Source organism: Mobula hypostoma, chromosome 2 (assembly GCF_963921235.1).
Source record: "Mobula hypostoma chromosome 2, sMobHyp1.1, whole genome shotgun sequence".
NCBI classification, from domain to species: Eukaryota; Metazoa; Chordata; class Chondrichthyes; order Myliobatiformes; family Myliobatidae; genus Mobula; species Mobula hypostoma.
In genome coordinates, this window is record NC_086098.1 from 177,496,549 (window position 1) to 177,640,727 (window position 144,179).

Sequence of the window (144,179 nt, forward strand, 5' to 3'; positions counted from 1 at the left end):
TAAAGTTGACTTTGAACCACATTAAACACCTCATTCAATGTATCGCTAACAGAGCTATATCAGTTTAGGAAAATAAAGGTTAATCTTTAAGTCATCAGGAGCCAGTATTGGCAACAACTGCAAAATTGTAACACTGATCAGACCGATCCATGCATTCAATCGACTTTTTGAAACAGTGAACTTTGAGACTTGGAAATCACACTGGAATTAAGCAAGTGCTCATCAGTTCTTTAGGTTAAGAGGACCGTATCAGAGATATCATGCTAATGAGTTCCATTTCTCAACACTAAGTAGCACACACAAAATGTTGCTGCAACTCAGCAGGTCAGGCAGCATCTATGGAGGGAATAAACAGTTGACATTTTCAGCTGAAACCCCTTCATTAAGGACCCCCATCATCCAGGACATGTCCCCTTCTCATTGCTATCATCAGGATGGAGGTACAGGAGCCTGAAGGCACACACTCAACAATTCAGGAACAACTTCTTCCTCTCTGCTCTCTGATATCGGAATGGTCATTGAACCATGAACACTACCTCACTTCTTTTTTCCACTGCTTATTTAAATTAAAAAAATATTATGTATTTACTGTAATTGAGGTTTTTCCTATTATGTTTTGCGATGTACTGCTGCCACAAAAACAACAAATTTCAAAACATATGCAGGTGATATTAAACCTGATTCATCGGGACTGGAAAGGAAGGGGGAAGAAGACAGTGAGAAGGTGGGGGTGGAAAAGGTGTAGAAACTAGCAGGTGATAGGTGGAATCAGATGAGAGGGGATAACGTGAGAGGTGAGGTGATAGGTGGAAAAAATAAAGAAGGGCTGAAGATGGAATAGGAGAGGACAGTGGACCAAGGAATAATGTGAATGATGTGTCGAACTAGGAGCTGGCGATGGTCAGGTCATGAGGGTGGGGAGAAAAGGATAGAGGGATAGATTGGGGAATAGATTGTTGTTGCGTGAATGAAATCATCGGAGGGAGTTACTGGTAGATGCAAAGCAGCTTCTTTATTCGACAAAACAAGGTATAGCGGGCATCATACCAAGACACTTTTGGTGGAAAGGTCTGCTGGCCCAATGTGGGGCTCGATATTTATTTGGTAAACACAAAGGACAATCCATATTTACAAGGTATAGACAATGCTTTCTTTTGAAGCTACATACAAACTTCACACCTTCTATTTTGCATCCATCCCACAGACGCCAGCAGGTCTGTGGACCGGGATTCACAGCTTCTAGGAATGCATTGTTCCAAGTTAAATCCACAATACATTTTCAAGGAACAGAGGACTGGTAACCCAAAGCCATTTGCTAAATGTAAATGACCTAAACCTAAAAATCACTCTAACATGGGTAAACAGAACATGGGGGTGGGGGGGGGGGGGAATGGAAAACAAAGTGACTACTGGAAGTTCAAATTGAAGAGGAATCGAAGTTCATGCAATTGGGTTAGTGCCCTGCTCCCCCCTCCCCTCAGAGAAAATAGGTAATGGATGTTAACCCAGATGAAAGCCAGGGAAGAACTCTCTCAGTGGCCTCATTGGCAATAACATTCTTGGGCTTCATCACTAACTACACAGCCACTCAACCCTGCTTCACTAGTCAAGTTCAAGTTTATTGGCATCAGACTATATATACATACACACAAACAATCAAATCAACATTCCTCCAGACCATGTTGTAGCTACAAAATATATATCACACAAAGCAAATAAAACAAATAACCAGCCAGTGGTGTAGTGGCATCTGCACCGGACTTTGAGGCAAGTGATCCTGGTTTCAAATGGGGCCGGCTCCTTGCACGCTTTCCATCTGTGCTGTGTAGAGTGTTGAGCTAGTGACTTGGTCTACAAAATGCTAACAAAACAGCAAAGTTGATGCCCTATGCACCACAAGGTGCGGAGAGAAAGAACAGCATCATAAAACAAATTTTACAAGTAAGTTAATAAAATATAATTCATATTATTCAAATGCATGTGAAGTGCACAGCACAGGTAAACAGTACAGAAAATAGGTTGCTGTGCTAGTGATGAGACCTTGTTAGTGGCAGGGTATTTATTAGTCTCATGAGCTGCAGGAAGAAGCTGGTAGTCCCTAGTCCTGATGCTCCTGTACCTCCTTCCTGATGGCAGTGAGTCAGAGATTATGGGATGGATGGTAGGATTCCTCAACAATGGTTCGGGCCTCAACAGCATCAAGGTTGAACATTGACCTCAACTCTAATTTCTCAACCAATCCCATAAATCCTCAGCATCTAGAAATCTCGACCTTGAATATGCATCACGACTCAGTCACAGATGAAGAAACTGGGTTGATCAGAGCACTGTGGAAAGGTGAAATGACTCAAAGATCATGTGATTGTGAATTCATCAATATTTATGAAGTGCGACATCATTTCACGTGAATTGATGTGAATTGCCAGCATCGCTATACGTGGCACGAACTAGCACAGCACTTTATAGTACAGGCAACCCAGGTACAATTCCTGCCACAGCTTGTAAGAAGCTTCTCCCCATGACTGTGGGGGTTTCCTCCAACAGTCCAAAGACTAGCTGTGAGGTAATGCTACAGCTATATAAGACCTTAGTTAGACCCCATTTGGAGTACTGCGTTCAGTTCTGGTCACCTCACTACAGAAAGGATGTGGATACTATAGAGTGCGGAGATTTACAAGGATGTTGCCTGGATTGGAGAGCATGCCTTATGAGAATAGGTTGAGTGAACTTGGCCTCTTTTCCTTGGAGTGACGTATGATGAGAAGCATTGATTGTGTGGATAGTCAGAGACTTTTTCCCAGGGCTGAATGGCTAACACGAAGGGCATAGTTTTAAAGTGCTTGGAAGTAGGTACAAGGGGTATGTCAGAGGTAAGTTTTTCAGGGATATTGGTGGGTGCACTGCCAACAACGGTGGTACAGGCGGATACAATAGACTCTTTTAAGAGACTCTTAGCTAGGTACATGGAGCTTAGAAAAATAGAGGGCTATGTGGTGGGGGAATTCTAGGCAACTTATAGAGTAGGTTACATGATTGGCACAACATTGTTGGCCAAAGGACCTGTAATGTGCTGTAGATTTCTATGCTCTATGTTAATGTGTTGTATCTGAAAAGGACAAAGATCCATTTCATTAATTTGAACTGGGGCAGGACAGATTGCATGTTTTTAATGCTGGCATCATCTTCTCAAAACTCTACTTAACATTTTTATACAGGTAACATGCTGCTGAGATTTATAAACCTAATGGTAATCAGACTTTCATAGAAAAAGCTTCAAAAGGAGTAGGCTATTGGTGACCGAAGAGATTTCTTCTCTAACACGACATTAAATCTTCAGAAATCTCTATGCAAGAGGGCTGTGGGGAAGCAGTTGTTGAGTATATTCTAGACAGATGCTATGGGAATCAATGGACAGGGGGTTAATGCAGGAGGGTGGTGCTGATGTGAATGACTAGCCATGATTTTATTGAATGGAAGAGAAGATGGCGAGGCTCTTCTCCAACTTTGAAACCAGTTAACCCCAAAGCAAGGTTTAAAATGCAAGAGCATTAAACAAGTTCCAAAGCTTTGTCTTGCAAATTTTAATGTTTTACATATTAACCAGTAAGAGTCAATTGACTCAGGAAATCTTAGAAGGAACTATAGATTACTAAATATAAAATACTCTTTTGCTGCTCATTTTATCCTTTGATTGAGAGGCTGTTAACCTAATTCAGTCTATGGTCATATACCATGCTGTTACACAGAGATGCTGTGGTTCAGTGAGTAATCTGAAGAGGTTGTGCTGGATTGTGAAGATCAAATGCAATATGATGTCTCTGACCCCCAGCACAACTGTGGGCAAATGTCTTGAGCTAATTTATTTAAAGGTGAGGGGCCCCACATCTGATAAAATGAATTCTGACCCATTCAGCCGAAATAGGTTCCCCCCTCCCCTTTCTTTCTCCCTAGGCCTCCCATCCCATGATCCTCTCCCTTCTCCAGCCTCATATCCCTTTTGCCAGTTAACTTTCCAGCTCTTAGCTCCATCCCTCCCCCTCCTGTCTTCTCCTATCGTTTCGGATCTCCCCCTCCCACTTTCAAATCTCTTCTTTTAGTTAGTCCTGACGAAGGGTCTTGGCCCAAAACATCGACCGTACCTCTTCCTAAAGATGCTGCCTGGCCTGCTGCGTTCACCAGCATTTTTTGTGTGTTGTTAATTACATGTTAGATTTGTGATCAAAACATAGAACATAGAATAGTATAGCACAGTACAGGCCCTTCGGCCCACAATGTTGTGCCAACCCTCAAACCCTGCCTCCCATATAAGACCCCACCTTAAATTCCTCCGTCTAGTAGTCTCTTAAACTTCACTAGTGTATCTGCCTCCACCCCTGACTCAGGCAGTGCATTCCACGCACCAACCACTCTCTGGGTAAAAAACCTTCCTCTAATATCGCCCTTGAACTTCCCACCCCTTACCTTTAAAGCCATGTCCTCTTGTATTGAGCAGTGGTGCCCTGGGGAAGAGGCACTGGCTATCCACTCTATTTATTCCTCTTATTATCTTGTACACCTCTATCATGTCTCCTCTCATCCTCCTTCTCTCCAAAGAGTAAAGCCCTAGCTCCCTTAATCTCTGATCATAATGCGTACTTTCTAAACCAGGCAGCATCCTGGTAAATCTCCTCTGTACCCTTTCCAATGCTTCCACATCCTTCCTACAGTGAGGTGACCAGAACTGGACACAGTACTCCAAGTGTGGCCTAACCAGAGTTTTATAGAGCTGTATCATTACATCGCAACTCTTAAACTCTATCCCTCGACTTATGAAAGCTAACACCCCATACTACCCTATCCACCTGTGAGGCAACTTTCAGGGATCTGTGGACATGTACCCTGAGATCCCTCTTCTCCTCCACACTACCAAGTATCCTGCCATTTACTTTGTACTCTGCCTTGGAGTTTGTCCTTCCAAAGTGTACCACCTCACACTTCTCCGGGTTGAACTCCATCTGCCACTTCTCAGCCCACTTCTGCATCCTATGTCTCTCTGCAATCTTTGACAATCCTCTACACTATCTACACCACCACCAACCTTTGTGTCGTCTGCAAACTTGCCAACCCACCCTTCTACCCCCACATCCAGGTCGTTAATAAAAATCACGAAAAGTAGAGGTCCCAGAACAGATCCTTGTGGGACACCACTAGTCACAATCCTCCAATCTGAATGTACTCCCTCCACCACCACCCTCTGCCTTCTGCAGGCAAGCCAATTCTGAATCCACCTGGCCAAACTTCCCTGGATCCCATGCCTGCTAACTTTCTGAATAAGCCTACCGTGTGGAACCTTGTCAAATGCCTTACTAAAATCCATGTAGATCACATCCACTGCACTATCCCCATCTATTTGCCTGGTCACCTCCTCAAAGAACTCTATCAGGCTTGTTAGACACAATCTGCCCTTCACAAAGCCATGCTGTCCCTGATCAGACCATGATTCTCTAAATGCCTATAGATCCTACCTCTAAGAATCTTTTCCAACAGCTTTCCCACCACAGACGTAAGGCTCACTGGTCGATAATTACCCGGACTATCCCTACTACCTTTTTTGAACAAGGGGACAACATTCGCCTCCCTCCAATCCTCCGGTACCACTCCCGTGGACAACGAGGACATAAAGATCCTAGCCAGAGGCTCAGCAATCTCTTCTCTCACCTCGTGGAGCAGCCTAGGGAATATTCCATCAGGCCCCGGGGACTTATCTGTTCTAATGTATTGTAACAACTCCAACACCTCCTCTCCCTTAATATCAACATGCTCCAGAACATCAACCTCACTCATATTGACGCCACCATCAAGTTCCCTCTCATTGGTGAATACCAAAGAGAAGTATTCATTGAGGACCTCGCTCACTTCCACAGCCTCCAGGCACATCTTCCCACCTTTATCTCTAATCGGTCCTACCTTCACTCCTGTCATCCCTTTTTTCTTCACATAATTGAATGCCTTAGGGTTTTCCTTTACCCTACTTGCCAAGGCCTTCTCATGCCCCCTTCTTGCTCTTCTCAGCCCCTTAAGCTCCTTTCTTGCTTCCCTATATTCCTCAATAGACCCATCTGATCCTTGCTTCCTAAACCTCATGTATGCTGCCTTCTTCCACCTGACTAGATTTTCCACCTCACTTGTCACCCATGGTTCCTTCACCCTACCATTCTTTATCTTCCTCACCAGGACAAATTTATCCCTAACATCCTGCAAGAGATCTCTAAACATCGACCACATATCCATAGTACATTTCCCTGCAAAAACATCATCCCAATTCACTCCCGCAAGTTCTAGCCTTATAGCCTCATAACTTGCCCTTCCCCAATTAAAACTTTTCCTGTCCTCTCTGATTCTATCCTTTTCCATGATAATGCTGAAGGCCAGGGAGCGGTGGTCATTGTCCCCCAGATGCTCACCCACTGAGAGATCTGTGACCTGACCCGGTTCATTACCTAGTACAAGATCTAGTATGACATTCCCCCTGGTTGGCTTGTCCACATACTGTGACAGGAATCCATCCTGGACACACTTAACAAACTCTGCCCCATCTAAACCCTTGGAACTAATCAGGTGCCAATCAATATTAGGGAAGTTAAAGTCACCCATGATAACAACCCTGTTATTTTTGCACCTTTCCAAAATCTGCCTCCCAATCTGCTCCTCTGTATCTCTGCTGCTACCAGAGGGCCTATAAAATACCCCCAGTAGAGTAACTGCTCCCTTCCTGTTCCTGACTTCCACCCATATTGACTCAAAAGAGGATCCTGCTACATTACCCACCCTTTCTGAAGCTGTAATAGTATCCCTGACCAGTAATGCCACCCCTCCTCCCCTTTTACTGCCTTCTCTATCCCTTTTAAAGCACTGAAATCCAGGAATATTGAGAATCCATTCCTGCCCTGGTGCCAGCCAAATCTCTGTAATGGCCACTAGATCATAATTCCATGTGTGTATCCAAGCTCTCAGTTCATCACCTTTGTTCCTGATGCTTCTTGCATTGAGGTACACACATTTCAGCCCTTCTACCTTACTGTCTTCACACCATTTATTCTGCTTTTCTTTCCTCAAAGCCTCTATGTTAGATCTGGCTTTACTCCATGCACTTCTTTCACTGCTCTATCGCTCTGGGTCCCATCCCCCTCGCAAATTAGTTTAAACCCTCCCGAACCATGCTAGCAAACCTACCTGCAAGGATATTGCTCCCCCTCGAGTTCAGGTGCAACCCATCCAATCTGTATAGGTCCCACCTTCCCCAGGAGAGATCCCAAAGATCTAAAAATCTAAAACCCTGCTCCCTGCACCAACTCGTCAGCCACGCATTCAACTGTCATCTCCTCCAATTCTTACCATCACTGTCACGTAGCACTGGCAGCAATCCTGAGAACGCCACCCTTGAGGTCCTGTTCTTCAGCCTTCTGCCTAGTTCCCGAAACTCACACTCCAGGACCTCATCCCTCTTCCTGCCTATGTCGTTGGTCCCAACATGTATCACGGCTTCTGGTTGCTTTCCCTCTTGTACTAGGATGTCATGCACCCGGTCAGAGACATCTCGGACCCTGGCACCCGGGAGGCAACAAACCATGCGGGTGTCCTCACATCCACAAAATCTCCTGTCTGCTCCCCTGACTATAGAGTCTCCAATGACGACAGCTCTCCTCTTCTCCGTCCCACCCTTCTGCACCACAGGGTCAGACTCAGTGCCAGAGGCCCTGCCACCGTGGCTCACACCTGGTCGGTCTTCTTGTACTCCGTTGTTCTGCCTAGCTTTTCTGGATATGTTATGCTGGTGCCAGAACATCTGGTAACATTTATGGGCTACCCCCAGCACACCCTAGAGTGTGTTGGTTGTTAACACAAATTACGTATTTCAATCTGTTTCATTGTATGTATAGCAAAGTTGAAATTTGGAAAGAGCACTAAACATACTTAGCTTTTATGCTGTTTCTCAATGGTTTAAGTGAATGAAGGAAAAAAGATACTCTGATTCATCTTCACTCAGTTTAGATAAATTTCTTGAGGACATACTCATTTTCGGCATTTCAATACTTTTATCTTTTAGAATAAAAACATCCCACCTGCCTCAGTCAATACTTGACAAAACCCACATCATATACAGTGCCTATAAAAAGTATTCACCCTCCCTCAGAAGTTTTCATGTTTTATTGTTTAACAACATTGAATCCCAGTGGACTTAATTTGGTAAAATCAGATCTCTACAAAGTCATATGAATTAATTACAAATATAAAACACAAAATAATTGTAAGTACATCCAACCCCCCGATATGACACATCAAATCATTATGTAAGCCAATTGATTTCAGAAGGCACATACTTAAGATCGTAAGACACAGGAGGAGGAGTAGGCCATTTGGCCCATCGAGTCTGCTCCACCAATCATAGGCTGATCCAATTCTGCCAGTCATCCTCACTCCCCTCCCTTCTCCCCATTTGTTTTGATGCCCTGTCTCTGCCTTAAATAATGATTTGGCCTCCATGGCTACTCGTGGCAACAAATTCCACAGATTTATCACCCTCTAATTTCTACGCATCTCTGTTCTAAATGGACGTCCTTCAATCCGGAAGTCGTGCCCTCTTGTTCTAGACTCCCCTACCATGAGAAATAACTTTGCAATATCTAACCTGTTCAGGCCTTTCAACATTCGGAATGTTTCTATGAGATCCCCCCTCATTCTCCTGTGCTCCAGGGAATACAGCCCGAGCTGCCAGGCGTTCCTCATATGGTAATCCTTTTGTTCCTGGAATCATTCACATGAATCCTCTCCAATGTCAGTATATCCTTTCTGAAATAAGGAGCCCAAAACTGCATGCAATACTCGAAGTGTGGTCTCTCGAGTGCCTTATAGAGCCTCAACATCACATCCCTGCTCTTATATTCTATACCTCTAGAAATGAATGCCAACATTGCATTTGCCTTTGTCACCGACTCACCCTGGAAGTTAACCTTTAGGGCATCCTGCACAAGGACTCCAAAGAATTCTCTCCCCATCTAAATAATAGTCCGCCCGTTTATTTCTTCTACCAAAGTGCATGACCATGCACTTTCCAGCATTGTATTTCATTTGCCACTTCATTGCCCATTCCCCTAATGGAGATGTTTTTGGAGACCTGTCTGCAGTCAAGGTGTTTCAACTGATTATAGTAAAAATACACCTGTATCTGGAAGGTCCAACTGCTGTTGAGTCAGCATCCTGGCAAAACTACATCATGAGGACAAAGAACACTCCAAGCAACTCTGCACAAAGGTGATTGAAAAGCACAAATCAGAAAATGGATACAAAAACATTTCCAAGTCACTGAATATCCTTTGGAGTACAGTTAAGTCAATCATCAATAAATGATAAGAATATGGCAAAGCTGTAAAACTGCCTAGAGCAGGCCGTCCTCAAAAGCCCAGTGCCCATGCAAGAAGGGGAATAGTGAGGGAGGGCACCAAGAGACCTATGACAACTTTGGAGGAGTTACAAGCTCCAGTGACTGAGATGAGAGAAACTGCACATAGAACTGTTGCGTAGATCTTCACCAGTTTCAGCTTTATGGGAGAGTGGCAGAGAAAGCCACTGTTGAAAAAGAACTCACATGAAATCTCAGCTAGAGTTTGGCAGAAGGCAATGTGGAGTCAGCTAGGTTCTGTCGCAGATGAAACCAAAATTGAGCTTTTGGCCATCAAACACTAGACATCATCAAAAGCACAACATCCCTACGGCGAAGCATGGTGGGGCTGCTTCACTGCAGCAAGCCTTGGAAGCCACGTAAAGACAGAAGGTACAACGAATGCAGCAAAATACAGGGAAATCCTGGAGGAAAACCTGATGCAGTCTGCAAGAGAACTGCAACTTGCGAGATTTGTTTTCCAGCATGACAATTTCCAGACTTCAAGCAGGGCTGTTCACTCACAATCCCCATGCAATCTGACAGAGCTTGAGCAGTTTTGTAAAGAAGAATGGGGTCAAATTGCGGTGTCCAGATGTGCAAAGTTGATTGAGACCTATCCACACAGACTCAAGGCTGTAATTGCTGCCAAAGGTGCATCTACTAAATACCGACTTGAAAGGGGTGAATACTTACATGTGTTTTATATTTATAATTTAGATCACTTTGCAGAGACCTGTTTTCACTTTGACATGAAAGTCTTTTTCTGTTGATTAGTGTCAAAAAAAAGTCTCATTTAATTAAATCCACTGATTCAACGTTGTAAAACAATAAAACAGGAAAACTTCACGGGGTGGGGTGGGGGGTTTGCTGGTGATGAATACTTTTAGTCAGCACTGTAAGCAATCTGCTATCTTAAAACTAATGCAGCTTCTTCACACAAACATCAAGGGTGCAGAACTGGTCATGCATTTGAAGCATATAGAACATTCAAACATTTCATTCAAAAAATCATTAATACACCCTTGAATACTGCATTCATAATGTACAATGTGTTTATTTAAAAATACAAATGAGCACAGTTCATCGCAGTATGTTAAATTTACAGAAATAATCTGTAAAAAAAACCTGGTACACATCAGTCTGTGTATGCTAGCTCATCAGTTAAAGCACATACTAAAGAGAATTTTAGGCAAGAGGAACAAAGAAAAATGTAGAATTTTCCCCATTACAATTCAGACTGAATAAGCATCTTTTAATATATATTTATATATACGTTGGCCAGTTTCACAAGTACATGATAAATGTGCTACAACGTTTCAACAATGATTCATAGACAGGGAACAGGATTACCTAACTGGATAGCTGAAGCACAGGAACATGCTAAAACTGGTGCCCAAACACATCACCAACGCAGCGGCATGCTATGTAAATAATGAAAGAAATCCAGTTTAAATTAACTTTTTTTAAAAAGCCTGCATTTTAAAACTAAGCAGCTCAGTTCATATATGGCTCAACACCCTTTCAGGTAAGATCTAAATGGCAACTCATCTCCCACCCACCCTCCCAACATTAAATGCAAAAATATTTCATCTCTTATAATGAGTGCATTTTATAACAAGCTTTTTCCCTACTTAATAAGAAATTTTGAGGGTTGGGTGAAGGGATAGCGAAATAATGTTTACATGGAAAATGTTCAAGAGTTTAAAACGGAAGTGGAGAAGGTCACAGCATGACAGGTTAATGGAGAGAGTTCCAGATCTTCATCCAGGACAGCAGGGAAGGAGTCTTAGAGGTTGGTGAGATGATGACAGCACCTGCCCAATGTGGATTCATTTGTTTGTAAACAGAGTTTGGCCTGATAGTTATAGATAGCTATCAACAGCTCTAAAGGTTCAGCCAGTTGTTGATGTTAGACATCAGATTCCATTCCCTATCCAACAGTGAGGTGACAACAGGCAAGAAAACAGTTTGTCAAACATTGCAGATCACCCAGATTTAAATATTGGGGCTGCTTATGATACCATCTGGAGTCCCAATAGCATTGTAATAGCAAGAGTTCAGTGCAGATATTGTATTAATTTTCCACCCTCAGTCAATGACACACCAAACAGTCATATGCACAGCAGAAAGGTATGCAAGAACTGCAAGGTCCAAGGTTTGTTAAGTATGAAGAGTGGATACATAGGGACAAGTTGGGAGAAAAGAAGATTTAGATCCTTAACACCCCTCCCACACAATACGCAATTTCAGTATCTAGATTTTAACAAACTCTAGTAGGTTACAGGAGGATAACCAAACAGTTGGCTTTAAATCAGAATAAGCAATATTGCTGTGTATTAGCAAGCACACTCAGTTTCCACCTTTTGAGAAGATTCCTTACTGTATGTTTAGTCAGTCCTGGCCCTGAGTGATTAACACTTTCTCCTATAGTGTCAGCTTCAAGTATTGTCATTTACATTAGCACAAGCTAAGATGCAAACTAAAGATTTTCCTGCAATACTCTTAATAAAAATGCATAGCTTTAACCCAAACCCAATAAATAAACCCCACTTCCTAGTCATTCCCCTTTCATATGCCACCTCCTGGCCTGTGAGGCAGCCTACCTGTCAGTGTTGGATTATGTATTTGGTACCCGTGGATGAATACTGACTGAGGAGCCATTGCAGTCTGCCTGCCTCCCTACCCCCAAAGTTACTTTACAAGTTACCTTTAATCATTGGTAATCCAGGACCCCCAAAGTTACTTTACAAGTTACCTTTAATCATTGGTAATCCAGGACAGATTTGAACTGGGTCCAAACAGGGAAAGCATCCAACCCTCTATGGCTACTCTGTGCCCATTCCTTAGCTTCCCAAAATTTATGGAAATGGTACCTATATCAAATCAATTCCACTTATAATCCTCTTCTAGAATTCTGGATAGATAATGCAATGGTGGGGTATGGTGAAACCACCCTGTGCTTTCATCTAATTCTGTGACATTTTGTTCTGCACACTATCCTCTTGAAATGTCAATTTTAAACGGTACTATTCTTCTCCAAACTCTTCAACATCTAAAACAGGAATTCCCAACCTTTCTTATGCCATGGACCTCTACCGTTGACCGAGAGGTCTGTGAACCCCAAGTTGGGAAGTCCAATCTAAAACGAAGCACAATTACCAAACAAGCTGTGAGAAAGTATTCTTAGCAATGGACACATCAAAATTTGGATCTGAAATCTGTCAAAATTCAATATTATTTACTCAGGGTATGGGTAATGTAGTCCATACCATGGATGTCAAGAAGGAACTGACAGCACCAGATGGGGCGGACTCTTGCCAAAGATGACAGCATCAAGTCAGTTGGGTGGCCAAACGGACATTGAGTGTTTGGTTTAGGGGAAAGTTGTGTGTGTACATTGGTTGGTTGGAGGGGGAGAAAAAAAGTGGAAACCAGGAGAAAAGTTTGTTCCGCCTGTTGATGTCTAAACTGAGCAAGCACCACCATATACAAACCCCTCCCAATTACAGCAAGCGGCACAGCATCTAAAATTGAGACAGAATTAGAATAATAAATAATGATGACACTCCTGATTCAGGTTTCCGGGTCAGCTGTCCAGTTAGGCAAAAATGGTGCAGAGTTTTTAAATGGAAAAGTAGAAAAAAAATCACAAATACTGGAATTGTAGGCAAGTTTCATTCTGGTACCCTTTCTCACTCGCTCGCGCACTCTCTAACCTGAGTTGAAGCATTAAAAAGTTGCATGTCTCATAAAAACAAAAGGAAAACCATTCACAGTTAAAAAAAAGAAAAAATATCAACTTAAACCAGTGGACACATTTAAATCAAGTCCCCTTTCTCTTTGGTGACAGGGTCTCTGAACGAGTTAACTTGTCTACTTCTGTTTTCCCCAAGTCAAGCTGAAATGCTTTTTTTAAACTTTATAAATACAACAAAATACATATTCACAGCAATAAAGGCCTCTTAAGATGTCCTTTTCATAAAATGGTTCAAAGTATCTGGAAATAATTATTCAGACAACCCAAATAATTACTCGATGGAGTGCAAGGAGCCTTTAAAATGCACGAGGAAGAAAGTACTAATTAACAGCACACCTTTAAAATTAATTACAATCGTAGTAAATTAAACCTCGAGCTGCAGGTACTTCCCCATTGACAAAAGTCCAAAAAACTAAACATACAACTTACAGCTCTGCAAGCCTCAACTGGCTTGAAGCTGCTGTTGGGTGTTAATCACTATCGAATGTCTCTGTCTAAAAAGGATTTAATCTCAGTCACATATAAGGAAACCTTTTTTTTAAAAAAAGGGTTAAGAAACACAAGCACACACCAGATCTAAAAAGGTCACTGTTTACCAAATGCTCCCCCACATTACAGTTTGCTTAGACTGTTAGCATGGGAAATGCAACGGCACACTTACCACATTATTATTAATTTCACAGTTTTTAAATGTTGCTCTGGGGTTTGTTTTTCATTTCTTTTTATCCCCCCCCAAACCCAATATTTCTTGATGGTCCATTTACCTACTACAATATTTAAGATAGTACCAATATTTCACTGCTTCTTTTGACCTATTAAATCCTCAAAAGCCTTTTTATTTCTCCCCATTTGCCCCCAGAAGAAACAGTATTCAAAATTTCCCAGAGCAACAATCAGAGACTGAAAGACCATGGCTGTTCAAACACATGGCTCACACGGCATGGTCACTGAGTGTGAACTACACAGATGATGTGACCCCATAAACTCTTCAAGTATTATGTTTTTTTTGTTCTAGTGGGCTTCTTGCAACACAGGTGAAGAAGTTTCAAATCCTCTTCGGATTGAATTCAACTCAGTTCACCTGCAAATAGGCAACTTTCCCCAAACGATTAATAAAAAAGGATTTTGTTTTAAAAGCATTACATTGTAGATATTGAAACAGCCTGCAATACATCCATTAAAAATTTATTTGACCAATTTATGGGAGGAGAAGGCAATACACAATTTCAGTGGCGGAGCAGGGTAGTGGAGAGGTTGTTCAAAACACCCGGGGGTGGAGCTAGTTTTGACAATGAATTGACTGTTCCCCGCATTGTCTTTTGACAGGCCAAGCTTAGGGCTCCAACTGAGCATCTTGCTCACAGAGCTACCCTTTCTTTGCCTCCAGTAGTGGCACAAGATGTATCATACCAGCGAAAGGAGGAAGGGTAGGGTTGCCTCTGCTCAAAGGACAATTCCTATAGATGACAGGCTCACCCACCACGCCAAAAGCTCCAGGCTCCGCCACTGTGTCATTCCTAAAAACATATTGACATAAAATCATCCTTCTGGTAAAAATCTAAAATCATTGGTGTTAATACAATAGATTTTGCAGTTTACCACATCTAATGAATGCCAGGGTTTGTGTTCTAGTTAGCCATTGAGGGCGTGGGTCAGGACAATTGTTTTAAGAAATAAAGAAAAAAAATACAGGGTAATATGCATTCAGTCTCTAGTTCAGGCTGAACAGTCACAATTCCTTCCCAGAGCTTAACAGTGACCAGTTCTAAAGCAGGTGCACTTTTGATATATATATATTTTTTTTAAAACAGGACCGTAGTTCTCAATTTAAAAAAAAGTTATTGCAAGGTTCTAACAGTATAAATGCACCAATCTAATCAGTGCGAATATATATATATATATATATATATTTTTGATTTGCTTTTCTTCCTCTTAAAACAGTAGCTACAGAACCACAGAGTTCTCCTCTTATCTGGTTACATAAAAATGCATCTCCTCCAGCAGGGAGGTGGCTTAGGCTGCGTTTCACCCAGCTTCAGCCACTTCAATGGTTAAAATTCGAAGTCTTCATCAGCCATATCAATTGCCCAAGCAAACTTCTCTCGCTGGGTTTTGTTGTAGATCTTCTCCACTGGGATGCCCCACTTTTTACACCTAAGCCATGAGTGGAAGGAAGAAGGGAAAAGGGACAGGTAGAAAGTAGTCAGCACTGAATAGTCCACTGCAAAAACTACATCCATTTCTGATATGTCACACTTTTCTGCTTCAATCGATTTCCCAAGTTTTAATAATTCTGATACAGAAGGCTGCCCCACAACCACCCACTCATCTTGACGTTCCTGCTCAGTAAATATGGTGAACTGACACTTTTTATTTAATTTTTACGAGGAAGAGATTCAGGCAAAAGTAGAACATCACTCACACTGAAAATATTAGCTTTATTTGTCACATATCTGTTGTTTGCATCAAATCACAAAGTTTGTGCTGAACAGCCCACAAGCATTGCTACACTTCTGGCACCAACATAGCATTCTCTTAACTCATTAATCTTACGCCTTGGGAAGGTGGGAGGAAACCCAAGTGGTCGTGGGGAGAGTGTACAAACTCCTTACAGACAGCAGTGGAAATTGAACTCTGATCCTACAGGTACAGTGTTATGCTAACCACTATGTTACCGTGCCGCTCACAGCTTTATTCCACAGCTACACGTAATAGTTTGGGAGGTTTGGAGGGAAGCACAAGAGCACGGCAAAAGTACTTGTGCAAGCAACATTAAGCACACCCTACTTTCCTGTGCAAACAAAAGTCAATCATTCCCCACACCCTTTGTTGTCAAATGTAAACGACCTTCTCTTGTAGATTGGACTTAGTTGAGAGTTGCAGTTAAATATACTGACATTTAAATCAAATTTCTTCTTTTAAGATATTCTTAGCACTGGTGGTGTGATCTGAAATAGCACTCACAAAATGAAATGGAGGAAGACTGGGTTTGGGATTCTGATGAATACACTCTGTGGCCACTTTATTAGGTACCTAATAAAGTGACCTCTGAGTGTATGTTCATGATCTTCTGCTGTGAAGTCCAACCACTTCAAGGTTCAATGCATGGTGGGTTCAGGAATGCTTTTCTGCACACCACTGTTGTAATGCATGGCTGTTTTGAGTTACTGTGGCCTTCCTGTCAGCTTGACCCAGCCTGGCCATTCTCCTCTGACCTTCTCAGTACTTAGTGTTCTTTTGTTTTTCACACCATTCTCTGTAAAGTCTTAAGACTTTTGTGTGTGAAAACCCCACAAGACCAGTAGTTTCTGAGATACTTAAACCACTCCACCTGGCACTAACCATCACTCCACAGTCAAAGTCACTTCGATCACATTTCTTCCCCATTCTGATGTTTGGTCTGAACAACAACTGAACATCTCGACCATGTCTGAATGCTTTTATGCATCAAGTTGCTGTCACATGATTGACTGGTTAGATATATGAACAATCTCTGGAGTTTACAGGGTGAAAATGCCGTGTTAAAGAGAGGTCAGAGGAGAATGGCAGAACTAGTTCAAGCTGACAGGATGGCAACTGGTGTGTAGAAGAACATCTCTGAAGTGGATAGGATATAGCAGCAGTGACCACAAACATGCACTCAGTGGCCACTTTATCAGGTACAGGATGTGGTTACATAAAATCCTTCTTTTTCTTCCACTCAAATATCTCACTCAACTCAAGCCTATATCTGCTCAATAACCTCCGCTTCAGTTCAGTTCTTCAGAGCCCAGATTTTCTGCATTCTCATACTGGCAGCCACATCGGCCCTAAGTTGAGGAGCTCCTTCCCAAAACTTCTACCTCCATCTTACCTCTTAAAAACTTATTTCAAAATCTGTCACCCCCTTTGTGATATCATGGAGGCACTTTGTGGCAAGTTTTATTTAACAAGGATCCTATGAACTAGCACGAGATGTTATTTTTATTACGTGCAAGACAAATGCCCATGCAGGAACACCAGGATGGATTTTTGTAGTGGTTTCCTCAACTATCTTTTTGTGCAGAATCTTACAAAGTCCGCATAAATAAAAACACAAAAAAAAGCCAAGGTTAGATTTTTCAGGTGGCAGATTGTGTGAATCAGGAACAACTTTTTCCAATGGCTGAGAAATCCACCCCCCACCCCCCCCCCAAAAAAGGTAAACCTAAACACAAGGCCGTTTCCAGATACTGGAAATCCAGAGTAACACACAGAACATGGTGGAGTAACTCAGCAGGTCAGGCAGCATAAATGGAGAGAAATACACTGTCAACATTTTGAACCTAGACCCTTCAAGCTAAATCTATCTTTTAAGTAAATTAGATCAAGTCTGGAAATTTTACTTTGAATGTTCTAGTTACTCTGTAGCTACTTTATCCTTTTATTTGGAAGTTTAAAAATGGGGGTGTTTAATAGCACCATCAGTAGGATTAAGTTACCAGAGAGGGGGAGAACTCCTCAACAGGAGGTGGTTGACTGAATTACATCCTCAAAGTGAGGCCTTTTTATGCACTTACCAAGCAATGCTGATTCTAGGATCAAGATAGTTGAGCTTGGAAGTCCCAAGAGCTATCTGCTTATTCTCTTCTCGGTCAGTAGCTTGAACTTCCAATTTCATCAACTGATCTTCAAGTCTCTGGAGGGCTTTCTTTTTGCTTTCCACAGATCTATGCAGAAAAATACAAAATACCTCTCAACCATTAGTTCACCAGTAACAGCTGTTCTTTCTGCACAAAGGAATAACAAATCATTCCTCAAGCCAAAGTGTAAAAGAGATAGAGAGAGACAGAGAGAGAGAGAGGGTGTGCGTGTGTGTGTTTGTCTTCTTTTGTATATAGAGGAGAGGAGGAGGGTGGTAAACAAAGAAAGGCACAGGAAAATTTAAACAGAGCACTAATGTTGGCAAGCAAATATTCAAGTAGTCAGTTGTGCAAGTCCCAGAGTCAGAAGGAACTCACAAAAATGAACATTAATTTTCTAGATATCTTAGCCCACCTGACTGAAAAGTTGAAGATTACATCAAATTCAAGTTGCTCTGTTACTGTTAGTTAAAAAAGAGACTTTAAATCAAATTTTATTGCACAAAATAAGCTATTAAATATCAGTAATGATGATGATATACAAATACAAGCTAGATTTTCTTGCAAGGCCTGAGGGCACCATGATTTATTACTTTCTGATCAATAGGCCAGAAAGTGGGATAATCTGAAGGGCATTTGTAAATTGAATCCTAAAATACTCATTGTAATAATAGACCAGTGGAAGGGAGATAGTGAAAACCCAGATAATTTACACTGCACTGATGTCTTTTACAGGTTCTAACTTAGCCTTTTGCTCCAAGTTTGTGTCACTAATCTACAGACAGCAAATTAATGCTGTAAATAGAAATGAAGTAGGAATTAGTGAAAAAAAACTTACTTTCTACACTTTTCATCTTTTTTGACTTTATAGTCAGCTTTAGCACTCTTCAGTTCTCTTCTGGCTAGGCCAATTTGATCTTTCTTTGCATCAATCTAAAGAACAATGAGGGAAAAGAAGTGAAGTTGCTTAAAACAGAGAGAATATAAAAAATAGATTCTACTCAGAGGTATGGGTGGGATGCCTCAGCGTTGTGTTGGAAAGGGGTGATCAACAAGCCCATTCATTATACTATTCTCTGGCTCAGTGAAACCAAACCATCACATTTGCCTACTGTTAACACCACATCAAAAAGAGGCTCCCTTTTAATTTGTTCTAAGGTTGTGAGATTGTGGCAAAACTAGGTTCTAGTGTCCTTGAAGTGGTAGCGATCAGCCTTGAATTTCTGCAATGCTTGTTATTCACCCAGTGCTTCTGGACAGTTTCAGGATTTTAATTCAAGAACAGACTGAGACAGCAAAACACTCAAAATGCTGGAGGAACTCAGCAGGTCAGGTAGCAACAGCCCCAATGAAAGGACTGACCCTGAAATGCTGACTGATTATTAATTACCATAGATGCTGCCTGGCCTGCTGAGTTCCTCAAACATTATGCATGTTGCACTCTGGATTTCCAGCATTTGCAGAATCTTGCAGAAAGAGCAAAAATAGATTCTGTGTCTTTATTTCAGGATAATAGTATATACTGGCAATAACTTCCTGTAGATGTTTTAAATAATCAGGCATTAGCGTAACTCTGTAGTAACAGTGCAGCAAATAAAGGGTACTGGTCACATATGCATCCTTACTACATAAGAGAAAGCCATTTCTGCCCAAGTCCATACCCATTCACAGAGCAATCTCCCCATCAATTGTCCCCAGATTCTACCATTCATCTATATAGCAGGGATAATTTATAATGGCTTGTAGTGGGACTAGAGGACACAGCCTCAGGATACTAAGATGCCCTTTTAGAACAGACATGAGGAATTTCTTGGCGAGAGGGTGGTGAATCTGTGGAATTTAATGCCAGAGACAGTTGCAGAGACCAGGTCATTGGGTATATTTAAAGCAGAGGTTGATAGATTCATGATTTTAGTAAAGATGTCTAAGGTTATGGGAGAAGCAGGAGAATGGGGTTGAGGGGGACAATAGATCTGCCATGATGGAATGATGAAGCAGACTCAATAGATTGAATGGTTTACTTCTGCTCCTATGTCTTATCACCAATGTAGTTGTGGGTGGAAAGTGGAACACTGTGGAATCCCACACAACGACAAGCAGAACAGCATCGAAGGATGGAATTGAAACTTGGTTGCAGAAGCCATGAACTACAGAATTCATTCCTTTCATTAAGCCAGCTGAAGGCATTTCACCATGTGGCTAATGGAACAAGTGCAAAGACAGTACAAGCTCCATGATGCTTACATGTAACATTTTAAATCAGCACCAGCTCCTGTCACAAACAGCAACAAGCCTTGCTCCAACTGCTACCTTCCATCAATACAGCTGAAATTCAAATCCAACTTTGCAATGAATCTTAGACACAGAACTATCTCTTCGCATACTGCTAAACTGTGTGCAATTTTGATTACAGTAGTGCACCAATAGAATGCAACTTTAATGAAACTCTGCAGAAACATTAAGTTCAAAGCAAATTTATTGTCAATTACATATACATCACCATATTTGACCCTGAGATTCACTTTCTTATGGGCATTCACAGAGTATCAATGAATCAATAAAAAAAAACTATACACAAATACTGATAAACAACCAATGTGCAAAAAATATCATGCAAATACAAAAAAGGTAAGTAAGTAAAGAATAGCGAGAACATGAATTGCAGTGTTCTTGGAAGTGACTACACAAGTTGTGGTGAGTGAAATTATCCATGCCGGTTCAGGAGCCTGACGATTGAAGGGTAATAACAGTTCCCGGTAGTGTGGGATCTAAGACTCAGGTACCTCCTTCCCAGTGGCAGCAGCAAGGAGAGAACACGGCCTGGATGGTGGGGGTCATTGATGATGAATGCTGATCTCTTGTGGCAGCACCTCTTTTAGATGTGCTCAATGGTGGGGAGGGCTTCTCTGTGATGGACTGGGATTGTATTATTACTAAGCCATGAGGAGGCACTATGAAATGGGTCGAACAGTTTAGTCAAAGCAGATAGCTTTTAAAACAAGATCTTTGAAAAGAAAGTGTGGCAGCAAAATTCAACAGCCCATGATGTGGTGGTTCTAAGAATAATGGTGTGGCAATGAAAACTTAAGAATACACAAGTGATCAGAACTGGAGATACATAACGATCTCAGAGGGTTACACATCTAAGGGATTTTACAGAGGTGTTGGGCTTATCAACATGAGTGAGTTCAAACCAGTGACAATTTTAAAAGTGGGGTCGTATAGTCTCGAAGTGAGGATTGGTCAGCAAGCTCAGGTATGAGATACGGTGAGAGTCAGGGTCAGATGTCTGTATGACCTGTTGTAACAAAGGTTGTGTAATACTGCAAACACTGATTTCTGAATTTGAAGCTTGCATGTCTTTTTTTGAAAATGTCCCTTATTTAGCTTCCTGTGCAGTGTAGTTGGTGGACTTAAGTCTTACCAGAAGCCGAGCTTCCCAGAAGGGGAGGGGACACGGTAGCATAGAAGTTATTGTGACACTATCACAGATCGGGGCATCGGACTTCGGAGTTCAATTCCAATGCTGTCTGTAAGAAGTTTGTCTGTCCTTCCTGTGAACAGGTGGATTTTCCCCAGGTCCCCAGTTTCCTCCCACATTCCAAAGGCGCACTATTCAACAGGTCAATTGGTCATTGTGAATTGTCCTGTGATTAGGCTAGGGTTATCTAAGTGGGTTGCTGGGCAGTGAAGTTCATTGGGCTTACCTCAATTTTATTGAGGATGCCAAGTGAAGACCAGGTTGGATACCCAGGCAATAGTCATGCTCAGTGGTATGAGGCCAATAACATTACACATTCAATCATGACTACACTTTCTTTGTAGGTCATCTTGCCTCTCGAGCTTTCAGGCTGCTTAAGGACTGTATGGGAAATCAGTAATTACAGACAGGATGATCAACCAGTATATTAGAAGTGATGAAATCCACCACACATATCAGCCTACATTTCTACATACTTGGTAGTAGAAATGTGGGCTGATATATCCTCTTCCTGGCATATTAGGAGGTGCCTGTGTACCACATAACTCAGCCACAGAATGCAATTCAAACCAGCAATATGTGGCTCCCGGTGGAAATTACAGCGTCCTTAACAAACAATTTCTTTGTACAGGGATTAGTAGGTGGTCAGGAAAAACTCCTACTCACTTTGGTCTGTAGGTTTTGCATCGACTTCTCAAACGTTTTTGGGGGTGCTCTCTGATGGTTACAAAGGATAGCAACTGCTCTGTTGGCACGATTGTAAGAGAGTATTTTTGCTGCAACGTTTTCATCCGCTATAAACACATAAGACAGATTATTAGGAGCTACGCAATCATGTTAATAAGTTAAAATATAGGAGGTATTGACACAGTAAATAGTTAAAATAGAAGAGATATTGCCACAGTGCAGTGCAGAACACATCAGCTGTTACAGCAGTTCAACACCATATTGAATGATGATGACATCGACTCAGACCTGAGGAGCCAGCGTCGGGCATTTTCATGCCTTACAAGGCGCAATTTGAAAGGCTGTGTGGGGTGCCACTCCTCGCATAGACATTTCTCAGTATTATTTTACGAGGCCGAGTTGTGAGCTCAACATCAACCGGGCGCGGATGGACAGCGCGCACGGGGGTGGTCTGTCACTGGATCGAACTCGGGAACCTCCGTTCTTCAGCCCGGCGCTGATCTCACTGCGCCACCAGCCCACCTAAGGCTTATTGTAATTTAGTATTTATGGCAACAAAATGTCATGGTATTAACTCTAAGACTCTAAATCCTTGAGGTCTATCTCCACTCAAGTCTGGTTCATTTGAACATGAGCAGTATTCCTCATGTAACTTTGGCCATCAAAGTCTCTATGGTCTGGCTTCATTAGATTAAGTCTCATCAGCTGCATGAAATTCTGGACTCAAGAAATAAAAAACTGGTCCCTTAACTGAAGCATTAAAAATTCTCCTCCGGAAGATGATTCAAATACATTTAAACCAGGGGTTCCCAAACTGTTTTATGCTATGGACCAATACCATTAAGTAAGGGGTCCATGGACCCCAGATTGGGAACCCCGATCTAAACAACTGAGACAAGCTCAAAGAATTAAACCTATACTCAAAGGGTTTCCATTCCCCACTTCAATAGTAGCATTAATAAACTGCAACTAAGGGAAGAAGGTAGCCATAGCATCCAGCATGGTGCCAGGTCACAAAGTAACAGTGCAACTAGCACTTACGGTTGGTCAGTTCCTTCAGCTGCTGCTGCAGGGTGATAGAAGCATTGTAGGTACGGAATACTTTAGCGGTAAGTCCGTCCATTAGCTCCTGTAGATGCTTGTTGAGGATTGAAGTCTATATAAAAAAAAATTCAAAAGCATCAGGACACGTAACTTGAACCTGCACGATGAAAATTAAATACTTAAATCATGACTTGTACAAAATGGCTCAATTGGCATCACAGGTTATGTATCAAAATCCTACAACAGGGACTCAATCTAGGCTGACACTCACAGAAAGGGAGTAGTGCCCTTTTACAGGTACACTAACCCGTAGCAATAAATATATGTACTGGCAATTGATGACACTATCTCAAATAATCTTTAAAAGGAACAGTCAATGGCTCCCAGATCATGGCACGGGTACTTACATTGAGTCGGTCAAAAAGATCGTCTTCAGGTTGCTTGTTCTCCATAAATAATTGAAGATTCTTGAATACCTGAGGTAAGAATAATACCATGAAAAGCAGCAACCTCATTTACCAGAAGGTATTCATTTCATCAACAGAAGACACCCCCCCCCATGTTATCCTGGGTCCCATCACCTCTTAATTTGTTGGCACTTTCTCATCTTCATCCTTTTATTACTGAGGTAGTCTTGAACAGGATTGCAGCTGAATTAGTGAGTTGTTTTATCAACTTTATCATAGACTGAATGGCTTATTTTTTATACTGCAAATTCTATTTTAACTTAAAAGTATTCTGTAATACATTTGGAATTTTTAGTTGTGGATGTTTTAGAGGGCTGCAGAGATTATGAAGTACGAGGGGGCATAATTTTAAGGTGACTGGAGGAAAGTATGGGGAGGGGGGGATTTCAGAGTAGGAGAATGTGCTGCCAGGGGTGGTGGGAGAAGCAGATACATTAGGACATTCAGAAAACTCTTAGGCACATGAATGAAAGAAAAATGAGGGGCTATGTAGAGTGAGAACTTCACTATGGACAGTCCTAAGCCTGGCTGTGAGAGGAAGGTTGGGCATGGGGCTAGCAACCCCATTCTGTAAAAATCCACAGCAACAGAAATACCCACAGAAGCTCCAAAGACCTCACTCCTGGGAGAGGAAGGATCTTCGCTGGGAAGTTGTATGGTGAAAGCAGAAGCCACAGGGCTGATCAACCTTCTATTGGCCTCAGGACAGAGAAATCTGGCAAGCTTCTGTTGGCCCCAGTAGGGTGTGATAGGCTTAAGAAGATGTGGGAGGGATGAGTAAGATTGATTTTAGATTGTCAAGTCAGTATAATGTGGTCCAAAGAGCCTGTACCATTCTATGTAATACCTAATTGAACTGGAGTTTCCTTCATTTTAATAATATTGCATACCAATATACAGACAACCATAAAGTGATAAACCTACACACAGTAGCATTTCTCATATGGGGCTAGTATTTTATTTCCAGTTACAAAAGTAACATGGAAACTTTTTTTGCATGTTATGCAACAAACTAAATGCTGTGGTAGGAGTATAGATTGCATTGTGCAGTACATACTAAGAGTACAGTTGGGGTTGGTAAACTGATTGAAAGCCAAGTCTTCAGAGAGAAATGTTAACTACAGATCAACGATACTGAAAAGGACATGCCAGTACCATTTTCAATGGCAAGACTTCAAATCTCCACAATATTTGGAATAGGCAAGACAGCATATGTTATCCATTAAGCAGATAAAAGCCACATATTCATGGTACTGTGGACTATAATATGATTGCTTCTACAGACCCAAATGGTAGAAGGGATATTTCAGCCTTGGTGTGATGTCCAGTAAATGATAGTCAATGCCAGTACAAAAAGTACAAAACTCCAACTATCATTAGCCAAGGGATAAATAGCTAGAAAACATCTTGACATTGACAATGGCCTGGCAAAGCATTCTTAAAAAATTCAGTCTGTTTTGAGCCTCACTGAGAAGCAGGATGTGCTTAACTGATCTGCAGAAAGTCTTAATATCTTGCATACCACGCAGGTGTCTGCAATGGACAGAGCACCATTGGCAAACCTATCATTATGCAAAACCTTATCACTGAATTACAATTATCCAAGCCAGGGATCTGACAGATTCTAACTGAGTTCAGATGGAAAACAAATTATATTCAGGGGCTATAGACATAGTATAGATCTTTAAGTTAAACAATTATTAGAAAGCTTAAAAAAAGACAGCAATTGATGGAAATATCACAAAGAAGGGGGCATCTATAGAAAGGAAAACTAGGTTAATCCTTCATCAGTTTAAATGGTTCAGCATAGACTAGATGGGCCAAAGGGCCTGTTTCTGCGCTGTACTTCTCTATGGATAAGGCAGGCAAGAAAAATTAGTTTTCTACAGACAACCCAACTTGCAGAAATTTTCAATTTAAAAAACGTTTCAGGCCTCTGGCATCAGAATTTATATTGTAACAATTAAGAGAACAGTTCTAACTGCACTCAACTACTTTGCCGTTAAACAATTTCTAGTGTGGTAAAAATAAATATTATTCTCAATTTCTTTACCTTCCCCTCTAGATTCTGCACCTCTAGTAAGGCAAACGAGGTATTATCACTGAACTATTCAGTTGCAAAGCCTCACTGTGGAGACTCATTTAAATTCTCAAACCTTTTCAGAAGTAAAAATTGAAGCTGGTTAATTAGAAATGTTATTTTTTTCTTGTATTTTTATTCTAATTTTACTTTCCTATGCTTGCTTATTGTTTTTATATAATTACAAATGTACATTCAGTAGCCAACTTGATGAGGTACACCAAAGAACCCAGTGTGGCTTTCTGCTGCTGTAGCCCAACCACTTCAAGGTTCCATGTGTTACGTGATCAAAGATGCTCCTCTGTACACCACTGTTGTAACATATGGTTATTTGAGTTACTGTCGCCTTCCTGTCAGCTTGAACCAGTTCCGCTATTCTCCTCTGACCTCCCTCATTAACAAGGCGTTTTCTTCCCCCACAGAACTGCCGCTCACTGGATGCTTTTTGTTTTTCTACACAATTCTCTGTAAACTCTGCAGTCGGTTGTGCGTGAAAACCCCAGAAGATCGGCAGTTTTTGAGACTCTCAAACCACCCTGTCTGAGACCAACAATCATTCCAGTCAAAAATCACTTAGATCACATTTCCTCTCATTCTAATGTTTGTTCTGAATATCAGCTGAATTTCTTGACCACGCCTGCATGCTTTTATGCATTGAGCTGCGGCCACGATTGGTTGTTCAGGTATTTGCACGAACAAGGTGTACAGGTGTAAGTTTTAGTGAATTTTCACTAAATTCAGTAAATTTTAAGTAATTGTAACACAGCTGATTCTGTATTTTCTAGAATCTTCTTAAGTTTTTCTGCAACAGGTATCATGCCACTTGAAATTAGCCATTTCACGATCACACCTTACCAATGGAATAGGTTTCATCTCTAATCTGAGTATGAGACAACCACTACTACTTCTTTTTGTCTCCTTTCTAAGTTTGTTCTTTTACTTGCTAAGTTTTATGCCCCATTCTTGACTTCTGAAGAACCTCTGGAACAATATTACCAGACCCTGCAAATCTTAGTCCTGGGCACCCAGTTTAGGAACAATCTTAGGTGAAAGGTCAAGGTATATAAAAACAATGAAAAGATCCTTCCTAGACTGTGGTGATGACATGCTTATTGTTATAACTGCAGCGTTAGGCTACAAAGAATGAAACAAACAGTAGTCTTGCCAGACCTTACCCTTTTTTCCACTGGCACTTTGTTGTAATACCGAATGGAGTCTTTACCCAAGAAATCAAATTCAACCACGTATTCCTGACCATCAACCTCAGCGTGCAGGTTTATATGTTCCACTCGCAGAGAGCAACAACCTACTGTGTCTGCAGTCTCTCCTTCTTCCTTCTCATTACCAGCTCTCAAAGCTAGCTGCAATCAAAGAGGGGTGAAAATACAAACAGGAGATAATTAACTGAAAAGGACTAATGTTAAAGATGCCCCCTCCCCAAAACAGTGAAATGCCCGAAGAATAGTTCAGTGAAAACATCCATTTAAAAAGAAAGTAAGAAATCATCTAGCACAGGGGTTCCCAACCTTTTTTATGCTATGAACCAATACCAATTAAGTAAGGGGGCCATGGATCCTCTACTCTAGGTAAAGGCACAGCGAATTAAACTTTATTTCATATTGGTTACTCTGTACAGGGCTACAGTGTTATTTACTGGATCAAAACTAAAATTCTGAATTTCCCAACAGTTGGGAACCCCTGATTTAGGTAGGACATGCCCTCTTCACATTACTACCATCAGGAGGGTATGCAGGAGCCTAATGACACACATTCAATGTTCTGCCCCTTTGGCATCAAATTTCTGATTGGTCCATGAACTCATGAACACTACCTCACTTTTAGCTCTTTTGCACATTTAAAAAAATATTTCTTACTGTAATTTGTAACTTTTAAAAGTGTATTACACTATACTTCTGCTACAAACAAATTTCAAGACATCTGTATGTTAATGATAATAAATCTGATTCTGAGATTATACGAGCAATAGAAAAATACAAGGATGGGTCCAAAAGTGGAGGAAGTCAGTCAAGTCTTCCTCCTGTCCTCCATCTCTGCCATCCAAATCCATCTCCAACAGGGCCCACAGCACAGACAATATGGCTCTCACTCACCTTGTCAATAAAGTAAAGTGCAACAGCACGCTGTCGGACTTTCATTTCCTTTGACTTCCAGTCTTCCCTGTACTGTGCACGTATCTTGTCAACGTGTTTCTTCAACGTTCGCGCAGTCTCGTATTTCTGCCAATCCTTTTCACCCTATTCAAGTAGAAACAGTATGAGTTTCCCCCCTCCAATGACTGAGATTTGGGATTATTGATCACAGGAAGTTCCTAAGTGAGGATCGTGGCATCAACAGAAATCATGGGGATAAACTAACCAAACTCTGACAAAGGGATTCAGCAGATCAAAAGATGAAAACTAATGGGGCTTACTGAAAGGACTGCATAATTGCATTAGAAGAATGGATAAAGCAGAAAGTTGAATCAATATCTCTGCTTTAAATCAGACACACAATTGGTTAAGTTCAATATTGTTACCAATTCTCATCTAGTGATGCAACTGTAATAGTGTGATACAGTGATGTCAGGACGAAGGGTCTCGGCCCGAAACGTCGACTGTATTTCTTCCTAGAGATGCTGCCTGGCCTGCTGCATTCACCAGCAACTTTGATGTGTGTTGCTTGAATTTCCAGCATCTGCAGATTTCCTCGTGTTTGCATAATTATATCACATTTGTTTTCTCATTGCTGCTACCTCCCTCTAGTTCTCACAGCTGGATAATATTCACCCGGACGACTTTCAACAATCCAGTCACATGTAAAAAAAATAATTTCTATAGAATGTTGATCAGCATTAATATGGACATCGATACAGCAGATTAGCTACAGGTCACTGTCCACCAGCTCTCTCAGCCTCAAAAAAAAATCTCATTATACCTTAATTCTGGAGCTAGGGTTCAGCATGATATATTTGATAGAACCCTGGATGTTCTCTGTCCACGAGACCAGCCATGTCACTTTGTTGTCGTGGCGGACCTCTTTCCATTTTTGGCCTGGAGGTGGTTGTGGAATTTTTGAATCTCTGGAGACAACAGGGAAACGAGTCAGGAACATATTGCCAAAATTGTTCATCAGTCTCATTGTATGGTTAAAACGAAAAAAAAAAACCCACAAATAATTTACTAAACTCTAGTCTTCAAGGGGTTCAATGGAAGATTATTGCATATGGTTATAATAGGCCAATAAATGTAGTAGCAGTTTAGTTTGTTCTGTCACTTCCAAGTTTTTAAAAAAAATATTTAATAGTAAAAGCAGATATCACCATTCACGTCAAGCAAATTTGTCTGACATTGCATTGTTTATGACTCTAATTTTCCATTGACCCATCATCTCAAACATGCTCTCACCAAGGCTTTGGGATGGTGTCAAAGTCATCAGTTTTGGTTCATGAAGCAACATGCTTTTGCCACCACTAGAGGGAGCACCCTCCAAGATCCAGCAATGCAATATCTGGGGGTTTGCTCATACATAAGAGCATCAGCTGGCCAAAACACCTGCTTCCCGACCGGCAGCCGAATTAAATTGAAAGCCACTCACTCAGTATCCTATAAATTTTCTAATCTTGTGAGGTTTCAGAATCTGGTGCTGCTGGCATGGCAGCATTTTTGGCAATCCCTTAACACCATAATGGCTTTTGGTGAAGGAACACCCAAGTACCACTAGACAGAGAGTTCCAAGAACTAGACCAAGTATTACAAAGTAAAACACTCACAGCCTTTGACAGCAACATGGAAACTCAATACTATTCTTATTAAATCTGTTAAATAATACATTCCCAAGTCAAAGTGGAAGGGCCAAGAAAGATAAAACAGTCACTTATTTCTGATATCATTACAGTCAGTGCGGAAGCATACATTCGGTAGCCACTTTAAGTGGTCTTCTGCTGCTTAACCCATTCAGTTTAAGGTTTGACATGTTGTGCGTTCATAGATGCTCTTCTGCACATCACTGTTGTAACGTCATTCCCATTAGCTTGAACCAGTCTGGTCATTCTCCTCTGATCTCCCCCATTAACAATGTGTTTTCGCCCATGGAACTACCATTCACTGAATGTTTTTTTGTGAAAATCTAGTGACTGTTGTTTGTATAAAAAAAAATCACATATCAGCAGTTTAGAGATACTCAAACCACCCTGTCTGGCACCAACAACCATTCCACAGTCAAAGACACTTTGATCACATTTCTTCCCCATTCTGCTATTTGCTTTAACAACTGAAGCTCTTAACTATACATATTTTTATGCATTGAGTTGCGTTGCTGCCAAAGGATTGGTTGATTAGATATTTGCATTAACAACCTGGTGTAGGTGTACGAGTATATCTAATAAAGTGGCCAATGAGTGTTGACTAAAGTATCCTTTAATTTGGGGAAATGATAATCTCTCCTGCAACTTTCCACAATCTAGGCCTCCTTTATGTACAAGGTACAAAGGTATCAATTCCATAAAATTCCAAGAATGTCCTAAGCCAATCTTCATAAAATGCAAGCAGTAGGAACCAAGTAAAAATTAACAGTAAGAACCCTTAGTAAATCCACACCTCCACTGAGCTACTCTAGATCTAGAGCTAACAAACAACTAAATACAGGCAGAGTGTTGCTCAAGATAAAAGAAGATTGCTCGGCACAACAAATTAAAACTGTAATTCCTTATTAGTTTGCTCTGTGCAGGGCTATAGTATCATTTACTGGATCAATAGTGAAATTCTGAATTTCCAAGTTTGCTTGTTAATGATGCAGTGGCAAAACCCCGGGCTTCTTTGCAGATACTCACTTGCTACAGTTGATGATGATGTCCTGAGGCCTGATCCTTCTCTTCAGCATGCCCATCTTTGGATGGTTCCCTCGGCCACGGAAGAGCCCTGGTGGCTCAATTCTGAAGTTTGCAATCCGCTCTTTATGGTTGTCCATTATACAATATCCATATTCCTGTACAAGCTTCTCATTTTCTTCTTTTAATTTCTGGGATAGGTGGGGCAGTGAAGGAAAACTTAAATAAATCACAAAAACGCAACTCCTTCCAGTTTTTTCTCCCCACAATTCTAGCATCATACTTAAAATAGCAAAGCCTCAGAAATTACTGGCCACACAGTCCTAAGTTTCAGAAGTTCACCCTTGGCACAATAGCACAACAGTTAGAATGAAGCTGTTATAGTGCCAACAGCCTGGATTCAATTCTGTTGCCCAAAAGGAGCTTCTATGTTCTCCCTATACCTGTGAGAGTTACTGCCTGGTGTTTCAGTTTGCTCCCATATGTCAAGGATGTACAAGTTAATAGGTCACATGGAGGTAATTGGGCAGTGCAGGCTTTTGACCTATTACCGTGCAGTATCTCTGAATCTTTGTCTCCAAGTTCTCTTTCAGTGACTCCCAGGGATCACCGCTTTATCTCTTTATAGCTTCTAGCAAAAAGCCCTTCAAATAAAATAAATACTACTAATTCATTTTTTTTTTGTTTTTCCTGCTGCCAAGTTGCAGTTTCATTTTAAAGTTAATCCCACATTTAGGGGAAAATCTCAGAGAGGGGGTTCATTATTTGTATATGCCATTTGACTGTGATTCCCAAGCATGTGTTTGATTTTCTGGGGGTGGTGAAGGAAGAATGAATGCGTGGGGGTAAATTAGTATGTGAGTGATTCAGAAGCATTAACTGGCAATCCAGGGACACGAGTTAAAATGCATTTAATTAAATAATGTACTATAATGTTCATAAAACTCTGGGATTTCCTTTGAGCTGAGGGTAGAAAGAGAATGGAAGAATGCAATCTGGTTGTATTACATTTGCTGTGTTAAGACAGAATAACAAAGATTTACACTCTACAGTATAGGCGACCCAGGTTCAATTCCCACAGCTGCCTGTAAGGAGTTTGTATGTTCTCCCTATGATTGCACCTGTTTCCTCCAGGTGCTGGTCATTGTAAATCGACCCATGATTAGGCTAGGTTTAAACTGGGGGATTGCTGGCGGTGTGGCTCGAAGGGCGTATTCCGCATTGTACGTCAATTTAAAAAACTATTAAGATCAACAATTAGCCTTATTTGTCTCATATACAGTATACTGAAATATAAAGTGAAATGCACTGTGTGTGTTAAATCAAATCAGTGAGGATTGGGCTGGACAGCCTGCAGGTGTTGCCATGCGTCTGGCGTCAATGTAGCTTGCCCACAAATCACTAACCCCATCCATACATCTTTGGAATGTGGGGGGAAACCCAGTGGTCATGGGGACAACGTAGAAACTCCTTATAGACAGTGGTGGGAACCGAACCTCAAACTTCTAGCTGGTGCACTACTGCTACTGCACCACCTACTTGATTCAGGGACATAAAACCAGATGAACCATCTGTCACTGATTTTGAAAATGAATTTCAATAAAGCAGAACTGCTCCTTATCACCATTACAGAGTAGTACAAAGACAAAATCAGCAAGCCACTAACTGCAGTTACCCTCTTACGCTATGCCTTTAACATCACTAGGCCCTCAGCATGGAACTTTCAAACATCATATGAATATCTGCATCACAATGACAATGACTTAAGGAGAGGTCTTGTGAAGGCATTTTGGGAGAGCACTGAAAGTTGACCATGCCAACAATGGACAAGATGCAGAATGAAGAACAATACCTTGGATGCACATACACTATCTTTTCAGTAGATTTATGTTGAAACACCGTACGTATTAGAGCGTAGAGCTTAGGAGAATCAATGGCGTCTTGCATCTACGGAACAGCTCTATTTCCATCTTTGATAACTCTACTTTTCCCTTTCAAGGTTCTTTTGAAGATCCTGACCTGGAGTTACACACTGACTATGTTTCTTTGTGGGAATGGGACCCACCGTCGGGGTTTCACGAATGGCTGTTATTTGCTTGCCTTCGGAGGACCGAGATTTCGTGCCACAGAGACGAGGGGGGAATCGGAGGTCAATGTCCGGGCAGGAGATCGGTATGTCATGGGAGAGGGAAGATCTAAGGGCTGTGTACCCAGAGACCTGAGATCTTTGGGCACAGAGCTCAGAAAAAGTGACGCAATGGACTTTTAACATCATAAACCAGCAAGTTGCTTGTTATGTCTCCCCTCTCGCTGTGAAATGGAGACATCTCTTCCTCCCTTATTGGGGGGGGGAGAGGGGAGGGACACACACACACACACGGTGGTATGTCGAATACTGGGTGAAACACAAAGTCTGCGGTAACTGCAAATCTGTGTTTTTGCTGTTGCTTTGCTCACGCTTGAGTGCTCGATGGTGGGTGTCGATGCTTACTGCTGCTAACACGCAGGATGGAGGAAAGCTCGAGGGGGGTGGGGGGGGGACTTTGGGGTCCTAACATTTAACTGTCATTCATTCTTTGGGGGCATTCCTCTGTTTTTTGTGGATGGTTGCAAAGAAAAAGCATTTCAGGATGTATATTGTATATATTTCACTGACATTAAATGTACCTTGAAACAGTGTAGATTATTGTCACAGTTTCTGTAACCAGAAAACAAGAGGGTAAGCATGGAAATGTGCCACATGGGACATTCACCAGAGTAAAATCACTGGTGAACCCCTCTCCCAGTACAAACCTGTTTCTCCTCTTTGGACATCTGCTTTCGAGCCTCTGACTGCGCCTTGAAATATTGGCTCATTTCTTCAAAGTTGCATTTGTTGAGATCCGTTATTGTCGCCTTCTCTTCTGGTTTCATTTCCTACAATGGAGTAAGACCTTAATTACTCAATCTGTAGCAGAGCCAAGGATGCAAGAAACTTTGGATCACACTGCAAACATCCTAATATAGGAATAAGTAGTTACTGGGTGTCTTTTTTATCAAATAGCATTCAACCACGGACGGAACCAACAAAGATGTTAGAAGAAGTTCAAAGAGCAATATATTGACAATAACAAGCAAACTGCAGTGTTTTATGAAGATACTTTAGTCCTGAACTGAACAATCAGAAGGAATGAAAAGAAAATAAATCCTACAACTTTGCCAAATGCAAACTTCCGCAGTTTCAAGATGCTCAAGCAGCTTTGGAAGAGTTGTCATAAATCGAGCACACTCTTTAAAATAACCGTTTCTTCCACGTCTCGTCTCAATTAGAAACACCCATTCCTTCCCCTCTTCAACCGTAACCCTCGAATCTTCTTACCCAATCCTCTAAAAACTCATAATTGGCATAGCTTTTATCATTTCTATAGCTTTATCTAAATCTGCCCATTGTTTTCAGAAGATGGGACGGCATGGTTACATAATGGTTAGCACAATGCTTTACTATGCAGGCGACCTGGGTTCAATTCCCACTGCTGTAAGGAATCTGTATGTCCTCCCCGCGACCGTGGGGGTTTCTTCCGGGTGCTCCGGTTTCCTCCCACAGTCCAAAGACGTACCGTTTGGTAGGTTAACTGGTCCTGTGATTCGGCCAGGGTTAAACTGGGGACTGGGTGGGCAGCGTGCCTGGAAGGACCTATTCCACGCTGTATCTCAATAAATAAGATGGGAAGAACAACAAATGGCATATAATTATCTATGAAGAACAAAAAATATTTCAACTATGAAGTGGTCAGTTCTCAGCAGTACAGTATCTTGAACTAACAGGATTAAGCACCAATCCAGGCTTCCAGATATGCTGCAAGGTCACCTTCCTATCTATTTAATTTTATTTTAGCCTCTACTCTAGCAGCAAAAGTTCCATGTGTTCCCTTTACCAAAAAAAAAAAGCACACTGGCCCTTGATGAATGCTCGCTAAGTTGCTAGGTTAGGTGACAGAATGGCTCAGTTAGTAATGGCCTGAATTTAGTAGGCTACGAGTTTGAAGCCATTCTCAATATCCAGGCTGACAAACCAGTACAGTCCTGGGAAATTTGTGCATTGCTGTTGACATTATTCTGTTTGAGAGAAAAAGAAACAAGCCCCTGGAAATAATAACATGGAGCAGTAGATATGGTTTCACAATTAATTCACAATCTAAAAGTAGACTATAAAACATACGAGATTCTGTAGGTGCTGGAAACGCAGAGTAACACATGCAAAATACTGGGGGATCTCAGCAGGCAAAGCAGCATCTATAGAAAGGAAAAAGAGTTGACGTTTTGGACTGGAAAGGAGGGTGGGGAAAGCCAGAATCAGGTGGTGGTGGTGGTGGGAAGGGAGTACAAGCTGGAAGGTGTTAAGTGAAGTCAGAGCAGTAGAGGAAGCAGTGAGAGAGGGTCTCAGTGAGGTCCTGTCAAAGAGCAGACTGCTCTAGTCAACAAACTTACCTTTCTCCAGTCCTTGAAAAAATTCTTCCTAAAGATATCTTTCGTAGTGTACTCATGATCAAGCATTTTAGCGAAGAATGTTGCAACCTCTTCACTCTGAGGGCTCAACTTCATGGGCTTCCCTAAACATTAAAAGATTGGAATTAGACACCACAAAAGCTAAGGTCAGCTGAGTACAAAGTTAATCGACAACCTCATCGACCTGTTCAATTACAGCTTAATTTATTGTCTTAAAGATACTATGAGCAAACTAATACTGGATTACAAGACCATAAGATATATGAACAGTATTAGGCTGTTTGGCCCATTGAGTCAGCAACCTTGGGATTGCTGCCTGTGCCACTCGTCAGTGAGGATAGGAATAGAATGAGGTGGCAGATAAATGTGTGGCTGAAGAATTGGAGCAGGGGGCAGGGATTCAGATATCTGGAAAATTGGGACCTCTTCTGGGACAGGTGTGACCTGTTCAAAAGGGATTGGTCTGCACTTGATTCCAAGGGGGACCAATATTCTTGTTGGCAGGTTTACTAGAGCAGTTGGGAATGGTTTAACCTAATATAGCAGGGGGATAGGAAACAGTATGATAGAGCTGAGGATGAGCCTGCAGGTTTACAAGTAGATGGCGGATGTAAGAGGAATGTAAGGAAGGACAAGCCAATGATTGGGTACAAATGCAGGCAGAGCAGAGAATTAAATTGTACCACACAGGTGAAGAATACAGGACTGAAGGTGTTGCACTTAAATGCACGTAGCATTTGGAATAAGATGGATGAACTTGTGGTACAATTAGAGACTGGTCATATGACGTTGTGGGCATCACTGAATTATGGCTGAAAGGCGGCCATAGTTGGGAATTTAACGACAAAGGATATACTTTGTATTGAAAGGACAGGCAGGAAGGTGTGGCTCTGTTGGTAAGAGATGGAATTACAACTTTAGAAAAAGGTGACATATGGTCAGAGAATACTGAATTTTTGTGGGTGGAGCAAGGCACAGGATAGCTATGTCCCACAGAAGAAGCAGTTCTCAAATGGCAAGGGTAGGCAAACGTGGCTGACAAGGGAAGTTAAGGACTGCGTAAAAGCCAGGAAAGGGCATATAAGGTAGCAAAAGTGCGTGGGAAGTTGGATGATTGGGAAACTTTTAAAATCCAAAAGGCACCTAAAAAGCTGTAAGAAGGGAGAAGATGAAATATGGTCATGAATGTCAGGGAGCAGGAGTGAGTACCATTGCTGTTACAAAGGCAAAAGTGCGAGGCAAACTGAAAGGTCTTAAGGTGGTTAAGTCACCTGGACCAGATGGAATACATCCCAGAGACCTGAGAGGCTGCCGGAGAGATAACGGATGCATTGCTCATGATCTTTCAAGAGACACGATTCTGGCATGGTTCCAGAGGAATGGAAGATTGCAAATGTCACTCCACTTTTTAAGGCAAAAGAAAGGAAATTAATAGGCCACTAACCTCAGTGGTTGGGAAAGAAATCTTGCCTGACAAATCTGTTAAGAGTTCTTTGAGGATATAACAAAGAGAGTGGACAAAGAAGAGGTAGTGGATGCCATTTACTTGGATTTTCAGAAGGCATTTGATAAAGTGCCACACATGAGACTGCTTAACAAGGGAAAATCCTATAGTCTTCCAGGCAAGATTCTGGCATAGATAGAGGAATAGCTGATAGGTAGGAAGCAGTGAGTGGGAATAAAGGGGACCTTTTCTGGTTGACTGCTAGTGACTCGTGGCGTTCCTTAGGGGTCAGTATTGGGACCGCTACTTTTCACATTGTTTGCCAGTGATTTGGATAATGGAATTGATGGTGTTGTGACAAAGTTTGTGGATGATACGAAGATAGGTGAAGGGAAAGTAATGAGATTGCAACAGAACTTAGACAAAGTGGAAGAATGGCAACAAAGTGGCAGATGGAGTACAGTATTGGGAAATGTATGATAATGCATTTTGGTAAAAGGAACTATAGTGCAGACTATTATCTAAATGGGGAGAAGGTTCAAATATCAGACGTGCAGGGGGACGTGGGAGTCCTCATGCAAGACTCCCAGAAAGTTAATTTACAGGTTGAGTCTGTGGTAAAGGCAGCGAATGCAATGCTGGCAGTTATTTCAATTGCAATAGAATATAAAAGCAAGGAGATAATGCTGAGGTTTTATGAGACACTGGTCAGGCGTATTGGAGTACAGTCAACAGTTTTGGGCCCCACATCTCTGAAAGGATGTGCTGTCATTGGAGAAAGTCCAGTGGAGGTTCATGAGGATGATTCTGTGAATGAAGGGGTTAACATATGAGGAGCATTTGGCAGCTCTGGGCCTGTACTCACTGGAATTTAGAAAAAATAGGATTTTTGTTTTAGCCAGACAGTGGTGAATCTGTGGAATGCTCTGCCACAGACTGGGGTGGAGGCCAAGCCTGTGTGTATATTTAAGACTGAAGTTGATAAGTTCCTTGATTGGTCAGGGCATCAAAGTATATGGTGAGAATGCAGGTGTATGGGGTTGTATGGAATCTGGGATCATCCATGATGAAATGGCAGAGCAGACTTGGGCTGAATGGCCTATTTCTGCTCTCATGTCTTTTGGTCTTATAGAGACTACTCCACCATTTCATCATGGCTGATCCATTTCCCTCTCAGCATCAATCTCCTGTCTTCTCCCCATAATCCTTCAACCTCTGCTTTAAATATACACTATGACTGCCTCCAAAGCCAATTATAACATAGTACTTTAAGATGCCAAGCCATAGATCATCTGGAAGCAATCCTGTATGCAAACTAAGAGGTCAGAAGCCAAGTCCATCTGAGTGACTGGATACGAAGGAATCATGATTAGAGAGGGGATACCATTCCTTCAACACTGATGTACAGCCTTTACACCACTGGAAACTCAGTAGAGTGAACAAACCAGACTTGCATCAGAAACCCAGTCTCCATGCAACTAATCCTTTCAAAAGGATGTCAAGAGACGGATCAAATATTTCATTCCAATTGGTATCAAGCTCAGGCTAGCCATGAATGTAAAAAGGAAAAAAATCAGCAGGTGCACAAGCTCTGGAGAGCTCATAGACATCACTGTTTACATTTGCTCAGTGGAAGTTAATTAAATAGCAATGGAGCATTTAAAATTTTTGGGTTTGGCATCCTAATTGAATTATTTTAGGCTATCTATAACATTTTCATTAACTATCAATCCCACAGTGTAGTCTTTAAAGCAGCATCTTTTTTTCTAACTAATGTCACTCCCAGGTTAATGATACAACAATAATTTTGTCCTTCCTGACAGGAACCAAAGCATACAGTAGCTGATGCTCTGGGTTTTAAAGAAGAGTTTTTCTATCCCTTATTCATGGCCACTCAAAGAACAAAATTACAATGAGTGGGCAAAGCTGGAAGGGAAGTGTTAATTAAGTTCTTCAATAAATCCAGTCACTTTCAATCCCATTGCTAATAGCTTACGCTAAACAGTAAACATAGTACTGGTACTGAACAGCAACACAGTGAATTCAAATCCCAGAAAGGAAGTAAATTGGTTAGGCTGTAGACTAAAAGACATTGAATTCTTTCCTTTCTTCCCCCTCCTTCTCTCAGAAGTGACTAAGCCCACCTTTACCATAGCAAGTGCTGCCATAGCAATTATTGCTGGCTGTATGTAATGGGCAAATCAAACAAAATAGATGAATGACAGGGAGATTTGTACATGTTTTGTTTTGACATATTATTCATCCTCCAGAATGAACTTGCACAACCAATTCAGTTCCCATCCTCATGACCCCCATTTCCAATCAGTGTAGACTTCTAATATTTTGCTTTATTTAGCCACTGTTCTCTACTGACATAATTAGCCTTTCTACTAATCCCAGTTGCTCCCAACAAATCAACCATTTACACACTTCAAATGCGGCCATCACCGGTAATTATCCATCTTTAATTACACTGAGTTGAGGGGCCAGTTACAGCTGACCACTTTGGTGTCATTATAGTTATAACCTATATGTCATACTCGTAAGGACAATATTTCTTTATCTGAAGAATATTCCAAATATTAATTGAATTTAAACTCCTTGGCTGAAGAGATAGATTCAACCTCAAGTCAAAATTAACAGCTCATGCTTCCAGATTCTAATTCCATCACTTAACTACTGTATTATAGTACCTACCACCCAAATTGAACCTACAACTGAAAACCATTTCTTTGATGACTCCCTCTTTTGCTAGTCCTTGTCTATTTACTATACCACCACCGTGATAAGCCAGACAATTAGATTGTACTGTTATTTCTACCAATCCTTCATACACCTTGGTAACTCCCATCCAAAACAAAATCTGACATTTTCAACTTCAGCAGCATTTTATGGAAGGCAACTTCCAATTTCAAAATCATGATCCATCAGTTGTACAGCAATCATCCTCCCAGTCCCTCCCTTACCTGGAATTTTCTTCCGGTGACCACCTCTCTATTTTAATTACATTAATGCTTTCTCTGCAGAAAGCAACTGGATAACAAATCCAATGATGGTTTAAGACGTCCAAATTAAACAGACAGGTTTATACTACACAAAAATTACCACTCCCTTACTTGAAAACCCTCCTTTCAGACACGAGAACAATTGCACATCTAGGCTCAGTACATTTTAAAGATTACTGCAGAAACAGAAAGGGGAAAGGGAAGAGATCCCACTCATAATTTGATTATTAAATGGCTTAGAAGCAGAGTATTATTGAACACCTGTTTCCCACAGACAAACGACAATCATTCTGCCAACAGATAGGGCTGATTCAGTCTCAAAGCAAGTAACTCCCACACTCCCTGCTATTTAGCCAATGACTCAATAAAAACTGAGCCTTTGCATCGAGATACTGAAAAACAATTAGTTAAAATTAGCATATTGGGAACAAAGACTGATAGGAGGTGAGGACAGAATGCGAGCAGCTGCTGATACAGTCTGTGCTTCCTATACCGGATGCTCAACATTCAATTCCTCAGCTTGCAACACAACTAAATACCACTTAATGCCCAGGTGCATCATGCAGACCTGAATGAAGGTACAACTGTCCACCCTCCACCTGGGTATAATTTCTGCAAAAAAAAACACCCTGGCCATTTTGAGGAAAAAAAAGAACCAACACATTTAAAAACAACTGAACACTTAGAACTTGCCTTTCTCACAGACAAATTTTCTCTATTTTAAATACAGGTTGCACGGCCTGAAATTTCATGTGCTTCTAGTATTTATTTCAGTCACCACAGCAATTAAGCAGGAAAACTTCAGGGAAACAAAAATCACAATTATGAAATTCTCAATCCGGTAAGAAAATTTTGCTTGGCCAGAAATGCAGGTTATTTGCAAGATTAGCTTTTCTTCTTTTTCTCCCCCCTCTAGAAAACCATAACTATTACTTACAGTAATGAAATAAGATGACAAGTTGTCTGTATCCTATGTGCCACATTTACTCTACTACAGGAGATTGGTTGCCTGCCAAAGCTACCAATTATAGCTGGTGTAGGCTGAATGACCCTCAACATAAAAAGCCACTTTGAAACAAGGTTGTGGTTTTATAAGATGATAATATGAGCAGAACAGCATCCATGTCACACTGTCTCCCAACAGGATGAATATTGAAAATCTTTAAAAATTGATGGGTATCAGTTCTACATGTCACTAATGACATCAGTCAATTCCACTTAGAATAGCAAACTGCTGAGGATATGGGCACCACATCAGAACATCTGGAGCCACAAGTGGTGATGGCACTGAACATACGAGGTCCTTCTCAAATTAAAAAAAATATTGGTTTTAACTGAATTGATCAACACTGCAGGATAGCAGTGATATCAACTGTGAAGGGAGGATGACCAAATCTACACACAAACAACAACTATTTTGCCAGCATCACCTGCACCCAAAATCTAGGGCAGTCACAACTCAATATACCATGAATCACAGTGAAGGTCCCGCCCAGCTTGTAAATGTCTGACTTGTGTGTAACCTGTATAGACATGGATGAGCATTTGGTGAGATGGACTTGCTGACTGCCGGGGGCTGCAGGCATCTGAGACTCAGTTTGCAGCTGCATTTTCAACTAACAAACTATTCTGGTCATTAGCAGCTCACAGGATTGAAACCCTGCCATGAACTCTGAACAATATGTACCACCTTCTAACAGCATATCTTTGTTGTAATTGTATCTACATTGAAACACAGTGATAAAGTTCCATGTATTCAACTCCTGATTTTGCTTTTCTCAGCCACCCCTCTGCTATTCTCAATTGAGTACTGGAAACATTAGTATACTTATTTTTGCTCTCTTACCATCATAATAGAATTTAACACCATCTGGGAGTGGAATGTAGGGCGGAGCAAACACTGGGCCCTTGTGTTCCAAAAATTTCCATTTCACACCATCCGTATAACGTTCTTCTTCCCACCTGCACAAAATAAAATATACTTGAGATTGTCTAGAATTTAACTATACTACTGCCATGACAAAACCATCAATTCACTTCCTCATCTAAAGTCTCATTAAATGTTAGGCAGGTTGAAAACTGTTTGATATTTTCAAGTACCTTGCATGAATCCCCTGAAAATTCATCTAGAAGCAGCAACTATGATATCTGGGGCCAGCTTCTCCTTAGTATGCATAGTGAGTGCTGAGAAATGCAAAGGTTGTTCCAAGCAAGCTAATTTGCACTCATCCACACCCTACACAGTACCAGCCAAGCAACACACACGAAATGCTGGAGGAATTCAGCAGGTTAGGCAGCATCTACAGAAGGGAATAATTTCCAGCACCTGCAGAATATCTTGTGTTCATGACCAGCTGAGCAAGTGGTATCTCTCTTCCTCAAACCAACTTGTCTCTAGTTCACTAATTCCCTACCCATTTCTCCATGATCCGCTATGGGTTCAATTCTCATCGCTGTCTAAAAGGAGTTTGCACGTACTCCTTGTGACCACATGGGTGTTCTCCCACATTCCAAAAACATACGGGTTAGGGATAAAATATGTAAGCATGCCATGTTGATGCAGGAAGCATAGTGACACTAGTGGACTATATAGCATAATCCAAATGTGACAAATGAAGCTAATGTCTCTGCTCCAGAATGAAATGGTTCTATTGAATTTCACATTCAGCTGGGCTTTCAAACAGCTGTGAACGTGCCTCTCCCTTTCCTTAGGTATTTGAAAAAGGTCTCACATTGTTTCAATTTTCTTTAAACTTCCTTGAGGAAGTTTCAGATATACTTTTTTCAATTAATATGACTAAAATGCATGAAGCAACATAACTGAAATTCTGAATAGTTTCCTAATTCAAGTCTAAAGAATTCTCAATTACATAGTGCACAAAGAGACAAATTGGCAGCCACTAGAACCCAGCCCCAGTTTTAATCCGCTGTGTGGTCAAAGATCAATTTCACAATAAGTGACAACCTACTGCTATTAGATGGATTCATAAACAGAACAGCACAGACCCTTTGGACCATGATGTTGTGTCGACCTTTTAACCTACTCTAAGATCAATCTAACCCTTCTCTCCCACAGTGCTTCTTTCAAATTTTCAACTACCCAGTATATAGTACAAATGACAATTTCATCAGCTGCTTTTTCAGTAGTTTGGCTTCAAACCATATTGAAGCACAGAAATAGTGCACTCAATGGAGATCATTTTTTTAAAAATGGAAATTAATGAAAGGAGGAGCAAGAAATCCAGTCTGACAAATGCAGTTAGAGTTGTGGTGTTCAGACTTAATACTGGTGGGGAGAGATAGGTAATGTTTTAGATTCCACTTAAAGACCCATGCCCAAACTAGGAATAATGTCAAAGCGTTAAGAAACAGGGAATGCACTATCGTTGCTGACTGAAATTTTAAAAAAGAGAAATCTTTCTGCATCCTTCAGCATTTGAGATTTAATGTCATATTTTAAGTTGGAAAAACCACGAAGGTCAAAGTCATGACTGAGAATACACTGTCTAAACAACGGATGCAAAGTTAGTAGCTTTTAAAAGGCAACAGATAAGTACTTAGAATCTGAAAGAAAAAGATCCACATCAATTGAGAAAGGACAAGTTTCTTCAAAAAGTTAATATAGCACAGAGAACAAAATTCTCTTCGTGCTGTTAGCCTAAAATCCTAACACTGCGTATATTATTTCAACTAGATGAACAAATTGTTTTGTTGAAGGCATGAACAGAAACTGCTTAGGTGTTTTGACAGGGCTATTTCAAACACTAATGGTGATCTGTTCAATAGTAGCAGTAATGAGAAGAAACTTGCCACCTGACATTTTTTATAAATGTGTTTTAAACTCAGACTAAAAATCATGGAACAACACCATATTTAATGATGGAAAAGTAATTAGTTTTTAAACTAATTCTCCCATCAACAAGATTACTTCAATCTTATTGTATGAGCTTCACTATACAACCAAATATTAGATAGGAAAACTTAGCAAAAACTATTTTTTAAAAAATCAAGCTCTAGAACCTGTGATGAGATAAATGCTGACGGTGTCACTATCATAATGGAAGAAACTTGACAACAACTTCAGAAATATGCCCATAAACATGGAAACACAAATTTCTGTCAATACTGTTCAGCCTAAGAAACTAATGCATTACAAAATGACATTTACAAACTATTTCTTTAACATCCAATTCATTACCACCCCACATGTTACGAGGTCGAAGTCTGTAACCAACAGTAAAGATAAAGATTAGCTTTATTTGTCACATAAACATTGAAACATGATTAAATGCGTAATTTGCATCAAATCAGCAAGGATTGCGCTGGGGGCAGCCCATGAGTGTCATGCTTCCAGTGGCTTCGTATGGCATGCCTACGATTCACTCACTGATCCTAACCAAAAGGCTTTGGAATGTGGGAGTAAACTGTGATGGGAATCGAATCCAGATCTTTCTGAAGCTGGCACTAAAGTGAGTGTCATCCCAGTATAGGAGTACCACCCCGCAAAACGTGTACACAAGGGGTTTCTAGAAGTAGCAGCACAAATGCTACATTCAGAAAATGAGTAAAAAGCATTTTACAGCCTGTTGTATACTTATATCATTTAGGCTCTTAAGCAACATAATTATTAATCAATAATTATTGCTTCACCTCTCTGGCCCCACAATATGTTGGGTGAATTGTCACCATCTTAACTATACTTTAAAATTCAATTTGTCTTAAAAAAGGCATCTTAGCTTCTACAAATTCCTATCTTTATTTGCAGGACTGTTAAGTTATTAATTAAAATTAACGTTGTGTAAGGAGGACTTATGATTCCTCAGTCAAAAAGCTTAATGATATCATACTACAAGCAACACACATCAAAGTTGCTGGTGAACGCAGCAGGCCAGGCAGCATCTATAGGAAGAGGTACAGTCAACGTTTCAGGCAGAGATCCTTCGTCAGGACTAACTGAAAGAAGAGCTAGTAAGAGATTTGAAAGTGGGAGGGGGAGGGGAAGATCCGAAATGATAGGAGAAGACAGGAGGGGGAGGGATGGAGCCAAGAGCTGGACAATTGATTGGCAAAAGGGATATGAGAGGATCATGGGACAGGAGACCCAGGGAGAAAAAAAAGGGGGGAAAAAATCCAGAGGATGGGCAAGGGGTATAGTGAGAGGGACAGAGGGAGAAAAAGGAGAGAGAAAGAATGTGTATATAAATAAATAACGGATGGGGTACGAGGGGGAGGTGGGGCATTAGCGGAAGTTTGAGAAGTCAATGTTCATGCCATCAGGTTGGAGGCTACCCAGACGGAATGTAAGGTGTTGTTCCTCCAACCTGAGTGGAGGCCGTGGATAGACATATCCCTCTGTCCCTCTCACTATACCACTTGCCCATCCTCCGGGGTCTCTCCCCCCCTCCCCACTTTTCTTTCTCCCTGGGCCTCCTGTCCCATGATGCTCTCATATCCCATTTGCCAATCAACTGTCCAGCTCTTGGCTCCATCCCTCCCCCTCCTTAATTCTCCTATCATTTCGGATCTTCCCCTCCCCTTCCCCCTCCTACTTTCAAATCTCTTACTAGCTCTTCTTTCAGTTAGTCCTGACGAAGGGTCTCGCCCTGAAACGTCGACTGTACCTCTTCCTATAGATGCTGCCTGGCCTGCTGCTTTCACCAGCAACTTTGATGTGTGTTGCTTGAACTTTCAGCATCTGCAGAATTCCTCGTGTTTGCTTGATATCATACTAGTTGGACACCAGAGATGCCACAGGACTGGCAGCCAACAACAAATGCCACTGAGAAAGTAAAGATCTGTGTCAGATGTTTGTGTGCACGTTTCTGAGCTTAGTGGCAAGGCCCGGCACAGTAAGTAAATCTGGGCCATTGTAATTTTCTCACAAAAAGATTCAGGAACAAGCAGGAAATCCAACTTGATATGTAGGTGGGATATGGTGCGAGGAAGAAAGAGACCAATATTCTACACAATCTTACCATTTCCATTTATTCTCTTCCTCTTTTTTCTTCTTCTTTTTTCCTTGTCCATCACCTTCCTCTTTGACTTTAGATTTTTTGTTTGATCCCTAAAAGGAAGATCAATTCTCAGTAACAGCGTAATACTCAGATTCCAGAATCATTACCGCTATCATTATCAAATACAGAAAGAGAATCTCTGCAACCCAAAATTTAAGGTTGCAATCACTCAATACCTAAATCGTTAGCTAGCATAAAAAGCACAAAAAACAAAACTGACACTGCATCAAATACAGTACTTCATGGGTATCATGTTTAAAATACCCAGCACACAATAATTTAGTTTTTACGTGCAGTCACCGTTGCTGTGGGCAACGATACATAACTAGAGATTTAAAAATATGCACAAGAACAGGAGACGCTAAATGGTAGTGGAGTGCAAAGAAGATGAATTATATTGGTTTAGTTACAGCATGTGCACAAATATGGAGCAAAACATCAGTTGAAAAGAATTTCAGGTGAACCAATACCACAGATGAGGTTATTAAATATATTTTAAGAGTACAGAGTCTCCCATGTACAAATGGCATTAAAGTATTGCAAGAAAACAGGAGATCTTTCCTGTTTTGTTTTTGCACTAGTTATTTAATTTATTTTTTTATATATACTTATTGTAATTTATATATTTTTATGATGTATACCAATATACTACTGCCTCAAAACAACAAATTTCATGACACATTTCAGTGATCAAATCTGATTCTGAAAGCAGGAAATCTCAAAATTGCGATCCAGAATCAGCTATGATATTGTCATATAACTGAGATAGGCCAATGCGCTGAGCAGTGTGTTTCTGGTTTTATTTTCCATTTTTCAGTGTAAACCATTCAAGAAAGATTGGATGAAGGAAGCCAGATCAGTGCTGAAAGATATTGTCATATGACTGGAAGGAAACGATGCAGATGATTCAAAATTTATTTTGTTAGAATTAAGGAATAATACAGCAGTCGTTATAGTACATGCTGCCAGATTACGCAGATGGAGAGGTTACAAGCAAATTGAGAAAGATGCAAAAAAATTATGTTATGAAAATAGTAATTTCAATTACTCAACCCCATCTTGGCTATTACAGCATTAAGGGGAGGAATTCTAGAAATAAGTAGAACCACCTTCTTGACTAATACCTTTCATCTGACAAGGAAACAAGTAGCACAGGGTTGGATTCTAGGGAATTACGCAAGGTAATCTTCCATTAAAACACATGGGAAATAGTGAACACATTATTTCATTGACAGAAGTGCTAAATTCAAAGCATTGAGAAGAAATTATGTCAGTTGCGTGAAATCGAAAGATTGGCAAATAAAACAGTAGGTTAGAAAAACATAAGAACAAGTGCAGACTAATCATCAGCCAGCATTTCTAAAACATGACCAAGCAAAGATAAACCATTGCAGCAAGAAAGGAAACAAGCGTGATTGTTTTCCAAACCAGTTAACTTGGCAAGCGACAAACTAAAACAAAATTAGTAGATAACACATTGAAATTTAAAAGTCTTAAACATTTAGATAGTAAAGGTGTAGTAAACGCTGAGCGACTGAGTATGTGGCAACCACTTTCAATAGGTCTTGCCAATATATAAAACAGTCTGTAGAGAAACTGACAGGAAAATACAAGAAAGAGGTATTTAAAAGAATGCACCAGAAGTACAGATGGGATAGACAGTAAAAAATGCAAGGATGAGCAAAGCTAGTAAACACATTTTGTAATCCTTAGATATAACAAGTGACTTCAGGGGAAAAGTGGGAAACAAAAAGAGAAGGATAGACGTGGTAATAGCTAACCAGTTTAAAGCAGTTGTGGAGAATGGTTGTAAGAATACCAGATAATAAATTTATTAAAGGATTATTTTAAGAAAGTAATTGAGGAAAGTGCGTGCTATCACTAACTAAAATTGGCGACAAAACAAAGTCCATGAGATTAAAGGGACAGCAACTCTAAAACTTGCAGTGACAGGAAGCACAACGTAGTGAGCAACTACTTTTCTCATGAGTGAGATCTGAGCACAGTATTGGGAGAACTAATTATCCTGATTTATATTCATGACTCAGGAGCTAATTTTCAGATGTCACGCAACCACAACGTGGAGTGTATTAAGTATTAAAATGGCAAGTCAAACCTAAAATGAAGTTTGAAGTAGGTAGGAAGAATACAAATTACAGAATATGATTTTTCAAGGGGTAATGGAATGCTGCAAGATGGTGGAGTGAAGAGGATGGGCAATTATGATAAAGAATAGGCTTTCTCACAACTTATTCAGGATAGGAGGACAGATTGTGAAGGGGTATAGGAAGCACAAAAGGTCCCATTTCTTTGTATTTACAAGAGTACAAAAGAGAGTAGTATGAAATCTTTAAATTACTGGTTCACCTAAGCTCAACTACAATGAATTATATCATTAAGTAAGGGACAGGTGAGATTTACTAGAATGGTATCAGAACAGAGAACATTAGCTATTCTAGAGAAATACTCTAATAGCTAAAAGTAGCAATTGGAGAGAGAATAATGCTTTAGGTTGAAGGCCAACCAATGAAAGGGAGATTTGATGGGGTCTGATGTAGCAAATGGAACTAAATACCTTGCACAGTAACATACACAAAATGCTGGAGGAACTCCCAAGACCTTCATGAGTCCTGATGAAGCTTCTCAGCCCGAAATGACGACTCTTCATTCTGTTCCATAGATGTTGCCTGACCTGCTGAGTTCGTCCAGCATTTTCAATGGTTCAATTTAATATCAGAGTATGTATACAGAATACAACCTGAAATTCTTACGCTTTGCAGACAATTACAAAACAGGTACAAAAAGCCCTGAAGAATGAATGACAGGAAATGTTAAAACCCCAAAGCTCCCCCCTCCCTGCTTGCTCCAGCAAAAGCATCAACTCTCCCCCACCTGCTATGCAAGTAATGGCAAAGCCCCCAAAGGGACCATGATCTAGAGTCCATCAAAAATTACTGTCCATCCCAACACTTTGGCCTCTCAAACAGGTTCTCTTGTGTGTGTTACTCTGGATTTCCAGCATCTGCAGACTCTCATGTTCATAAACTGCTTACAGATGCAAGGTGAGAAAGTAAACTATGTAGCATGACTGCATTCTGAAAAGGACCTAAAGAGTGATGGAAGCAGATTCAAAATAACTTCCAAAATTGAAAAAAAACTATTTATTTTTCAAAGAAAACTGCTGAGCTATGAGGAAGAGGAGGGGAAAAGGACTATCTGAAGGGTGGCACAGTAGCATAGTGCTAAGCACAACACTTTTCAATACCAGCAACTCAGGTGCTCCAGTTCCCTCTTAGTCCAAAGACTTACCAGTTGGTACATTAATTGGTTATTTTAAATTGTCCCGCGGTTAGACTGGGATTAAGCTGGGGGACTGCTGGGCGACATGGCTTGAAAGGCCGTGGGGTGGGGGGGGGGGCCTATTCCACACTGTATCTCAATAAATTTAAAGAAAAATGCGGGTTAGTCAGCTAACATTGATGATGGGCTAAAAGGTCCCTTCCTACATCACCATTATCGACACACCAACAATTCAGTACCACAATCTGCAATGAAAGAACATTCAAAGCTCTGATTTTAGGGACACTTTTGGGGAGGGAACCAGATGTTTGCCAAAACACCTGAACCATGTTCCTATTTTGTACGGTGTCATTGTATTGCAGCATCCAGATCAACTTCTCAGCTCTCCAGAGACCCAAACCCAACAGTGCAATACAGGAAAAAAAACTACACAGCACATAGCACTGTCAGCTCCAATTTAATTCAGGGTACACAAAGGAGATTGAACCTGCCAGCTTCTGACTCAGAACCCTACTGTAAATGAGTCAAACTGACTAAAGGCTGAGGATCATGTCTTTTGGCTGCATCATTTCATTATGCTTGCTTTCAAAGCCACACTATGACATTTTCATAGGAACTACATTCAAAGCAAAGACAGGTTCAGACTCCACTCCTGATGTAAGCGAATGCAACTCCCTTACAATATCTTGAATGACGAGCCCAAAAAGCAGCTGCCAGACAGCAGGCTGTGTGCCAGATCTATTGGGCACATTCAAAGCAGCTTACAGAAAAAAAAACCAAGGAACCAAAATAAACCACCTACTCTATTAAAATGAATTGAGAAAGCAGGAAGTATTGAACAGATGGACAGATCTCCAATTTCACCCCTTAACAAAACTTAAAAATTGGAAATTTTTTTTTGTATAATCAATTGTAATTCTTTTCTACACAATTTCCGATTATATTTCATAGTCCATTCATCTCTGGTCTAGATTAAAGATTCTTTTCGTTGTGCCACCTTGTGGACTGGAGCATCATTCAGACTTCAGCTCCATATTATTGCATCACATTGTCCATGGCCCATGCTGAGTACCTGCTGTTTACTCAAATTCCATTACAAGATCAGCATTTTAAAAACTCCAACAAACCAAGTAAATAGTGGAGTAACACATCAGATCCTGAAATTTCCCAGATTTAAGGTAGCTTTTGATTCTGCCTCTCCAATTACAAACAGTACAAAAATCCAGTGCCTATGCCTGTAAACTCGTGTGACGATGAGTGATAGTGTAATAAACTACTCTGCACTGGAGCGCCTTACAAGTCTTATTCAAGACAGGAAGCAATTGAACTTAAACATACACACACACAAATAAAAGTCACAAGGTACAATTTTTCAAATCACTTAAGCCTTGGTTCAAATATTCCAACAGAAAAGACAGAATCCTGAAGAAAACAAAAGCATTACACACCATTTCAGGTTTTCGCTTTTTGGCTTTCTTTGCATCTTCGGTTTTGATCTTCTTGGGTTTAAAATCAGTACTAAAGTAGAAAGAAACATCGAATACAGTCAAAACATTTTATAAAGATAACCATCACCTTTTGCCACACCTGACTACAGTTTTAGCAACTCAGTTTAGGATAACAACCATGCAGCAAAACTCCTTAATACCTTATGGTATCTTTTTAAACGGGAGAAAAAATTCATTTACTTTTTAAACTTTGCATTGTACCACAAGACTGCTGCAAATTATTCAAATCAAGTGCCTGTTATTACTTTAAAGAATGGAAGCAATGCCAAACTGGTCTGGGGAGGTTTATCCCTTATGGTCATAATGTGTACAGCATGAAAAGCACGAACTTTTTCATGCTTACATCATGCCCAGTATATTTAGGCTGTGTGCTTCTTTAATTCTGAAGTTTTGATGACTTAGGTTTTCCCCTCTTTCTGACCTAAAAAGTGGGGATAGTCCATCATGAGGAACAATTCAGAGTCAACTGAATAAGACCACTTAACTTTTTATAAAATGAGACTTAAAAAAATAATCATGGGATTAGAGAAGTCAGGTAGGTCAAATGCTCAGTTAGCAATCCAACCAGGTCAGATACTGTTTCTGCATCCATTGTTAGCAGAAGTCAGGAAGGAATGCACTCTTCTATGATGGGCACAAATAAAAACCATGAAAAATAACCCTCAGCAACAGACTAAAAGTTTACAATGATTCATATGCAAATAAATTCAAGCAGCTCTGTTCTACAACAGGCTATTGAAGCAAAATGCATGTGGGACAAAACCTTAGAAGAGATGCTGACTTAGTTCATAGAAACAGCTTTTAGCAGAGGATCACCCAATACCTTGGGATTCCCCCCCCCCATTTCAAGACAATTTACTAAGACATAAGGGAAAGCATCCCTCAGAGAAAATCATTTCATTTAGGGATCCAGTCTTTAGTTTAAATAGCAACACACCTCAGAATTAGTAAAATATGGATTCAAACATTACTGCAGTTTTGAGCTAATGCAGCATCTTGGGGCTAGGACATTGAACGATAGTTCTTCCTGCACTTTCAGCTGAATGCAAAACATCACAGGCCTTTAAAAGACACACAAGCTGATTATTTCCTACTGCTGTTTGAGGACATTTGTGATGAGTGTACTTCCAATCTCCATCCCGAACATTCCTTTCTTGCAACCAACTTCCCTTTTTCCAAGAAATTGCCTTTTCCTCGTTGTTCCTATACAAACTGAACAGAATTGTAGAGCCTCAATAAAGAAACTTACTCGTCATCTTCATGGACTCTCTTCATCGGCTTATTTTCCACCTTAATGGACGGAACATAATCATCGTCTGGCTCTTCCTTTATACGAGGAGGGCTAAGGAGAGCAGGAAGACAAAAAGATGAATAAAAGAGAAATTGAGCTCTTATATAACCAAATTATTTTATAGGGCAGCCTGTCTTAAATAAACAAAGCCCTTGAAAGCCAGAATAGCCATCTTATCTACACTATGGTATTCATATGCAGGAAGACACAATTGGAATCCAGAAACATCATGTTTCTCGTGTGAATACAAGTCCAAGTACTGAAAACTCAGTTGACTGCCAACACAATTACTTTTTCAGCAAGGAATACTTAGAAAGGTTATAAATTTATATTCCAGACATCCTTACAGTACAATCTTTTTAAAATCAAATGGCTGGATTCCTTCTACAGCCAGATAGATATTCTTATTTTGGTAAGCAGATAAAAAAATTGATGTGACCACTGCTCCTGACCACTCCAAAAACGAAGGATTTATCTGGCTTCTGTTCAATATCTGCTACAGCTACTCTTTCCTCCCACCCAGTTCTCACATTTCAAACAGATGCGCCCACCTGGAAGAGAAAGGTAAGTGAATAACAAACAGACATTCAAAAGCCAATGGGTAAAACACATTGGTGAAACAGGTACGATTAAGGTGAAGAGTGTATACCTTGTGAAACCATTCTCTTTCTTGACTTTGTCTCCAGAACTGCTACTTGAGGTGTGAATCTTGTCCTTTTAAGAGAAACAAATCCATTATCAATGCAAGGTCTCGTCTGCAGACCATTCCAAATAAACCACTATTGACTTCCGCACAATGGCATCTGTGTATCCATCAATGCTATAATGCTTCCTTCAAATATCGAACCACAGACCTCTTCTCTACTTCGTGGGAATGAGTATGTGCAAACTTCAACACAGAACCAGAAATCTCTTATGTTTTTTAATATATGAAATATACTTGACCTCAAAAATGCATCTCAGAAAACTGTCTCTCGTAAATACCTAAGGGACCTTTTGAAATCTCAATCAGAGCATTGAATTTTTAACTACCACTTCCTCAGTCGTAGGACTAAAGCTAAAATTATTGTATTGTACCATTTAGGAAATTGAAGCTTTGGACACTACCTCACTTTTTAAATATAGAGTATTTCTGTTTTTTGCACATTCTTTAAAATCTATTTAATACGCATAAAGATTTACTTGTTTATTTATTATGCTTTATTTCATTTATTTTTTTCTCTCTCCCTCTGTTAGATTATGTATTGCATTGAACTGCTGCTGCTAAGTTAACACATTCTATGTCACATGCCGGTGATAATAAACCTGATTCTGATTCTTTGTTTAGTCAATAAATCAGGGAGTCACGCAGCAGTTTTCACTGGAACAGGTTGGCCCTGCTTTCCTATCTGGCCACTCTACACCAAGTTAAAGTCAGTCCCCGGGTACACTAATTAACAGAACCAAGCAAACCTTGTGAAATACTGAAAACAAATTATGCATGCAACTAGGTGTGTGTGACCATGAGATTAGAAACAGAGGATGGGCACATAGGTAAACAAGAGACTGGATGTGCTTCGATTCAATTTCTAACCTCAACTAATACCAAATTACCTCGGGAGGGGGAGGAAAGTATTTCCAAGGTTAATACAAATGGCACCAGGACAGAGGTCAGATAAACAACTTCAACTCAAATACCTTTTCTTCCTTTCTTTTCTCTTTGTCCTTGTGTTTGTGTTTGTCAGAGCTCCCATCTCTGTGCTTTACTCTGTCCTTTTCCCTTTCTTTATCCTTGTGTTTTTTTTCCGAGGGATCTTTGTGCTCACTGAAAAAGAGATGAGGAGAAATGTCTTTAGCCAGAGGGAGATGAATCCGTGGAATTCAATGCCACAAATGGCTGTGGAGACGAAGGTACCGGATATATTTAAAATGGAAGTTGATGAGCTCTCGAATAGTAAGGGCGCAAAAGAGAAGGCAGAAGAATGAGATTGAGATGGATAATAATAAATCATGATGGAACAATGGAACAGACTCGATGACCTAATTTTGTTCCTATGTATTATGTCTAACAAGCAGAGAGTGAGATTAGATTAAGATTTAGACTAATGATTTACATGATACCCAAAATGTATCATTTCTGCTTTCTTCCATTTTTCACCTTCACTTATACCTACCTTACTAAAAAAAAGTTATTCCAGTGAATGAAAACAATGGACAGTTGAAACAGTTATTAACAACACTCACAACACATTGGAGGCTCCAGCCCCTGGGTATGAACACTGAATTCTCCAACTTCCAGTAATTCCTTCCTTCTCCCTATTTCACTCTGCCCCCTCCCCCAGCTGCCTATCACCTCCCTCATGGTTCCACCTCCTTCTACTACCCATTGTGTTTTCCCCTATTCCTTCTTCACCTTTCCTGCCTATCACCTCCCTGCTTCCCCTCCCCCACCCCTTTATCTTTCCCCTTACTGGTTTTTCACCTGGAACCTACTAGCCTTCTCCTTCCCACCCTCCCCCCACCTTCTTTATAGGGCCTCTGCCTCTTCCCTCTACAGTCCTGACGAAGGGTTCTGGCCCGAAATGTTGACTGATCGTTTCCACGGATGCTGTCTGACCTGCTGAGTTCCTCCAGCGTGTTGTGAGTGTTGCTTTGACCCCAGCATCTGCAAAGTATTTTGTGAAACAGTTATTAAATGTGTGGAATCCTAACAATAGATTTTGATATTTTATGCATAAATTCAGTTTTAGGTCAGTTCGGTAGTTCTCATGCCGGAGTTTCAAGGTTCTGGGGTCAAAAACCTACACAGGTGTTCTATGTGGTGATGGGAATGCTGTGTATTGGAAAAACTGTTTGATCTTTTACAGAGGATGTCAAATTGGCTCTATTGAAGAGGAAGATGAAAGTTATTTGTGTTCCAGCAAATGTTTTCTTTAGTTGAGATTACCAAGAAATCATAGTGCTCTTTCTCCAAAGCTGGCTACATGCAAATTAGCTGCTGCACTTGTTAAGTACTTCACTGCCTGCAAAGCACTTTAGGGCTCCCTGAAAGAGCAACAGAAAGAACTTTAGAAAGGAGTCCTATTACCTTTTCAGGTCAATTAGTCAATTCAGTATTAATTCAGTTAGCCAAAGGCACAAAATAGTTGCTTTTTTCATGCAGGTACGGAGGGCATGGATAAAAATAAGCTACAGTCTTCCCTCTTGTTCAACTGCTGGGGACAGAGGGGAAAAGAACTAAGCTAAGAAAGCAAAAAAAAAAACTGGACAGAACTGAACTCATATTTCGGGAGTTAACATCCCTCTTATTTATTTACCCTTAAAAGGAATAAATAGTTTCAGGAAACAGACTGAAAGGCCTGGATTTTAGCCTGGAGGTAAACTCTCAATAACAGTTCAGGTGGGGGCAAAATACTGGAGTGAGGGAATGGGAAGCTGTATGGTTAGAAAAGTAAACATCAGAAAGCTTTCCAAATGTCCCACTAAATTTAAATGTAGAAATCCTTTTAAGGCAACTTCACTCACTAAAAACCTGTTTTTTCAAGGCTAATGGCTTGGCAACATAGCTACATGAACTCAAAATATAAAACCAAGAAATTAGGCCTTTTCTCATCTCTGTTATATAAAGTATCTGAAGTGCTTCACTCTGGGAATTGCATTTAATGGCATCTATTTCTCCAATCAGAGGTCTTGTTGTCTTTCCACCACTCCCCCCCCCCCAACTTCCTTCCAACATGTAACAAGATAGGGATCTAGGCTCAAATCTTTGTCAGTGCTACTAAGGGCAACACATCAGATCGTTACATAAGTGGTGTAAAAAACCCTAATTTCCTGATATGCAACCAAATTCATGGGGAAGTAGAAGAAAAAAAACACTAGACACACAACTTGGAATTAATTTCAAAATTCTTAGTCAGGAGAATAGAGACAAAAAACATCATGAAGGTTGAGGTTATATTTTAATTAATCTACCTCAAAGTTTAATGATTATTAAAATCGTATATCAAAGCATGGGAATCCACTTTTATAAACACAGTGCACAATAATAATTTATTTTGAAACTTGAACTTAAAGGACATTACCCAACAATAATTTCCATTCATTTTACACACTTCCTGCACAGAAATTCAACTGAAAATAAAATATTTCAGCATTTAGTTTTAGTAGCCTTGTCAGATTAGTCAGGAAGGAGTTAATGCAATATCACTACAGACAAGGCCTAACTGTGAATGCACAGGGCAGATCGCTATGCTGCTTGAGTCCTGAGATTTCAAACAAAGGCCTCAGGCTGGCTACTGTCATCCAATTTCACAAAGACAGCTAAGACTTTGGCCTCCCTGGCTGACTACTGCTCACTGCCAGCTTGGTCAAATTTTTTGCCAACACACCAGCTAGTTGCAAAAACAGAGGCTCATTGACACTATCTATCACCTCAGAGTCCATGGTGCTACCCTCAGATTGCTATCTGCCTATTAAACCTACATCCTGGGGAAGATAAACACTGACATCCAGAAACCTTAAAAGCAAGGCATCAGGAAAGTAAATGTTGCGCGACCCACTGAAAATATTGTGCGACTCCTGCAAATTGTTCGCTACATGAGGACAGTAAAAGCCATTCAAATGATCAAAACCAGGCACCTCTGCCAGCTCAACTTCCCAGTTTGGCACCCATGTACATTCTATACAACCTCAGGTACACTGCTCTGAAAATTGCTCTAGATATTTCATATGCCCATATGATAACTGACCTAGTCATGTTAAATGATTCAGATTTTATTAAAGTATTTTGCCACTCACATCATGTAATCCTACTGTCCAAAAAGAAATCAGTACTACTTCATTTACATCACTTGATATTCAAAAATGTTATTGACTTAGGCTGAGTATTGGATCACTTGGTGTTACTATAACTAGGCAATGCAGGATAATCTGCAACCAAAAAAAGGAAATGTGCCTGGCAGAACAATACTTTTCAATGTAATGGTCACAGTTGGTGAGTACAGGGCAAGCTTTTATATGAAAATCAGGCCAGCCAATGGGACACAGCGACTACCACTGTGTCCATGGCACCGGTAGACCGGTTGACCTGTAATTCAATGCTGAACTGCAAAAAAAATTTGGAAGCTGTGAAGTTCTATAGATGACCAAGACCCAAGCAGAAATCCAAGAATCTAGGGGAAGTTGAAAGAAATCAAGGAAACAAACAGCATTTGAAGCAAACCATAAACATAAGCTGAAAGCATTGTTGAAGATAGAAATGCCAATACAATAGTACATTAGTAAATCATGAAAGGAATACCAAATGAGCCCTTCATCCCATCTAGCCTGTGCCAAACTATTATGCAACATAACAGTTCCTCATGGACTAGACGGGCCAAACAGCACCTGTTTTTGCACTATAGTGTTCTATAACTTTTATAACCCTATCAATTAGAACATAAACTTAAAGCCAGTTAACAAAAATCAGTGCTGTTAAATTGACTGATCTGGATATGGATGAAGAAATAATACAGCCTCACAAAAAAAATTAAACAACTGGATGCTATTGTGTGCAGAAGGGAGATCAAGGATTGATGCAACAAGTATTTACCAACAACACTAGTTAACCCCAGTTAGGATGTACAATGAGGGGACCCACCACAATGTCATTTTACTCAACTTCTGAGGAACTGAATCAAGATTGGTTCTCGCAATAGAAAAGGCAAGGTACGTCGCATCCGGAGTTTCTCCGGTTAACAGACTATTTCCCTCCACGCCTCTCTGATGTAGTGGGGAACCATGTACGAGGCAAGTTACAGCAGTGGTTTGCCATTGCCTTCTGCCGGGTGAGTTTCCAAAGAGATCACCAGCTCGTAACCCAGCACGGATGGAAAGCATGCAGGGGAGCCGGCTGGATTTGAACTCAGAATCTTTCGTCCTGGAGTCCGATGCTGATGCCACTACACCACCAGCTGGGTCCTCACAATAGAATAAAATAAAATTTCTCAAAAATAAAGTAGTGATTGGAGAATGGGTTCATACAGATTGCAGAAATTATATTAAAATTACTTATAGTACTACCATAAGAGAGCAGAAAGTTCAATATTAGTTGCAGTAGTATTTTAACCAAAAGGAGTATTCAAATGTAGAAAATAATCAAAATGGAATTCAAGGAGGAAAACTTTTTGATTAATCATGAGTTGTTTCAGGTCACATAAATGAAGAATAAGGAAATGCAATCAGTAGGGACCACACAGGTTGAGGAGACTTGGGCCAAAAGGCAACCCAGATTCAATTCCCACTGCCGCCAGTGAGGAGTTTGTATGTTCTCACCACGACCGTGTGGGTTTTCTCCAGGTGCTCCGATTTCCTCCCACAGTCCAAAGATGTTCCAGTTGGTAGGTGAACCAGTCATTGTAAATTGTCCTGTGACTGGGCTAGGATTAAAATCGGGGGACTGCTTGAAGGGCCAGATGAGCCTATTCCGTGCCTTATCTCAAAGTAAAACTAATGCAGTAAACTGAATGGGGAATTAAATGGAGAAGGATGAAATCACGTAGATAGCTAAAGTGCAAAACCATAGTAGGGAAATGGATGAGTAAAGGGCTTAAAGTGCAAATAAAAATATCAGATGGAACTGAGCATCAATAAATACAAGACGGTGTATCACATTAACAACGTAATAATTATGACATGGAAGAACAGAGGAACTTGGAGTTTCACGTTTACAGAACATTACAAGTTATCTCAGGTTTAACATATTTCCATGAAACTACAGGTGAACACTGCAGGTACGGGAGAGGTGAAGGGTTGCAGGAAGCACATGATAGAGAAGTTCACAGCAGCTCTGCCTTACAAGTCCTTCAGCATAGCAAAATTACTGCAGATACTCGACATTCTCAAAACAAGAACAGAAACCTTTACAAATACTCAACAGATGTAGAGAGAGAAGCAAGGTAAATATTTCAGATGGATCATCTTCCGGTCTAATCTGAGAAGCATTTCTAATATTTTTATATTTGAATTTCTATTTCACATCCAATTAGATACAACAGAAATCTTCAGGATACTGAAAGAGAAGCAAATTATATAAGCTATAGAAAGCTGAAGTTTTTTAATTTAAAAAAAAACTAATAAATGAAGGAAAAACTTGTCATATATTAAACGACTGATAAGATGTACAGTATATGCAGATTGGATTCAAATTTCTACAAATTATACTAAAATCAAAATTCAGAAACCAAGTACAATCAATATACAATGGCCACTTTATTAGGTACACTTGCATATCTGCTCATAATACAATCATCTAATCAGCCAGTCATGCAAAATGCATAAAACCACGCAGACATGGTCAAGAGGTTTAGTTATTGTTCAGGCCAAATATCAGTATAAGGAAGAAATGTCATCTAAGTGATTTTGACAGTGGAATGATCGTTAGTGCCAGATGGGGGTGGCTTGAATATCTCACAAACTGCTGACCTCCTGAGGTCTTCACACACAACAGTCTCCACAGTTTACAGAAAATGGTTTGAAAACAGAAAAAAAAATCCAGTAAGCGGCAGTTCTGTGGACCAAAATGCATTGTTAATGAGAGAAGTCAGAGGAGAATGGCCAGATGGATTCAAGCTGACAGGAAGGTAACAGTAACTTAAATAGCCATGCATTACAAAAATGGTGTGCAGAAAAGCATCTCTGAATGTGTAACACGTTGGACCTTTAAGTCCTGCTGAGGAGTTTCAGCTTGAAATGTCAACTGTACTTTTCTGTCCCATAGATGCTGTCTGGCCTACTGAGTTCCTCCAGCATTCTGTGTGTGCTGCTCAGATTTCCAGCATCTGCAGATTTTCTCTTGTTTGGACCTTGAAGTGGATGGGTAAGGGCAGAAGACTCAGTACATACACTTTATTAGGTACAGGAGGGTAACTAATAAAGAGGCCACTGAGTGTACATTGCTATATTGTGCATTTAATATATCTAACGTAAGACAAACTACCAACCTGTAGTCTATCTAAAGTCAAAGTTGCTAACCTCCTCCACCTCTGATTTCCCTCCCCTGAAGTCTATAATCAGCTTCCTTGATCTTGCTAACAATGAGTATAAAGTTGTTGTTATGCTACCGCTCAGTCAAATTTTCAATTTCCCTCCTATATGCTGATTCATCACCACCTTTGATTTGGCCCACGACAGCGGTGCCACCAGTAAACCTGAATATGACATTGGAGCTGTGCTCAGCCACACAGTCATAGTTGCAAAGCAAGTAGAGCAGGAGACCAAGCATATAACCGTGTGGTGCACTTGTGTTGATGGAGACTGCGGAGGAAATGTTGCCAATCCAAACCGACCGGGGTCGAGAAGTAAAGAATGCAATTGCACGAGGAGGTATTGAGGTCAAGCTCTTGGAACTTAATGATTAGTTCTGAGGGGATGATGGTATTGAATGATGAGCTGTAGTGGTATCCTGATGTACGCATCTTTGTGTCCAGCTGCTCCAGAACTGAGTGAAGAGCCAATGAGATGGCACTTATTTATTTACTGGAGGTATAGCGTGTAATAGGCACTCCCAGGCCTTTGAGCCATACTGCCCAGCACCAGCACCCCAGATTTAACCGTAGCCTAATCACAGGACAGATTACAATGACCAATTAACCTACCAACCAACATCTTTGGACCATGGGAGGAAACTGGAGCACTCAGAGGAAACCCACACGGTCACGGGGAGAATGCACAAACTCTTATAGGCAGCAATGGGAAATGAACCCGGGTCTACAGTGGTGTAATGCGCTATGCTAGCCACTATGCTACTGTGCCGTCCTAGTGAAGGAAAGGGAAAAGGATGTGGGACAGACTGCTCATATACAAGATGAATATAGGACTGGTTAGACTGGCTATTTTAGTGTTTTTTTTTGTTCCAGTTGTGGTATTTGAGGTATTGTGGCTTGCTGTCCCTTTTTAGATTGTAACTAATCACCAACCTCAATGTGTGCTGGTGTGCATGGAGGTAATATGTAGACAAGATTCCTGACAGGTAGCACTGCCTCCTCATTCAATTTTGGCAGTGAAGACGTGATCCAGTAGCAGATTTTAGAGGTTTTTTAAAAAAAAGCTGTCAAGTAGATGATGCAGTTTAAATCACTGAAACCAAGAACTATAACTGAAGCAGAAAGAACCACACATTAGAATAAAATCTACATGTGCTGGGGGGGGGGGGGAGGAGAAATCAGACAATGGCTACAAAAGCATCCCGTCATTCCAAGAATTCAAAGTTCAAAGTAAATTTATACAATCTGAGATTTGTTTCCTTGTGAGCAAAATCAGTACCTCTAAGAAACGTAACAGAATCAATGCAAGACTGCATCCAACGGGACAGACATCTAGTTGTGCAAAAGACCAATGGTGCAAATACAAAAAAAACAGAAAAGAAATAATAATAAATAAATATGCAATAAATATCAAGAACATGAGACAAAGAGTCCTTGAAGGTGAGTCCATAGGCAGTGGAACAGTTCAGAGATGGGGCAAATTAAGTCGAGTGAAGTTATCCCTTCTGGTTCCTGTACCTTCTTCCTGATGGCAGCAACAAGGAAGAGAACATGACCCGGTAGTGGGGGACTCTGGTGGTGGATGCTGTTTTCCTGCGACAGTGTTCTGAATAAATATGCTCAATGGAGGGTAGGGCTTTCCCCCGTGATGGACTTAGCTGTACCCACTACTATTTGTTGGCTTTTCCATTCAAGGGCATTGCTGTTTCCATAGCAGGTTGTGATGCTGCCAGTCGATATACTCTCCACTACACATCTATAGAAAGTTTTAGATGTTATTCAAATCCTTGAACAAACTTCTAAGGAAGTAGATGCACTGCTGTGCTTTCTTCATAATGTACTTACACACTGAGCCCAGGACAGGTCTTCTGAAATAACACTGATGAATTTCAAGTTGCTGACCCTCTCCTCCTCTGATCCCCTGATAAGGAATGACTCATGGACATCCAGTCTCCTCGTGAAGTCAATAATCAGCTCCTTGGTCTTGCTGACACTGAAAATACGGCACTCCTGCAACATCTTACTTAATCTCCCTCCTATAAGCTGACTTGTCACCACCTTTGATTCGGCCAATGACAGTGGTGTCATCAGCAAATGTAAATATGTCATTGAAACTGTGCTTAGCCACACAATGCATCTTCCACTATATCCATCAGCACAGGTGCAACATAAGGCTATGTACTTAGCCCCCTGCTCTACTCGCTTTATACTTATGACCGTGTGACCCCTATCCAAACTGACGGGTTCTGCATGTGAAGAAATCAAGGATCTAATTGGTCAAGGTGGCATTGAGGTTAAAATATTGAAAACAACAGGAATTCTGCAGATGCTGGCAATTCAAGCAACACACATCAAAGTTGCTGGTGAACGCAGCAGGCCAGGCAGCATCTCTAGGAAGAGGTACAGTTGACGTTTCAGGCCGAGACCCTTCGTCAGGAATATTGAAGTTTATTTTTTTTTGAGGGGATGATAATATTGAACGCTGAGGTACAGCTGATAAGAGCACCCTAATGAATGCACCTTTGTTGTCCAGATGTTCCCAGGGTTGAGTAGGAGCCAATGAAATGGCATTTATTTATTTATCCATCTCTTATAGACCTGTTCTGCTGGTGGGCAAATCTGAGTGGATCCAAGTCACTTCACAGGAAGGGGTTGATATGATTCATCACCAATCTCTCAGAAGACTTCACCACTGTGGATGTACAGTGGCATGCAAAAGTTTGGGCACCCCGGTCAACATTTCTGTTACTGTGAATAGCTAAACCTGATTTCCAAAAGGCATAAAGTTAACGACGACACATTTCTTTAATATTTTAAGCAAGATTATTTTTTTATTTCCACCTTTTACAGTTTCAAAATAACAAAGGAGGAAAAGGGCCCAAAGCAAAAGTTTGGGCACCCTGCATGGTCAGCACTTAGTAACACCCACTTTGGCAAGCATCACAGCTTGTAAACGCTTTCTGTAGCCAGCTAAGAATCTTTCAATTCTTGTTTGCAGGATTTTCGCCCATTCATCCTTGTAAAAGGCTTCTAGTTCTGTGAGATTCATGGGCCGTCTTGCACGCACTGCTCTTTTGAGGACTAACATGATTTTCGATGATGTTCAGGTCGGGGGACTGTGAGGGCCATGGCAAAACCTTCAGCTTGCACCTCTTTAGGTAGTCCATTTTGGATTTTGAGGTGTGTTTAGGATTATTATCCTGTTGTAGAAGCCATCCTCTTTTCATCTTCGGCTTTTTTTTTAAACAGACGGTGTGATGTTTGCTTCCAGAATTTGCTGGTATTTAATTGAATTCATTCTTCCCTCTACCAGTGAAATGTTCCACATGCCACTGGCTGCAACACAAGCCCAAAGCATGATCGATCCACCCCTCCCCCGTGCATAACAGTTGGAGAGGTGTTCTTTTCATGAAGTTCTGCACCCTTTTTTCTCCAAACATACCTTTGCTCATTGTGGCCAAAAAGTTCGATCTTAACTTCCTCAGTCCACAGGACTCGTTTCCAAAATGCATCAGGCTTGTTTAGTTGTTCCTTTGCAAACTTCTGACGCTGAATTTTGTGGTGAGGACGCAGGAAAGGTTTTCTTCTGATGACTTCCATGAAGGTCATATTTGTGCAGGTATCGCTGAACAGTAGAACAGTGTACCACTACTCCATAGTCTGCTAATTCTTCCTGAAAGTCTTTTGCAGTCAAATGGGGGTTTTGATTTGCCTTTCTAGCAATCCTACCAGCAGTTCTCTCGGAAAGTCTTCTTGGTCTTCCAGATCTCAACTTGACCTCTACTGTTCCTGTTAATTGCCATTTCTTAATTACACTACGAAGTGAGGAAACAGCTACCTGAAATGCTTTGCTATCTTCTTATAGCCTTCTCCTGCTTTGTGGGCATCATTTATTTTAATGTTCAGAGTGCTAGGCAGCTGCTTAGAGGAGCCCATGGCTATTGATTGTTGGGACAAGGTTTGAGGAGTCAGGGTATTTATAAAGCTTTGAAATTTGCATCACCTGGCCTTTCCTAATGATGACTGTGAACAAGCCATTTCCCTAACAAGCTAAATTAAGGCCCGAGACCTTGGTAAAAGTTATGTGAGAGCTCAAATCTCTTGGGGTGCCCAAACTTTTGCATGGTGCTCCTTTCCCTTTTTTCCCCCACTCTAAAATGGTACAAAACAAAAATAACACAATAATCTTGCTTAAAATGTTGAAAAGAATGTTTCATCTTTAACTTTATGACTTTTGGAGATCAGTTCATCTTCTACTCACTTAACTATTCACAGTAACAGAAATTTTGACCAGGGGTGCCCAAACTTTTGCATACCACTGTAAGTGCTATTGGATGATATTCATTGAGGCAAGTTACCACATTCTTCTTAGGCACTGGGCATAATTGAAGAAGATGAGTACCTCAGACTGCAAAGCAAGAGGTTAAAGATCTCAGTGAACACTGCAGCTAGTTGATCAGCACAGGTCTTTAGTACTCAAAAACACGAGAACTTTTGCAGATGCTGGAAATCTAAAGCAACACACACAAAATGCTGGAGGAATTCAGCAGGTCAAGCAGCATCTATGGAAATGAACAGACAGTCGCCATTTCGTGCTGAGACCCTTCTTCAGGACTCAGCCAGGTATCCTACCTGAGCCAGATGCTTTCATGAGTTCACCCTCCTGAAGAATGGGCCTCAGAAACTGAAATCACAGGGTCATTGGAGGCTTTGGGAGTTTGTGACGGCTCCTTCGTGTTTTAATGGTTAAAGTGAGCACAGAAGGCACTGAGCTTATCTGGAAGCAAAGTCCTGTTGTCACATGATTACACTTTGTAAGGGTCGATTGCATTCAAGCTGTGCCACACCTGTGATGCGTCCTTTATTGATTCAAATTTAGTCCAGAGTCGTCACTTAGCCTGTGAGATGGCTGTCCAGAGATGGTACCTAGATGTCTTGTAACTTCCTTGGTCACTTGTCCTGAATACCTGACCTGGCCCTCAGAAGGTTCCAGATCTCATGGTTCATCCATATTGTTCAGAATTCAGTATTTGCATTAACCTCCTTACCTCATTCATCCTTTGCATTATTTATTTTCATTGTAACTTACAGTAAACAAGTTGCCACAAAACAAATTTCACAACATGCCAGTGATAATGAACCAGATTCTCATTTAATTGAAAAGTCACCAGGTTTCAATAACTATAAAAACAAATTAGCAACTCAGTTTTTACTGAACCAATTTTCTTATAACATAAATTTTCTTCAAATCCTGATGAAATAAATTCCAAACATCTATATACTACTATAATTCTCATGCTCTGTTTGTGACCTCCAATTCGCCCAAACGATGCATTACAGCAGCACTTTTTCCTGACTAAGTCGACTTAAAATGCACTAACTCACAGCATGCAGGCAAAGTTCAGGGTTATATATTCATATAAAATTGCTCACTCGTCAATCAACAGGCCCAGATTTCCACAACCCGAGCCGATTCCAGCTTTAATGGAAACCGCGATGTGACACCACAACACATGCCCACGGCCAGCCTCAGCAGTGCTTCACGATGCTTACAGAGCTGATTCCACCTTTCATGGAAACCGCGACGCATGCGCATGGCCAGCCTCAGCAGCGCCTCACCATGCTCACAGCAGCGACACCTACCGCAGCAAAAGGGCAGGGCTATCATGCCCATTTAGGAGAGCGCCAACCACATCATCAAGAAAAATCAGCATCCTCCAGGCTATGATGTTACTGCTTCGTATCTTCCATCAAGCATTAGGGTAAAAAAAATATGGACAGCCTAATTATGCCGTGTGGAAAGAGAAAGATTATGGTCAAGTCTGCACTACCTTTCTCTCAAAAGGTGCCCCAACGGTTCACCGGGTTGTCTAATTAGCTACTAAATTTCAGAGTGTGGGCAAAAAATAACATACCAACACTGAAAGTAACCCCAAAGAGACTGAAAGGGATAAACAACAATCTCAATGAGTTTTCACTCCCTCCCTTCATCTTCAGTGAAGTCACCATAAATCAATTTTGGCTTCAGGATATATTACAGTGCAACACCAGGAGTACCCTAAATATTCACCTAATCTGATCTGATCCTGTCTGATTGACAATGCTTGGAAATGAATCGGAGGATCAGCTGATTGTGAGGATAATCAAGTTAACAACAGCATGAAGTCCCCCCACCCCCCCACCGTTTTGTGGCATCTACATCAGACAGCATATTTTTCTCTGCCATGATTATAGTGCATTATTGCAACTTATTTCCCCCAAAGCAGTCCAGTACCTTGCAAATCAAATAATTTTTTTTGTAGCTTGTTTTTGGAAGTGAAATCAAGAATCTTTTCAATGAAAAATAAAAGTTTTATGCAGAGTTAAGATGTTTTATGCAGATATACTAACTGACTACCATGCAGGAGCAGTGCCTTTGAACTATGTAAGGAGGATTTTCAGTATTGGGCTGAACGTAGCTACACAAAATAATTCCCCCTTATTTATTAAGATCAGATTTTCCAACCTTTTTTAAACCATGGACCAAGCATTAACCAAGGGGCCCATGAACCCCAGATTGGGAACCCCTGATTTAGATTTTATAAGTACCAACAATATCTCATTTCCTAGGAATATCAGCAACTCATTTGATGCTTAGCTGGCTGCAGATTGAGCCAGGCCATTTTGGATAAAGATAGCAGGTTTTATCCACTGAATAACATCCGTAGGTTTATGGGCATTTTAAATGATTTTTAAAACTCATAACTGAAGTTAAATTCTAGAGATTTGAATAGAAATCTCAATTGTTAGCATTCTATAATACATATGGCAATTTAGTCACTCACTCTATCAACATCATGACTACTGGCATTTGTCAAAAAGAATAATGTTAAAAACAAACATAATTAAGCAATCCTGTCTAATTTTAGGAGACAACCCTATTATGACAGTTGACACCAAAATTTCTACAGGCAGAGTTGCTTGCAAAGTAAAAAATCAGCCAGAACTAAATTTTGTTTGCTTGACCAAGGATAGTATCCCTACTTTTCTATGGAAAATACTAGCAAAGTGCACACAAAGAAATAAATATGTAGATAAGTCCTATTCTTACATACTCTACTGCTGTGATGAGGCCACTCATGTCGGAGGAGCAGCATCTTATATTCCATCTGGGTAGTCTCCAAACTGATGGCATGAACATCGATTTCTCAAACTTCCAGTAACTGACACAGCCCCCTTCCCCATTCCCTCTCTCACCTCATCGCCCTCTGGTGCTCCTCCCCCTTCCCTTTCTTCCTTGGTCTTCTGCCCTCTCCTATCAGATTCTCCCTTCTCCAGCCCTTAATGTATTTCACCAATCCACTTCCCAGCTCTTTACTTCATCCCTCCCCCTCTCTCAGTTTCACCTACCACCTATTATTTCTTCCTCCCCACCTTCTAACTGACTTCTCTTTACTTTTTTTTAGATTTTTTTAAAATAAAAAAATCTTTTTACACAGACTGTGCGGACTTCTCTTTCTTTTGAGTCCTGATGAAGGCCCTCAGCCCAAAATCTCAAGTGTTTACTCTTTTCCATAGTTGCTGCCTGGGCTGCTGAGTTCCTTAAGCACTTTGGTGTGTTGCTTTGGATATCCTGCATCTGCAGACTTTTTCCATGTTTGGGATAAGGTAACAGGATTGTGCTTCTCACTGAATATAGCCAGGTAAGTCACACAAGGTTTTTTTGTGAGCTGGTAGGTAGAGGAAGCAAGACTAGTATGGATTGGGTTCATATTAGGTAAGTTAGCATAGACTTATTTCTGCTATTCTGCTTCAACTCCCAAATAACTTAAGAACAAAGTGAATTCCTGTATGTGAATAAGTTATACATTAGCATAGGGTAAACACTGCCTGTACAAATGGACCTACAGCCTAGTCTGCCTTGTGGCAAATGTTTATAAAATTTCAAAAAATTCTTGTAAATCTCAGACTATGATAAAGGTAGTCATTTTCCATTTGAAATTCTGGGAAGCTTTATTCTGAGGAAGGTGGCACGGTAGCATAGTGTTAGCACAAAGCTTTACAGTACGGGCAAATTGGGTTCAATTCCCACTACTGCCTGTAAGGAGTTTACAAGTTTTCCCCATGAACATGTGGGTTTCCTCTAGTTTCACCCCACAGTTCAAAGATGTACCGGTTGGTAGGTTAATTGGTCGTTGCCAATCATCTCCTGATTAGCAACACACATCAAAGTTGCTGGTGAACGCAGCAGGCCAGGCAGCATGTGTAGGAAGAGGTGCAGTCGACGTTTCAGGACAAGACCCTTCGTCAGGACTAACTGAAGGAAGAGTGAGTAAGGGATTTGAAAGTTGGAGGGAGAGGGGGAGATCCAAAATGATAGGAGAAGACAGGAGGGGGAGGGATAGAGCCAAGAGCTGGACAGGTGATAGGCAAAAGGGGATACGAGAGGATCATGGGACAGGAGGTCAGGGAAGAAAGACGGGGGGGGGCGGACCCAGAGGATGGGCAAGAGGTATATTCAGAAGGACAGAGGGAGAAAAAGGAGAGTGAGAGAAAGAATGTGTGCATAAAAATAAGTAACAGATGGGGTACGAGGGGGAGGTGGGGCCTTAGCGGAAGTTAAAGAAGTCGATGTTCATGCCATCAGGTTGGAGGCTACCCAGAAGGAATGTGGCCACTGGGAGATCCTGCTTTCTCTGGCAGACAGAGCGTAGATGTTCAGCAAAGCGGTCTCCCACTCTGCGTCGGGTCTCGCCAATATATAAAAGGCCACATCGGGAGCACCGGACGCAGTATATCACCCCAGTCGACTCACAGGTGAAGTGTTGCCTCACCTGGAAGGACTGTTTGGGGCCCTGAATGGTGGTAAGGGAGGAAGTGTAAGGGCATGTGTAGCACTTGTTCCGCTTACACGGATAAGTGCCAGGAGGGAGATCAGTGGGGAGGGATGGGGGGGACCAATGGACAAGGGAGTTGCGTGGGAGCGATCCCTGCGGAATGCGGGGGGGGGGGGGAGGGAAAGATGTGCTTAGTGGTGGGATCCCGTTGGAGGTGGCGGGAGTTACGGAGAATAATATGTTGGACCTGGAGGCTGGTGGGGTGGTAGGTGAGGACCAGGGGAACCCTATTCCTAGTGGGGTGGTGGGAGGATGGAGTGAGAGCAGATGTACGTGAAATGGGGGAGATGTGTTTAAGAGCAGAGTTGATAGTGGAGGAAGGGAAGCCCCTTTCTTTAAAAAAGGAAGACATCTCCCTCGTCCTAGAATGAAAAGCCTCATCCTGAGAGCAGATGCGGCGGAGACGGAGGAATTGCGAGAAGGGGATGGCGTTTTTGCAAGAGACAGGGTGAGAAGAGGAATAGTCCAGATAGCTGTGAGAGTCAGTAGGCTTATAGTAGACATCAGTGGATAAGCTGTCTCCAGAGACAGAGACAGAAAGATCTAGAAAGGGGAGGGCCCTGTCAGAAATGGACCAGGTAAACTTGAGGGCAGGGTGAAAGTTGGAGGCAAAGTTAATAAAGTCAACGAGTTCTGCATGCATGCAGGAAGCAGCGCCAATGCAGTCGTCGATGTAGCGAAGGAAAAGTGGGGGACAGATACCAGAATAGGCACGGAACATAGATTGTTCCACAAACCCAACAAAAAGGCAGGCATAGCTAGGACCCATACGGGTGCCCATAGCTACACCTTTAGTTTGGAGGAAGTGGGAGGAGCCAAAGGAGAAATTATTAAGAGTAAGGACTAATTCCGCTAGACAAAGCAGAGTGGTGGTAGAGGAGAACTGATTAGGTCTGGAATCCAGAAAGAAGCGTGGAGCTTTGAGACCTTCCTGATGGGGGATGGAAGTATATAAGGACTGGACATCCATGGTGAAAATAAAGCGGTGGGGGCCAGGGAACTTAAAATCATCGAAAAGTTTAAGAGCGTGAGAAGTGTCACGAACATAGGTCGGAAGGGATTGAACAAGAGGTGATAAAACCGTGTCGAGGTATGCAGAAACGAGTTCGGTGGGACAGGAGCAAGCTGAGACAATAGGTCGGCCAGGACGGGCAGGGTTGTGGATCTTGGGTAGGAGGTAGAAACGGGAAGTGCGGGGTGTGGGAACTATAAGGTTGGTAGCAGTGGATGGGAGATCCCCTGAGCGGATAAAGTCGGTGATGGTGTGGGAGACAATGGCCTGGTGCTCCTTAGTGGGGTCACGATCGAGGGGTAAATAAGAGGAGGTATCCGCGAGTTGTCGCTGTGCCTCGGCAAGGTAGATGTCAGTACGCCAGACTACAACAACAGCCCCCTTATCGGCGGGTTTAATAATGTTAAGATTAGTGCCGAGGGAGTGGAGAGCAGAGCGTTCCGAAGGAGTGAGGTTGGAATGGGGACAAGGTGCGGTGAAGTTGAGACGGTTGATGTCCCGTCGGCAATTAGTGATAAAGAGATCCAGAGCAGGCAGAAGACCAGAGCGGGGTGTCCATGAAGAAGAGGAGGGTTGAAGATGGGAGAAGGGGTCATCGGTGGGGGTGGAAGAGTCCTTGCCAAAGAAGTAGGCTCGGAGACGGAGACGGCGGAAGAAAAGTTCCGCATCATGGTGAACACAGAACTTGCTGAGGTGTGGGCGAAGGGGGACAAACGTGAGGCCCTTACTGAGAACAGAGCGTTCTGCCTCCGACAGTTTAAGGTCGGAGGGGATGGTAAAGACCCGGCACGGATGAGAGCTGGGATCAGAGGGGGGAGGGGGGAGGCTGGGGGTGTCAGTGGAGAGGGGAGGGTTGGGGTGAGAGGAAGATGGAGCCTCTGAGGGCCCAGGAGCTGACGGTGGGACCTGAGGAAGACGGGGCTGCGGAGTGGTGGTGGGGGAAGGGGAGACGGGAGTCACAATAGCAGTACATAAAGACCCGGCCTGGAGTTCAAGGCTGGAGTCGCAGTTGGTGGTTGCACAATCACTTTGAATGTCTCCATGGTCATTGCTGGAGTCCGGGTTTTGAATATGCCCTGAGGTGTGGGAGCCGGCGAGATCAATGGCAGAGGCCACAATCTGAAGTTCATGCCTGCTAGTTTCATGGCCAGCAGGCTCTGGAGTCCATAGATGTAGGATCTTGCGATCTTTGCCTAACATGACAAAGTCAAAAAACCGGCGATTGCAGGCGTGAATCCGACGGAGGATGAAATAATGGGTAGGACCATTACAGACGGCGAAGAAAGTGTCCGGAAGGTGTGGAAGGGTCTGGGATAGGGACACCAAGTACCTCCTCATGGCGGAGAGAGTCGCCTTCAGAGCTTGACGGGAGAAGCGGCGAGAGGCAGAGTCAATAAAATGTGAGTACCTGGGATCCTCAGAAGGTCCAAATTGAGAGGCTTGGAAACGAATCCTAAAGCCAACTGGAGTAAGTTGGCGACGGAGGTATGTTCCAAGAAAGGATGTATGGCTGTGATAGCGAGTCTGAGTCAAAGTGTGGTCGAAAAGTTGAAGAGCCGAAGAAATTGCAGATGGGGAGCAGTGAGAGATGCTTTCACTGAACTCCCGTCGAAGAGAGGATCTAAACTTCTTCAGTGCAGGCATCACCGGAAGAGGCTTCGCAGTAGTGAATTTAAACGCAAACAACAGGAATTCTGCAGATGCTGGAAATTCAAGCAACACACATCAAAGTTGCTGGTGAACGCAGCAGGCCAGGCAGCATCTGTAGGAAGAGGTGCAGTCGACGTTTCAGGCCGAGACCCTTCGTCAGGACTAACTGAAGGAAGAGTGAGTAAGGGATTTGAAAGTTGGAGGGGGAGGGGGAGATCCAAAATGATAGGAGAAGACAGGAGGGGGAGGGATGGAGCCAAGAGCTGGACAGGTGATAGGCAAAAGGGGATACGAGAGGATCATGGGACAGGAGGTCCGGGAAGAAAGACAAGGGGGGAGAGGGACCCAGAGGATGGGCAAGAGGTATATTCAGAGGGACAGAGGGAGAAAAAGGAGAGTGAGAGAAAGAATGTGTGCATAAAAATAAGTAACAGATGGGGTACGAGGGGGAGGTGGGGCCTTAGCGGAAGTTAGAGAAGTCGATGTTCATGCCATCAGGTTGGAGGCTACCCAGATTAATCTCCTGATTAGGCTAGGTTTGAAGGGCCTATTCCACACTATATCTCAATAAATGAGTCCTTACTCAGACACCTCTTTCACAAGGTAACATCAGTTAGCATTTCAAAGAAAATAGTTAGGTTTTTAAACCTCTTAGGCTTGTTAACACAGCTTCTGCATTCCTTAGAGTGAAAACAAAAATCGTAAGACATGGGAGCAGAATTAGACCATTTAGGCCCATATAGTGTCTACCCTGCCATTTAATCATGGCTGTTTTATTTTCCCCTCTCAAAGATTTCCACTACCTTGTGACAAAATTACACAGAAACATTGCATCTAAATTCCTTTGCTCTAAGATATTAGATCTCCTTTGTCTGGGCACTCTCAGCAGAGAAATTTGTATACAGTGGCTTACTACACCTACACATGAATGCATACAATTCTCTTGCAAGTTCTTCCCAAACAGAATCAGAAACATTCAACATCAGCCATGTAAATAATGATTCCCACACAACTGAATTCAAGCACTGCAAAGATATCAGAAAGTTTATTCTCAGCTCCCATGTTTTGTGCCTACACTTTTAATCTCCCGATAGAATTCATGAATCATCTTAGTTCACAACCTTCTGTGCCAGTCTGTGGAAACAAGTGAAAGATGCCAGCTACGAAATAAGAGATGCATTAACAGTCATCATGGTTAAGCTAATTCACTGTAACAGGGATGTGTGCTTCCTACATTCTCAAATTAGCAAGTAGAGGTGAAAGGGTCATAAGTTATTTGAAGTTCAAGAGCACTTCAGTGATATTGGGAAGATGGTAACTGGTGGTGCCCTCTCAAGTAATGAGTATTTGGGACTATCCACCACACAAAAATAATGGATGAGAGCCAATTTTACACTCAGAAATTGCTGCCCCAGAAGTACATGAAAAGGAAATCCAGACTTCTTTAAAAAATTGTTAAACACAGTAAGGTACAAAATGAATGAAGGACATGGACAGAAACTCATGTTCTGGTGGAATCAGACAAGAAACAACTGATCTCATTATCTAAAAACACAAACACGAGAAAACCTGCAGATGCTGGAAGTTCAAGCAATACACACAAAATGCTGGTGGAACGCAGCAGGCCAGGCAGCATCTACAAGAAGACTTCATCCTGTCCTGACGAAGGGTCTCGGCCAGAAACGTCAACTGTACTTCTTCCTATAGATGCTGCCTGGCCTGCTGCGTTCCACCAGCATTTTGTGTGTGTTGCTTGGATCTCATTATCTAATGATAGGAGTGGGACACGTTCCCCAAATGATACCCCTTTATTAAACAGATTAGACCTGCGTTTACTGTTCACAAAATTGTTCACTTGTGTGGATATTCACATTTCTAATGAAAAAAGGCAGGTCTACTGTTTCAGCCAAGCACCAGGAACTGCTGTCATACTTGCAGAATGTACTCTGTCAAAAGCTGGAACTTATAGAACAAAGGATAGCGGTTAATAACAGAGCTATTAGCTCACAGCACATAACAGCCAAGATTGCCAGAGGCTTTCTACTTCACAGTTGGCCAATAAATAAGCGCTGCCAGAAATGGTAGATGGACAAGAGAGAAGACAGGAAAATCGAGTTACAAGCTTTGTTAGGATGCAAATGAAAAATATTAATTCGAGCTCCTTTTTGTCTGGTTCAAAATAACTACAGGACACCATCAGAAAATATACTTAACTTACAGGCCACAAGTATAACATGTATTGTTATACCCACATCTGGGACCCCTTTTTAATTTATTACTATTAATTGGCAAAAAATTCCTGCAAACCTAGCGCTTGACTTTTAGCATTGGAAAAGACAGACAGAAATTAACAAAAAAGGTATTTATTTAGAGATACAGAACCGGTTTCCGGCCCAAAGAGCTGCAACTGCCAGCAACCCACCTATTTAACACTAGCCTAATTACAGGACAATCCACAATGACCAATTAACCTATCAACCAGTACGTCTTTGGAATGTGGGAGGAAACGAAGGACCCGGTGGAAACCTACATGCTCACAGGAAGGACATGCAAACTTCATATAGGCAGCACTGAAATTGAATTGTGAAGTCCGATGCCCCGCTCCGTAATAGCATCTCGCTAACTGCTATGCTCCTGTGCCACCTCACCCCACTTGTGCAAAGCTCAGCTTTTGGTAAGACTTAAATCCACCAATTACACTGCACAAGCAGCTAAAGTGCAAGCTGCAAATTCAGAAATTAGTGTTTACAGAACCTTTGATGCAGATATTATAGAAAAGATCACAGATCTGACCAAATTTTCAACATAGTATGGGATATGCCAAATTTGCAAACTTATGTTAGAGGAGCCATCTCGATCAGCAGTGACATGATCTGTCAATTTTCAGCCACTCGTAGGGCTGTTCCAGTTAGAGGGGAACTACAAGGTTTTGGGGAGCCGGCGGGGGGGGGGGGGGGGGGATTTTGCCTATGAATAATCCGAAGTTGCACTCCACATAAAAGGTTAAGCGTGGCACTACTGAGGTATTTTATGATTGAGCAAGTTGTTTTCCCCACTTCACAGGAAGCACACAGAACTCTGCCTGAGAACATGGTTAATCAGTCTTCAGCAAGGAAGCTAAATGTACTGAGCCTGAGTTGTTGCAGGGGGTGACCCTAGCTGAATCCTTCAATTGACTCTGAGCTACCCAGTTCTAAACCACAATATGTAATCTTGGTCAGAATGGAAGGGGAGACATAAGACGGACAGTAAAGGTCCTTTGGGCTACAATTTTGCGCCGATCTTTTAACCTACTCCAAGATCTAATACAGTACTTCCCTTTCATATTGGCCTCCTTTTTCCTTTCACCCATGTGCCCAAGAGCCTCTTAAATGACCCGAATTGTATCGGCCTCTACCACCACCCCTAGCAGCACATTCCACATACCTTCTACTCTCCATGTTAAAGAACTCTCTGTACCCACCCCCCATACTTTCCATCAGTTACCTTCAAATTAGCCCCCTTCCATTAACCATTTTTGCCCTGGAGAAAAAGTTTCAGGCTGTCTACCCAATCTATGCCTCTTATCATCTCGTACCGCTCAATCAAGTGACCTCTCGTCATCCCTCACTCCAAAGGGAAAATGATGGATGATATATCAAGAATAAAACAGTTTCAGCTCTACCACAAATCATCAGTCAGATTCCCCTATGTTGCCCTACAGAGCTGGCATCTGAGATACTGATTATCAAAACAAAACACACTAAATGCTGGAAAATCTCAGGTGATCAGGCAGCATCTATGGAAATGAGTAGATGTCACCATTTTGGGCCAAAACCCAAGACCCCATGCAAGATTAAAATTTTCCTACTGGTCAATGACCAGAGGTATCTTAAAAGCTAATATGTTGTTAATATAAATACTACTTGTTAATGACATGACATAGATGATGTAAGCAGCTATCATTTAATACATACCGGAATAGCACTGGTAACCCGGGACTCAGCCACATTAGCCCCAAGAGCAACTGTGAATATGCTGATTATTAGTCATTTTAGAATAATACAATGCAAAACTAGTTCAAATACAGCGCATTGTCATGTTTCAATTCCTGACCACACTTGAATATAGTAACCATCTACAACAATGGAAAATGCAGCACAAGTGATCAAAGCTACCTGTTGCTATGATTCTTGGAACTGGAGGAGCTGTGCTTCGGTTTCTCACGATCCTTATCTCGATCCTTTGACTTGTGCTTGTGTTCTTTATGTTTGTGTTTTTCTTCACTTTTACTGGACTTATGAGAATCTATAACATAAAATACAAAAAAAATTGTCATTGTTATGCTTTCCTCATCTTCTTGCTCAATGATTTAAGCTATCTCCAAATTCTATGTAAGTTAAAAAACTCACCAGGACTTGCACAATTCCACTCTAGGACATTAAATTGTACGTTGTATATTATTTCTATCAAACAGTTATTTTTATAGTGATACAAATATACTTCCTATTCTGATGGGCTTAATTCTTGTCTATCACAAGGATCCATTTACCCTTCCTCACGTTTTTCACCTTTTTCTTGCTGGAACAAACCATCAGTCCTCCATTTAAAATCAAGGAGCTATTAGGCCCCTGCCAATGACAAGAACCCTGTAGACTTCCTATTATACTCAACCTGTTGGTCTTTCATTAATCCTGTTATAGTTACTAGAAGAAATTTTATCAGAATACATGAATGTCATCACATACTATCTTAAGATTTTTATCCTGTGAGCATTCTCAACCAATCTATAGAATAGTAACTATAACAGGATCAAGTGCAGTACAGTAGACAACAAACTGTGCAAATGCAAATATAAATAAATAACAAAGGTGACATATACGTACTTTGATAATAACATTTACTTTGAACTTTCTGTTATACTCACTTAACCAAAACAGTAAAATCTGCCCAATAGCAGAGTGCTGCATCTAGTATAACTCTGGATTCAATCCTAATTTTGGCAAATGGCTGTCTGGGGGAATTGATGGGAATAAGGAGAGAAAATATATAACAAATGGGAAATTGATGATCAGCATGGACTTATTGAGCCAAAAGGCCTGTTGCTATATTTGGACATCTGTAGATGATTGAAAGATTATACATACTTGGAAGAAAATTTAGATTCACAAGCATGCATTTACAAAAATGAAAAAAAAACAGAAAATGTGACTTAATCAAGGTTGATAAGCAAAACGATTTTTGAATGATAAACTCTTCGGTCTACTGCCTTGAGTTCTATGTCAAGTTCTGGATACACACAGGATGACATTAATGTCCTGAGGGCAGTTCAGAAAATTAAAATCTGCCCCAGAGTGAAAAAACTTTAAGAATGATGCCTGAAAATTAATATAATGCAAAACGGGGGGGGGGGGGGGGGGGAGAGATCCAGAACATGGCTACAGGGACAGGTTCAAAGCAGAATTATGATCAACACCTGCAAGATCTTAAAATGATTATCACATGGATTGGGTGTTTGGGAGGAACTTAATCTGATATATATTGTGAAAGGGAGAGCTGGAGGGAGTTTTTGAAATGGGGTCGCTGATGGTCTAACTCACCTGTAGTTTTTCTGAGATAGTCATCATTGCACAAAGTAATTAATAATTACCCTCCCTTAGGTTATCTATGAGACCCAGAGTGCTGAGAATGAAAAAATGCCAGAATTAACAGAGTTCTGAAAAGTTATCAAGTTTTGCACTGTGGATAAAAAGCTAAGAAAATTAAAAAGGAAGCATTAAAAAAGATAGAAAGATAAATACTTTACACCCAGAAGGTCCGAGCTACATCTTATCCTGAAATCAGAGACCACAGCTGCACACAACCAAATGGATCCTAGCACTACAACAGTAATAGCAAGTAATAGCAGGTAATACCAAGGTCAGCAGCATTTTGTTACACTGTCCCATTCAAACAAAGGACAAAACTATTTTTGAAGTTAGTGTTCCTTTTGTGCACTGTAAAATTGTTTACAAAATAAAATTGCATTTTAGTACTGATACGAAGTCCAAGCACAATCTGACCTCATTAAACAGTAGTAATTCAACACTGTCGAAGAGGAGGCAAAAAGAAATTGGTTCACCTTAAATCAGAATCAGGTTCATTATCACTGATGAATATCGTGAAAGTTGCTGTTTTCCGGCAGCAATACAGTGCAATGCATAAAGTCTCACTCTACATTATAATATTACCTATATTAAATAAGTAGTGCAAAAAGAAAGCAAAATGAGGCAGTGTTCATGGATTCATTGACATAGAGATGATGGTGGAGGGGAAGAAGCTGTTTGTAAAATATTGAGAGCTGCTTGAATTCATTGGGGCAAGACTTTGAAGGCACAAATCTAACAATTATTATTTAATTTAATCATTTAAATCTCAGTGTTATCATTTCAGAGGGCCTGTCCCAAATTCAGTAAGTGAGTGTCATTAAAAAGAAAGCATGGTAGCACCCCTACTTTCTTCAAAGTTTGCAAAGATTATTGATTAGTTGCATCATGCCCTTGAATAAAAAAGCCTACAACATGTAGTGTATACAGCCCTCTGAGCACACCTACACGGAGCGCTGTCACAAAAAAGCAGCATCTGTCATCAAGAACATCCAGGCCATGCTCTCTTCTTGCTGCTGCCATCAGGAAGGTGGTATAGGAGCCTCAAGACCCACACCACCAGGTTTAGGAACAGACCCTTCAACCACCAGGCTCTTGAATCATTCCTGCTGCTGTCTTAAAGGAGTTTGTACGTCCTCCCCATGACTGCGTGGGTTTTCTCCGATGCTCCAGTTTTCTCACAGTCCAAAGACGTACCAGTTTGTAGGTTCACTGGTCATTGTAAATTGTTCCATGGTTAGGCTAGGGTTAAATTAGGGGGTTACCATGCAGCATGGCTCAAAGGGCCAGAGGGGCCTGTTCTGCACAGTATCTCAATAAAATAAAATATAAAAAAAGGGATAAATTCTCATTTTCTTTACATTTATTGCTTATGATTATTATCTTTTTCCTTCTCTTTATCTTGCACTTGCGTAGCTTTTTTTTTGCAGTTTGGTTGTTGTCTATGCTTTCATTTATCCTATTATGTTTCTTGTACTGTGAATGCCCACAAGAAAATGGATCTCAGGGTTATATATGCTGACATATATGACAATGAATTTACTTTGAACTTTGAATCAAAGAAATTCATAGATGTGAAAAGCCAATTTAAAAATCATTGTAGACTGATATCCTAAACATCCAAAGGAAGTTAAAGTCATCACCATAATGCCAACCTTACAAAAGGGGGGTAGGGGCTGATGTTGCGAAGGTTCCAAGTTACCAACAAAAATCAAATAAAACAAATGATTTAATAAGAATGACTTCTGACAACTGACTTTATGGGATCTCAACAAAATGTCTTTAATCATGGCAAATTTGAAGTCACAAGGAAAATCAAACCCAAGCAGATCAGAACAGACTAAACAATAACCAGAATGAAAACCCAGTGCTGCAAATTTTAGGCTGTCAACTGTTCTATATTTAATGGAGTACTGTATAGCATTGGAATGAAGCTATCGCCAGGACACAGTTAAGCTCAGTCACCACTGAGAAACCATGGTTACAGAATATAGAAGGAAAGTGCAGGGAGAGGAAGAAAGAAAACAAATCATTTTGACACCATGTGAGAAGCAAACACTACAAATACCTTGAATTAGCAAACAAAAGTGGATCCAATAATCAAGTATAAAGTGCACTTTGGTTTTGCCTTGTACAATTTCCATGCATTGTCTGAAGGTCAAGGTCTTTAAATGCAGTCTCAGCACATTCTATGAAAAAGATGTGGGTGCTTAACTATTTGCATTTCTTCATAGGGGAAAGTAGGACTAAAGTAACACCAAGGACAGTCTCCAGTAACTCAACTCTTGGGCATGACTTAGAATAGCAGCACAAGTTCTTACTCCATTAAAAAATAAAACACCAAAAAATAAACAACTTCATCAATGATGGGAAGACCAAACAGACACGAAGTCCAAGTTAATTCCTGTTCTAATGCAAGGACAAACTGCTCAGCTTACCCTACAAATGTAAATCCAGAATGATTTTAAAATCATCCTTTTGTATATCCCAATTGAACTCTTCACAGTTAAATACAACCATGTATCGTCCCAACCACTCAACAGATGATACCATTGCCACCACCCTCCATCTGGCCCCACCCACTTGGACAAAAAAGACACGTACCTTCTAATGCTGTTCACAGATTTTAGTTCAGCATTCAACACAATCACTTCTCAGCACCTGATTAGAAAGCTGAGCCTGAACACCTCCCTCTGCAACTGGATTCTAGACTTCCTGACAGGGAGACCTGTCAGTCAGTCCGGATCGGCAGCAGCAGCTCTAACACCACCACACTGAGCACGGGGCCCCCCCAGGGCTGTGTGCTCTGTCCACACGCTCCATCCACAAAGCTAACAGCATTGTGAAGGACCCCAAGCACCCCTCATACAAACTCTTCTTCCTCCTGCCATCTGGCAAAAGGTACCGAAGCATTCAAGCTCTCATGACCAGACTGTGTAACAGTTTCTTCCCCCAAGCCATCAGACTCCTCAATTCCCAGAGGCTAGTCTGACACCAACCAACCACCCCCCCCCCTGCCCACACACACACACACACAACTGAACACCACTCCACTCCCTTTGCAATTTTTGCTTATTTCTTTCTCAATTCCTGCTAAAACATTGTTTACATTTACATCATTTATTATATTGTAATTTGTCCTTTACTGTGCCTATTGTCTTGTTTATTAATTATTGTACTGTCTTGCACTGTTTTGAGCACTTTATGTAGTCCTGTGTAGGTCTGAAGTCTAAAGTAATTTTGTGCTGTTTCATGTAGCACCATGGTCCTGGAGGAACGTTGTTTCGTTTTTACTGTGTACTATACCAGCAGTTTATGGTTGAAATGACAATAAAAGCGACTTGACTTGATACACTATCTCTCTGGTGAAGACACAATCATGCTATTTCAGTCCGTAGGAAACAGAACCACGTGGAAAGGAAGCAAAGTCAAAAATCAGAACTGACCAATATGAAACATACCTGCAGATTATAAATCAAATGTGAAGAATGGCTATCTGGGGAAAGTCAGGGCAGTCTCTTGTCAACAAATTGGCAGCATCCACAGACTTGGTGAAAAAGATTAATTAAATTGGAGATGTTTTCTTAGTGAAGCAGATGAGAGCAAAAAAATGTCCAACCTACAAGATCGTAAGACATAGGAACAAAACCAGGCCATTCAGCCCATTAAGTCTGCTCTGCCATTTCATCATGGCTGATTTAACATCGCTCTCAACTATTCTCTTGCTTTCTCCTCATAACTTTTGATGCCCTTACCTATCAAGAACCCACCAATTTCCGTTTTAAATACACGAATGACTTGCCCTCCACAGCCGCCTGATGTCACGAATTCCAGATTTATTACTCTAGTGAAAGAAATTCTTCCTAATCTCTGTTCTAAAGGGAGGTCCTATGTTGAGGACGTGCCCTCTGGTTCTAAACTATCGCACTACTGGAAATATCCTCGCTATGTGCACTCTATCTAAGCCTTTCAATATTCGATGGATTTCAAATGAAAAGGCGACAGTGGATGAACTTTCTTAGTTAACGGTACCTCGTGCAAAGCATCAGGCTTCTCACGTCCAGTCACTTTCTGCTTTGACAGGATTACACTTTAACTATCTATTAATTAACTGGCTCAGTTTCATTGCTGCAAGTTATCCACCTGGCAAAGATACCAAAGTAGAATCATAACCAAAGCATCTTTTATCTTCAGAACATAGAACAGTACAGCACAGTACAGGCCCTTCAGCCTACAATGTTGTGCCAACCCTTAAGCCCTGCCTCCCATATAATCTCCACCTTAAATTCCTCCATAAACCTGTCCAGTAGTCTCTTAAATTTCACTAGTGTATCTTAAGAAGAGGAGACAGTGGAGGGGGAAAGTATTTGGAAATTACATGCAACTGATCAGTTCAACTCAACCAAGACGGTCACCAAACATGCAGAATCATCCATTCAGAATCCAACAAAGCACTACTAATACAAAAATATAAGGACAGCACAAATCACCATTGTCCAGAGAGCACGGCTTGACCTCCGTCTACAGAATTAATTCACTACCCATCCCCCACGACATGTACTAATGTGACCTATTCATTGTCAACATCAGAATAGCCGACCACCAAAGCTACCAATTCAAAGAGACGTTAAACTGTTGCATTTGAGTCCAAGTGAATTCGTCAGTCTCTGCCGGCTAGGGACAGCATCAATGTTGCATCTACATTCTTAAGTAATCTCATTGCAAGGTCTTGTTTGGCATTTAGGTAAATGGACCTTGTTATTTGACAGGCAAAAGAAAAATGGGTTACAAGATCATAAGACACAGGAGCAGAATTTGGCCATTCGGCTCAAAGTTTGCGCTGCTATTCCATCACGGCTGATTTATTTTTCCACTCTACCCCATTCTCCTGCCTTCTCCCCATAATCTTTGACGCTCTTATTAATCAAAAACCTATCAATCTCCACTTTAAATATACCCAGTGACTTGGCATGCACAACCATCTCTGGCATTGAATTCCATAGATTCACCATCCTCTGGCTAAAGAAATTTCTCCTCACCTCTGTTCTAACCCCATGGGGAAGATGCAGGAAAAGTAAGTGATCTGTAGTCAGGAGCAGAGAGGTGGAGAAAGAAGGGATCAGAGTTCAAGTAGAGAAACTTCACCTGGATCAGGGTTCCAAACCTTTTTTTAAATGCCATGGACTCAGGTTACAGACCCCTGATCTTAGATGAAATTGTAAAGATCAACTAAGAGCAGTAACTAGTCAATACAATCATGTCACTAAATATAAACCTGTACAACAAACAACAGGAATTCTGCAGATGCTGGAAATTCAAGCAACACACTTCAAAGTTGCTGGTGAACGCAGCAGGCCAAGCAGCATCTATAGGAAGAGGCGCAGTCGACGTTTCAGGCCGAGACCCTTCGTCAGGACTAACTGAAGGAAGAGTGAGTAAGGGATTTGAAAGCTGGAGGGGGAGGGGGAGATGCAAAATGATAGGAGAAGACAGGAAGGGGAGGGATAGAGCCGAGAGCTGGACAGGTGATAGGCAAAAGGGGATACGAGAGGATCATGGGACAGGAGGTCCGGGAAGAAAGACGGGGGTGGGGGGGGGGTGACCCAGAGGATGGGCAAGAGGTATACTCAGAGGGACAGAGGGAGAAAAAGGAGAGTGAGAGAAAGAATGTGTGCATAAAAATGAGTAACAGATGGGGTACGAGGGGGAGGTGGGGCCTAGCGGAAGTTAGAGAAGTCAATGTTCATGCCATCAGGTTGGAGGCTACCCAGACGGAATATAAGGTGTTGTTCCTCCAACCTGAGTGTGGCTTCATCTTTACAGTAGAGGAGGCCGTGGATAGACATGTCAGAATGGGAATGGGATGTGGAATTAAAATGTGTGGCCACTGGGAGATCCTGCTTTCTCTGGCGGACAGAGCGTAGATGTTCAGCAAAGCGGTCTCCCAGTCTGCGTCGGGTCTCACCAATATATAAAAGGCCACATCGGGAGCACCGGACGCAGTATATCACCCCAGTCGACTCACAGGTGAAGTGATGCCTCACCTGGAAGGACTGTTTGGGGCCCTGAATGGTGGTAAGGGAGGAAGTGTAAGGGCATGTGTAGCACTTGTTCTGCTTACACGGATAAGTGCCAGGAGGGAGATCAGTGGGGAGGGATGGGGGGGGACGAATGGACAAGGGAGTTGTGTAGGGAGCGATCCCTGCGGAATGCAGAGAGAGGGGGGGAGGGAAAGATGTGCTTAGTGGTGGGATCCCGTTGGAGGTGGCGGAAGTTACGGAGAATAATATGTTGGAGGCTGGTGGGGTGGTAGGTGAGGACCAGGGGAACCCTATTCCTAGTGGGGTGGTGGGAGGATGGAGTGAGAGCAGATGTACGTGAAATGGGGGAGATGCATTTAAGAGCAGAGTTGATAGTGGAGGAAGGGAAGCCCCTTTCTTTAAAAAATGAAGACATCTCCCTCGTCCTAGAATGAAAAGCCTCATCCTGAGAGCAGATGCGGCGGAGACGGAGGAATTGCGAGAAGGGGATGGCGTTTTTGCAAGAGACAGGGTGAGAAGAGGAATAGTCCAGATAGCTGTGAGAGTCAGTAGGCTTATAGTAGACATCAGTGGATAAGCTGTCTCCAGAGACAGAGACAGAAAGATCTAGAAAGGGGAGGGAGGTGTCAGAAATGGACCAGGTAAACTTGAGGGCAGGGTGAAAGTTGGAGGCAAAGTTAATAAAGTTAACGAGTTCTGCATGCATGCAGGAAGCAGCGCCAATGCAGTCATCAATGTAGCGAAGGAAAAGTGGGGGACAGATACCAGAATAGGCACGGAACATAGATTGTTCCACAAACCCAACAAAAAGGCAGGCATAGCTAGGACCCATACGGGTGCCCATAGCTACACCTTTAGTTTGGAGGAAATGGGAGGAGCAAAAGGAGAAATTATTAAGAGTAAGGACTAATTCTGCTAGACGGAGCAGAGTGGTGGTAGAGGGGAACTGATTAGGTCTGGAATCCAAAAAGAAGCGTAGAGCTTTGAGACCTTCCTGATGGGGGATGGAAGTATATAAGGACTGGACATCCATGGTGAAAATAAAGCGGTGGGGGCCAGGGAACTTAAAATCATCGAAAAGTTTAAGAGCGTGAGAAGTGTCACGAACATAGGTCGGAAGGGATTGAACAAGGGGTGATAAAACAGTGTCGAGGTATGCAGAAATGAGTTCGGTGGGGCAGGAGCAAGCTGAGACAATAGGTCGGCCAGGACAGGCAGGTTTGTGGATCTTGGGTAGGAGGTAGAAACGGGAAGTGCGGGGTGTGGGAACTATAAGGTTGGTAGCAGTGGATGGGAGATCCCCTGAGCGGATAAAGTCGTTGACAGTGTGGGAGACAATGGCCTGGTGCTCCTTAGTGGGGTCACGATCGAGGGGTAAATAAGAGGAGGTATCCGCGAGTTGTCGCTGTGCCTCGGCAAGGTAGAGGTCAGTACGCCAGACTACAACAGCACCCCCTCTATCAGCGGGTTTAATAATAAGGTTAGGATTAGTGCGGAGGGAGTGGAGAGCAGAGCGTTCCGAAGGAGTGAGGTTGGAATGGGGACAAGGTGCGGTGAAGTCGAGACGGTTGATGTCCCGTCGGCAGTTGGCAATAAAGAGATCCAGAGCAGGCAGAAGACCAGAGCGGGGTGTCCATGAAGAAGAGGAGGGTTGAAGACGGGAGAAGGGGTCATCGGTGGGGGTGGAAGAGTCCTTGCCGAAGAAGTAGGCTCGGAGACGGAGACGGCGGAAGAAAAGTTCCGCATCGTGGCGAACACGGAACTCGCTGAGGTGTGGGCGAAGGGGGACATATAAACCTGTCCCCACCTTGCAACAGCTAAGTCTATTCAAAAGAGATCCAAATATTTAGTCAAAAATGAGATATCTGGCCATCAAACCACAGCAAACACTTTACACAGTTACATTAAACATCTGTCAAAGAAAACAAACATGGCTGTTTTTTCAAATTTAAAGGCAGTAATTTATTAGTACTCACAGAAGTAGTTAAAGAAAAAACAAGTTCTACATTATTTGGTATCACCCCAATTTCCTCATGAAGCTCACAATGAACCATTAATTATTACCACGCATCTTCCAAATCCCACTTACTCAAGCATCAAAGATAAGAGTTTGAATATTATCATTGACATCATGCCATGGATTTTATCAGATTCAAATAAATTGCATTTTGAATGGAGATAAAATATCTAAAATTGTTACACACTCAATAGCATGGGGAAAACTAGAAATAAGAAATTTTGCACAAAGTTAACACTGATATTATTACAATACCTCAGTAATCTTTCTCTCTATTTTGTTTTCTCAACATTTAGTTTATCTATGAATTTTTTCTTTCTTGATTTCTGAATAAGTATTTTGTGTCATGATGACACCAGCAACACACCAGAAATCTGAGTGTCAGGGAACAGATTCGATTGCAGTCACTATTACTAAGGGAAAAGTACTTGGGAAGCTGAAATATCTGAAGGTAGTTAAGTCACCTGGACCAGTTAGACTATAGCTCAGGGCTCTGAGGGAGGTAGCTGAAGAGACTACGGAAGCATTAATAATGATCTTTAAAGAATCACTAGATTCCGTAATGATTCCAGAGGACTGAAAAATCACAAATGTCACTCCACTCTTTAAAATCGGAGGAAGATAAAAGACAGGAAATTATAGACCAGTTAGCCTGATTTCATGGTTGGCAAGATGTTGGAGCTGTTAAGGATGCAGTTTTGGGGTACTTAAGAGTCTCAAAATAGCCAAGTCAGCATGGTTTGCTTTTGGGGAAAGATTGTACAACAAACCTGTTGGAATTCTTTGAGGTGAAAAAAACTTTTTGCATGCAGTTTTTTCATTGATTTTATTGTGTTTCTCTGCATTTACTGCAGATGCCCATAAGAAAATGAATGCCAGGGTAGTACATGGTGACATGCATGTACTTTGAAATAACACACGGGATAGAAGAGAGTTTACTTAGATTTTCAAAAGGCCTTGACAAGGTGCCAGACATGAAGCTGCTAAAGAGCCCATGGTATTACAGGCATGGATAGAAGATTGGCCAACTGGCAGATGACTAAAAGTGGTTGGCTGCCAGAGATTAGTGTTGTTTCACAAGGGTTGTTACTGAGTGCAGTACATTTCACATTATATGCTGATGATCTAGATAACGGAATGGATGGCTTTGTGGCCACATTTATTGGTGATACAATGATAGGTGGAGCAGCAGGTAGGGAAGCAGCGAGCCAGCAGAAGGACTTGGACAAACGAGGAAAATGAGCAGGAAAAGGCAGGTGAAATATAGTGGAGGGAAATGTATGGCCATGCACTTTGGTAAAAGGAATAAAGGCTTAGACAATTTCCTGAACAGAGAGCAAATTCAGAAATTAGAGGTGTGAAGGGACTGTGTAAAGTTACCTTGCAGACTGAGTTAATAGTAAAGAAGGTGAATACAATGAGGTTTTATTAGGTATTGGGTCAGACCTTATTTGGGGTATTTATGAGCAGTTGTGGGCCTCCATATATATGATGGCATGGCAGAAGATCCAGAAGTTCAAGAGAATGAAAGGGCTAATGTATGAGCAGCATTTGATAGCACCCTGCCAGCACCCGCTGGAGTTTAGAGTCACAGAGAAGTACAACATAAACAGGCCATTTGGCCCATCTAGTCCATGCAAGAACCTTTTAAACTGCCTACTCATATTGACCTGCTATCCATGTACATATCCAAACTTCTCTCAAATGATGAAATCAAGCTCACATGCACTACACGCGCTGGCAGATCATTTCACTCTCACAACCCAAATGTTCCCCTTAAACTTCTCACATTTTACCCTTAACCTGCTTACATGAGGGGAATCTCAATGAAACCTCTTGAATATAGAAAGGCCTAGATAGAATGGACGTGAGAGAATGTCCATAACAGTCATGAGGAAGAATTTCTATAGCTGGAGGCCAGTGAATCTGTGTAGTCCAATACCACAGGTGACTATGGAAGTCAAAAACTGGGTATATTTAAAGCATGGTTAATAGGTTTTTGATCTAATGGGTATCCAAGGTTACAGGGAGAAGGCAGAAGAATGGGGTCAAGAGCGATAATGAATCAGCCATGATTGAATGGCAGAGCAGACTTGATGGGTCAAATGGCCTAATTATACTCCAACGTCTTGTGGTCTTTCCAAAAGAAAGTTATGCGACAATGTTCTACAGGCTCCCTTTCAATACCCAAGATTTCTTCCTCACTTGTACAGCAGTCGATTATAAAACTTGCTCACCCTTTATCGTACGTCTTGAAACTGTGCTGCCTACACAAGGTCCAGCAGTTAGCCTTAAGTGAAAAAAATCTAATTTTTCACTCTTCCCTATGCCACCCATCTGTTCCAACAATTTAAATCTCCACCTTCAAATCTAAAGTCTTTTTTCTCTTCAGCTACTTCCCACATCACCACCAGGAAAAATAACCGGGTCATGTGAGAAACAGTTTCAGGAGTTTTCATGTCAGCACACATGCAAAAAGAAATTGAAATGAGGCCAGGATTTACAAAGCTATTTGAATGGATTATATTGGTTTCAGTGCAGTGCTACACCCAGCCTATAAGGTGGAACATTAACACCCACACAGCAGGTGTTATCACCATAACTAGTTGTGCAGTATTGATCCAGAATTATGACATTAATGGGAAATAGCGGATCTTTATTTGCCTTCAAAACTATCAACCTGTTCAAGTTCAAATAGGACAATTCCCAAAAACTGTTGGCCGAGGCTTATCCAATACCAAGATCCAAATAGAAAGTAATTTGGCTTTAAGTGAGACGCACAAGAAAGTAGGGTCTGGCGAACTTACCGAATATCTAAAATGATATACAGTGGAAGAGAAGTTGAGATTTAAAAAAAATACAACTAAATGAAAGCAAGCACTCAATGGAAGCAAAATGGCTCTCCCACTGTACTGCTGGTGATCAGGCCGTACATCTGACCTCCAAATACCAAGATGACATCCACTGCAGTCTTCTTTCACATACCTGACAGTTATTCTGGTTAACTACCCCTCAGACTTAACAAGGATTTGTTAGGAGAAACAACTCAGGGCATAGATGAGACTCCATGATAACCACAAACTTAAGAAAAATCTCAGAATGGGGTCTTAGCCCAGTGACAGAGCTGATACAACAATGGCTGTCAAAACATTACTGGGCAAATGATCTTATTGCCAGTACAAACAGAATTCCTTTACATTTCATTTCCTTTCCTTTCCGAAAAAATATACCAGGCAAATTGATAGTACATCAAACTATCTAAAGGTTCCTCTAGTTTAGTTCAGATTCTTGATTTCAGTCCCAGCCTGATCTCAATAAAGCAGAAATGTTCCATATCTTGGAGAATGTATGCTGTTGCAATATCCCAGATGTAACAGCTAGATAATAAGCTGCAGAGGGTTGGAAACTCAGTCAGCTCCATCATGGGCACTACCTTCCATCATTAAGGACCATCACCCAGGACATGCCCTCTTCTCATTACTACTGTCAGGAAAGAGGTACAGGAACCGGAAGGCACACTCAATGATTCAGAACCAGCTTCTTCCTCTCTGCCATCCAGTATCTGAATGGACACTGAAACCATGAACACTAGTTCACTACTTTTTTTATTTTTATATTTTATACACACACAGCAATTCACGTTTCCTTCACTTACGTACTGCACTGTACTGCATAACAACAAGTTTCATGACATACACCTTTGATATTAAACCTGACAGGCCTGTTAGAAAGCTACCTTAATTCACTAATTAAAAAATATAAATAATTGCCTTTACTAGATGAATCCCCTCAATAACACAGTTGGTAAGTTAACAGAACAGCACACATGCTGGAGGAACTCAGCAGGTCAGGTAGCACCTATGATAATGAACGAACAGTCGATGTTTCAGGCCGAGACCCTACTAGGGCTTGATATTTGATGTTCAATCAACATAACAAGAATGGCTGTGAATAATAAAGGTGGCCCTTTGTTCCCTTGGGCTGAGTGAGTAAACATATTCCTCAACTCAATTAACAACCACTGGAAAACCATGCCTATATGGCCCAATTAAATCTTGGCTCTCCACTCCTTGACCTAACCATGTCGAGGAGACCAACTTGTTAAATCAAGAAATCTTCAGGAACAGTGGACACTTAATTCTCATTAGCACACCCGCAAATTTAAACCCAGCGAGAGTGGCTGGGAGGAGGAAACCAATGGCGTTGAAATCACGATACCTCAATTAGTCAGCTATCATAATCTCAAGATCTCATGTGTTTCCTATCTGTTGTGCAGATTAATTGCAGTTGGTTCTTTCCAGGAATGCAATCACGTGTATAGTTCTACCTGAAAGGCTTCACACGCCTGCTATTAGTTTATCATTTATTACATTCATAAAGTCTATTCTGCACAGCAATACTTTAAAGAATGCAAGCTTAAAAGTCAAATTCCGCCTGCCCCATAGGCTTTGATAAACCCGGTTCCTGCCTCTGAATGCACCAAACTTCTCCCAGATCCAGTGCACAACTTGCGCAGAAATAGCTGATCTGTTAGGAAAGAGACTTTGATGGGGATGAAAAGCAGGAACTCTTTCCACTGACATCTGCTGAAGTGTGCAAATTCAAAAGAACAGGACTGAATGCCACAGTTTAACTTTACTACAAACTCAGCCACAACTGAAAGATGGTCACATATGTACAAAAAGACCAACACAGAAATGAAAGCACACAATGAATCACTAGAGGTGAGAGAGAAATCTTTGGTCTCTGGTGCCAAATGCTTGTGCGTGGAACAGCTGTTGATGTATGTAGATGTATGGGGGGGGGGGGGAAGAGAGAAGGATTGATGCTGGCTGTAAAAGATTCAGTTCCATTAACTTCAATACATCTGAATACTTTGTCGAGGAGAGCCAGCAGCTGATAACTGCATAAGCTTAGGATTAGAAAACAGCAATTAATTTCTTTCCTGTTCCCTTTATCAAAATAATTGTGAACTGCCGAGAAACCACATCCCACTCCATGACCAATAAATTACTGATTTTCAAATTGATAACCCAAGCTTACTGAAAAGTCAAATTCAATGCACAACAGTTTACTGATCAGCAATGAGGCAAGATAATTTCATAATAAATATTTTATTTTGAATATTCTTCAACCACATTACTCTCCACTTTCTCCAAGGAAAAAAACTAATATTTTGTGCGCCCCAACAGTAAAATGGATAAGTAGCAATTCTGACAAAGAGAATCAAATTGACCTCTCCTTTCAACTTCCTCCTTGAAATACTTCTATAAACATCATGAAACCTGGTGCCAGGATGGCGTTCATAAAGTGAACTCAAAACCCAATTGGGTAGTTCAAAACTATTCAAATAAGAACCTTTTATACTTAACACAAACTTAGTAAAGGAAGTAGATCCTTTCACACCAAAGGGACTTGTCTGTTAAAATTACAATCAATTTATCATAATCTTATACGAATACTTCAGAAATGTATATAAATACATTGGGATGTAAGCTCCTCTGCCCAATTCATCTGAGATGTATTTTCAGACACATAGTGGAAGTTTTTTTTTCTGTCAACGCAGATTTATCATATAAGATCTTTTAATTATATTTGAATTATAATTTAGTCTTTTCATAAGAAAAGCTTGTAATCAAATTAGTACTAGTGGATTCCTGGAAGATAACAGACTATCATTACCACCCAGGAATACAATGCTCGTATAGTTAATAAGAATATACAGTGTGATCCTATTTGGTGTGAAGGCAGGAACGTGTTAAAAATACAGATCAGAGACATATTCCTAAAAGCTGGCTTATCGCCTTTGCTGGAGTTTTAGCAGCTTCATCCGCGACTTTGGGAAGGTTAGGACATATTTTGTCCTTGCAAACCAAACAAAAAAAACTTTAAAAAATGTCGAACAGCTGCTCTGGTCATTATTGCAAAGTTTGCACTTCAAACCGATTAAGATGTGGTAATCACCATCCCAATTTAAGATCTATCTTTAAAAATTAAAATAAAACATATAAACAATAAACTCTGAGGGAACTTCTAGAAGTATCTACATCTCACTACAGCAGCAATTATTTTTGATATAATATAATCCAATTGTTTTTGATACAATATAACCCCGGGAAATTCAAACACCCGGCTTTTATTCGTACAGAAGGTTGACTCTCAAAACCTTTCATGGGGGGGGGGGGCGGTGGAGGAAAATGATCATAGGAAATAGTTTATTTTTATTTTAAAAAAACACTTTCACAAATTATTAATGCAAATCGCCAAGTGTTGGAATTTTCAGCTTCCTCTCTCCCCAGCAAAAAAATAACCGAAATGCAACCAACTAAAGTGCATTTTTCCTGCAAATTAAAAACACCAAGGTGTTGCCCTTGCTGCATTTTGATAGAAAAAGGCTACTCTCGCTGTGCCAGGGCTTGTTTAAATGCCCTGCAACGTTTTGCGGCTCCAATGTAGGAGCCTCGCTCTTGCAACATGCACGAAGGAGCCCAGAGAGAAGGGCAAAAGAAAATGGCGCAGAGACTAAGTCCTAACGGCCGAAAAGCCGGCTTTTGCCTCGCCATCGCGGGCCGGCCACGGTTGCTAGAGACCATCTGAGCCCCGGATCCCGGACTCTGGCTCCTGTAGAAGGGGCTGACGGTGTTTTGGGGACCAAGAGGGGGCTGCAAGGTGGTTATTTTGGGGGCCGATTTGAACAATAGGGCTTGCGGGCACGTCGACGGGACTTAGTCTCTGGACGCCATGTCTGATCCTCTTGTTCTCCACATTAAAAAGCAGAATTAAACACCACCCTCACCCCTCTCGGGCTCAAACACTCACCGTTCAGCCGACAATCTGCGTTGACCTACAACATAAACCAAAAAAAAAGCAGATTAAAACTTTTTTTTGGAGGTACCAGCATCAAAAAAGAAGAAAAAAAACACAAGTTTCTAAAGCGGGTTAAATAACCAATCCACCTACCTGGGAGAGATGATCAAAGCTCATTTTTTTACGGATATTCGATTATAGGTGTTTCCCACTGCGCACTTCGCCTTTCAGAGTTTTATAATTTGAGTTGTACTCGCACCAAGGAGCTGCCTCAAATTGAACTGGTCCAGCTCACCGCGCGGAGACTAAGTCCCGGTTTCGGCGCACTGCGCATGTACGGGGGTGATTGAGGGGGTTGCTCGCCGCGCAGTCTAAAGCCGCGCAGAGACTAAGTCCCTGTTTCTGCGCACTGCGCATGCACCGGGTGCAGAGAGACAAAGTTTCGCTTTCGGGCGATTGATCTGTCAATCTGGTTCTCGCAATTCAAGGCGCCACTTCCCCAGAAATGCACAGGCACTTCCTTTGCCCTCCCCCCGAAGCTCGTCAACACCTTTTTGCGCCATCAAACTCCATGCCCAGAAATAAACTGACAGTGGTTTGAAAATAAATGATCCCAAGCAGAATTAAAGCCCAATTTTCCAAGCTACCGCTAATATAATATATATATATATATACACACACACAAACACACAAATATGACCCCCTTCCTCCTTTTGAGATACAGCTTATCTAGCAGCAAAACCCACTAAATAAAATTATGTCATAGTGGTTTCTGCTGATGTCAGTGTTTAATCATCATAAAATCAGATTAAATGTTTTAAGGGTAACTTGCATTTACCCAATACCTTTAATGCTGTAACACATTTCAGTAGAGCAAAATCAGGATTGTACATTAAAGGCCTTAATTTAAGGTGAGTGGAGAAAGATTTTAAAGGAACCTCAGGGGCAACTTTCTCCAAAGTTCAAAAGTTCAAAATTCAAAATACATTTATTATCAAAGTATGTATACATTATACAACCTTGAGATTCATCTCCTAACAGGCAACCACAAAGCAAAGAAACACAAAAGAACCCATTTAAAAAAGAGAACCGTGAAACAGCCAATGTGCAGAGACAGAGAAATAACAAATCACGCAAACAATAAACGCAATCAAATAGCGTTCTGAACTGAAGTCCACAAAGAGAGTCCATCAACAGACCCTTAGTTCAGCGCAGGGTGAAGCAGTCAGCTGAACCAGCTCATCCCTCACCTCAGGCCCCAACACCCTGACCTTTTCAATCAGGCCCGGCACTTAAATAGTTGTCCAAACATTGGGTTTGGTCCCTTTGATACGCTCTGGGTTGGTATAAGGAATGGGCTGCCAGAGGAAGTCGAAGAAGCAGATGCAATTGTAACCGTTAAAAGTTGTTTGGACAGATACAGTGATAAACAGATTCTGGAGAGAGATGGGCCAGCCGCAGGCAGACAGGACCAGACCAGATAAACATCTTGGTCAGCATGAAGTTGGGCTGAAGGGCCCGCTTCCTTTCTGAATGATTCTGTGACTCTAATGACCGTCTGCATTTCTCTATCAGTTAAAATGTACATTCCAAAGTCAGCCACAAGGGAGTTACTACACCTAGGGACATTATGAGATATCCTGACAGCTGATCCCAAGCTTTGTTTTTCTAGAACATCCTAAAGGAAACAAAACACATAGTGAGGTCAGAATCAGAATTAATATCACGGCGTATGTCGTGAAGTTTGATGTCTTTGTGGCAGCAATCTAATGCAATACATAATATAGAAAAAAATGAATAACTGTGTGTATTATATTTATATATTTGATTTAACTATAATAAGTAGATAAGTAGTTCAAAAATAAAAATAAAAAAGTAGTGAGGTAGTCAATGTCCATTCAGAATTCGGATGGCAGAGAGAAAGAAGCTACTCCTGAATCACTGAGTGTGTGTCTAAAGGCTTCCTGAATGTTCCTTCCTGTTGGTAGCAATGAGAACAAGGAATGAATTTGTTCCCAGAATGTAAACCCTGAGCAATGAAGAACAGCACCGATACACAAGTGAAACATGCTAAGGGGTCAGAATTGGAGTAAATGTTAGTTTCTCAGAGTTGTATGGCAGGTGGAGGTGGCAAGGTAGAGAGAAAGTCAGGTAGAGATTGGAAAAGAATGAACAATTCTATTGTGTATGTGGCCTGTTTACATAACTGTTATTAATAAGAACGCGGGAGACGGGAGCTAAGTTTCATGGATCTTTACTGGTAGAGTCAGAACTTTTACTCACACACATACAGATCCATACGCACCTAATAGCACATGCAACGATGTGTTACTACAACACAAAGTAGTCCCTTATTATAATGTAGGCTATACGGTACACTCCTCCCCTTTTATTTTAAAAGTATCAACTTTTTTTTACTGGGGCACGATGCTAAACAAATATGTTTACCCTTAACATACAAATGCCTACTATTTGTTTACAAATTATAACAAACTTAATAATATCAAATTATAACTCAAGTCTCGGGGGGGGGGGTGGTCTCCTCTGCCTCTCCGGGTAATGTCTGTCCTGAAATGTTTGCTTTGGGGAATGAATCTCGACAGGTACATCAGGTGGGTCATCAGCACTGATGACAGGCTTATCTGTAGATGAGGCTGATGTGGTCACATCAGGAGTGTTTGCTTCTATGTCAGGGGAGTCCGGGCAAGGTGTCGTGTTTTTCACCTGAGCATCCAAGTGTGCTGAATGTGCAGGAATCTTCCAATGAGGAAGTCTATCCAATCATGTGTGAAGAAGTTGAAGCTGCAATATGATCACTGAAGTGTGGGAAGTCAGCAGGAGTTGACAACATCCCTGCTGAACTGCTGAAGCATGGAGGAGAGGCCACGATAGACATGCTTACCACCATCTGCAATAAGATCTGGCAGACAGGTGAATGGCCAACACCTTGGACTCAGTTGGTGGTCATTGTGCTTCCCAAGAAAGGCAATCTCCAACTTTGCCGGAGTTACCGTACCATCAGTTTGATCAGCCATATAATCATGGTAATGCTCAGAATCATCTTGAACAGACTGAGACCTCAGGCAGAAGACATCATTGCCAAGGAACAAGCAGGCTTCCATAAGGGCAGAAGCACCACTGAGCAAATTTTTAACCTCCACACCCTCTGTGAGAAACACCTTCAGCACCAGAGAGAGTTCTACCACGTCTTCACAGACTTCAAGAAGGCGTTTGACAGAGTCTGGCATGATGCCTTACAGGCCATCATGAAGAAATTCAACATGGGGCAGCAGCTGATTCATACAATCCATCAACTTTATGCCAAGGCAACCAGTGCAGCGCTTGCTCAGGGCACCATCGGCGTGTGGTTCCATACCTCTGTAGGAGTCCGTCAGGGCTGCCTTCTCTCCGCCGCTCTCTTCAACGTCTTCCTGGAACGAATCATGAGTGTTGCCCTTGAAGATCATGTGGGCACAGTCAGCATCGGAGGGAGGAACATCACAAACCTCAGATTTGCTGACGACATTGATGGACTTGCAGGAAAAGAGGACGAATTGGCCAACCTGGTCAGCCATCTTGACAGAGCCTCCACAAAGTTTGGAATGGAAATAAGTGCCGAGAAAACCAAGCTCATTGCAAATGCCAATGGTGCCATCACAACGGACATCTCAGTCCATGGTCAGAAACTTGAGACAGTGCAGCAGTTCAAATACCTGGGGGCAATCATCAGTGATGAAGGATCAATACTAGAAGTTCTAGCAAGAACCGCACAGACAATGACTGCACTATCCAAACTCAAGACAATATGGAGGGACAGTAACATCACCATGAAGTACAAGATCAGACTCCTGTGTGCATTGGTATTCTGCATCCTCCTGTATGCATGTGAGACATGGACCCTCACAGCAGAGCTACAGAGGAAGATACAGGCATAGGAAATGAGGTGCTATCGTAACATCTTGGGCATCTCATACTTGGACCACATCACAAACGAACAGGTCCACAAGACCATCCAGCACCACATTGGCCCCCATGAAGACCTTCTCACAACAGTGAAGAAAAGAAAGCTGAGATGGTACAGCCACGTAACAAGATCCAGTGGCCTTGCAAAGACCGTTCTACAAGGAACTGTGGAGGGGAAAAGAAGGAGAGGTAGACAGAGGAAAATATGGACGGACAACATTAAAGAATGGACAGGGAAAACATTTGTGGTGATCCAGGCCCTGGCACACAACCGCGACAGATGGAACAAGACTGGTGCAAAGTTTGTCATGATGGCGCCCCAACAACTCCACCAGGAGTTAAGGGCGTAAGGCAAGGCATCCAGGATTTGGTCCGCATGACGTCTCCATACATTCTCTCCCACCTTCACTGTATACATCAGTGGCCCGTCTATGGTGGAAATTGTACCCGGCTGCCATTTTTCAGTCCGGTAATCATGTGCAAGAACTGACTGTCCCACACTGAAGCTCCATGTTGACTTAGCATTCAAGTGTTTGAACTGTCTGTTCTCCACATCACGCCGTACATCTGGTTTGAGAAGATCCATCATCACGCCGTACATCTGGTTTGAGAAGATCCATGTGGGACCTTCCTGCTCAGAAACATCATCACTGGAGTCTGATTAGTGGTTGCATGTACTGTACTGCGTTACGATAGGCAAGGAGGAAGTTGTCTATCTTGTGTTGCAGCGGTTGATTTCCACTGTCCAGTGCCTTGATGGCTTTCTTGAATGTCTGCACAAATCGTTCTGCCAAGCCATTTGTGGATGGATGGTAAGGGGCAGATATAAAGTGCTTGATTCCGTTGTTCTTCACAAAACTTTGGAATTCTTCAGAGACAAATTGTTGTCCATCGTCTGTGCAGATTCATTCTGGTATGCCATTCCTGGTGAACATGGTCCTCAGAATTGTAATGGTCTTTTCTGATGTAGTTGTCTTCATCTTGATGACCTCTGGCCACTTGGAATGTGCATCGACTGCGATTAAAAAGATAGAGTCCATGAACGGTCCAGCAAAGTCGATGTGCACGCGTTAGAGTGATGAGAGCCATTCCCATGGATGGAGAGGGGCTTGTGGTGGTCTGTTCAGGATCTTTTGACATCCAGATCCGTTCTTGGTCAAGTCCATGATTCCTGGCCACCACACATAGGCACAGGTAAGACTTCTCATCTTCATAGTACCCAGATGCCCCTTGTGCAGATTCTCCAGCACTCTCTGTAGCTTGGGAGGAATCACAACTCATGAGCCACATGTTAGTGTTCCCCGACACACTGACAACTGCTCCTTCCTCGCTGAGAAGGCTGGAAACAGTGTGTTACCACGCGCTGGCCATCCCTTTACCATGATGTCATACTCTTTCGACAACATAGGGTCATTGCGGGTTTCTCTTTCAATGAGGCTATTTGTCACTGGTAATTGTTCAACTATTGTTGTGTGAAAGACCTCTGCTGAATCCATTTGTGTAGTTACCTCTGAAGTCGGCAGTGGTAAACGTGACAAACCATCTGTGTTGCCATGTTGCTTGGTCCCCTTGTGTTCAATGTCATACATGTGACCTCCTAAGAAAAGAGATCATCGCTGCAGCCTTTGTGCTGTCATCACTGGAACGCCTTTTCTTGGGTCGAAGATTGACACAAGGGGCTAATGGTCAGTCAACAGGGTAAACTTTTGGCATACAGGTAGTGACTGAATTTCTTGACTCCCCACACGAGGCTTAGGGCCTCTCTGTCAGTCTGTGCGTAGTTGTGTTCAGCTGAAGTCAGTGTTCTTGAGACAAAGGTATTAGTCTTTCTGAGCCATCTGGAAACTTGTGCGATAACACAGCTCCTATTCCCATGGGGCGAGGCATCACAAGCCAATCGGATAGGTAAGGAGGGGTCAAAGTGCACAAGCACCCCTTCTGAAGTCATGAGTCTTTTAGTTTCTTGAAATGCTTTCTCACAGCACTCAGTCCACTCCCATTGTGTCCCTGTCTGTAATAGTGCATTTAGTGGGTGTAGGACTGTGGATAGGTTAGGCAAGAACTTGTGGTAATAGTTCACTAGTTCAAGATATGCTCTCAGCTGAGACCCATTTTCAGGTGGCAGTGCCTTAAGCACCACTTCTATCTTGTCTTGAGACATGTGTAAGCCATCCTTGTTGATCACATACCCACAGTATGAGATTTCCTTTTTGAAAAACTCACATTTCTGTTGAATAGCTCTGAGCGCATATTCTTGTAACCTGGTGAGCACTTGTTCAAGGTTAGAAACATGTCTGTCGTCATCTTTGCCGGTGACAATGATGTCATCCAGGTAACACTGAGTCCCTGGAATCCCCTGCAGGACCTGGTCCATTACCCTTTGCCGGATTGCAGAAGCTGATGCTATCCCAAACACCAACCTGTTGTACTGGTAAAGTCTATTGTGTGTATTTATGGAAAGGTATTTCTTGGATGCTTCATCAATTTCCATTTGGAGACAAGCTTGGGCCAAATCGATTTTTGTGAAATGTTTCCTTCCTGACAGGGAAGCAAAGATGTCCTCAATACGACGTAGGCAATACTGTACTGTGCGGAGAACTGGGTTAAGAGTCACTTTAAAGTCTCCACATATGCGCACCTTGCTTGGTTTTCCTAGTTTTGTGCTGGAGGTTTTCTTCATCACTGGAACAATAGGTATGGCCCATTCACTCCAATCCACCTTTGACAGGACCCCAGTCTGCTCGATTTTTCAGCTCTGCCTCTACTGTAGGATGAATTGCCTATGGCACTGGTCTGGCTTTGTGAAATTTTGGACATGCATTTCCCTCAATCTCAATCTTTGCCTTCATGCCCCGAGTTGTTCTTATTCCTTTCATGAACACTTCCTCAGAGTCAGCAAGTATTTGTGACAGTCTCTCAGATGTAGCCTTGCTGCCCTCCTTTGCTGACACATCTAGTGCCTTGATGGTGTGCCAATCCAACTGGATTTTCCTGTCCCAGCAATGGTGGTCCTCCATTTTTCAGTACATAGAGGTTCAGCTGCTATGTTTTGTCTCCGTAGGTCACTGCCACTTTAATTTTACCTTTGGGACGCACTTTCTGTCCTGTGTAAGTCTTTAGCAGTAGTTTAGTTCGCTTCAGAGGTATGTGAGAAAACAGTCATTTGTAGTCGTGTACAGAGATCACCGTTAAAGCTGAGCCTGTGTCCAACTCCATTTTCAACCTCACGCCTGCCACTTCTGGAGTGATCCATATTACTCTTCGATCATCTGACTCTTTTACACTGTGAAGTTGCAGGCAAGACAATTCATTTTTGTCTGAGTCGTTTTCATCATAACTGCTTTCTTTCATTTTCTGTACATTGTTGTATTTTCCTTTCTGGAGTTTCTTGTTTGTGTATTTTGTCCTTTTTCTGCTGTTTACAAACTTTGCATAATCTGCCAATGTGGCCCTGTTTGCCACGGTTTCTACATTCTTTGTCTTTAAACCAACAGTCCTTCGGATCATGTGACTTGTTCCCACAACAGGAACATTTCTTTCCTTCACTTCCGTTCAGTGACATTTTATTTGTAGCAGAGATTTTTGTTGTATCTCTGAAGCACCCCGTGCTGCTGTTTCCAATGATATTGCAATGTTCAGCGTCTTCTCTAAAGTAAGGTTTTTTTCACACAGGAGGTTCTTCTGTGTGGTTTCACAGTGCATGCCACACACTAACCCGTCTCTCAATGCATCCGATAGACCAGCTCCAAATTGACAATGTTCTGATAATTTGCGCAATTAAGCACAATATTCAGAAATGCTTTCATTTTTGCTCTGATTGTGAAATTTAAATCTTTCAGCAATGACCAGGGTTTTAAATTCTGCTGGAGTGTGTCTACTATTTGCTTGAACGTTTTGTCAGCTAGCTTTTCAGCGGTTAACAAGCTCTGCAGCAGGCCGTATGTCTTTGATCCCATAACACTGAGTAAGACACTGGTTTTCTTTTCATCATTAACACCGTTCACATCACAATATAACTCCACTCTTTCAATTACCCAGTTTTCAATGCCACTATCAAATGCTGTAATGGTTCCATCATTGCCATCTTTGTTATGTTAATTTAGCCCCGTTTTTCCTTGTTTTCTTTTTAGCTAGTTCCTTGCAGTCACAACACGTTTCACTTGACTTACGTGTCCTTTTTGCTAGCGCACTCCGTCTAGATGCGTGTCATTCCGATAAGATGTAGGCTCATAATTCTTGTTGCCAATTTGTTGTGTATGTGCCTGTTTACACAACTATGTTATTATAAGAACGTGAGAGACGGGAGCTAAGTTTCATGGATCTTTACTGGTAGCGTCCAAACTTTTACTCACACACATACAGATCCATATGCGCCTAATAGCGCATGCAACGACGTGTTACTACAACATAAAGTAGTCCCTTAATATAATGTAGGCTACACAGTACAAATTTAAATTCAAATTTGTGAGGAATCAGTGTGTGAAAGAAGAAAAATACTTTAAAAAATATAAACACAAGAGATTCTATATATGCTGGAAAATCCAGAGCATTACACACAAAATTCTGGAGGAACTCAGCAGGTTAGGCGACATCTGCGGAAATGAATACATAGTTGATGTTTCATGCCAAGATTCTTCATCAGGACTGGAAAGGAAGGGGGAAGATGCCAGAATAAAAAGGTGAGGGAATGGGAAGGAGGGCAAATTAGAAGCTGAGAGGTGAAACCAGGTGGGTGGGAGGAGGGTAATAAAGAAAGAGGCTGGCAAGTAATAGTGGAAAAGGCCAAGAGCTAGAAAAGGAGGAATCACTCAAAATGTTGACTGCTTATTCATTTCCAAAGGTGCTGCCTAACCTGCTGAGCTCCAGCATTTTGTATGTGTCGTTCATGCCTTTTCATGCTGTTTTTCCAGTCTTGGATCTCCCTAAATATTTTACAGCCAATCTTGTCATGATTGTACTGCAGGACATACGTACTCAACTTCCATAAAAAAAAGCTCCCACAAACAGCGATGTGAGAGAGGTCTGGTTATTTATGTGGTATTAAGTGAGTGATAAACCCTCAAGTCTGTCAGTCTCTTCTTTGAATGAACTGAGTAAGTCAATACAGAGCCCCAGAGTCATGATTTCCAAAGATTATATATTTGCATTTATGAGCAGGTGTACAGGAATACCTAATAAAATGGCCACTGAGTGTATACTTCCCTTATTCCGCATGCTTGCTAGATTTCTAATTGCCCAGTGTTTTTGCAGGTTTTTGTGCTTTCTACTGAGAAGACAGGGATAAAGTAGTCATTTAATTCTTCTGACATTTCCTCATCTTCTATTAGAGTCATAGAAAACTACGGTACAGAAACAGGCCCTTCAGACCATCTAGTCTGTGTCAAACTATTTAACCTGCCTGGTCTCATTGACCTACATCTGGACTATAACCCTCCATTCCCGTACCTACCTGAACTTCTCTTAAACGTTGAAATTGAAATCACATGCACTACTTTGTGCTGGCAGCTCGTTCCACACTCTCACCACCCTCTGAGTGAAGAAGTTTCTCCTCATGTTCGTCTTAAACATTTCACCTTTCATCCTTATTCCATGACCCCTAGTTGTAGTCTCATCAAACCTCAGCGGAAAAGCCTGCTTGCGTTAATCCTACCTGGACCCTTCATAATTTTGTATAACGCTATCAAATCTCCTCTCAAACTTCTACGTTCTAGGGAATAAATTTTAACATATTTGATCTTTCCCTATTAATTCTTTGTCTTTCCTTATCAATTCTTAATTTCTGTCCATTTTGTCCTCTGCTAGTCATTTCCTTTTAATGTTCTGTATCTATCGAAGCTCTCTCCTAGTCCACTCCCATATTCTACTTGATGGGTTAGTGTGGCTGATTGTGGAGTACTGCACGCCAGGTGATTTTGATGAGAGCCAGTTGTATGGAACGACGAAAGTCAGACGGTAGGGAGCCAATTATGATGGGAAAAAATATATGAATGAGGCAAGATGGCTATGGCAAGGCTAGGAATGGTTGATATTAAAGAAAAATCATAATGCTTTGATAAAGGACAGCATAATGGATCAGAGTGAAACTTTAGTCCAAGGTTCCGGTCTTCTTGGTTTAATCTGATTCAATGGTCAGAGGGGGTGACAGAAAGTGGTAAATGAGGATTGGAGAGTCTGATGTGTTGGAAGAAAATTTCACCAATCTTCCTAACATTTAATTGAGGTACAGAAGAAGCCTGAAGGTACACACTCAGCTATCAGGAACAGCTTCTTCCCCTCTGCCATCTGATTTCTAAATGGACATTGAACCCATGAACACTACCTCACTACTTTTTTTATTTCTGTTTTTGCACTACTTATTTTAATTTAACGTTAATATACATAAATACTTACTGAAATTCAGATTTGTTTCTATATTTATCATGTATTACATTGTACTGCTGCCACAAAATTAACAAATTTCACAACATATGGCAGTGACTTTAAACCTGATTCTGAAGTATGTTTATGTTACCAAATGAGCAGCCTGAAGCAGTAAAGATGGTGGAAATGTGTGCTATGATCATGTTGAAAATGGCAGGTTTTACATAGAAGTTTCCAGGGATTAACACGCTGATAAGAAGAGGGAATAATATTTGGACTGATTTAATCTGTCACTCAAGCTAAAATTTACATGTTTTTTATTCAGACATAAGGTCATGTCAAAAAGTTCATGACAGTACTGTGGTTAATTTACTGGACCAGTAACGCAGAGGCCTGTTTTGGGGACATCAATTCAAATTCTTCTGTAGAAGACTTGTAAATCAAATTAATTAAATAATCACAAACCTAGAATAGAATCTGCCTAAGTTATTGTGACCAGAGAACGATTGAAATACTTTACCAAGATGCCTCCCTTGACCAGTCTGGAAGTGGATAGGGGTTGGTGGGGCAAAGGCCAAGGACAATGAACTTCAAAGCAATTGTGCTAAACACTACGCTAATTTAAAGTTCAGTCTGCTTGGTTCAATCTGAGGCAGCGGGCAGGGAAAGTGGCAGAAAGTAGTAAATAAGGACCAGAGAGTCTGATATGTTGGAAGAAACTTTCCTCAATCTTCTCAATATTTACAGCGCCAGCAATCACCAGTCAGGGTTCGATTCCCACTGCTGTCTGCAAGGAGTTTATATGTTCTCCCTATGATCGTGTGGGTTTCCTCTGGATGCTCTGTAATACACTGGATAATGATTTCATCTGTATAATCAGTATGCAAGACAAGCTTTTCACTGTTTCTTGGTGCACGTGACAATAATAAGCCAATACCGAAACCGAACCAATCTCTTCTGACTGCACGAGTCATATCAGTGCATTCCATGTATATACGTGACTATCGAACAGCCTTATGCATGGCTCTAGTCCATAGTCTTTAGCACTGTTGGGAACGTCCTGTAGGGCCTCAATGGGAAGAAGATCAATTAAGCAAAATGGCACTCAGGGCACTGCATAGATTTCTTTCGGCTATTATCTGAGTGCTCCTTTGAACATTATAATTAAAGATGATGATAGTGCATTATTAAGTAATACAGCAAAGTGTGGAAGAGTCAATAATAGCAAAATATTTTACACAGGTGGGCAGTACAGAAACATAGCAGTTAGGGGCAATCGCTTTACGGCACCAACAATACCCAGTTAGGGCTTGTTTCCCGTCATTGTCTGTAATGAGTTTGTATGTTCTGTCTGAGGCTGTGTAGGTTTCTTCTGGGTGCTCTGGTTTCCTTCCACATTCAATCTCAGTCAGCTTCATCATGGGCGCTGGCCTCCGTAGTATCCAGGACATCTTCAAGGAGCGGTGCCTCAGAAAGGTGGCATCCATCATTAAGGACCCTCACCACCCAGGTTATGCCCTGTTCCCATTGCTACCATGAAGGAGGTACAGGAGACTGAAGGTGCACACTCAACAATTCAGGAACAGCTTCTTCCTATCTGCCATACGATTTCTGAATGGACCATAAACCCATGAACGCTACCTCGTTACTTCTTAAAATTTTGCACTACTTATTTAATTTGACCATTTAATATAGATATTTACTGTAATTCACAGTTTTTAAAAAATGCATTGCAATGCTGTCACAAAGTCAGCAAATTTCACGACATATGCAAGTGATATTAAACCTGATTCTGATTCCAAAGGTGTACAATCAGGGTTAATAAGTTGGAGCAAAGCTATGTTGGTGCCCGAAGCAAGGTGACACTTATGGGCTGCCCTCAGCACAATCCTCAGACTGTGTTGGTTGTTGGTGCAAAACTACTCATTTCACTGTATATTTTGATGTACATGTGACAAATAAAGATGGTCTTTAGTCTCCCTTTATTGCACTCCATCCCACCTTTCTAACTTAAAATCTTTATTAATTCCTGTACCAAACTTTGAATGATACATTTTAGGTGTTATGTTTACTTTTAGCAATTTTAAATTTTATTTCAATTCCCCACTTTTCTTCCCTCAATGAAGTCAGTCTTCAGTGGCCTGACTGTGCTACAGATCCCTTAGATATGCTGCAGCCGTACAAGCCTAATAAATGCTACAAAGGCCAGACTCTTACTCCACAACATCAATAAGCAGTTACAGCAGCCCATGTGCAGAAGTTTCCAAGCAAGGTGAAAATTATGAATTTGGCTGAATGTTTTAAACTAGGAAGTTCGATACCCAGTATCCATTCCAGAGTCAAGAAAAGAGAACTGTTCTCTGAGCACCATTCTGTAATTAAAGGATCAGTTGGAAGTGCTTCTTTATGGGAAGCTTTAAGCCGTTGATATGATTTATGTCTAAGACGACTTGGCAGAGAGCAGCAGGAATCTATCTTGATCCATATTTTAGAGATATGCCACATAAAAAGCCCTTCCAGCTCAACAAGCCTAATTACACCATGTGACCAATCTGACGAAGGGTTCTGGCCCGAAGCATTGACTGATCGTTTCCACGGATGCTGCCCGACCTGCTGAGTTCCTCCTGCGTGTTGTGAGTGTTGCTTTGACCCCAGCATCTGCAGAGTATTTTGTGTTCATGTAAATGATTGTGGGAATGAAAGGCACATCATATGAGGAGCATTTGATGGCTCTGGGCCTGTACTTGCTGGAATTTAGAAGAATAAGGGGAGGGGGGGGATCTCATCAAAACCTTTTTAATGTTGAAAGGACTAGATAGAGTGGATGTGGAGATGATGTTTCTTATAGTGGGTGAATCTAGGACTAGAGGGCACAAGCTCAGAAGAGAGGGATGTCCATTTAGAAATGAGATGAGGAGGAACTTCTTTAGCCAGAGGGTGGTAAGTCTGTGGAATTTATTGCCGCAGAAGCTGTGGATGCTAGGTCATTGGGTGTATTTAAGGTGGAGGTTGATAGATTCTTGATAATTCAAGGCATTAAAGGTTACAGGGAGAAGGCAGGAGAATAGGGTTGAGAGGGAAATGGATCAGCCATGATGGAATGGTGGAGCAGACTCGATGGGCTGAATGGCCTAATTCTGCTCCTATGTCATATGGTCTAATATGGGAAGAAACTGGAGCACCCCAGAAGAAACCCACGTGGTCATGGGGAGAGCATACAGTCTCCTTACAGACTGCAGTGTAAAAGAACCTGGGTTGCTGACGCTGTAATGCCATTTTGTTAACAGCTACCATGCTGCTCTAATGAAATCTTTAAAAACAATCTTGACATATTCTACTGACAACTCAAGCTGTAAAGCAAGGATGTTTCATTGCTGCAACATCAAAAATATGAATCAATGATAATTCGATTCTCCATCCACAAATAGACAGGCCTAGATAGATTGGATGTAGAGAGGATATCTCCATAGTGGGGAAGTCTAGGCACAGCCTCAGAACACAAGGATGCCCCTTTAGAACAGAGATGAAGAGAAATTTCTTAGTGAATCTGTGGAATTCATTGCCACAGACAGCTGTGGAGGCTAAGTCATTGGGGACATTTGAAGTGGTGGTTGATAGGTTCTTGATTAGTAAGGATGTCAAATGTTATAGGGAGAAGGCAGGAGAATGAGATTGGGTGGGAAAATAAATCAGCCACGATCAAAAGGTGGAACAGACTTGGAGTCAATGGTGTAATTCAGCTCCTATGACTTATTGCCTGATGTTGTCTGGGTTGAAATCAGATTGATTTATCTATCTGAAATTCAGATTCATTTATTTATCACGTGAACATCGAAATAGTGAAATGCGTCAATTGAGTTAACAACCAAAACAACCCAAGGATGTACTTGGGGAAGCCCAATAATAAAGTGGCCTACAGAGAAGTCATCACCCTGACAGAGTGGTGTTAAGAAAACAACCTCTCCCTCAATGTCGCCAAAACAAAGGAGCTGGTTGTGGATTACAGGAGGAATGGAGACAGGCTAGTCTCTATTGACATCAATGGATCTAGGTTTGAGAGGATGAACAGCCTTAAGTTCCTTGGCATACATATCACTGAAGATCTCGCGTGGTCTGTACATACCAGCTATGTGGTGAAAAAGGCACAATAGTGCCTCTTTCACCTCAGACAGTTGAAGTAGTTTGGTATGGGCCCCCAAATCCCAAGAACTTTCTACAGGGACACAATTGAGAGCACCCTGACTACACCACTGCCTGGTACGGGAACTGTACATTCCTCAATCGCAGGACTCTGCAGAGAGTGGTGTAAACAGCCCAGCACATCTGTAGATGTGAACTTCCCATGATTCAGGATGTTTACAAAGACAGGTGTGTAAAAAGGGCCCGAAGGATCATTGGGGACCCGAGTCACCCCAACCACAATCTATTCCAGCTGCTACCATCCGAGAAATGGTACTGCAGCATAAAAGCCAGGACTAACAGCGTCCAGGACAGCTTCTTCCACCAGGCCATCAGACTGATTAATTCATGCTGATACAATTGTATTTCTATGTTATATTGACTGTACTGTTGTACATGTTTATAATACTTTAAATTGCACATACAGATGGAGATGTGACGTAAAGATTTTTACTCATGTATATGAAAAATGTAAGAAATAGTCAATTAAATTGAATTCATTTAAGTCAAATGTCGCCACGCATTGCAGTGCCAATATAGCATGCCCACATTGTTCAGCAAACAAGACAAGCAAAAACAACAACAGCATCAAAACAGAAACAGCAAAACAAGCCCCTTTCCTTCCCCCCTCCCACCCACACACATAGATAGGCCTCCAACCCCAGGGGAGGCCACCTCTGGGCCTTTGATGGACTCAGATACCTGCAGGCATTAGGCCCCTGACTTTCAGACACTCTGACCAGGGCTACGACCATCGGGACTCGAATTCTGGATTTGCCTTCAGGCTTAGATCTTTGTTATCCACTCCAGGACTCGTGGACCTTGAACTCCAAACTCACACTGGCTTCTGATCCTGGGACCCACCTACCCGGGAAGGCCTCTCTGACCAGGGAGTTCACTTGCCCTCATCCATGAAGCCCGCCAGCTTTGATCATTCACCACGGGGATAGCTGATCTTCATCCACAGCGCTTGCTGACCCCACATTCGCCCATGGGGATTGTTGGCCTTCAACAGCAGGGCTCTCCGCTCTGAACTCTGGCCTGACCTTCAGTTCCCTTTCATCCATGTCTGTAAACCCTAACCTTTCCCCAACTCCTCATGCTGTCTCCAAAACCATCCCTACGTACCACGACCTAGAAGGACCGTGAAGCTTGGTGCCATCTTGACTGCAAATTGATTCTGCTATTGTAACCATGTCTGAGAATGGAACAGGTGACAACAATGATGACAGAATAAACCCGGCTCTGATGTTGCTGACCTACCGCATTAGGAACGGTTAGAGAAGGTTCCAACAGTGTTTGGCTCCCATTGAGCAATGACCCATTGTAGGAGCGGTGTATCTATTTTCTGTCTGAATTGTATTTTGTGGTGTGTTTACTATAGTAATCTGTCACGGAGGATGGGGTGTGATAGAAGGAAATGGGCATAAATACGTACTCAAACTTAGTTATTAGTTGAGAGAGGCCGAGCCATGGGGAATTATATTTTTGTATATCGCCAATTACATTTAGTATCACTTAGTTATATTGCCAATAAAACTTCAAATTAGAGCGTTATATCACTAATTTAGTTTTAGTTTTTTTAAAAATCACTACGAGATTGTTCTTCTTTGCTGGCTTTATAATAAAGGATCGAACATACATTTTTCAATTTTGAAATTTGTGATTTGGAAGTGCGTTATACAGTGTCAAGTACCTTGGCTTAGTCCTGCAGTGGTTTTGGTTTGCTTTTAAGTAACTGCTACGCCCACCCAGAGTCACAAATCCGCATGAAAAAAAAAGAGAAGTGGTTCCTGGATTCATCTGTTCCTGGAAATCACTGTGCAGGCTGAAGAGTAAGCTTCACGGTAATGGTGACACAGGCACGGGAGTGGGCATCCTCCTTCACTCTGCGGGAAATCCTGCTTGAAAAGGTGATGTACCCAGAGAGTGGTCCTGCGCTTCATAAGTCAGAGAAGAGCAAGGTAGTGCCCCAAGGGGTATGTATACCACCAAAGGGAAGTGTGATGCACAATGACTCGTTCCCAATCCAGAAATAAGTATCAGTGACCAATATTGAGAGAATAAAATTTCTCATCTGCTACTACTGGCTTTCTAAACTCACACACTTACCGTCTCTGCAACCTTCACACATGCATCTCATAACTGACATACATTTGATTACTCAGCCATGAGAGGGGTATGTGACATTCACAGTCCCACACACATACACCCACACTCACAGATACATACAGTGCATTAGCTTGAATTTACACTCTCACACTTATAAATAGAAATGCACATATACATCCACACCCATGGATATATACAGTATATGCATACACACTCACACACACAGCTTATTCTACACAAGACAAAATGCTGGGGGAACTCAAATCAGGCGGTGTCTACGGAGAGAAACAAATAGTTGACACTTTGTGATGAGATTCTTTATCAGAACTGAAGGGACAAAAATAAGAGTATATCTTTACAAGGTAGACATTGGCAGGCAAGGTGTGTATCTAATTGTGTTTAACCACCAAATTGTGTTTACTGAGGATGAGCTGAGGTAAATCTAATGCAAGTACAAGAATGTCCATTCTAATGAGAGCAAATTATCAACCCCGAGAAAGATAATGACTGTGCAATTTACTTAAGTTAGTTCCAATAATATTATTTGATAATTAGTATGTGAATGTGCTATTTGCTTGCTTAATGTAAAACACCAATTCATGATTTTAATTAAGAATTTTTATTTAAAAATGTCATTTGTTGTACTGAATCTTTTTGAGTGTCAGCGATTACAAACATTCACTAGCCCTGACCACACCTACAGCTTGTGGAACAGGGGAGGCTGGGATTCACCAAAGTGGTTTTGTGAGTTTGGCCTTTCCTTTGCTAGGCCAAGTCAAAAGGTTCAAAGTACATTTATTATCAATGTATGCAATATACAACTCTTTGAGAGTCTTGAGGTAGCAGCCATGAAACAAAGACAACCATGAAAGGTGTTCAAAGAAAATCAACTCCCCCCCCCAAAAAAAAGACAAATCATACAAATGACAACAAGAATATCAACCCCTTCTTTCCAGTAGTTGGAAAATGTTATGTTTTATTGACACACATCCTCAAAGACTTTGCAGTCAAGAGAAAGAAATAAAGGAACGTAGGAATTGAAGTACCCAGGTGCAGTGTGAGCTGGATAATTTGTGTAGATATCAGTAAGTCAAAAAAAAAGGGAGGAAGAAAGGTGCAAGCTGTAGCTCAAAGATGCCTATTTATTTGAATGAGGATGTATACATTTGCATCAGCTTGGTAGACACAATGTAGCAGACAACATCTAGTGTACAATCTAGAGGGAACCCTTGCAAATGTAAAACACAGAAGAGTCAAGCATATTGTCACCGTGGGAGACAGGAAAAATTGGAGGATCAAAGACTTGATTAAACATGTGAGTCATTAAATGGAATAACATGGAATAAATCATGGTTGCAGTTCATGGTGAGGGCACTGAGAGATAGTGAAAGAAATTGACTTTACACATAGATCACTACCAAACCATTTTACGTGCTTATTAACTCATAGCTCCACATTGACCTGACATGACCCTGTGCTTATTGAAAGTCCATGCCAATATTATTATGAAACCCATCAATTTGAGTTGTACCGCTCTGGTTTGGAAACTGGCCTCTATTTTATAGAGGCTATAACTGAATCTTCATTCATCTCCACATACCTCCCAATTATCCTGTGATTTCAATCTGAGGGTGACACGAGAGCATCCTTCAGGAAGGTGAACCCATGCAAAACATCCACCCCAGCTGAGTTACCTGGCTGAGTACTAAACACCTGTGTTGATCAACTGGCTGGAGTGTTCACTGAGATTTTTAACCTCTTGCATCAGCAGTCTGAGGTACCTATCCGGTTCAAATAGAATTCACATGACAATACCCAAGAAGAACGCAGTAACCTGTATCAATGACTGTCATCCAGTAGGACTTTTATCCACAGTGATGAAGTGTTTTGAGAGGTTAGTGCTGAAACATTAACTCCTGCATGAGAAGTGACTTAGATCCACTCTAATTTGCCTACAAGTACAACAGGTCCACAGCAGATGCCATCTCTTTGGCTCTTCACTCAACCATGGAACATCTGGACAACAAAGATGCATTCATTAGGATGCTCTTTACTACAGCTTGGCATTCAATCCGATCATCCTCTCAAAACTAATCAATAAGCTTCAAGACCTTGGCTTCAATACCTCTGTACAACTGGATCCTTGATTTCCTCACTTGCAGACCCCAATTGGCTCAGATTGGAAACATCTCCTCCACAATCTCCATCAGCATAGGTACAACACAAGAGTGTGTGCTTGGGCCCTACTCTACTCGCTTTACACTTATGACTGTGTGGTTAGGCACGACTCTGATGCCATATTCAGTTTTGCTGGTGACACCACTGTTGTAGGGCAAATCAAAAGTGATGATAAATCAGCATACAGGAGGGAGAATGAAATTCTAGCTGAGTGGTACCACAACAACCTCTTACTCAACGTCAGCAAGACCTAAGAGCTAATTGACTTCAGGATGACAAAATTGGAGGTCCACGAGCCAGTCCTCATTGGGGAGTCAGAGGTGGAGAGGGTCAGCAACTTTACACTCCTGTTTTATCATTTCAGAGGACCCCGTCCTGGGCCCAGCACACAAATGCAAGTATGAAGGAAGCACATCAGTGCCTCCACTTCTTCACTGAACTTCACTCGCCCCATCATTGAAATGTTCCCACCACCTCTGGACTCAAGTTCAAAGGCTCTTCATCTCTCATTCTGGATATTTACGATTTATTTATTATTACTACTACTTCCTTTTTGTATTGGTATAACCTGTTGCCTTTTGCACACTAGTTGAATGCTTGAGCTGGTGCAGTCTTTCTTTGATTCTATTATGATTACTACTCTATCATGGATTTATTGAGTATGCCCGCAAGAAGATGAATCCCAGAGTTGTATACTGTGACATATTGTATATGTACTTTGATAATAAATTTATTTTGAACTTTGACACCAAGAAAAGAGGAATTGAGGGGGGCCAGAAATAGGTTTACCAAGAGAAGGTGGTCTTTGGGGACAGTCCAGTTCATGGATCTTGAGAAGATGGGAAGCAGAAACAAGTTGTGTGGACTTGGGAGATCAAGGATGTGGAGGAAAGATCTTCTGCATAAATAAGGTCTGGAACTATCTGGGAGATAATGCACTGCTGTTCAGAGGACTGTAATCACTCAGACTGAGGCATGTTCAAAAGTTCAAAGTAAATTTATTATCAAAGTGCATATACAATATGTCACAATATACAACTCCGGATTCATTTTCTTGCAGGCCTACTCAAACAAGTGAATAACAATAATAGAATCAATGAATCCTTGGTCTTGCTGACATTAAGTAGCAGGCTTTTGTTGTGGAACCACTCAGCCAGATTTTCAATCTCCCTCTTGTATGCCAATTCACTGCCCTTATTTCAGCCTATGACAGTGGTATCATCAGCAAACTTGAATATGGCATTGGAGCTGTGCATATATACACACGCCTGCATCCTTGGCACCATTGAGCACATTGACAAGGAGCACTACCACAAGGAAGCAGCATGCATCATGAAAGTACCCATCATCCAGGTCATGCTCTCTTCTTGTTGCTGTTCTCAGGAAGGAGGCACAGGAGGCTTAGCTTCCTCACCACCAGGTTCAGGAACAGTTGCTACCCTAGAACCACTGGGCTTCTGAATCATCATGAATAACATCACTCAACTCGAAACTGATTCCATAATCAAGGCCTCTACAACTCACATTCTTATTTTTTTTCAATTTGCACAATTTGTCCTGTTTTTTTTTGCATATTAGTTGTTTGCCTGTCTTTGTTTATGTGTAGTTTTTCCACAAATTCTATTGTTTTTCTTTACTTACCTGGAAATGACTACAAGAAATGAATTGCAAGGTAGTATATGGTAACATATACTACCTTGGAATAGAGTGCTAGAGTGGATTTGGTGAGGATGTTTCCTGTAGTGAGGGAATCCAAGACCAGAGGACACAGCCTCAGCACAGAATGGAGGGGAGGAGGAATTTCTTTAGCCAGGGAGTGGTGAATCTGGAATTCATTGCCACAGGCGGCTGTGGAGGCCAAGTCATTGGGTATATTTGGAGGAGGGAGGAGAAGATGGCGGTGCGATGCAGCATGCGCGGCCATTACGAATGATATCATGTGTAACTAGGAGGCTGTGTACAATCTGGATTTAATGGAGACAGCCATGAGAAGCGCAGAGGAACATCTGGAGTAACTTCTGAAATGCCTGCTTCACTGCCGCTGCTACTGTGCGATCAAGAATCTCTGGAGATGAAAGCCCCAATTCCTCGGCTTTGCGTATCGCCGGGGCCAGGGTCGAAACGCTCGACAGAGATGGTGCTCGGTGCCGAATAGGTGGTCGGAGGCTGGGAGTTTTTCGGATGGACTTGGAGTCGGACTGTGGTCGGATGCTTCCGGGATGATGCATCGGCAAGTTGGCTGCACTGGAGGTTTACCGTCTGCGTGAGATGATGGGACTTTTGAGAGACTTTGAGACTTTTACTGTGCCATAGTCTGTTCTTATCAAATTATGATATTGCTTTGCACTGTTGTAACTATATGTTATAATTAGGTGGTTTTTGTTAGTTTTTAAAGTCGGTTTGTCATATGTTTCTGTGATATCATTCTGGAAAAACATTATCATTTCTTAATACCCGCATTACTAAATGACAATAAAAGGGGACTGCATGTCCTCAATCATATATTTAAGGCAAAGGTTGATTGATTCTTAATTAGTTGGGGCATGACGGGATACAGGGAGAAGGCAGGAGATTGGGGCTGAGAGGGAAGTGGATCAACCAGTAAGAAATGGTGAAGTAGACTCGATCGGCTAAACGGTCCCCCTCATTCTGCCCCTATGTCTTGTGCATGCACTTTGATAATATATTTACTTTAACTTTGACCTCTGACATCCTCTGCCATTCAGATGGATCATTGTCACACATGGTATATCTGTGTAGTTAGTGCAACAGTACACTATAGCTAAGGTCATTAAGGTTCAAGCTTCATGGATTCCTTTATATCCAGTCCTGCCTCCAAAGCTGCAGCTGGAAGCTCTGTTTTGAAAGGAGATTTGAAGGTTGGTTTTCCCAGATTGTTCCAGTTTGACAATGAATCAGTGGTTGGCTAACTTTTTTAGTATTGCACAAGACCACATTCTTTCACAGGTTTCACATCATCGATTTCCAAAGTTGCTTGCACTTGGCACATCTTAGCTTGGAAGAGAGATTGAGGAGGCAGTGTGAAACAAATGCAAGTGGAAGAGGCAATGAAGTAAATTTCACAGTGAAACAGTGGGAGTGATGATTAAGTATGACATGCAGAAGTGGGTTTTGATGAGACAGCACACGTCTATGATCAGAATTGATATTTGGTACGAATTGGAAACAAGGTCAGACTGCGCTGACAAAGTGAGTATAGTGAGAAAAGTGTTCAATGATCTGAAGAAACGTGCTGATAAATTTCTGAGGTGGATTTAACACGATTGGAGACAAGTCAGAAGTCAACAGCTAGTGCAACCAAAATGTCATAAGGAAGTAAGTACAACAACACAGACTCAGTGCAGTTAAGTAACACCAAGCATGTGGAACAACATGATAAGAAAATGAATGCGTACTTATGTAAAGGACACTCACATTTCATTTTTCTTTCAAGGAAGGAAAGCAGCATGGTGAATTTGTGTTATTTGGTAAATCTTATTTTTCTCATCCGTAATAAAGAACATATTCTTGTTCTGAAACATTTGATGCCCGTTAGAGATAGTTGTATTTAGAACATTTTCATTAGTGAAAAAACTGCAGACATTCATGTTGTGTCTAAGTTCAATTTCAAATGCATTGCATCCGTGAGGTATTGACCACAACTTTAACTTTACACTGCAATCAAATCTGGTACCGTTTTAAAAACCTCTGCCACTTCACTGCATTTCTACACCTTTATATTTCAGGAACATTTCTTGTGATTCAGAGATCTTAGCAAAAAACAATTTGGCTAGATTTAGATTAAATCTTAAACTTCAAACTCTGCCACAGTCAAGCCAAGAAGTATGCAACCAACAAGCTAGGAAGGCACTCATGATCTTAAACAATATTTGTTTGACAGAATTCACGGAAATCTTTTACTCCACATGTGAGACATACCTGAAATTGAGCTGGTTTTGATTGGGCTGAGTTGGCCACATGATGTGAATGTCTGCAAACATTGGATCATCTTTTCAGGGATAGTGAGAGATTTCAAATGAATCATCTTCCCTCTTCAATCTGTTCAAATCTTGATTAGTGATGGTCACTTTGCATCAATGGACTAGATCTGTTCACTAAGAATTTGAAGAATTTAGAAGTAAAATTCATTAGGTTAGCTAACTACCTGCCCTAACTTAAATATATTTAATTTATAAAATACTGAAGGAACTCAACAGGTCAGGCAGCATCAATGGGAAAAAAAAAGTTGACATTTCAGGCCAAGATCCTTCATTAGCCTCCATCTAAGGAGGTTCTCACCTGGGGTTCACGGACCCTCCAGTTAACAGCAGGGGTCCATGGCATTAAAAAGCCAGAAATGCTAGTATGTGTTTTATTTATATTCCCTTGAACAAAAACTACAAACCCATTCAAACTTAAATACAACACAATATTATTTAGGAGCCATCAATGGACTAATCATGGAGCTGCCACAGTTATAATGAATAAGAAATGAAATTATGAATGACTACAAGGTAGTTACAATATACTAATCTCTAGAGATTTTAATGACATTGATTGGAGTACTGAGAGACGCAGCAGAAAATCTATTAACACTATGAAAAGGGAGGGTGAGCAGCCAGAAGTTGTGGTACATATTGGTACCAATGACGTAGGTAGAAAAAGGGAGGAGCTCCTGGAAAAAAAAGTACAGGGGGTTCAGAAGAAAACGGAGAAGCAGGACCCCATGGATAGTAAGCATGGGATTGTTGCCTATGCCACGCGACAGTGAGGACAGGAATAGAATGAGGTGACAAGTAAATGTGTGGCTGAAGAATTGGAGTAGGGGGCAGGGATTCAGATATCTGGATAATTAGGTTCTCTTCTGTGGCAGGTGAGACCTGTACAAAAGGGATGGGTTGTACTCGAATCCAAGGGGGACCAATAATCTTGCGGGCAGCTTTACCAGATCTGTCAGGAGTGGTTTAAACTAATATGGTGGTGTGATGGGAACCAGTATAATAGATCCGAGAATGAGCCAGCAGGTTTGCAAGATGATGATGGATGTAACGTGAATACAAGGAAGGACCAGCCAATGGTTGGGTACAAATGCAGGCATGGCATAGGCAGCAATCCCACGATTACTATCCTTGGGGTCCTGCTTCCCGGTTTCCTTCCGAACTCCCTGTATTCTTTTTGTCAGGAGCTCCTCCCTTTTTCTACCTACATCATTGGTACCAATATGTAAATTGTACCACACAGGGAAAATTCAAAAGGGCGAAGAATACAGGACTGAAATTGCTGCATTTATGTGTGCAGCATTCAGAATAAGGTGGATGAACTCTTGGTGCAATTAGAGATTGGTCAGTAGGATGTTGTGGGCATCGCTGAGTTGCGGCTGAAAGGTGGCCATCAAAGGATATACTTTGTATCAAAAGGACTGGCAGGAAGGCATAGATGGTAGTGTGGCTGTATTGGCAGGAGATGAAACTGCATTTTTAGAAAGAGGTGACGTAGGGTCTGAGAATGTGGGTGGAGTTAAGAAACAAGGGTTTAAAAAAAAAATGGAAATTATATACAAGCTTCCAAATAGCAGCCAAGATGTGGGGTTGAGATTGCAAAGGAAGCCGGAAAAGGCATGCAATAAGAGACTGACAATTGTAATGGGGAGACTTCAATATGCAAGGGGATTTGGAAAATAAGATTGGTGTTAGATCGCAAGAGAAGGAATTTGCAGCATGCCTACGAGATGGATTTTTAGATCAGCCTGTGCTTGAGCCTACTTGGGGAAAGGACATCTTAGATTGGGTATTGTGTAATAACCCAGATCTTAGTTGGGAGCTTAACATAAAAGAACCCTAAGAGGCAGTGATCATAATATGACTGAATTCATACTGCAGTTTGAGAGGGAGAAGCACAAGTCAGATGTATCAGTAACTCAATGGAATAAAGGGAATTGCAGAGGAATGAGAGAGGAGCTTGCCAAGCTGGATTGGAGGAGGACACTGGCAGGGATGATGATAGAGCAGAGGTGGCTGAAGTTTCTGGAATAGTTTACAAGGTGCAGGATAGATCTATCCCACAGAAGAAGCAGTTCTCAAATGGTAAGGGTAGGGAACGGTGGCTGACATGGGAAGTTAAGGACTGCATAAAAGCCAAGGAAAGGACATAAGGTAGCAAAAGTGAGTGGGAAGTTGGATGATTGGGAAGCTTTTAAAATCCAACAAAAGACAACTAAAAAAAGCTACAAGGGAAAACATAGAAAACCTACAGCACAATACAGGCCCTTCAGCCCACAAAGCTGTGCTGAACATGTCCTTACCTTAGAAATTACCTAGGGTTACCCATAGCCCTCTATTTTTCTAAGCTCAATGTACCTATCCAGGAGTCTCTTATCCACCTCCACCACCGTTGCCGACAGCCCATTGCACTAACTCACCACTCTCCGCATATAAAAAAAAACTTACCCCTGACATCTCCTCTGTAACTACTTTCAAGCACCTTAAAACTGTGCCCTCTTGTGCTAGTTATTTCAGTCCTGGGGAAAAAAGCCTCTGACTATCCACATGATCAATACCTCTCAACACTGCGTGGTGCTCAGACACAGTAGCACTGACAAGCTCCTGCAGCCCGGACCTGGAACACCTGTCGGTGATTGTCGTCCCTGCTATCTGCCACGGAAACTCACCTTGGTCATACCGACAGTGGTCTACGTTCCCTCCCAGGCAGATGTGGAGTGTGCTCTGAACATACTGTATGCCAACATCAGTGAACTTGAGACCAGGTATCTGAAGGTTTTGCTCATTACAGACGGGGACTTTAACCAGGCCAACATCAGAAAGGCGCTACCAAAGTTATACCAACATGTCTCCTGCCCCACTGCTACACAGCAGTCAAGGATGCTTACTGTTCCATCCCACGACCTCACTTTGGAAAAATCCGACCATCAGGCCATACTCCTCCTCCTGGCTTACAAACAGAAACTGAAGCGGGAGGTCACTGTGTCAAAAGTAGCGTCGCGTTGGACGGAGGAAACGGATGAGGTCCTCCATGACTGCTTTGAATCGGTGGACTGGTTAGTATTCAAGAACTCGGCAGCTAACCTCGATGAGTATGCCTCAGCTGTCACGGACTTTATTTGGAAATGTACAGAGGACTGTGTGTCTCGCAAGACAATCCAGGTATTCCCTAACCAGAAACCTTGGATGAATTATGAGGTCAAGTCCCTTTTAAAGGCTAGAGCTGCGGCTTTTAGTTCCAGGGATACCAGTCACTACATGGAATCCAGGCGTGAACTCCGGAAAGCCATTAAGATCACCAAGAGGCAATATCGAGCCAAGTCGGAAGCCCAGGCTAACCAGAGAGATGCCAGTAGACTATGGCAGGGTCTAAATGAGATCACTGGGTGCAAAGAAAAGGCTGGGAATATCAATAACTGTGGTGCTTCTCTTCCTGACAAACTTAACACATTCTACCCAAGATTGGAACAGAAGAGGAGCATCCCACTCCCTCCAGATGAACCAGACCTGGTGGCATCGAGATTCATCATCACCGAGGACATTAGAAGGGCCTTCCTGAAGATAAATCCAAGGAAGGCGACGAGCCCAGATGGCGTCCCGGAACGGGTTCTCCGGGCCTGTGCAAGCGAGCTAGCTAGAATGTTTGCTGACATCTTCAACTGCTCCTTGCTTCAGTCTAAGATCCCCTCGTGTTTTAAGAAGGTAACGATAATCCCAGTGCTGAAGAAGAGGAAGGTGGCAGGCCTGAATGACTATTGACCTGTGGCTCTGACATCAATTGCTATGAAGTGCTTCGAGTGATTAGTTATGGCACACATCAACCACAGTCTACCGGTCAACCTCGATGCTTTACAATTCGCCTACCGGAGCAACAGGTCAATGGCAGATGCCATCTCTCTGGCCCTACATTCCTCCTTAGAACACCTGGAGAATAAAGATGCATACGTAAGGCTCCTTTTCATTGACTACAGCTCTGCCTTTAGTACCATCATTCCAAATAAATGGATTTCTAAGCTCCGGAACCTGGGCCTTAGCACTCAGATCTGCAGCTGGATCTTCAACTTCCTCACAGACAGGACCCAGACTGTCAAAATAGGGGATAAGCTCTTCTCTACAATCACTCTGTGCATCGGTGCCCCACAAGGCTGTGTACTCAGCCTCCTGCTGTACTCACTGTACACCCATGATTGTGTAGTCAAGTTTCCATCAAACTCAATATACAAGTTTGCTGATGACACTACAATTGTAGGCCGTATCTCGGGTAATGATGAGTTTGAGTACAGAGGGGAAATTAAGAACCTGGTGGCATGGTGCAAAGACAATAACCTATCCCTCAATGTCAGCAAGACGAAGGAATTGGTTGTTGACTTCAGAAGGAGCAGCAGACCGCACGACCCAATTTACAATCGGTGGTGTGCAAGTGGAACAGGTCAAAAGCTTTAAGTTCCTCGGGGTCAATATCACAAATGACCTGAATTGGTCCAGCCAAGCAGAGTCCACTGCCAAGAAGGCCCACCAGTGCTTTTACTTCCTGAGAAAGCTAAAGAAATTTGGCCTGTCCTCTAAAATTCTCACTAATTTTTATAGGTGCACAGTAGAAAGCATGCTTCTAGGGTACATCACAACCTGGTATGTAAGTTGTCCTGTCCAAGACGAGAAGAAGCTGCAGAAGATCGTGAACACAGCGCAGCACATCACACAAACCAATCTTCTGTCCATGGACTCATTTTACACCGCACGCTGTCGGAGCAGTGCTGCCAGGATAATCAAGGACACAACCCGTCCAGCCAACACACTTTTCGTCCCTCTTCCCTCCGGGAGAAGGCTCAGGAGCTTGAAGACTCATATGGCCAGATTTGGGAACAGCTTCTTTCCAACTGTGATAAGACTGCTGGACGGTTCCTGACCCAGATCGGGGCCATACCCTCCAAATATCTGGACCTGCCCCTTGTTTTTTTGGCACTACCTTACTTTCCATTTTTCTATTTTCTATTTATGATTTATGATTTAAATTTTTAATATTTACTATTAATTTGTAATCCAGGGAGCAGGAAGCACAGAATCAAATATTGCTATGATGATTGTACATTCTAGTATCAATTGTTTGGCGACAGTAAAGTATCATCTTATACACCTCTCATCCTTCATCACTCAACCTATTCTCATAAGGCATGCTCCCCAATCCAAGCAACATCCTTGTAAATCTCCTCTGCACCTTTTCTATGGTTTCCACATCCTTCCTGTAGTGAGGCGACTAGATCTGAGTACAGTACACCAAGTGGGGTCTGACCAGGGTCCTATACAGCTGCAATATTACCTCTCGGCTCCTAAACTGAATCCCACGACTGATGAAGGCCAATACACCGTATGCCACCTTAACACAGTCAACCTGGTCAGCAGCTTTGAGTGTCCAATGGACTCAGACCCCAAGATCCCTCTGAGCCTCCACACTGCCAAGAGTCTTACCATTAATACTACATTCTGCCATACTTGACCTACCAAAATGTACCACCTCACACTTACCTGGGTTGAAATCCATCTGCCACTTCTTCACCCAGTTTTGCATCCTATCAATGTCCCACTGTTACCTGACAGCCCTATACACTATCCAAAACACCCCCAACCTTTGTGTTGTTAGCAAATTTACTAACCCATTCCATTACTTTTCATCCAGGTTTTTTATTTATATATATATAAAATAATCATGAAAAGCAGGGGTCCCAGAACAGATCACTGAGGCACACCACTGGTCACTGACCTCCATGCAGAATATAACCCATCTACAACCACTCTTTGACTTCTGTGGGCAAGCCAGTTCTGGATCCACAAAGCAGCGTCCCCTTGAATCTGAAACACAAGGGCAAACTAGCCAATAATACAAGGCAGGATACTAAAATTTCTTTCAAATTTGAGTAAAAAGGAGATGAGAGCTGATATTGGATGACTGGAAATGATGGTTGTGAGGTAGTAATGTGGACAAAGGAACAGCTGGTTAACTTAGTAAGTATTTTGCTTCAATCTTCACCATGGAAGACCATAGCAGTGTGGCAGAGGTCTGTGAGTGTCAGGGAGCAGGAGCCATTGCTATTACAAAGAAAAAGTACCGGCAAACTCAAAGGACTTAAGGTGGATAAGTCACCCTGGACCAGACGGACTACATGCCAGAGTCCTGAGAGAGCTTGCTGAAGAGATAACAGATGCATTGTTCATGATCTTTCAAGAATCACTTGATTTTGGCATGGTTCCAGAAGAGTGGAAAATTGCAAATGTCACTCAACTCCAAGAAGGGAGGAAGGCAAAAGAAAGGAAATTATAGACCAGTTAGCCTAATCTCAGTGGTTGGGAAAGTATTGGAGTCTATTATTAAGGATGAGGTTTCAGAATACTTTGAGACCAAAAAGTGAAATTCACCTTGGATCTGTAAAGGGACAAATCTGTTAGAGTTGTTTAAGTAAAAAGCAGGGTGGACAAAGAGGAGGCAATAGATGTCATTTATCTTGATTTTCAGAAGGAATTTGATAAAGTACCACACGAGGCTGCTTAACAAGATAAAATCCTATGGCATTACAGGAAAGATACTGGCATGGATCGCGAAATGGCTGACAGGCAGGAGGCACTGAGTAGAAATAAAAAGGAACTTTTCTGGTTAACTGCCAGGAGTCAGTAGTGGGACCACTACTTTTCACATTGTTAGTCAATGATTTGGATAAATCACAATCAGAATCAGGTTTATTATCACCAGCATGTGATGTGAAATTCAGTAACTTAGTAGCAGCAGCTCAATGCAATACATAATACAGAAGAAAAATAATAAATTTTATTCAGTATACATATATTCCATGATTTTTAATTTATCCAAAAATCAGAAATACTACACATTAAAAAAAAGTGAGGTAGAGTTCAAGAGTTCAATGTCCATTTAGGAATTGGGTGGCAAAGGGGTAGAAGCTGTTCCTGAATCACTGAGGAATTGATGGGTTTGTGGCAAAGTTTGCAGATGATACAAAGGTAAGTGGAAGGGTAGGTAGTACTGAGGAAGCAATGATTTGCAGCTTGACTTAGACAAATTGGAAGAATAGCAAAAAAGTGGCATATGGAATACAGTATTGGGAAATGTATGATACTGCATTTTGGTAAAAGGAACAATAGTGTGGGCTATTATGTAAATGGGGAGAAGATTCAAACATCAGACATGCAGAGGGACTTGGGAATCCTCATACAAGACTTCCAGAAGGTTAATTTACAGGTTGAGTCTGTGGTAAAGGCAGCAAATGCAATGTTGGCATTTATTTCAAGGGGAATAGAATATAAAAGCAAGGAGATAATGCTGACCCTTCATAAGACACTAGTAAAGCCGCACTTGGCGTATTGTCAACAGTTTTGGGCCTCATCTCAGAAAGGATGGGTTGTCATTGGATTGAGTAGAGGAGGTTCAGAAGGACGATTCAGAGAATGAGGGGGATAACATATAAAGAGCACTTGGCATCTTTGGGCCTGTACTCACTGGAACTTAGAAGAATGCACAGGATCTCACTGAACCCTACTGAATGTTGAAAGGACTAAATGGGGTGGATGTGGAGAGAATGTTCCCTGTGATGTTGGTATCCAGAACTAGAGGACACAGTCTCAAAAGTCAGGGCAATCTTTTAAGCACAGAGGTGAGAAGGAATTTTTTTTAAGCCAGAGTAGGGAATCTGGAATGCTCTGTCACAGACTACTGTGTAGGCCAATTCCGTGTGTATATTTAAGGTGGAAGTTGATTATTTCCTGATTGGTCAGGGCATCAAAGGATCTGGCAAGGCAGCAGGTGTATGGGATTGATTGGGATCCAGGATCAGTCAAGATGGAATGGCAGAGCAGACTTGATGGGCTGAATGGCCTAATTCTGCTTCTATATCTTATGGTCATCACTTCATTCACACCCATCAACTAGATGCAGGGAAATAAAGGAATAATAAGACTCCATTATTAATGTTTACATACAATACCTACAAAAGTATTCACAGCCTCTTGTAAAGTTCCATGTTTTATTGTTTTACAACATTAAATCCACTGTGAATCAATTTAGTTTTTTTAAAGCCCTGATTAACAGAGACTCTTTCATGTCAAAGTAATCTAAATTAATTAGAAATACAAAGCAAAATAACTGATTATATACTTACTCACCGCTTCAATTCAGTATTTAGTAGATGCATCTTTGGCAGCAATTACAGCCTGAGTCTGTGTGGATAGGTCTCTATCAGCTTTGCACATCTGGACACTGCAATTTCTCTCCTCCCCCCCCCCCCACCCCACCCCATTCTTCTTTATAAAACTGCTCAAGCTGTCAGATTACATGGAGATCATGAATGAACAGCCCTTTTCAAGTCCAGCCACAAATTCTGAATTGGATTGAGGTCAAGACTCTGACTTGGCCACTCCAGGACATTAACTTTGTTGTTCTTAAGCCATTCCAGTGTAGCTTTGGCTTTATGCTTAGGGTTATCATCTTGCTGGAAAAGGAATCTTCTCCCAAGTCACAGTTCTCTGGCAGATGGCATCAGGTTTTCCTCCAGGACTTCCCTGTATTTTGCTGCATCCATTTTACCCTTTACCTTCACAAGCCATCCAGGACCTGCTGCAGTGAAGCATCCCCACAGCAAGATGCAGCCACCACCATGCTTCACAGTAGGGACAGTGTGTTTTTGATGATGTGCAGCTTATGCCAAACATAATGTTCAGTCTAATGGCCAAGAAGCTCAATTTTGGTTTCATCAGACCATAGAAACTTCTTCCAGCTGACTTCAGAGTCTACCACATGCCTTCTGGCAAACATTAGTCAAGATTTCATGCGAGTTTTTCCAACAGTGCTTTCTCTTTACCCCTCTCCTATAAAGCTGCAACTGGTGAAACACCTGGGCAACAGTTGTTATATGTTCAGTCTCTCTCACCTCAGCCACTGAAGCTCATAACTCCTCCAGAGCTGTACCACATTCTTTCCATTTCTTGATGATTAACTTAACTGTACTCCAAGGGATAGTCAGTGACTTGGAAACTTTCTTGCATCCATCTTCTAACTTGGACTTTTCAATAATTATGTTGCAGAGCTGCTTGGAGTGTTCTATTGTCTTCATGGTGCAGTTTTTACCAGGATACTGACTCACCAGCAATTAGACCTTCTAGATACAGGTGTATTTTTGCCACAATCAATTGAAACACCTTGAGTGCAGACATGTGATCTCCATTTAACTAATTATGTGATTTCTAAAATCATTTGGCTGCACCAGTGATGATTTGTTATGTCATATTAAAGGGAGGTGGTGAATACTTATGCAATCAATTATTTTGTGTTTATAGTTGTAATTAATTCAGATTACTAGGCATATATCTGTTTTCATTCTGAGATGAAAGAGTCTTGGGGCATTGTGCATTAAACAAAACATTGAAAATGATAGGGAAACACCAGACAGGATTGTGTGAGGAATGTCAGGAAGAGGAGTCAGTAGAACATGTAGTTTTGTGTTGCAGGAAGTATGGGATACAGAGAGAGATGATGAGAAATAAATTAAGGGAGTTGGGGATGCAGGAATTCACATTAAAAGGGTTGCTGGGCATGGGTGAGAGAGCGCAAGTCCGGGTATTTTTAGTGTTTTTAAGGGGTACAGGGGTTTTTTTATAGAATATGACGAATAAACAGGAATAGGATGCTAGGATGGTCAAAGATGGGAGGGGAAGTGTAGGTTTGTGTGTGTGTGTGTGTGTGTGTGTGTGTGTGTGTGTGTGTGTGTGCGTGCGTGCGCGCAATTGGGTGAAGGGATTTAGAATGTACGTCTAGTGCACATTCTGGAGCAGAGGGTGGCGGTAATGCACCATTAAGCTGGATGCCAACCGCCATAAAACAAGATACAGAGAGAGTGAAGGAGTCTTTCTGTTGATCAGTGTCAAAAAAGCCAAATTAAATCTACTGTGATTCCATGTTGTAAAACAATAAAACATGAAAACTTCTGGGGGGGGGTGGTGAATACCTTTTATAGGCACTGTATAAAGGACAAACTTCTGGGTTGATTCTTCCTCATCCACCACATATCTTTTAAAAGTTGTCTTGAAAAGAATGTTTTTGCTTGAGGCTTGCACTCAGTGGCCACTTTATTAAGTACAGGAAGGAAGCCAGGCGTGGTCTTCTGCTGTGCTTCAAGATTTGAAATGCTCTTCTGCACACCATTGTTGTAACATGTGGTTCTTCAAGCTACTGTCATCTCGCTATCAGTTTGAACCAGTCTGACCTTTCTCCTCTGACCTCTAATTTAGAAGGCATTTTAGCCTACAGAATAGTTGCTCGCTGGAGTTTTTAGATTTCATAGAGAATGCACCATTCTCTATAAACTCTAGAGACAATTCCGCATAAAAACCCCAAGAGATAACCAGTTTCTGAGCTATTCAAACCTTCCCGTATGTCACCAACAATCATTCCATGGTCAAAGTCACTTAGATTACCAGATTGATTTTCTTTGTTTGTTTTGTGGCTGTCTGTGGGAAGATGAATCTCGAAGTATGTATACTGCATACATGCTTTGATAATAAATGTATTTTGAATCTTTGAATCACATTCTTCACCATTCTGATGTTTGCTCTGAGCAACAACTGAACCTCTTGACCATGTCTGCATGATTTTATGAATTGAGTTGCTGCCACATGATTGGCTGATTAGATATTTGCATTAGCAAGCAGGTGTACGGGTACAACTAATAAAATGGCCACCGAATATGCAGAAATAAAGCAGGAATATGGCAGGGGATGGTTACACTTTACATGTAAAGGAAAAGCATGTGTTGACGCTTTCTCATCCACCACAGAAGCTTTTAAAAGTGGTCTTGAAAAGAATGTTATTGTGTGTAACTTGCTTAAATCTCCCTTTCATTTTCCACAGAACTCCCTCAATGATGGTTTTGATTTTTATTCCAATGATAATATCTGCAAAATTAAAGAAAACTTTTAAATTTCCAAAATAGATTTACAAAGAAGAATGAACCAATAAAATTCTGTTGCCGCTTCATTTACTAAATGATGGACTTGCTGATTGAGAACCCCTTCCTCAAATATTCATCATCATCATCGTTATGTGCTGTGTCGTATGGTACATAATTACAGAACTGGTTTGCCATTGCCTTCTTCTGGGCAGTGTCTTTACAAGATGGTTGACCCCAGCCATTATCAATACTCTTCAGAGATTGTCTGCCTGGCATCAGTGGTCGGATAACCAGGACTTGTGATCTGCACCAGCTGCTCATATGCCCATCCACCACCTATTCCCACGGTGGTGATGTGAGCCTGATTGGGGATGGGGGAGGGCTAAGCAGGTGCTACACCTTGCCCAAGGGTGACCTGTAGGCAAGTGGAGGGAAGGAACGTCTTTTGCTTCCTTTGGTAGAGATATATCTCCATACTGTTACCCTGCTTTTACTTTCCATTAATAACTGCAGTGCACTCAATACTTGAAGGATTCCTAGTATGGACTTGGGAATCACTCGAGAATTAATAGCTTAACAACTCTGGTCTTTGGAAGGTTGATTCAATGATTTATTTGTTGAAATGATAAAAATAAAATTATTAGCTATTTGGAAATTTGTATTAATAGAATCATAGAAATGAGACAGAGGGAGACCACTGAGTCCTTTGAAACTACCTAGGCTCCAGCAGATTGAGTCCCATTCCCGTGCTCTTTCCGCAGGGTTCTTAAACTGTTTTCTCAAAGTTCTCTCTCCTTCCTGCCAATCTTCCCTCAGCCTTTTTTGCTCCAAAAGTGAACAACCCTAGCTTCTTTATTCTGATGTTGTGGTCAAGACACCTTCTTCCTCAAATCATTCTCTGCCCTTTGTTAAAATGTTTCTTAATCATTTTACCACTGGTTTCAGTATTAGTGAGCTTCTTTCATAAATGTGCAACTCCTGTCACTCACGGCTCATGAGGTCACTTCCTCCACTACTAGGCAATGGGTGCACATATCCAACTAACAGCCTGCATTTACATAAGGTCTCTAATGTTGAAAAATATCCTGGGAGGGTCCACAGGAATGTAACAAATTGACACAATGCAGGCAGAGCTGACATTAGGACAATTGGTCAAACCTCTTGTCAAACTGATAACGTTCAATCAGGCTCTTTAAAGAAGAGAAAAAGACAAATAAGTTTAGAAGTGGGATGTAAACCTTAGTAAAGTAGCTTTAATGAAGTATCAAATTTAATCGCATACTGTGTAACGTAAACAAAGATCAACTTCTGAAACGTAGTTTTATTTCGGATTGCTAACTGATTAAATTTCACACCCTTAATGGTAGATTCTGAATATGGGCTTCTCATGTTAATGAATCAAAGTTCAAAGTTCAAGTAAATCTTACTATCAAAATACATATATGTCACCATATATAACGCTGAGATTCATTTTCTTGTGGGCATACTTAAATACGTAGAATAATAACTATAACAGAATCAATGAAAGACCACCCAACTAGGGCATTCGACCAGAGTGCAGAAGACCACAAACTTTGCAACTTCAAAAGAATAATAATAATTATTATTATAAATAAATATCAAGAACATGATTTTGAAAGTGAGGCAATTGGTTGTGGGAACACTTCAATGAGGGGGCAAATGATATTGAGTGAACATTTGATTCAAGAGCCTGATGTTTGAAGGGTAGTAGCTATTTCTAAACCTGGTGGTGTGTGTCCTGAGCTCCTGTGCCGCCTTCATGATGGTAGCAGAGAGAAGAGAGTATGGCCTGCATAGTGGGGGTCTCTGATGATGGATGCTGCTTTCCTGTGACAGCATTCTACCTAGATGATGGGGAGTGATTTACCTGTGACGGACTGGGCTGTATCCACTAATTTTTGTAGGAAAGTGATTAAATAGAAGAAATAAATCCTTCTTTTAATTTTCATTTAATTTTATAGTATTTATTTACTTGTGAGGCAGAAAAGCATGAAATATAATATTTGAAAATTGCACAGATTACAGAGAAAAGCATTGATCTATATCTTAAACTGCAAACCAAATACTGCTCAGTCGCGAGGGATCCATTTCAGAAATCTTCAATTGCAGCTATTTAACTTTCAATGCCAGATGGTAGCATCTTTCTTTTCACAGAAGCATACAGAACTAAAAACAGATTTAAAAATAATGGAAACAAAACCAAAAACTTGTTCAAGGGACTAGCTATTTACAATGACACAGAGTGAGTCCATTCAGTTGATTGAGTCTGTGCTAGCTCTTGCGGAGCAATCCGTCCAGTCTCAATCCCCCTCTCTTACTTCCCGGTGTCACTATACCTCATTCCTTCTTTCACACACATCAACTCCCCTTCTTGGCTTGTTTGCCATTGACCTACGTGAAGGGATGGAGGCAGCTTGTTCTGGCGTTGGAGGCCTGTCAGTGTGTGTGAGAAGGGGTGAGAAAGGGGCTTGTTTTGCCGATGTTGTTGTTGCTACTGTTGCTTGTGTTGTTCTGCTGAACATGGTGGGCATGCTATCTCGGCACAGGAACCTGTGGCTGTAGAACACTTCCACGCTGCCTTCAACACATCCTTAGGGATGATGGTTAGTTGCTAATGCAAATTACATCTTTCCCTGTATGTTTCAATGTACAAGTGATAAATGAATCTGAAACCTGAAATCTGAAATATGCACAGCCAATGACCTTCAAGATCCAAGATCGATGATTGTTATTCTTTAGTATACGAGTGTAAAGGAGAACAAACTGATTGTTACTCCAGATCCGATTTAGCATTAAGAAAATAATAAGCATAGAAACCATAAGACATGATCATATCATCATTGTGTGCTGTGTTGTATGACATGGGCAATCATGGTCTTCCATCCATCTTTAATCTGAGAAGTTCTAATAAACTCTTCAAAACTTTTGCCTGTCCATCCCTTGAAGTAACTCATGAATGTCATGAGTTGTCAACTGTGACTTTTTCTTCCAACAATTTTTCTCGTCACTGCAAGATGATCAAACTTCTCTTTCCTCAGTTCATATCCCAGACTAGAACATAATAAAAAAAACTAGAAAGAACACACAGTAAAAATAAAATAAAAGCAATCCTATAAAACACAATGTACAAGTAACTGCCTTTTAACATACATAGGCTGATTGTATGTACACAACGTGATGTTAAGTGTAGAGGTGGCGGGGTGGGTTAATGGTGTCCGGCATGTCCTTCGAATATGGGAGCATCTATGAGAAAATAATCACACGGTCACAAAAATCTGTACAAGCTCCACGCAGAAAACACTCAAGGTTAGGATCAAATCCACGTTTTAAGAAATGCTTACAGATTTAACCAGTGCGATACAGAAGTTTAACGACAGAATTCTAGACTATGCTTTATTCATGCTTGACGTGATCTTTTTTTAAACACAGCATTTCCATGGATACAAATTATCTAGAGAAAAAAGGAGGAAAAAGAAGCTGATTGTAACCAGATGGTAGTGTGAGGCAGCAGGTGCCCCAGGGCAGAGTGCTGGGACCACTACTGTTTCTAATTTACATCAATGATTTGGAATCCAGAACTCAATGCAAAGTAGTCATATTTTCAGACTCCAAACCAAAAGGGAGAAGTGGAATCTTAAGAGGCAGTGTACATTTACAGCATAACTTGAAAATAAATAGATCCATTTGGGCAGAACAATGGTTGAAGAAATTTAAAGTAGGAAATACAGTGGGAAGGAAGTAGGCAGAACACATATTTCATATGTTGTTGGCTAAGCATAATGATGAGCAGGATGTAGAAACGTTATGGGATATTTGTTGGGAGGAAAGAAATTGTTGATGTTTCAATTCAAAACCCTGCTTCAGGATAGAGAGAGGAGAACGGAGACAGCCAGCATAGAGAAGGGAGATGAAAAGAAAGGATTCTGAGGTGATTGGTGGATTGAGGAGGGGTGAAAAATGATAGGCAGGTAGTTTCAGGTAGGGGAGGTGAGCGGGGGGTGGATGTGGAAGATTGTGGCAGGAGAATGATGGAGGCAGACAGAGAGAAGAGAAAGAAAAGAAAAACAAAAACAACAAAAAAACAGAAATGGATGGAGCAAGTTGGGGAGGTGTGAGACGGGGAGGGGAGTGGAAGGGAATATGAAGATGAACAACAGTTTCTGGAGGGAGATAACCAGGACACAAAGCACTATGGATATGGATAATTAATTGGTGAGAATGGGGACTATTAGAGGAGAAGGAAGAAGTGAACAACATTTGGAACCAGCAGGGTGTTTGGGGCGGGAGGGTGGCTATCCTGTGTGTGAAGTGGGTGGTTGGAGCCAGGAGTTGGAAGGGGACAAAGATGGGTAAGGGGGTAGGCTGCGGTGGGGAAGGGTACACAAGTAAGAGGAGAGCAGGGGTGCTAACAGGTTGTAAGGGCGGTTGACCTTAAAATGGAAAGCTCAATATTCATGACATTGGGTTGGAGACCACCCTGGTGGAATAAAAGGTGTTGCTCCTTCAGTTTACATTGGGTTTCATCCTGGCAGTAGGGATGGCCAAGGATAGTCAGGACATCTCACCTTCCCATTCCCAATTATCTGGTCTGTCATTGATTAAGATCATGGTTGACGAACACTTCACAGCCGTTTCCTGCACTAGCCTCATATTCTTTGATTCCTTTATTATCTAAAACTCAATCAATCACTTTCTTGAACATACTCCATGAACAAGTGCTATAGAACTCCTGAACTGAGAATTTCAAAGATCCACTACCCTCTGGATAAAGAATCTGGAAGCAATTTGATTCCAGACCTCATCATAGCTTTGGTCCAAGCATCGATCAAAGAGTTATTTTCAGAGATGAGATGAGATTGACTACCCTTGAAATCAAGGCAGTTGAAGACCATAAGATGTAGGAGCAGAATTAGGCCATACACCCCATCAAGTTTGCTTCTCCATTCGATTATGGCTCATCTATTCTCACTCCCAACTCCTAATCCCATTGTCCTGTCATCTCCCCGTAACCTATCAACCTCAGCTTTAAATATACCCAATAACTTGTCCTCCACAGCTGTCTGTGGCAATGAATTCAACAGATTCACAGCCCTCTGTCTAAAGAAATTCTTCCTCATCTCTGTTCTAAACGGGACATCCTTCTATTTTGAGACTGTTCCTTCTGGTCCGAGACTCCTCCGCAATAGGAAACATCCTTCCTATGTCCACTCTATTGAAGCCTTTCAATATTCAATATGTTTCAATGAGATCCCCCCTCATTCTTCTAAATTCCAATGAGTACAGGCCTAGAGCCATCAAACGCTCCTCATTAGTTAACACATTCATTCCCAGTATCATTGTCATGAACCTCCTCTGGACCTTCTCCAATGCCAGCATATTCTTTTTTAGAATCTAACCAGGTGTGGTATCAAGAAACCCTGGTAAATCGGAAGTCAGATTGCATCTAAGAGAAAACTCTTCAGAGATCAGTCATACCTTACATAGAGAAAGATAGCTGTTTTTTTTGGCAGTCTATCACCCTGACCCTGGGACATCATGGCAAAGGTTCTTTTGAGCATAATTCAAGGCCCAGTCATTTTCAGCATCATCTTTGCTGGGAAATACATTGCTTTTCTTTCATCATTACTCGGTCGAAATTATTTAATTCTCTACCCAACAGCGTGTGGCGGTATCCTCATCAGAAGCAAAGCAATGGTTTGAGAAGATGGCTCACCACCGTCATGAGGATGTTTGAGTTCCTTTAATCATCTTCAACCTCTCCTTTCTCTTTTTGCACTACTTACTTAATTTAACTTTTAAAAATATATACTGTACTGTAATTTACAGTTTTTATTATGATGTATTGCATTGTACGGATGCAATAACATAACATGTCATAACATATACCAATGATATTAAACCTGATTTTGATTCTGAATTTAACCTCAAAGCCAAATTTTCATTGCTGGCAAACACAAGAGCTGGAGGCTGGACCCTGGTAACGAGACAAGCTTTATCCATATTTGAAAAGGTTTTGGAAATAGTTGAGAATAATGAAAGGTTAAATTGCAGAATTACCTCCAACCAAATGCAAGTACAGGACAATGGAGACTGGTTTATTAGTTAAAAGAGCATGAACTGGAATGCTTTATGGAGTGGTAGGAAAAATAGGTCAAGTTAAGCTGATTAATGCTGATGGTTCTGCACAGAACAATTGGCTTTTGGCCCCTTGCAGCTCAATATTTTACTTTGGGCCAGCACATTCCCACCTCCAGCTGGACCTAAATTCACTCCTGCATTCATCCAGGGAATGTCCCAGGACACTTGTGATTTTTGGAGAACCTCTGGCCTTCTTCCCTGTGCTAATTTTCTATTCATCATTCATTGATGGAAGAATACAAAGCAAGTAAAAGGGTTTGGAATCTGAAACAAAAAGAACAGATATGCTGAATAAACAGGCAGCAGTAGTTGTGGAAAGAAAAGGCATTTAAGGTTTTAGGTCAAAGACTCACAAAAAGAGAGAGAAGGCAAGTTAGTCCAGATTATAGATAAGATGGGGGAAGGCTATGTGTGAAACAAAGGAAGACGGGTAATCGGGGTCTGACAGCCTCATCTGAAAGGCCTGGATAGAGTGAACATGGAGAGGATTTTTCTTTAGCAAGATTCTCTAGGAGCTGAGGGCATAGCCTCAGACTACCGGGACTACCCCTTAAAACTGAGATGAGGAGGAACGTCTTCAGGCAGAGTTTGATGAATCTGTGGAATTGGTTATCACAGAGCGCTGTGGAAGCCTGGTCCTTGGATATATTTAAGGCAGAAATAGATAGATAATTTATTGTTAAGATTATGGGGAGGATGGGGTTAAGAAGTTGAGCTATGGTTGAATGGTGGAGCAGACTTGATGGGCTGACTCTTACGGTTTACACCAATGCATGGGGATCTCTGGCCCAATGACCAATTCAATCGCAGAAGGGTACTAACTGCTTTAAGTCTTTACAACGGAAACTTTGGGGGGGGGTGCTGGGAGGGCAATGCATAAATAGCGCTATGATCTTGTGGTGTGTGAAATATACTGTTACTGTAATGATGTCCGAGTAGCCTTGGCCACTGGCTCATGATGGCAAGGTGGGGGTTGGTTCAAATTGCTGCTCCAAGGTGTTTCCTCAGCTCTGCACTGAATTATGGGACTCTCTTTGCAGACTTCAGTTCAGAAACACTATTTGCTTGTGGTTACTGTTTGCATGATGTTTCTTTTTTCATTGCACATTGGGTGTTCGATGCTTTTTATGGGTTATTTTATTTCTTTTTTATGTGTTCTTTTTTATGGGCATGATGTTGTTATCCTCTGCACATTGAGTGTTAGATGGTCTTCTTTAAATATATATATATATGTTTTTTTTGGGTTTCTTTGTTTCATGGCTGCCTGTTAGGAGACGAATCTCAAGGCTGGATAATGTATACATACTTTGATGATAAATGTACTTTGAATGTTGAACTTTGAACAGGCCAGAATATATGTAATGCCCTCACTGTAGGCTCATAATGACTTAGCTATAAATACAAACTAACAGCAACCTAACTCTACAACGCATGGGAATAACAATGAAAAGGCCATTTCCAGTAAATAAACAGGTCTGGGATATCGTTCGGGTAACCACAAAACATAAAGTTTGAATGTTTCTTCTAAGGGAAAAGTAGACTGTTTCCTGTATGAATACTGACAGACTCCCATGCAAATTTAATTTTTTCCAGGAAGCAATAATTTAACTCACACAAGCATAAACTTAGATTGAAATTGTATTGACAAAATATTTTAAACACTATAACAAACAAAGTAAAGAAAAAGGCCTACATTATTAGGTGTATAATGTAATTTAAGGAGGACTTTAGGAATGACTGAGAGCATCCTGACTGGCTGCATCACTGCCTGCTGCCTAGTATGGGAACTGTACTTCCCTCAATCGCAGGACTCTGCAGAGAGTGGTGCGGACAGCCCAGCACATCTGTAGATGTGAACTTCCCACTATTCAGGACATTTACAAAGACAGGTGTGTAAAAAGGGCCCAAAGGATCATTGGGGACCTGAGTCATCCCAACCACAAACTGTTCCAGCTGCTACCATCCGGGAAACGGTACTACACTATAAAAGCTAGGACCAACAGGCTCTGGGACAGCTTCTTCCACAAGGCCATCAGACTGCTTAATTCATGCTGAAGCAACTGTATTTCTATGTTATACTGACTATCCTGTAGTACATATTATTTATTATATATTACTATAAATTGCACATTTGAATAGAGACATAATGTAAAGATTTTTACTCTTCATGTACTGTATATGAAGGATGTAAGTAATAAAGTCAATTCAATTCAACTTTTTGTTATGTAGATTTGGATTTTGATAAGATCTGCAGAAAATAAAATGCTCAACACCAAAACTATATTAATAAAATAAAGCATGGTCTTAAACCAGGGTTACATATATAAATGAAAGAAACAATAAAGGATTGAAGAATGATCAATATAAATGGTTAGTCCTGATATAAACAGAAACAAAGAGCAGAGAGACATAAGAGATCGCAGATGCAGGAACCTGGAGCAAAAATCAGACTGCTTGAGGTATTCAACAGGCTGAGCAGCATCTATGGGGGAATTGGACAGCTTAGGATCAACTCCACAGTTACTGCTTGAGCCTCTGAGTCTTTAAAAGCAATTTGTTTTTTTTTTGCATTAAGAAAGAGAATGTTATCTGAGAATTCAGTGTGAGCACTATATCTGCAATGTGTGGATGAAGAATAACTGAACCGTATTGTGCTCATGCTTTTCTGTCCTCAGGCACTCAATCATCTATACAAGTCTTGAAAAACTGTTTCAATGCACAGTCATGGTGTCCTTGAGAAGTATTACAGTGAATGATTAGCCTACTTGGGAATGGTACTTAGAAATGTTCATAAATTTTTCCAAGAACTCCTGAACCATGCAACAAAAATTACAATTGAGAATATATAGTTAAATAAAACTGGCATATTGGGGAGCACAGTAATCATAAAGATGCAAAATAAACCCAGCATTGGTTCATAGCTAACTAAATCCAACATGAGAGAGCAATATTTAAAGGAATTCATTTCTTCAAACTCAGGTAACAAGGTGGTGAATAAACTCTCTCTCCATCATCAGATTTCTGAATGGTCCATGAACACTACCCCATTATTCCATTCCTTCACATTATTTATTTAACTTGTAATTTATCGTAATTTTTATGTCACTGTGATGTATTGCTACTGCAATGCAACGAATTTCATGCCATATAATAAACCTGCTTCTGATTCTCATTGCCAGTTCACTTCATCTCACAGGATGTGGAAGAGCTCTGGTTTGATTGATCTGTATTTCAAGAGGTATTGAAGTTGGAAATACACTCAATTGCTACTTTATTATGTGGAGGAGGTACCTAATAAAGTGGCCTCTAAGTGTATCTCTGTATCTTCATGGACTTCTGCTGCTGTAGCCCATCCAGTTCAAGGCTCAACGTGTTGTGCATTCAGAGATGCTCTTCTGCACACTACGGTTGTAATGTGTGGTTATCCGAGTTGCTGTCATCTTCTCGTCAGCTTGAACAAGTCTGACCTCTCTCATTAACAAGGCATTTTCACCCACAGAACTGTCACTCACTGGATGTTTTCTTTGTTTTCATACCATTCTCTGTAAAATCCCAGGAGATCAGCAGTTTCTGAGATACTCAAACCACTTTGCCTGACACCAGCAATCATTCCACAGTCAAAGTCACTTAGATCACATTTCTTCCCTATGCTGTCGTTTGGTCTAAACAACAACTGAACCTCTTGACCATGTCTGCACGCTTTTATGCATTGGGACGCTGCCACATGATTGGCTGATTAGATATATGCATCAAAGAGCAGGTGTACAGGTGTATCTAATAAAGTGGCCACCGAGTTCAAATTTCCTATTGTTGGCCTCAGTCCTCAAGACTCCAAATGGTTGTAATTGCTAAATGACTTAGGAATTATGTTTCTTTATGCTGATGCCTTTCACTGTCTACCTGATACTCAGCTATTTTAATTTTTTTTAATAAAAACTTTATTCATAAAAAACTATATAAAAATAATAAACATTCTTAGTGTCATTCAGAATGTTAATATTATTTTTCCAAACCATCACACTATTGCCACCCATGTGCTCCCCCCAGTTGATACATCCCAGAGAGTGGTAGTAGAGGGTTGCCTTACTGACTGGAGGCCTGTGACTAGTGGTGTGCTGCAGGGATCGATGCTGTTGTTTATCATCTATATTAATGATTTGGATGATAACGTGGCAAACTGGATCAGCAAATTTGTGGATGACATCAAGATTGAGTGAGACTAGAACCAGCGGTCGTAGATTAAAGGTGAAAAGTAAAATGTTTAAGGGGAACCTGAGGGGGAACTTCTTCACCCAGAAGGTGGTTCGAATGTGGAAAGAACTGGCAGCAACAGTGGTATGTGGATTTGATTGCGTCATTTAAAATAATCTGATTACACCAGAGCTGGGCTGGTGTACAAACACTGTTCCCCTTTCATCTGACTCGATTGCTGGAAGAAGATAAGGAAGCACTTGTTTGTTCATTGTATGCCGTGTCATATGACGTGGGCAATCTTTCCATAATCATGACTGTTCTCCCCAAATTTTTCTGCAGAAGTGGTTTGCCACTTCCTTTCTCTGGGCAGTGTCTTTACAATACAGATGACTCCAGTCATTATCATTGTCCGCCTGGTGTCAGTGGTCACATAACCAGGACTTGTGATCTGCACCAGCTGCTCTTACGACCATTCACCACCTGCTCCCATGGCTTCATGTGACCATGATCCGGGGAGGGGGCGCTAAGAAGGTGCTACACCTTGCCTGAGGGTGACCTGCAGGCTAGCAGAGGGAAGGAGTGCCTTATATCTCCTTTGGTAGAGACACATTTCCACCCTGCCACCCAAAGGGAACATTACCTTAGTTTAGTTTTTAACTATTTGCCAGCTTTATTTTAATTATTCCTTGACAAATTATATAAATCTGTCAGAATTGTTTCTGACTCCCTTCACCAACCAAACCCCTTTTCTGTGAGTGAGTTATCAAAAGCATCAGGGCACCTTGAGGGTTATACCTCAGGGGTTGACGTGGTGACAAATCCTGAGGTTGTAACAGATATTCTGGAGTCTCCAAATATCAGCAACCTCCTCTTGTTTATGTACTGTCTAGCCTTGTTAGGATTTCATAAGTTCCATGAGATCCCATCTCATTTTGTATACCGGTGAATATAGGCCTAGCCAAAACAATCTCTTGTTATATTTAAATCCTGGCATCTCAGGAATCAGTTCCAGAAGCATTTTTTTGCACTCAGAAAATTCTTTAACAACCACTCACCTGATTGATAAGTAAATAAAAGCCAAGCATTCGGAGGACACACTACAATTAACAGCATACTGATGTCTCCTCGTATGGTGATGAAACGTTTGCAAGCAGATTGCCAAGAATCAGAGAACAACTCAACCTAACCAATTCTTCCTCAGACAAGGAGATCAGACTCCTGATGTGGTCTCACCAAGGCCCTGTACAGTGGTAATAACTTGCACGTAAATCTGTTTTCAAACCACTGCTTTTCTCACTGCTTGCTGCTCCTGAATGCTTCCTTTCAGTGATTGGTGTGCAAGGATAGCCAGGGATTGTTCTCGCTTCTCATCTATCTCTACTCAGACAGAATCTGGTAGTTGGTTTATCATTGTCACGTGTATGATGTACAGTGAAAAATTTAGATTTGCATCCCATCACATCAGTACATCAAGACAGTACAGCCTTGGTTTTGGGCTGCTGAAATCGAAGAAGCAACATTTGCAATGTCAAAGTCAAAATTGAGTCTATTGTCATATGTACAAGTTGTCACAGATAAAATCAAAAAATTCCTTGCAGCAGCAGCATTGCAGCCACAAAGCAGTATATAAGCAGTATTCACAAGGAAAAGCATGTATTAAGCACCGTTTTTACAAGAAAGAGCACAATTAGAACAAAAAGAACCAAGAACAACAGGAATTCTGCAGATGCTGGAAATTCAAGCAACATACATCAAAGTTGCTGGTGAACGCAGCAGGCCAGGCAGCATCTATAGGAAGAGGCGCAGTCGACGTTTCAGGCCGAGACCCTTCATCAGGACTAACCCTAAAAAAGAACCAAGTACATTTTAGTGCTTCAAAGTGATCAAAGTGGTTATGGGGTGCTTATACTGTGGTGGTTAGGGTTGTGTCGGGTGATTGAAGAATTGAATACCTGAAGGGAATTAGCTTTTGTTGAACCTGGTTGCGGGGAACCTCAGGCTTCTTTACCTCCTGCTGCAAGAAGATGGCTTGGCCCAGATGGTGGGGATCTTTGATGATGGATGACAGACAGTTCTTCCTGTAGATACTACTTGTGGTGGGCAGGGTTGTGATATGTTGGGCAGTGTCTACTACTTTCTGCTGCTCCTGTTGAGAATCTTGTGTCTATTTATCAGAAGAACACAGAAGCTCAGCTTAAATGATAAAAGGTTCTTTTCGTTCATTATGTGCCATGTTACATGACATTGGCGATCATGGTCGTTCCATGACCATGGTTGTTCTTGGCAAATTTTTCTACTGAAGTGGTTTGCCATTGCCTTCTTCTGGGCAGTGTCTTTGCAAAACAGGTGACCCCAACCATTATCAATAACCTTCAAAGATTGTCTGCCTGGCGTCAGCGATCACATGACTAGGACTTGTGATATGTACCAGCTGCTTATACGACCATCCACTATCTGATGATGGCTTCACGTGACCCTGATTGACGGTTGGGGGTGGGGGGTTGCTAAGCAGGTGCTGCACCTTGCCCAAGGATGACCTGCAGGCTAGCAGAGGGAAGGAACTCTTTACACCTCCTTTGGTAAAGTTGTATCTCCACCACACCACCCAGATGAAAGACTATAGATCATTATAAAACATTCTGGGAAGGATGTAGAAGCTACCCAGAGGGATGCCAGTAGACTGTGGCAGGGTCTAAATGAGATCACTGGGCGCAAAGAAAAGACTGGGAATATCAGTAACTGTGGCGCTTCGCTTTCTGACAAACTTAACGTATTCTACGCAAGATTTGAACAGAAGAGGAGCGTCCCGCTCCCTCCGGATGAACCGGACCTGGTGGCATCGAGATTCATCGTCATCGAGGAAGACGTTAGAAGGGCCTTCCTGAAGATAAATCCAAGGAAGGCGACGGGCCCAGATGGCGTCCCGGGACGGGTTCTCTGCGCCTGTGCAAGCGAGCTAGCTGGAGATTTGCTGACATCTTCAACTGCTCCTTGCTTCAGTCTAAGATCCCCTCGTGTTTTAAGAAGGCAACGATAATCCCGGTGCTGAAGAAGAGAAAGGTGGCATGCCTGAATGACTATCGACCTGTGGCTCTGACATCAATTGCTATGAAGTGCTTCGAGAGATTGGTTATGGCACACATCAACCACAGCCTACCGGTCAACCTCAACACTTTGCAATTTGCCTACCGGAGCAACAGGTCAATGGCAGATGTCATCTCTCTGGCCCTACATTCCTCCTTAGAACACCTGGAGAATAAAGATGCATACGTAAGGCTCCTTTTCATTGTCTACAGCTCTGCCTTTAATACCATCGTTCCAAAGAAACTAATTCCTAAGCTCCGGAACCTGGGCCTTAGCACTCAGATCTGCAGCTGGATCTTCAACTTCCTCACAGACAGGACCCAGGCTGTCAAAATAGGGGACAAGTTCTCCTCTACAATCACTCTGAGCACCGGTGCCCCACAAGGCTGTGTACTCAGCCCCCTGCTGTACTCACTGTACACCCATGTTTGTGTAGCCATGTTTCCATCGGACTCAATATATAAGTTTGTTGATGACACAACAATTGTAGGCCGTATCTCAGGTAATGATGAGTTTGAGTACGGAGAGGAAATTAAGAACCTGGTGGCATGGTGCGAAGACAATAACCTATCCCTCAACGTCAGCAAGATGAAGGAATTGGCTGTTGACTTCAGAAGGAATAGCGGACCGCACGACCCAATTTACATCCGTGGTGCTCAAGTGGAACAGGTCAAAAGCTTTCAGTTCCTCCGGGTCTATATTACAAATGACCTGAATTGGTCCAACCAAGCAGAGTTCACTGCCAAGAAGGCCCACCAGCGCCTTTACTTCCTGAGAAAACTAAAGAAATTTGGCCTGTCCCCTAAAACCCTCACTAATTTTTATAGGTGCACCGTAGAAAGCATTCTTCTAGGGTGCATCACAACCTGGTATGGAAGTTGTCCTGTCCAAGACCAGAAGAAACTTCAGAAGATTGTGAACACGGTGCAGCACACCACACAAACCAATCTTCCGTCCTTGGACTCACTTTACACCGCACGCTGTTGGAGCAGTGCTGCCAGGATAATCAAGGACACAACCCGTCCAGCCAACACACTTTTCGTCCCTCTTCCCACCGGGAGAAGGCTCAGGAGCTTGAAGACTCGTATGGCCAGATTTGGGAACAGCTTCTTTCCAACTGTGATAAGACTGCTGAACGGATCCTGACCCGGATCTGGGCCGTACCCTCCAAATATCTGGACCTGCCTCTCGGTTTTTTTTGCACTACCTTACTTTCCCTTTTCTATTTTCTATTTATGATTTATAATTTAAATTTTCAATATTTACAATCGATTTGTAATCCAGGGAGCGGGAAGCGCAGAATCAAATATCGCTGTGATGTTTGTATGTTCTAGTATCAATTGTTTGCCGACAATAAAGTATAAAGTAAAGTATAAAGAAGATGCAGAGGATCCTCACAAGGAGACCTGGATTAGAGAGCAGAGCTTCTGAAGATAGGTTGAGTGAGCTAGGGCATTTCTTCTTAGAGTGAAGGAAGATGAGAGGTGACTTGATAAAGGTGTACAAGATGAGAAGAGGATTGAGTGAATAGCCAGAGACTTTTTCCCAAGGTGGAAGTGCCTAATACAAGGGGTCATAATTTTAAGGTGACTGGAGGAAAGTATGGGGGCTGGTCAGAGCAGAGGTACGTTCTTTACACAGAGAGCGGTGGATGAGTGAAACTCCCTGCTGGGGTGGTGGTAGAGGCCGTTACATTAGGGGCATTTAAGAAACTCTTAAATAGGTACATGGATGATAGACAATGGAAGGCTATTTAGAAGGAAGGGGATAGATTAATCTTAGGGTAGGTTATACAGTTGGAACAACATCATGGGCTGAAAGGCCTGTACTCTGCTGTAATGTTACTCTATGTTCTATGCATCTCAGTTTAACATGTCATTTAGAAGGGTAAGACCACATTCTATGTTCTATGTTCTAAATACACCCCTTCACTACCTACCCATCTGCCAACCCATCAGACACTTCCTGCCCATCTGTTGTAGAGTCTGCTGTTACCACATTGACCTCGTTATTCGCTTCAGAACCCACAAAACAAAAACAGACCCCTAAGGCTGCCTAGAAAGAAGACTATCTTCTGCCTCATTCAGGGAAAAGCCATGATACTCTGGCAATGTGAAAAGATTTATTTTCTTGTAGCAGTTCTTTACCCCTTGAGTCCTGAGAAATTATTGACCCCCTTCACCTCACCTACATTTATAGATTGAGAAATTTGTCAGGGCATTACCATTTGTATGTGTACTCTGTCAGTCTCTCAGGCACACAGCATGATTCAACAAGTGGGCTTGAGTGTTCTGAAGTAAAATGTTTTCCATTTAAAATAAAATCCTGTTGAACTTTGAAACTTGGGAAATTTATAAAAAAGCTGTAGCTTCGTAACTTGAACCACGAAACAGATTTCAGATTGTTGTATACCCTGCAGATTTTAGGGAATATCCAGCATTTTCTTTGTCCATTTGTTCTCTAGAGAATATGCAACTTCTTCCTTTGAAGCACAAGTGAGTAGATGCTGGAATATAGAGCAAAAAAAAAACAAACGGCAGGTCAAGCAGCATCTGTGGGGGAAAAAGCAGAGCTAACATTCCAGTCTGAGGCACTAACAATTCCTCTCCCACTCAAGATACTGTCTGACTGGCTGAGTTCCTCCAAAAGGTTGTTATTCCTTCGAGAATTGGATTAGTTGGATTGATGTGTAGTATTGTTATTTTTCTTGTAATTTAACCTTATTATGCTTGTTTGTATTTTTATATAACACCTACAGAATATACATGTAATTTTCTCAGTGAGTTCTCCTGTGACTGCTGTTACCTCTGTATTTTCTGGAAACTGCTTGGTTTTAGTGACAAGTGTCATATTACTCACATCTGGCTATCTTATTGGTTAATTGTTTACAATGGAACTTCTGTTATCAGTAGTTTGGTATGAGAAGACCACATTACTACTTTTAATCTTGCCCTTTTCTTTGTCTCTCACCACCCATCTTCTTCCACTTCTTCTTTGCTCTTGTAACATTTAATAAAATGATCGTAAACAGTAGGTTTTTATGCCTCTTTCTTGACTTCCGACGAACCTTTGAAACGTAAAGGCATCAGGATTCAATGGGTTCAAACTATTATTTTAATGTCTTCCAGTAAAAAGTGAAGTAGTGAGGCCAGGACTGGGGCGGCAAGGTAGTGTAGTAGTTAGCACAACACTTTACAGTATCAGCGACCAGGGTTCAGTTCCTGCTGCTGTCTGTAAGGTGTTTGTACATTCTCCCCGTGCATGGGTTTTCTCCCACTGTTCAAAGATGTAGTGATTGATAGGTTAATTGTTCATTGCCAATTGTCCTGTGGTTAGGCTAGGGTTAAATCAGGGGATGCTGGGTGACACAGCTCAAAGGGCTGGAAGGGCCTATTCTGCACTCTTTCTCTCTTTTTTATGTAATTTATTTTTATTGAATTTCATCATCAAACAAACATTTCCATAAGATGTATTTCAGATACTGTACATATATATCATATAATCATATTTGTCACAAACCTCCACATAATATTTATCTGAGGTATACACTTATAGAAAGGAGAGGAAAGAAAGAACGATCGAAAGAAGAAAACTATGTACAGAGTAGGGAGTGATCTTTTTTTTACAACATATTCATTGACTCGTGAGAATAAAATCAGGCCGATGAGGTGTTATGTAGTTAAACCATTTTTTTCCAGTTCGAGTAAAGTTGTTCCGACTTATGATTAACAGATGCTGTTATCTTCTCCATTTTGTAAATGTCCATTGTAATTTCCATCCATACATTTAAAGTTGGGCTCTCCTGTGATAACCATTTCCTGGTAAGGGTCTTTTTACCAGCCACCAGCAGTACATTCATTAAATATTTATCTCTTTTCAACCATTCTTGAGGTATGCACCCAAAATATATGGTCTTACTCTCTAAGGGTATTTCACATTTAAAGATGTCTTGTAGGGCATTATGTATCCCACTCCAATAGTCTTTGATAACGGGCATAATGGTTTGCATTTTGATTTCCACAATTTCTCCAGCAAGCAGGGGGGGTTACTATTATAATGGGATTTCTGAGAGGGTGTAATAAAATATCTTACCAAGTTTTTCCACCCGAACTCTCTCCATTTCTGTGAACTGGTATTTGCGCTCTTTCTCAATAAATAAAATATAATACGCTATGTGTAACCTTTCCGTGGAAAGACCATGATTGCCCTTATCAGATGACATGGCACATAACAAACAAATGAACAAATTTTTCTAACCCAGTGTGAACACTCCTGTCAACTCTCACCAATATTCATCAGACCAAACCCTATCATAAAATGGCAATGACATAATAATTATCTTGTGTATGCAAAAAAAAAACATTCTCTACCGTGTCTGTGTAATGCTAGATAAGCAATACACTAGTCATCAGTGTTACTATATACACCTTATGCTGGTTTTGTAAATAAGAACATGGACATTCAGAGGCCATATGACTCAATACGTCTATGGTTTGCTTGTGCTGTATACAAGCCGTCTCCTATCCTTCTTTATCTAGCTATATCAATAATACCTTCTGTTTTCTCTCTCACTCTTGTAGTTAGCTAACTTCCTCTTGAATGCCGCTCCTAGACAGTGTCAAGTTCCAATTCAAACCACACCCTGAGAAAAGAGGTTTCTCTTTAATTCCCTTTTATATTTAGAAGTGACCGCATTGTAGTTAATGCTTCCAGTTCCAATCATGCTTGCATGTCTGTCAAGTCTTGTCTCTGGGAGAGCGTTTCATTCCTGGTATCAAAAACTCTTGTGCTGCTCTGTCGGGAGGGCAGCCGTTCATTAAGCTGGATGTGAGTCATGCATAACAATAGGTAGAAGATCGGTCGAAAAAGGGTTTGTCCATGTAGAATTACAAGTTCAAGTTTAATTGTTATTCAACCATACACATGTATACTGCTGAATGAAACACTGTTCCTTTGGGGCCAAAGTACAAAACGGTGTACCAACAGTCACATACAACACATCGGATATCAATAGCACATATTGTCACAAAAATAATATTAGCACAAGTCTCTGAGTGTCATGGCCTGAAGAATAATGGTGAATGGGATGTTGTCCTGGAGCCATGTTTCTGCAAGAACAAGTAAACAGCAGTTTCTCATCTCGTGCTGGGTCAGCTGCAGCCAAAGGCAAATCAGCTTGACTCATGCTGGGGAGAGGCAGTTGAAAGCAATCCAGCTTGTCTTTCAGTGAACGAATACTGGAGACTGGAGAGCAGCACCAATAGGAGAGCTGGCTTCCAGGGGCCACCCCCCCCGCCACATCCAACCCCTTAAAGACTCCACCATGCCTGCCACACTTCTGCACTATCCTTCAGTGAGATGTTTGCTCATGCTATCTGTCTGAGAATCATGGAAAGGCTTGCTGCAGGGCACTCCCAGGGCCACTGGAAGTTTGGATGATATCACCATCACCATCACTGAATCCCCTACTGTCAATGTCCTGGGGGTTACCATTGACACGAAACTGAACTGGTCGAGCCATATAAACTCCATGGCTACCAGAGCAGATCAAAGGCTAGGAATGCTGTGG

General features: G+C 41.5%; 1 protein-coding gene and 1 non-coding gene across 3 annotated transcripts; both read right to left on the bottom strand.

Moving 5' to 3' along the window:
- Positions 1-1,500: 1,500 nt before the first annotated feature.
- Positions 1,501-91,754, bottom strand: top1a (DNA topoisomerase Ia). 2 transcript variants are annotated; one of them, XM_063041161.1, is made up of 21 exons: positions 91,591-91,754; positions 91,450-91,474; positions 75,106-75,235; positions 53,088-53,214; positions 52,060-52,124; positions 51,369-51,461; positions 50,060-50,129; positions 45,273-45,361; positions 41,144-41,259; positions 34,831-34,952; positions 33,157-33,279; positions 30,367-30,554; positions 28,473-28,617; positions 27,650-27,793; positions 26,714-26,899; positions 23,399-23,467; positions 22,989-23,103; positions 21,927-22,054; positions 18,618-18,712; positions 17,717-17,866; positions 1,501-1,886 (listed from the first exon to the last, which is right to left on the bottom strand). In XM_063041161.1, exons 1-21 carry the CDS (start codon positions 91,612-91,614, stop codon positions 1,862-1,864), a joined length of 2,229 nt encoding a protein of 742 aa, XP_062897231.1. In that variant the 5' UTR covers positions 91,615-91,754; the 3' UTR covers positions 1,501-1,861. The 2 variants fall into 2 exon arrangements, with proteins under 2 accessions (XP_062897231.1, XP_062897230.1); XM_063041160.1 differs by lacking the exon at positions 1,501-1,886 and adding an exon at positions 10,976-15,332.
- On the bottom strand, positions 38,098-38,216 carry LOC134343117 (small nucleolar RNA SNORA26). The gene has a single exon (XR_010017162.1). It is a non-coding gene; the product is annotated as a small nucleolar RNA SNORA26 (small nucleolar RNA).
- Positions 91,755-144,179: the final 52,425 nt, after the last annotated feature.

Excerpts from the sequence above, each read along its gene's own strand:
- top1a (XM_063041160.1), bottom strand. The coding sequence starts at position 91,614 with ATGAGCTTTGATCATCTCTCCCAG. Across the intron at positions 75,236-91,449 it reads CGCAGATTGTCGGCTGAACG|ATTCTCATAAGTCCAGTAAA; the intron begins GTGAGTGTTTGA and ends TTTATGTTATAG. Across the intron at positions 23,468-26,713 it reads AAGTGCCAGTGGAAAAAAGG|GTATTCAAGAATCTTCAATT; the intron begins GTAAGGTCTGGC and ends TTCTTACCTCAG.